At 40.6% G+C, this 144179-nt stretch overlaps 1 protein-coding gene across 1 annotated transcript; it reads left to right on the top strand.

Annotated features, from left to right (window-relative positions):
* Nucleotides 1-11563: 11563 nt before the first annotated feature.
* Nucleotides 11564-110895, top strand: LOC307261036 (seizure protein 6 homolog; the record flags this gene model as incomplete). The annotated part of the gene is made up of 16 exons (XM_080041473.1): nucleotides 11564-11648; nucleotides 61233-61964; nucleotides 62963-63084; nucleotides 80019-80211; nucleotides 89511-89696; nucleotides 90925-91093; nucleotides 91669-91835; nucleotides 92739-92933; nucleotides 96969-97107; nucleotides 105054-105250; nucleotides 106196-106390; nucleotides 107141-107332; nucleotides 107875-108069; nucleotides 108563-108598; nucleotides 108699-108807; nucleotides 110733-110895. 16 exons carry the CDS (start codon nucleotides 11564-11566, stop codon nucleotides 110893-110895), a joined length of 3075 nt encoding a protein of 1024 aa, XP_079897599.1.
* Between the last annotated feature and the right edge of the window lie 33284 nt (nucleotides 110896-144179).

The following is a 144179-nucleotide window of genomic DNA, read 5'->3' on the forward strand; positions in this document are numbered from 1 at the left end:
ATTAACTAGATATTCAATAACTACCAATTAACCCAGATTACACTTTCGCTAACATTTCTTTAAAGGTGAAGTAAGCTGTTTATTTATGTTAATATAAGTGTTAAATAGCTCTTTAGTCATACAGTGATCATTTACATAATGTGCGCGTTTCATAAAGCCGATCTCTCAGTCAGCTGCTCTGCATGTAATCGGCAAATAAACTTATTGGAGGATCCCAAAATTTATATCCAATCACAAGAGAGAATGCTAAAAACCGACACCCGTCTCACTCATGGTCTCACTGCCGGTGCACGCCAGAGCGACAGATGGGTGAATGTTTATGCGCCTACAATGGCGGAGCAGGTAAAAATCCTTCCCAATGTCTGTTTTGATGGTTTTTATCATGTTTTATCACACTTGTGGATCTGAGATGATGCTAGATAACTCGCTGCTTGAAGACCGCAGTGCATTAATGTGGTGACGTAGGGACGAGCGAGGGGACTGCTAACTGCAGTAACTGACAGGAAGTTAGCTAAAAGAACCATTCCGCCTACAGCACCTTTAATACACAACATTGTCACTCCAACGTATACATCCTCCATAAACATATTATATTACACACACGCTCATCTAGATACATATGTCCCCCATGAGCTAACATCTGATGGTTTCTCCCACCATCAGCCCATCTGAGCCACCTGTGCCCTCTATTTAGAGCGGCCTTGAGCAGGCATTCTGTGTAAGGTTGTGAGCTAAAATGGAGGTTGTATAGTAGTGCATGCACTCACCACATTAACAGAAGGGAAGGATAAGTAAATGAATGGATATGTCTTAGCTAGCAACAAATGACATGGCCTTTATGTCACACAGCACTTTCTGCAAATAACTTTTCATCATAGCAATTCAGAACGGTTGTTCAGGGCAGCATGTGTGTACTTTTCTTGACAAATTTCATTTATTTTAATTGATATTCTTTTGTAAATATACAAAATATTCCTCGGCTGTTTACAGGACAAGAGGGTTTTTTTTCCGGCACCTACAACATATTCTCATGCATACGTCATAAAACAAAAATGCCCTGCTGAATTCTAAATGGTATTTTAGTGTCACAGTTGATTTACAGTTTTACAGATGTAGAAAAGTAGGATAATGACGAAGAAAGCACAAGATGCAACACATGTCAAGGTTAAGTGCAACCATAGGCTGAATAGCTGCCACACAGAGTAGATTTTTCTTTGCATACTGAAAGGGAGTGTGGAGGAGATTGTTCCTGGATGACTGAGAGACACCGTCTCTCCTCTGGAAATGTAAGAAGTCCTATTTAAAAACAAATCTGTCCGTTTATGAGTTCAATGTGTGTAATGTGCATTAATTTATCCCTCCTATAATAACCAACGCCGACTGAAACGAGAGAATGCCACTGGGTTAAGTAGTTAGCGTTAGCGTCCGCTAGCTTAACCGTTAGCTTTATGCTAACGTTTAGATCTGTGAGTCTGTCCGTGACAGCCCCTGTGTGAAAAACAGACGGGGAAACTGTACGGTGTGTTGGAAACTGAATAGTATTTGTTTGTTGTTGACAGTGTGTAGTTATGCAAGCAGTCGTGGTACATGCAGCAGTAGGCCTATTACATCTCCAGTGTTTATGCACACAATAGACAGGAAGAATAGCATACTGTAAGTTGCCTCTGCTGCTGTTTGTTTCCTGTCCATATTTCAAAAAGCACACAGTATTACTCAGAACTCGATGCTTCTTGAGCAAGGGCTATACTGAACTTATTAGTAGCCTATCTTATTTAATAATGGAAGAAAAATATATTTTCATTAGTTTATAGCTTTGCCATAACTACAGATGTATGATGTATATTTCAGCTAGGCTACATGATATAACATTGAATGTGTCATGTTTCAGATATGAGTGACCTGACGGACCACACTATCTGTTCCATCAGAGGAGACTGTTCACTGGGTGGGACAGGTGGTCTTCTTCAGGGCCCACCAGCAACAACTGGACAGATACATACAAGTTATGGCTTTGCTTCTGTTTGATATGTACACTTTATATTTCCATTTCACTGGCTATGAATAAACTGCTTTATTTTTAAGCATGGTTTTGGTCTTTTTAAAATGTAATGATACTGTTTTATAAGAAATCTTCAGAGAGATAAAGGTTTGAATTAAAAAAACATACAAGTAGATCGGTCAGAAAACTAGTCCAACATCCTGACTATGAAAATGTGAGTTTCAAGTAATCCTTTACTACATGAAGCAAACAGTGACAGTAAGCAACACAATACATTTGTTAACAGTAAAACTTTATTATAAATGAGTGATCACAATACAAATGATACATTATCTATTAGATATTGAAAGGGTGTCAGATAATTTGCAGCTCTGACTAATTATTTCTATACTTTTTTTTTTACAAAAGACAATGCCTTTCAAGTGAATCTTGACCTGATACATTCCTTTCCTGCCTCGTTACTGTACATGTTTACATGTTACCTCAACATGGCTTCAAAACCAAAGCTTTTTCACTCCACTGGGTTGTAGATCTTTCCCCAGTTTAACCTGTAGAGACATACATAAAACGTTGAATGTTACAAGTTAGGAGGTTTTTGCATAAATACTTAGCTCATATTCTGTTATTGACTGTGACATATTTAAACTGTATTTACCTGAGGATAATGTCAGGGAAACCAGAAATCTTGATGCAATTTTCACAGTTTTCAGCTCAGACTCCTGCCTAACAAGGTTCAGTTGTAAAGCTTTTGGTTTAGAAGTGGTAAGTGTGCTGACATTTGCTGTAGAAATGAAGCTAAACATGTTTACATTGGTCTCCATGCTGCATTGGCCAAAAGTAAACAAAACTGACAGCTGGGCGTGTGCCATGCCCATGTAGGTAGGTATAGAGTAAATGAGCAGGGCGGTGCATGCACGCCCATGTAGATATGACCAGTCAGAGCAGACTAGGATTTTTGGGAAGAGGGGTAGATGTCAAAATCAACCTTTTGAGATAGAGAGCAGAAGAGGCTGGAAAAGGCGATGAAGAAATGGGTAATGGTAGAAAACTAATGTTTTTTTTAACAATAAACCATTAAAACCTTTTCTAGTAGACCTCGGAAATATACATTTAAACCCGAGTTTTTGCAAAATATGTCCCCTTTAAGTCAAGCTGTCACTTCAGTGATATGTGTGTGCATGTATGCGTGTTTGAGAGAGAGAGAGAGAGGCAGAGACAGAGAGAGAGAGCGAAGGCGCCAAAGAGTGAAAGGCAGAAGAAGAAGCACATTTTGCCTGGAAGGAACAAAATAAATCAAAGTCTGCAGCAAATTAAGTAAAATTGCCTTTTGAGCCTTTTCATTCCAAATAACTCTCGGCGAACAACACACTCTCAATTCTAATCGAATATTTTTTAAATATAAAAATCACGTCCAAATGTAATTCAATGGTGACTATATAAGAGTAGAGAAGAGAAAATAAAAAAGACGGTAAAACAATTGTCAAATTTGCCCACTTCCTCCCATTAGAGTCATTTCTATAATGGCTTTCGAAGAGAATAACATAACTTCCCTGTCATGTATGTTGGTTTTCAGCTTCTGTCTTGAGAGCTGGCTCTTTCAAGGCAGACAGCACCTTCATAGCTGTGAGTGGAAAACAGCCATTGAATTGAGGAAAGTGCAGGTGAGCGGCTGGGCAAAGATGAAAGCCCAGTCTTAAGTGGCCAGACTTGCATTTCTGTGACTCAGGGCCCTGCATGCTCTATACCAGGGATTCTGCGAACCCAGACACTAGCACAATGGACATCTGTGAGCTGTGAGCAGTTTGTGTGTGTGTGTGTGTTTTTTACTCATACAACTATTTTTGTGAGAACCAATGAGTGAGTTTTAGACCTTAAGAGTGAGGACATTTTGGCCAGCTCTCTCTTCGGGAAAGGCCTTTAAATGGCTGTTTGAGGGTTAACTGTAGGTTTTAAGGTGCAGGTTAGAATGAAGTTTAGGCTATGCTTAGTGTAAATGTTAGGGTTAGGAGATTAGTTTTGATGGTTATGGTTAGGGCAAGGGACTAGGGAATGCATTATGTCAATGAATGTCCTCACAAGTATAGCCGTACAAGTGTGTGTGTTGTGTGTGTGTGTGTTTGCGAGAGAGTATCTGTGTAAATGTGGGCGGGGGGCAGACCCGTTGTCTTGTGCAGTCACCCGCCTTCATCCGCGCTTAACTTCTCATTAGGGGCTCGTGTGACATAAGGCAACAACCTGTGACCAACTCGGCATGGTATACGGCTTTGGGGGCGGTGTGTGTGTGTGTGTGTGTGTGTGTGTGTGTGTGTGAGTGTGTGTGTGTGTGGGGCGAGGGGAGATGCAGAAGATTGTAAGGAGGTGGAGCAGTTTGTGTGACTTGTTGTCACTTGTCAGGTAGCGCGAGCCACTAGCCTTGAGATACTTGGCCGTTGTCTGCGAGTGCTTTATCATCTTGATAAATGCAGCCTTGGAGCAGTGCACTATCAGCACGCTCAGGGGCATGAGACACACTCTGACTAATGAAAAGAGAAGGTCAAGGAGAGGGAGGGGCAACACGCAGAGAGAGCTCAAGAGGAGGAGGAGGAACGGTGAACAGAGATGTGTAAAGAACGGAACAACATGTCACACACTCCATGAAAGGTTTGGCCTGTGTTTGTTTGTTTGTGTGTGTGTGTGTGTGTGTGTGTGTGTGTGTGTGTGTGTGGATGTACTTGTAGAGGCATCGTTAAGCTTTTAACCATCCGAGTGAGGTCATGTTTGCCAAGTGAGGACATTTCTCCTGATGGTCCTTCAGCAAAGGCCTGTTTTTGGTTAAGACTAGGTTTCAAGGTTCAGGTGATAAATAGGTTTAGGTTAGTGTGAGGGTTGGGATTTGGCAATTAGTTGTGTTAAGTAAGAGGCTAGGGAATGCATTATGGCAATGAGTATCCTCACAAAGATAGAAAAACAAGGGTGTGTGTGTGTGTGTGTTGAGCGTGTTTTCATGCACGGTGGTACTATGCAGGTGCAGTGTTTGTTCTGCCTCAGTGTGTGTGTGTGTGTGTGTGTGTGTGTGAGAGTTTCTCCGGTTTCTCCGTAAAGAAATGGTTGAGTGTTAGACTGTACAAACCCTTCTAGCCGACTCAATCATACTTGTGGCCAGAAAAACTCATCTTCAAATACGCCCCTGCAAAGGCAACAGAGAACACTGTTATCAGGGCAAAATTGAGTTTCTCACCGCAATAATAATTGATGTTCTTGCCTCACTCTTTCAAGACCTCCATTGTGCCCATATCTCTATCTGTGTGCCACTGTGGGCTCAGGCTCCTAATTGCATTAGACAAGTGTGGTTACATTCATGTTCTTGTTTACCGACACATCCCTCCTAACGTGAATGTTATTACAGCAGGTGTTGAGAGAATTCCGTTTCCGTAGCAGACTCCTTAATTTTGGAGTCGTCAAAGTGACGGCGCACACTGAGGCTATAAGGAATCCTTTCGGGCTCATTAACATAGTCTGCTGAATACTATTGGCAGGCAGGTGACCCACAAGACTGGGCAAGACGCTCACTCCAGCCCTTTGCCGTCAGAATAGAAAAAGCAATGATCGGGGTGGGGTTAACAGATGCTCGCTCAAATCTTTGGGGTCACTCACATCCACTCTCTATTCCCACCGTTGGGACTCCAAACTATCCGCAGTACTGCTCACACACACACACACACACACACACACACACACACACACACACACACACACACACACACACACACACACACACACACACACACACACACACACACACACACACACACACACACACACACACACACACACACACACACACACACACACACACACACACACACACACACACACACACACACACACACACACACACACACACACACACACACACACACACACACACACACACACACACACACACACACACACACACACACACACACACACACACACACACACAGCTCAAGAAGAAACACAAAAAGACTGGCAGCGAAAAAATAAATGTTTCCTCCTGCTATAGTCTGCCTCCCCACGCTCTTGTACCCAACAGTAAATCCATGAAGCACTTTTTGAAATTCATCATTCGAGGTCAAAAGTCAGGTGGAGCTTGTAATTCAACTCCCCGCCCCTCTCTCTCTCTCTCTCTCTCTGCCCCTACCCCCACCCTTTCTTTTTTCTCTCCAGCGAAGAAATGAGTGCACAGGAAGCTTTTGAAAAAAAATAAAAAACTGTCTACCGCGCACTTGACTTGCTCGGAGGGGAGGCAGCTCCTCTTTCCAATACATGGTAATGAGGAATGTGCAATTAACTGGGCTCTTCCAGGAGGAAGTGCACAACAAACAAGGGAGAGGGAGAGGAGGAGGAGGGGGGAAGGGAAGGGAAAGGGAAGACAGTACAATGCTGTTGAATCCCACTGCACTATTATTGTTTTTTTTTGCATGGACAAGTTAATACAAGAAACTTAATATTTATAAGGGGGGAAATTGGGCCATTGGTGTAGCACGGACAAGGATATAGATCGGCTGAGACGACAAGCGGAATAATAAATGAAAGATAACACGCAAATGCAATCTTCACAGCGGCGGCGGCGGCTGCTAGATTCACATCAGTAAACATGGAATTGTCTGTTATTTCCTGTAAGATTATAGATGTGTTCAACTGAGGAGGAACTGCAGAGTCATCAAAAGGGATAGCATAAATATGGGTTGCACTTATAAAGCTTTATAATGTGTGTCAGTTATGGCAAGACCCATACACTGATCACAGAAACGATTGGGTCACTCATTTGGACGTTTGTCATTACGACATGTGATAACCTGACAGCGGTGTTTATGCTACCAAAGCTAGCACAGTTATTGAGCAGACACATTCTGTTCTGTATAGTATATGTATGTATATGAAACGTTATCCAAGGGCTCTGAACATAGATAGTTGGTTGGTTGCACCCCTCATTGGGTATCATCATCCCCATCTGACAATGTTGTCTGTTCAATTTGTAAAAGCCGTGAAGAGTATTCACATACTGTATCTTGAAATGTCAGTTCCATTGGAGGCAAAAAAAAGCATAGGAGCAAAGCGAATGAGTCAATCTCGTTTTTTGGTCTTGTATTAGTCTGCCTCTCCTCATCAGGGATATGGATTATAAGCTTCAGACCCTCAGTCTGTTTCACCCCCATTCTGTCTGTTTTTTCTTGAGGTGGAGTTTTACAGATTGTGATAAACGAGTGTGTCACTAAAAGCGAGCAAAATGAACGTCGTGTCAACAACTAAATCAAGCAAACAAACGAAAATCAGTAAGAGCAAATGATTACATTGCGTACAGGATATGCATGTTTTGTTCAGAATAACATTCAACAATGTGTGAGGAAAAAAAAGAAGGGAAACAAAAGAGAGCTGCACAGCTTGCTTTCATGTATTCCATGGTTAATAGAGTTTGACAGGTTTCTCTGCATTACTCTGTGAAATGAGGCCCGGTGCTTTGTGATGAAATGAACTAGACGCAAATCTAGTGACAGCGCCTGACGTGAACTTCAAAACATTTGCTGTTGCATTGAAGTTATATCATCATCAAAAGGAAAAATTAAATCAGGTGTGTGTGTGTGTGTGTGTGTGTGTGTGTGTGAACATTTGTAAAAACAATTATTTTACTATATGAAAATATGTAATCTTTTTCTCTTGAATGTTTTTTTTTATTTGTGTAAAAAATATCAACCTAAATTCAAAAATAAACTCCTAAAAAGAAACTCTTGGAGAAAATCCATACACGGCCCTGATAATTTAGCACAAACTGTACTGATTACTGTATATATAATTTTTTTCTACACACTTGATATTACCCCTGCATTTCCAACTCCTACATCTCTCAAATGTCCCTCCGCTCTAGTAGCTGAAGCCTGTAGGCATATCCTAATGCAAGATATATAGCAGCACATAACAGTGAATGGTGAACAGAATTTGGGATGGGGAACTAATTGTGACTGTTGGCTGAAAGGGGTCATGATTTCTGCACTGTGAAAGTAATGCACGATGATTAGCCCTGCGCTGCTATGGGTTTGCGAGCCTCTGTCACTGGGATATTGTTGCTGTCTGTGACTGTAATGTGGGCTGTAATTTGTTGGTTGTAATGCTACGTGGGTGGAGACTCATTGATAGCATTTGGCACGCAGCCCTTTGCTTTGGACGGAGCACTTAGCCAAAGCCAGTCAATTTTAAATATCACAGACAGTGCTGGGAGTCAGTATAGGAGTGTGTTTGTTTGCCAAACGTGCTGTGTAATATATTTTTTCTCAGTCCATATAGCTATCCAATGAACGGTCATCATAAGTAATATTTTTACATAATCCTGCCATCTAAGATTACCCCTAATGCTTGTAAAAGCCGGCCGCCGATGTGTGCCTCATTACCTTGGTACATTGGTCATTTCATTTTCAAGGGGCTGATTTTCATTAACTGCTCCGCCCCCTCCCCCCCCCCCCCCCCCATTAACAGAATGAAAGCTCGGCTGCAACCATCTGGCTTGCCAACTAGACCTCGGGGGTGCTTTATGGCTCCAGGGGGAGGGAGTAGGTACGGGAGAGATGAAAGGGGTGTCCCGTGCTTGAAACAGACAGATACACTTAGTAAGAAACAGAGAGAGACGTCGGTGCATTGACGTCGGGGGGGTGGGAGGGAGGCAGGCAGGCAAAGTGAGGCAATGTCAAATAGAAGTTGCAAGAAAAGTCAACCTGAGACAGAACACACCACAAAAAATGATGTAATGATAACGGCTTGATATTGCTGAAAAAGACATTTCCGTTAAAGGAGGAGTCAGCGATTCTGGAGAATGCTTGTTGTCAAAATGAGTTTTTGTCAAAGTCGGTCAATCACTCTCCGCTTCCCGTCCATACTGTTTGTGTGTGCCTTCAAAGGTAATCCAGTGTCAATACACAGCCTAGGCTCTGTAAACTAGTAAGTAACCACAGGGTATGTTAACAAAGGGGGCCCACTGTAGATGGCAACATGCCTGCTCATAGAGCCTAGGCTGTGTATTAACCCTGGATTTTCTTTTTTTGCGCACACAGTGTATGGACAGGTAAGCGGATCGCAAATAGATATTCACCGATTTTGACAAAAAAGTGATTTTGACAACAAGCATCCTCCAGAATAGCTGACTCCACCTTTAATCCAAAGCTGTTGAGACTTTCGGGGCCAGAGGTGTCACTCCGGCGCATGTGGCGCGACATGTGGGACTTATGATAACACATCACACTTACAGTAGGGCTTATGGTGGGATGCTGCATGTGTTGTTCAAAACCAGGGAACAGGTGTATGATTGTACTGCCCCACTGTATAGTGTTATATTTAGAACGAGCGGTCTTGTTTTTTTCAAAAAAAGCATCTGCTCACACACTTGCTTTGGCACCTTCAATGAATGTCTGGCTCAGGCTCTCTCTCTCTCTCTCTCTCTCTCTCTCTCTCTCTCTCTCTCTCTCTCACACACAGTGTCTTTATTCCACACTCCACACTCCCGTCTCTATTCTCGTCTTCTAATTGCTTTTAGTTTGATACTGTTTTGCCCATGTCTTTCGACAACAGACTGCCTGTAAACGCATGTCACCCTGCCAAATCTCCCTTTATGTGAGTGACTCTGTGTGTGCTACGACACAACAGCATAGTAAGTGCATTTTGTGTTACCCATTACTCAATTGACTGAATACTGATACTTAGTTTTTTTACCCATATTTGTTCATGCATCACTTATGTAGATGTTACTGACTGGGTGAACAGAACTCATAGCAATTATTTCCCTGACTATATTAAGCTCTATTTGTATACAGTGTATCTGATATGACCTAGATAACTGAATAGGGTGTAATGATAAGCCTACTAGATTCTATCTTCTACATTTTATTTGTGTGTCATGAAAGGAGAGCAACATTTAACAAATGTATCTGCTGGTGAAACAAGTCTTTAATGGCCTTCTTACTGTACATATCTGCTGAAAAAAATCATGTAATACTTTATTGATCTTTATTTTCTCACTTTGCTCCACCTTTACAGGGAGGTCAGAGGTCAACTCCAAGTCACATAACAGCAGCCCTTAAGAGTGTGTAGGAGTTTGCTATTCTGCTCAGCACTTCCATTTGGTAACCTTCTAACCAACAGAGTTGAATATAGACTCCTGGCTCTTCCCCGAGGACTTGTTTTCGTTGTTCGTTACATCATTGTCACAGTTTTGGCTCCAGCTGCTATATACAATGACCAAATGTATGCTGTGTTTTTTTTGAGGAAGCCCACACTTTACTCATTAAAGTTTAAGTTCTCCGGCAATGGGCTAGTCAGAAATACATTACTGGAATATACTAGATACAGCCCTGAGACATGAAATGAAAACCTATAGAAGTAGTAGGACGAAATAAAAGTGACCGAGACTTGAGAGCATTGGGTGATTACTTCCAGCACCCAAGGAGCCTATGACTCACCTATAGGACTCTTCATGAACAGCAGGGTCTGAGCTTGGCTGGGAATGGGACAAAGAAAAAAAAATTCCACTCAAGCCACAGTCAGAATGGTGTACGCTAAATTTAGCATCAGACATTTAAAGCAATGCAATCTAATGGGGGTACGATGAATTCCTCATTTACCATTGTGCCTTAAGAAGTAGGGCTAGTCCCCTTGGCACAGGGGAGTTGCACTGTCTCTAGAATAGATTTATTACAATGATTGGTCTATTTTTACTTTACCTGTACTGATAACAATGGGTTTGAATACTCTAATATTCTTAATACTCTAATAGTCACTAAATAGAGTTTAAAAATTAGAATATCTGAATCATTTTAAATCATATCATCAAAACCCTTTTAATGCTAATTGATTTTCTTGTGTAACCATTCTTATGTTTCTATGTCTATGCTCATTTGTTCGCAGGTTTAAATAAATACAGCAGCCCATGACAGCAGCACTACTTTATGTACTACCTAAAAAAAAACGTCCCCTTTTCTGCAACATTTAACACATATATACAACAGATTACATTGCAAATAGTTGATACGTATGAAAAAAAAGATGCTTAATTAATGAGTCAATGCATATTTTAAAGATTGACTGTTTTAACTGAAAAGACGTGGAGGCAATTCAAATAGAGAGAACGGCGTAGTTCCCACCAACTACAGTGTAACTTGGAGGAGGGTTGTTCCCTCCGCTGACGCTAGGAGCTGTCCGCGGTGCTGAATCCTCGGCTGCCTGTTCTCTCTCCATGTGCCGACCAAGCTCACACAGTCAGGGATGCGCTTACTGAGCGTCCAAATAAAAAAAGCAAGGGGGACCTCGTTTCAATTGATTGTTCTCGACTCTTCTCTTTACTCTGCCAACAGTAACGGAAAGTGCAACAGCGAGGCGCGCGGGGCTTTGTTTGGGCTTTCGCAGACGTTAGAAATCTCGCTTTGAATCTCTCTCTTTAACAAAAAAAATCATATTCATTTATTTTCCCCCCCTGTAAGCTCTGGAAGTATTCTTTTATTTTTTTTCAACACAAAGACTCGTTCTGTAGCTGCGCTGCGAGCGACCTCGACTTCCGTGAACATGTGCCCGAGACAGGGCTGTCGATCCAGGACCCTCTTCGCGTTGTTGGTTCTCGCTGCCGCCGTGGCTGACATTCATGGACAAGGTAAGGGAAGGGAAGGGAACTTGGGGTATTTTGTGGTACAGTACGTATAGGCTGACTTTATGGGGGGATTGTTCCGTGTACTTCCGTCCGTTAACACTATAGACGAGGGGCAATGACACCATGGTTCCCCACTGTCAGATCTACAAGTGTGCATGTGCAGGTATGACTATGGGCACAGTGGGGGGCTCACAGAATTATTGATTTTCAAATGAACTTTACACCTTGTTGGATAGAATCGGCTCAGTCAAGGTAGAAAGGACAGAGTGGCTGGGTTTAAAAGTTGAATACAAATATCACCCCAGTAATAACTTGCACATATTAAAAACTTCTACTTTTGTTATTGTACAGAGATAATTTAAACATTAAATAAGAAGCAGATGGCTTATACAAGTAGATTGCTTACGAAGTGGCAAAGTCCAAAATTCACACAAAGTTGGGCTTATTAGAATATATTAACACTCAAATACACCATTATATATATATATATATTTTTTTTTTTTTGCTACTGGGTGAAAATGTTCAGCAGCCAGCCAGCCAGTTGCATAAAGGGCTTAACTGTGGATCACAACTTGCAGAACCTATTTAGATTGCTCCGACTGGATGTAAACAACACACACGCACACACACACACACACACACACACACACACACACACACACACACACACACACACACACACACACACACATTGTGAACTAAACCCATGGGGGTAAATTAAACAAAATAAGATATACACAAACGGAACTATATTCTGCATTTCAGTGAGCGGTTTATTTATCTGTTGAAAGCCAGAGTACACACACATTCAGGAAGTGACTTGTTTGGCCGCTGCGGTCTGTGTGACAGACGGTGCTCAGTAATAAGACTCTAATCCTCGGGAATGGCTGAAGATTATTGACCAAGCTGTTTGACGCAGTTGAGTGCCCGTGGAAGGATTCATTGCACAGTGGCCCTTGTCCCAATTATTTCATCTATTATGCGCTGTCTGCCCCTTCTCTTTACCATTCGACCTATGCTTTTCCCCGTTTTTAGATCTGTGTTTTCAACTCATCTGCAAAAGTTTTACCATCACATCCCCCCTCCTCTCCATACGTACATCTCTGCCTTCTCTGACATAGATGTAACCCACCGCGGTCTATACAGTAGTGCATAACGATGGGTTTTCCAGTATGCAGGCTATGAGCAATGACCTGTGAAAAAGGTTGACTAAATATCATGCAATGTGTATAGCCACTGTAGATATTTTCCCCCAAAAATCATAAATTAATGAATATATATTATATATATATTTACATCAGAACGTATTAATCTGTGCAGGATTCAGTGTTGAACATACTGTAAATGATTAGAACTTGCATCCTGTTGACAGTTCCTTTTAAAGAAACACATAGAGAACGTGCATCACGTCAACAAGTACCACACTTATTGTAATGCAGTCCTTAAAGGCCTACTTCACCAGTTTGAATATGAAGGTGTATTGAATTCTGAGATCCTATGCAGTATACATGTGCAAAAAAAAATTAAATCGGTTCATCCTAGCCTGAGAAAAGGCAGAAAGAGTGTTTTTTTAACCCTATATTTCTCTTTCTCGTGACATCACAGAAAGAGAAATATAGGGTTAAAAAAAAACTTACTTTGTAAATATTACTGTGATGTCTTTTACTGTGACATCACAGTAATATTTACAAAGTACGTTTTTTTTAACCCTATATTTCTCTTTCTGTGATGTCACGAGAAAGAGAAATATAGGGTTAAAAAAACTCTTTCTGCCTTTTCTCAGGCTAAGATGAACCAATTTAAAACATTTTTGCACATTTGTACTACATAGGATCTCAGAATTCAATACACCTTCATATTCAAACCGGTGAAGTAGGCCTTTAAGCGTTAGGTACAATCAATGCGCCATATAAAATAAATGCATTATTATTATTATTATTATTACACAGTTCACTGAATGCTCTTCTACATTTCCTTATGATGAAGCCTTTCATAAACGCTGTCTGTTTCACGTTGGAAATGGACACATTTGTGAGGGACACGTGATTACTAAGCAATGCAATACTTGTGAAAATGAATTCAACATTGCCCAGGCATTTTCAGTCATTACATCTCCCAGCCCATTCAAAGGCGAGAGGTGCAATTCTGGACCGGTGCCTGAAACAATATTTTATTCTATCAAACAAATCATCTTCTGATTATAGTGGAGGAGGGGTGCTGCTTCATTACAGAGTGTCTGAGCCCTCCATATGGAAACTGCAAACCCAGTTGTTTGTGGTGTAGCCTTAACGCCGTCAAAATACTTTTATTTTATTATTTATTATTATTTTTTTTCAATGTATAAATGTTTAATTTACTTGTTTCAGTAAGCACACACTCAGCAGTGGAGCACTGTACAGTTCGTGCTTAGATGTATTTGGAAGTGCTTACAGAGAATTGCCCATGCACACACCTGCACGGTGCGCTCGCTGCTCAAAACTCTAGGGACAAGGAGAAAATGCACAAGGCACTATTTTTAGAGCTAAATAAAATTTAACAGCTTCCATTAGTAAAATTCTCCGCTGTTGCTTTGCCAGCAAATGTTACCGCCACAGTCAATTCTCCAAGGTGGGCCATTTTCATTTTTAATCCTCACGGTGGTGGTGACGTTTTGCCATTGTTTGGAAGTTTTGAATGCAGAGACATGCACGCAGAGTGAATGGGATTTGATTTCTAAGAGGTCCTAATCTCTCAATTTGTGGCACAGCCTGTTGTTGTGAACTTGCTTCTGTCTGTTACCTAACAGGGAATACAATCACCGATCCATCCATTTCACTATCATTAGCGCAGGAAACATTTCGGAAAAGGCGGCATTATTTGCCCATCTGCGACTTGCGTGTCATTCTGAAAAGAAAATGTAATTTTCAGTAAAAAATGGAGCTCAATAATTGTGGTTCTAGTGAAAATGAGAAGCAACTGATTGTTCCTCAACTGCTTGTTTGATATTATTTAATATCTAAGTAGCCTTGCCTCTTACACTTTCAATTTGCACATTTAGGGTGCTTCTTTAAAAGGTGACTTGTGCTTATTATAGTGGTTGGTTATGTACAGTATATCTCTATAGTATGTTTCATGTGATTCTATGAATCAAGACTAAATGTTATTTGCTTCTAACTGTTCAAACCTTCCAGTCACATTTTAAATCTAATTGATTAAATAATGTTTACATATTACGGAAGGCATCTATTACAAAGTGTGTTCTTCTGGCCTAAGACATTTTTAACATTGCATATTTCTTTCATACAGAGTAGGGATCAAATAGACAGCAAAACAGGCCAATCACAAAAGGGAATGTAAGCATGCAGAACATATTTACCCAGTGATGAAGTTGAAACATGTAATCATAGGACTATGTGCACTGTTGTTAAAAATAATGCTGCTTTGTAAATTCATTGGCCGTCCCTTTTTAGTTTTTTCTTCTCTTGAGATCATTATTTGGGGGGTTGGACAGAAACACCCATATTTAAGGAGGATCATTGCCATTCTGAGCAGAACCTCTCAGTACTTTATATACACCTTTTAACTGTGAAAACAACAAGAAACATAAAATGGGCAGCCCTTAATAAATTTGTCACCTGCTTTTCACAAGGCACTTTCATTAAGTTTGTCCTCCAGCCTCCAGTTATGTTTATTTGGAAATGGCCTGGCCACCTGGTGACTCAGTAGTTCCGTATGGGGGGTTTGGATGGTTGTCCTTACATTTACATTTCATTTTTGGTTTTCTTTCGCATCCTTAAAGACATACAACTCGAGTGGTTTTGTGACTTTGAAATTACACATAGATAGGTACTGTATGTCTGTTTATCTGTTATATCCCCATACAAATCATATATTGAAACTGGTTTGGTCCTTTCTTTGTTAGAATGACAACTCATCCAGATTAGTGCCATGTGTATGGATAGAGTCTGTTTCGCATCATACATGGGTAAAGAAGAAAGAAATAAGTTTAAATCTTTAACATTTAAAAACAGAGCTCACTTCACAAGTTTTGTGAATTGGTGATAAATGGACACTACCCATGTTGCAACAAGTCTACAGGAATACTTCATTCTGAGTGAGTACGCTCCGGGCCTTTTTAATTATCTCAATGCATATCTCCAAGGGACAGGGTGACAGAACTTCCCATGAACATTAACTTGGATAATGCAACCTGAAGGCAACAGCTTGAACCTGTCACAAGAGCTATCAGTCTCATTTACATTCTAATATAGAACACGTTATCTAATTTTTACTCTTGTGGCTAAAGTCGGATTCTTGATTAGAAATGTTAAAAGAACATCCATTGTGTACACAGTCTCTTATCTAACTGGTCCCTACCAGGAATACATGTGTGGAAAAAAGTCAACCACTTTAAGACCTCATTGCACTGAATCAACACTTACTTTAAAATTTGATTGTATCGCCAGTTTCCAGCACATTCTTTTCCAGGCAGCTAGAAAAATGATTCCATTTTGCTAAAGTATTCAAATGAGTACGTCTCATAAAATCCTGACAGATATTTGATTGCTAATTGTGCATTCAGTCAATGTGGAGCGTTTTTTTTTTTTTTTCTGTTGGCACTGGTGCAACACTTTGACACACAACGTAATGACATTCAGCTAAGCCTATTATCTTTATGTTTACACATTACTTCTCATTGTTAACAATGATCTGGAGAGATCAAGGAGAACAAAGTGTTTTTATGTATCTGAAAGCTCATTAAATGAGTTATGATCCTCCTACTGTTGGACAGAGCTCTCCTTGACGTGCCACTGTTGCTTTTCAAGAAGGCGTGTATGTGAACCCTGCAAGTCTTTGTTGTTCAAAAACACAAATAGTATGTGCTATTAGGCGTGGGTGGACTGACACTATCTGACAAATGTTATTATTATGACATATTGCAATTATGATTGTATGAAAGAGTCATAATGACCTTAAAATAAACAGGACTAAACAAACTAAAACTACTAACATTGTTCGGAGAGGTGCATATTAAAAACCGGTAGTGATTGAGATACTGAACTCAGAGAGAGTGTGGATGTTTCTGTGGGCATGTTTTTGTACTGACACCTGTTACCACACTGGAATGAAACCACTTTAAACGTTTCAAAGAAAGCCTTTCGAATGTACTCATTCAGCTGTGTAGTAGCTTTGACGTGCTAACACAACAGGTTACGACACCAGTTTAGCTTTTCCCCAGCATTCGAGGTGTTCTTGCTCGGGATATGTTCATTATAGTTGCCAGGATCAAAGGAGTATGATTGCATATACAGTATTTAGTGGTAGATTGTCGCTGGAGAAAAATCTGAGCAACTTGTAATTCCAAGGGAGGTAACAGAAATCATTGGACACCTGTTTGTTGGATTGCCAGTGATTAACTTCATCAAGGGCTATTCAGCATCTGTGTGCTGTCATAATTAGTTTAACTTTCCCAAGGCCTGTCAATGGTAAATGAGAGTCATTATGCCTCGAATGCCCCTCTTCAAGGCTTGGCGCCTGCCTGCCTGCCTCAGCCCCTCTCTGTGCCTGTCTCGGTCTCCTTCACTGCCTCCTAGGTGGAGCTCACAGCTTGGCTGAATGCGACTCATTTTCCAACTCTTCATGTGCAAATGCGCTCGCTCTTTCCGTGAGAATGTTCTATGCATTCTAATTTGAGTCACTGCCGCCTCGTATATTTCCTTCCTCAAAAAGTGTAGAGCTTTATTTGTCCAAAGAAGAGAGTCGTTTTGCTAGGATTTTTTTTCTATGTTTTTTTTTTTTAAATTTGATCACTTGTTTTTCTTGGCATGGTTTCTCCAACAGCTGGTGTTATCCTATAGAAAATAGAACGTGTTGTTCCCTTAATTAGGGTGTACTTCATCCAAATCTGCGTGTTAATATTCATATTCAGATGTGGTGAACATAAAGTCATTGGACACATTGGTGAAAAAAGAATCCCCCATTGAGTGTTTTCTGTGTGGTAAAAATGCAGCATCAGTTTTAAAAAAAAATCCGGACAACCTGCCATGCTGTGTGAATAGTGAAACAAGCTATTTTGTTTGACATTTTGCATTTTAGTTTATCTTATTAAGGCAGACATTGAAATACGTGTAGTTGTCGTTTATTTGCCCCAGGGTAATTGAACATTTTGCTGTCCTTGCTTTTGGGAAAAACAAAAAACTAATAATTAAACTTAGTCTTTAATAATGCAGCATGAAAAACATGAATGCAATTTTTCAAATTTCCTAACATACCCTTTGGCATTCTGGTAATCTATGGATAGTACTCTTATTGTTTATGTGTATACACACACACACTACGCTTATAACATATTTGTATAAAATCACATTCAATGAGCAACAGTAAGCAATTTAGTGTGTTGAGGCTGTTTACCATTTGACAAGAGGCACGTCTACTGTGCCATTGACTTGATGTTTTAAGTGGCATTTTAGCTATCACAAAAGCAAAGAAGACACACGCTTATCCATGGTGTGGCAGTGATCACCTCTACTGTAATTTATCCAAGAGAAATAATAATAATTTACCTGGTCTACAACAAGCTAACACAGGAGTGCTACACGTTAGCTTGTTTACTTTGCATATTATGCACAGCTTTGTATCCATCACTGACAAATCGCCACTTTGACTTAACACTTTACAACAGTGGATTGGATAATAATATATTTTTGAAGTGCACCCTTTTGGGACTTTAAGTAAATCCAAGTGAAGAAAGCCTTACAGAACTATTATTACTGGGCGGGCCACTTTAGATGTTGAGAGACATTGTGGGAGCCACACGTTTTTTCCACTGCTGCAAGTCTTTTCTAATGAGCATCTTGTGCGGATTTAGCTTGATGTAGACTTAACTTGAATTCAAGTTGTGAGCCAGAACCGCTGTTGTTGTTGCTTCAGGCTTGGTAAAGTTGATGCAGCTTTGGAAATGAAGTTGGTGAGATCAACGAGGGAGGACATGACTGAAGGACGCACAACTCCCGATGCTGTCGCTGAGGGAGAATAAGCTTCACTAGACAGCCCCTAATCCCATCCTAAATTAGAAATACACTTACAACAATATACCATTATATGCTTGCCAGTTAGCTTAGCATCTAGTTTTAAGCATGACGTGATGTGATTTCTAAGAATCTCTCCAGTTCCATTTTGAGGAACCACTTGGGAATTACTTATAATAACCTAGGGGGCTATTGGTTAGTTTTATGAATATGCTTTACAAAATATCACGCACAGTATCTCAATAGAGAGAGAGAGAGAAATAAACTGTCTTCTTTTTTTTAAGATAGCATTTTCCTTCCTGGCTGCTGAATCACCTTGGCAGTTTGGATGGACCTGAAATGGGTTTAGATAATTATCTGAGAGGTTTTCTCCAACAGCCCTGTGTTTTTTCACAATCATCTCCTCAGTGATTCAAAGTAACAGGTTTTCAATGAAATTGTCATCATGCGTCTTCAGCAAATGGGAAGACATTTCCTCCGGATCGGAAGCGGGCACCTGAAACCCACTTATAGAATCCACCTCTGAAAGCAGAGGACTGGGGCAGGGCTTCCGGCTGGGAGGGCAATAGACTCAGGAAATGCACCTCACCAAATTCAAATCGGGGTGGTGGGAGGGGCGGGGGAGGGGCTGCTTACACATTACAATTTATTCCAAGAAGCCCTGTAGCAAAAACCCTAAATGAAGCCATGTCTGCCACTTTGTCAAGGCAGTGCTGGTTTACTTCTACGTGCTTTGCCTTTGGCCTTGCGCCTTATCGATTTGAAAAAAAAAGAAAGAAAAAAGAGAGTTGGCATTGGTTTGCCTTCCCCCAGGCCCGGCCTCCGTTCCGCACCTTTCTTGCTGTGGCAGTCCGTGTGCACACCTCCCTAATCAGGACTGGCGTGTTTTGGAGGCTGCAGTGGGGATGGCTCTCTGAAACGATTAGGCCCGGGGACAGCTCCAGCTCTCTTCCCCTCTTCTCCATGCCACATCCCATCTAGAAAGCATTTCATCTGTGGCAGTGGAAAAAGGCTTATGTGGGGTTGGAGAGTGCTGTGTTGAAAAGCAGCAGGTAATAGGCTGTGTAATGTGTTTGGTGGTGGGGGGGGGGGGTGTAGTTTTTTAGTATTCACAGTTAGCGCTGACCTCTGGCAGGCTGAGCCACCCCCACGGTAATTTCCTCTGAAAAGATGTAATTGAATTCATCAGGATGAGTAAACATATTATAAGTAGCAGGAGAAAGATAACAATGTTGTGGGATAGATCAAGCAAGGGGATAGTAGCTCAACCAGTAATTGAAAATGGTCAAAGACGAAACACAAGCTAATAAAAGTGTGTAGGAGGGATCGGGAAAGTCATTGCTGTTTAATGTATGGGTTGCAGCTTGTCTGCTTTTCACTCCACTGGGGCCTTTCATATCTGCTTGGATTTTTATTTCTAGAGAGATTCCAAAGCTTGGTCCTATATGACCAGCTGATCTTCACATCACTGAAAACTTCTGCCAGTGGAAAAAAATAACATCCTACTGAACTGAGTTTGAATAACTATAAGCTAAAATGACACCAAAGTTTCAAAGGCATATACATCCCACTTCTAAGTGTGTCTGTATATACTGCTGACATCTTCGGTCCAGACAACAGAGCTGAGGGCTGTGTTCATTGAAGGGAGATGTACTGAAAATCAAATGATGTCCCAGAAGACCTTGTGTATAAATTAGAGGTTTTCTAACATCGACGTCCATCTTCAAAAAATATCGAACCTTGTCAGTCCTACCAACTGGCGGGTGGTCAGGCAATTTCACTGTCAGTTATGAGGCTATAGTCCGCTCGCTGCCTGCTCTTCTCTCCCGGTGATGGAGAGCCTGCTCATTGTGGCCGTTCCCATCTGTCAAAGCAGTGAGCAGCCCTTAAAAAAATAAATAAAAATAAAATACTGGCCCCCTAAAGAATGGATTACTTAGCAGGGAACAGCTGGAGCTCCGGTAGACCATGTTATTGATTGCCGGAACTATAGCTCTCTTGTAGTGGTAAAAGCTGGTCCGTGCATTCTCTGACATTTTCTTTAAGGCACTGCGTGAAATAGATGGTGGCGTGACGTTTTAGTAGCTTCCAGTTTAATGGAGGAAACGCTGTTAACACCAAACGATACCCTTTGACTGGGCATAATGTGGACTCCTCGCTCAATATCTTTGTGTCCCTTCTCTTTTTATGTTCCATCTTGTTCATGAAGAAGGACTGACATCTGAAGTAGCTCAAAGACCATGGATAACTATTCAATTAGAAACAGATATCCCCGATTGTCAGGGGCTGAATCGTAATGACCTTGGTGTTCCCTTACTTTTCCACTATAGTGTCACCATGACTTTCACATTGTGTGGTTTTCAGTGAGATGTCTTGAGAACTTTTGGATTGATTACCATTAAAAGTGGTACAGACATCCCCATGAGGCCAAACTTAAAATGAATGACTTACAGAATCAATATCAACCTCAGATGTACTCTCCAAGCATTCTGATAATGGGAGTTTCGCTTTATTAAAAAAAGGTCTGGCAGACATATTGATGCTAATCTCTTTAACTGCTTAAGGTGTTTTTCTTATCTGTCGCTTTTGTTTAGATGTAAGGGCCACTATGATGGCCTGGAAACAGATGTCAGATGCAGTCTATATTTAGTGACCTGTGTGTGTGTGTGTGTGTGTGTGTGTGTGTGTGTGTGTGTGTGTGAGTTTTTTTTATTTTTTGCAATTATGGACCTTCTGGTTGTTAATGGATGCAAAATGCTGACGTATATTGGCCCAGATATCCAAGGTCATATTATATATTTAAATTAGATAGATTAAATAATTTAATGAATGGATAATTTCTCATGCATTGCAATTTACTGATAATCTTGAATCAGTCCAACAGACAATTTATAACCTTGGCTCCAATCTCAACCCCCTTCTTTAGTCTTGTAGTTTATTAAACTGTTTTGTCATCGCCTCTGAAAACATATAGGCAAATACAATATAATAAAATTGCTTAGTTACCTTCTCATTACAAAACCCTGAAATCATTTCCTAAGGCAGCTCGGGGTTGGAGCATGTATTCAGTCCATAAAGCCTGGCTCTGTGGCTGCTTCCAAGGATTAAATCTGAATTATAAAAGGTAAACATAGAAAATGGATTTCTGACAGCAGGGGCTGATCCTTGCCAAATAGCGGACAAGGCCGTTTATACAGTATTTGCTCGGTTCATGAAGGAAATCGCTGGAAATAGGCCAAATGAATTATATTCCTCCCACAATGCCAAACCACTGTGGTTCACTTGAGGATCCATTGTTTGAGTCATTGTTTGAGTGTCAAGATCATTTTGTGCTGGAAAATCATACATTTTGGGTAAATGTACAGTTATGCAAATGAGATCAAACCAGCAAACCCCATCCTCTTATGATTGTGATCATGATATATGATAAAGTTATTATTGCAGTAGGATTATGTGTATTTTAGCCTAATCTTACCATGGATTGTGGAATTTCTTTCACCACACATGCAGCACATCAAGAGCACTTTACCTGCTTAAAGGACAAGATGTTCTACTAGTAAGAAGAGATAATTTAAAGGCCTGTTTCTTTTTTTTAACCAATTTTATATATATATATATATTTATCCCATGTGTGGCATGCAAACAGTATTTACATCTATACATATACAACATATGCACATAAACCTCCACAATATATATCAATAGATGTCCGTACATACACGAAGAGCCATATACACAACTAACATCCTAGGACTCACCCAGTCATATGTAGAAAAATAGATAATTATAAATAAAAATAAATTCAATTAGGTCTCCACAAAAATGTCTAGAATGTAGAATTAACAGATTCAATTTATTTATTTTTGTGTGGCTAAAGGCCTATTTTCAGCCAGTTATTACAAAACCTGTAGCATCAAATCATAAACAAACCTTCCTAGTAGAAACACATGTTAATGTCAGAGCTGGAATATGGCTGTAGTCCTTGGGTTTTCAGAGTCTGTCACTGTCCTCCCCCCTACCCCAGACAATATAGTCTCGTCTGATTATTGCCATAACAGGATTACCATAGTACTGCTGTGCCTATACGTAGATGGCTCAGCTCCTCAGGGACGTAATCTTTACGTGATAGAATGCTAACCAACCTTTTGGCTGCTCTTGTGGAGCTGAGTGGTATATTTGAATAAGAGATGATGGAAGGTGTCTGTGTACCACTGGGAAATCTGCAGTTAATTTAGGGTCAAATGTTGACTGTGTAGAAGAGTTGGATGCATTCAGTATGTGAACTCGGTGAACCAGTTTTTTTAAATTGTTTATCACATTCCCCTTCATACATGATTGAGTTAAAATGATGTAAGTATATGTAGGAGGAGGGCTGGAGGGTGAAATTGCCTGGCTGGTCTGTGGAATCACAACTGTATCTTGCATCACTCGAATTTATGAACAAGTAAGTACGAAAACTTAAAATCATCTCCACACAAATGAAAAACCACATTTTTGACCCACAATTTGCTGAACACTTGATGTGACTGTGACTTTACTGTACTTCAGTAATTGCAAAAAAATTAAAAAAAGGCACAAAAGGTAACAAACAGGTAGGCAGACACATAGACAACTATAAAAAGTAATCAGTTTCCTCAAAGCGTTTCTTAAGATATCGGGTTCATAAGGCATGAGGTCACAGTGACCTTGACCTTTGACATCCAAAATCTAATCAGTTCATCCTGGAATTGGAGTGTGAATTTGTGCAATGTTTGAAGAAATTCCTTGATGCGTTCATGAGATATTGCGTTCACAAGAATGGCCCTGACAGAGGTGCACAATTACTTTACCATGCTGTGCTGCCTTGAAATGCACCTGTTTCAAAGATGACTTTCTGTCCATCACTTCACTCCAGGTCTATGCCATTACTATTGTAAATATAGTAACTATTACTGGATTAAAGAGAACTAAAGCTTCCCTAGATGTATACTTTTTAGCAGGTTGAGAAATAAGCTGGCCTCCTGTTTTTGTTTGTTTTTCTATTCGTTTTTCTTCTACTATCAACATGAGTAGCATCATGAATGCATCTTCTGCTTTCTTGGTGGAGCCTGCAGTTGGCCAGAATAAATCCCCCTAGATGTTTATCAGCAAGCAGCCTTGGGAAAAGGAGAAAACATATTGGGCATTTTGTGAGCGAGTATCCGTGCTGCTATACCAACCACTCTCGCCCGTCTTGAGATTTTCTTTCGTTTCTATTGCCGTTTTGTGCGTGAGATGCTCTGCTTCACCCATTGATTTCCATCAGGACAAAGTGAGTGGAACTGAATTTGCAACACGTGAGGACAGCTGTTGAAAGGCATGCCTTAGATTCTCCAGTATTGCTTTTATTATCTCAGCGCAGGGAATAACGCTGATGTTTTTTGGCATCAGCTGTTCCCCAAAATGTATTTTTTTCACTTTTCAACGCACTGAATTCAAAAGTAAGGCTGGGGATCATGTACACAGTGTAGCATAAAACGTTGCAGATTACATATCAGACAGACAGAAGTCGAAGACATCTTCAACGGGATCACAGCTGTGCGAGAGTATGTCCTGCCTTTTCACGGCAAGGATCGTGCACCGGCTCGAACTAAGGCAGTGGGTTATAAACAATTTGTTGAGGAAGGTGCAAAAGTGGGAGCAGCATGTTCCACAGACAGGGAGAGAAATGATAGAAAAGTAGCGGGGAATCTTCTCCCTGTCTATTTATGTTAGGGAAAATATTAGATACACTGTTTGGGCAATGCTTTTTATATCTAGAGTGCTTTAAGAAAACCATGAGAGCATACAATATTCAACAGGGCAAAAAAAAAAAAATAAATAAATAAAAAGTATAATATGCATCTGTGTTTTCTCTAGGAGATCCCGGGCAGACAGGTGTCAGTGTTATTTCATGCCCAGGTGTACACAATAAGGTGGACAGTCGGTTAATAGCCTGTCAATGTCAGTGACCGCTCCCTGCTTGAAGGTGACATGTTTGTGTTGGGCTGAACTTATTGCATGTCCCTGTCAGAGGCAGTTCCTTCCAGGCAAGTAAACAAATCTAGACAAGGTTTCAGCAAAGATGGGGGGGGGGGGGGGGGAAATCTCATCACAATAGTGCACCACTTGGCTCCAGTGCAATTACCTTCTGTAAATTAAGCTTGGTCTGTCCCCGTGTGTGTGTGTGTGTGTGTGTGTGTCTCGCTCAGCCTTCTGTGCTGGCTGTTCGCACATACACTCTTGTCAACAAAGCAGCACGGGCCCTCTATTTTGGAAGGTGCGAGGCTGTTTACCTTTGCTGCTGTGTGGATTGATGAGGTGGCGGAGGCGGAGGCATGATGTGAATAGTTGGGGAGTATTACTGTTAGGAGAGAGGTGTTTCCCCCCTCGGAGGCGGCTAACCGAGTTTGACAAAGCTGTTTCCGCTGAGAGGCTGTGGGGGTCTCTGTGTGTGTGGATGAGCATTTGAGGTATTGATGGAAAGGCAATGCACACAGAGAAGGGGAAAAGGAAGCTACTGGTGGTAACATAGTTTAAAAAGTGGGAGTCGGTGCAGACAGAGGGTGTTAAATGTTTCAGTTGCAGGGAAAAATAATTGAAGAAAATGGTCTGATTTCCAGCGGGCTTTGTCGGATTTTTGATTTAGGGTCCATGTCTGCATTTTTTTCTTATCTTTCATTTTGTCTCAGTCAGAATTGTAATTTAAGTCAAGATAATTAGGGATTTCTTTCATACATTTATATGAGAATTTCCTTTGTAAACATGTTCTGATAATACCAAATTGAATGATCTTCCACTCCGTATTAAACCCCTAAATTTCAGCCAAGAGAGAAAAGAAAACACACAAGTTCGATTAAAAACTGAAGAAGATTGCTCCATTCTTCACAGCCGAACCCTGTTTTTATACGGACACAATGATTTGTACTTCTGTCCTTGGGCCGAAATGGATTCTCTTTGAATCTCTCTTTTCTCTTGTTAGATTGTTGATCAATTCTGCTCTTGGTGTTAGGGGGATTGCGTATCTAGATGGCATATAGCCATCCCTATGGCTTTTATAGGGGACTAACCGCTATGTGATTTCCACACAGCTCCAACTGCCAAGCAAATTGGATTAAACGTCTGCTGTGATTTTGGAGTCATTTTATTCTGCAGCCTTCCCTTTCATTGTCTGTGTGCACTCTGTTTCTCAGTATATCCCTTCCTATTTGTGAAGGTCCCTTCCCCCCAATTTTGAAAATTTTTAAGCCTGACAGAGTTAACTATGGACTTTCTCTACATTTACTGCACTCAGCTATACATTAAGGCAGAGATAAGGAGGACAGTTTCAAGCCAACTGGATTTGTCACCCTATAATCCAGTAGGATTTGAGAGCTCGTGTTTAATTTCCCAGCACCATGGCAAAAAGTTCAAAGAGATTCTAAAGGTTTGCAAATGTTTTTTCCCCACTCAAAGTTATTGTTTCAATGTGAGGGTCAAAGAGTCCTTTGTATTAAGTTCATGTTTGGCAGTTTACCCTGATAGTTATTTAGTAATATAGATTGACACAAACACTTTCCCTGTCCAATTTACTATATGACAAAGCAAGAACAACTGTGTTCTTTATACACTTTTTCTTTTTTTCCAATATTTATTTTTATTTTGTAGGGGAATAACATAGGCTATAGGGCATATCAGAAACAAACGTTTGCATGAAGCTGAAGACGCAAAGCATCTAGCCCTCTATTGTATTTGACTACCATACATTATCTTAAAATGATGATAGTAATATTACTGTACACTCCCAAAAATCTAGAAAACAAAAACAAACTTACTATCTTTAGTGACATTTATTTTTTCCCTCTTATTTTCAATTTCAGAAATACACTGAGATCAAAACAACCCTTTGTCATTCTTTGTTTTGGACCTTTTTAAAAACAAAAATGATGGAGACACAAGCTGACAGAAGAAGCACAAAGATGTCCTTTTCAACCTTTTCATCGAATCATGAATGGAAGCTCAGAATAGATGGGTTTTAATAGATCCTCTGGGAAAAATGTCTTGTTGTTTCCATGGTAATGTGAGTGAGGACGGTTCGCTTGCAGAGAGTAATCCCACAAAGAAACTTTATTTGAAATAGGGTGGCAATGGTTGGAGCGGTATGGGTAAAGCCTCCAACGTCCAATTCAGACATGTCATCAAGGCTGGACCATAGAGTGGAATAATACCAATCATAACTAAAAATAAATCTGGAATGATCGTTGGCATGGATGCATGAGGGACTACAATAGAAAAAGGGTCTATGCACGAACATACAGTCACACTGACAGACAGCCCTGCCATTACTCAAATAGATCTGGAAAGGCACTTCAGTGTGTTTGCTCTTTGTGCCGGGGCCGTCGGAGGATTTGGTGAGCTTGAAGACTAACCGCCCTTTGATCTGAAAGCTGAGAATCAGGATAGATAGATAGATAGATCAAAGCCCGCGCCTTCTCCCCGAGATGCTTCTGTTGGTCCCTGGAACATTGAGCGTAGGAAGGGAAAATAAAGGAGGTGGAGAGAGGGCAAACTTTGTGTGTGTGGGTGTGTGCTCAGTGTGTGTCTGCTCAGTGTGTGTAATTAGGGCGTGTACTTCATTTCTGGTAAATGAGTAGGGTACGAGATGGATTGGCCAAGAACATCCGCATTAAAAATAAACCCTTATGTCAGGGCCAAACATTCCCCCATTGTTACACAAGCAGCACAGCCACCGTCAGACATACAGTGTGACAAGATAGGGCCTGCAACGTGATGTGTTGAAGTGCGAACGGGAAAACGTAGTGTTATCAAAAGTAAGTGGAGTTTGCAGTGTTACCTGGGTCATGTTATTGTGGAAGTTAAACAAGCTTTAGGTCGAGTCAGCGATTCTGGAGAGTGATTGTGGTCAAAATCACTTTTTGTCAAAATCAGTGAATATCTCCTCACGATCCGCTACCTGTCCGTACAGTGTGTGCACTGAAAAAATTTCTGGTGTTGATAGACAGCCTAGGCTCTGTAAACGGGTAAGTAAAAAAAAGGTATGTAAACAAAAGGGGCCAACCGTAGCTATCAAAATCCTGTTTTCAGAGCCTAGTCTGTGTATTAGCAATGAATTAGAATCGCCTACAATGTGATGGTATGTCTAGCTGTATCATATCAGCTTAACCGATAAAAATGTTGCAGTGCATTTTTGCTAAAACCTCAACTTTTTTTGGTAGGGTAAATAATAAATTGGTTGGCCCAGGATTAAGATTATATTCTATGTAAGCATTCGGACCCCTGACTGATTCTCTCTGCAGTCTTCTGTGTTCAGTTCATGATTAAGCAGGAAGCTGTCCTTCTGGCCTTTTATTCCAAACACTTCCTGCGAGAGAAGCTTCTTAAATTAATTATGTTTGCCTAATGAATAATTAAGCCAGGGGAAAGATAATTTGGTGTTAACGCAGCGAGCCAGACCATTGTGCAAGAACCGGGGTGCTCCGTGTGTGTGTGTGTGTGTGTGTGTGTGTGTGTGTGTGTGTGTGTGTGTGTGTGTGTGTGTGTGTGTGTGTGTGTGTGTGTGTGTGCCTGCCTGGCTGATTTCACATTGGAAACAATTTGCCTCCTGTTCCAATTTTTTATTTTTTTTTTATTTTCACCATGACCAAAAAAAACATCACTGTTGATTATGTCTTGACACGTGTCAATACCGCACGCCGGCTTGTTAACTGTACCGGTGGGGGGCAGGTTGCTTATATGAGGCTCCATTGTTGTGGGTTTTTGAATTGTGGAGCGCTGCCGGTATATATTGATTCACAGTTTGAATGAAAGCAGACAACGAACGCTTTTGTGTCGGCTCGTATTGTCACAGAAGTTGGAATGGAAGTTGGAAGCGAAGCCCTAATGACGGGAGACGTAAACAGACGTTAATAGCTTCTTATCTGTGGAGGTGAGAGACACGGTGGAGAGAGATTAAGCCATGAGGGAAGACCTTTAATTATACAAGTCAAGCTAATTGTTACAGAGAAATAATACATGAGAGCCCACTGGTGCAGAGTCTATCACGCAATCCTAACACTGAGGTTTTGTCAGGTTAACTATCTCTCAAGACCTAGGTTCTGTAAACCGTTACACAATGCTATTTAAATACCTTCATTGGAGAAAAGTCAAGTTCTTTCCTTTCTTAAACTGTTCCCATTATACGGTTTTAAAGCCAATGAGGGGCCTTCACATTGTCTCTCAGTTTCAAAAAGTAACCTGAAAGAGGTTACTTTTTATTATTATTTTCTGAAGGATACAGGTTAGAAGCGGGGGGAGGGGGGGGGGGGGGGTGAGGGCACTTGAATTGAAATGTGTCCGCTTGTTCTCGCTAATACACACACACCAAGCTTACATACATTGTAACCGGGCAAACACCACTGACAGTTTCAATTTTGTTGCTCCCAGTGATTTATAGGCTATAAGAGTGACTCACAGTGAGAGAGCGAGCGAGAAAGACGGACTGACACACACACACACACACACACACACACACACACACACACACACACACACACACACACACACACACACACACACACACACACACACACACACACACACACACACACACACACACACACACACCCTCTTTCTATCTCCTTGTCTCTTCCTCTCTCCCCCTCTTTTTGTCCCCCTCCCTGGTTATAAGGACTTGCCAAGAAATCATTGGCTCAACTGAGAAAGGGCAAATCCTCTTCAGCCAATTTAAATTCTCCAGAGCGCATGGCGTCGACTATTCCAAACTAATTAATAGACATGTCATGAATAAAAACACTTTGATTATGAAAAGAGGTTGCCCTGTGCCTCCTTTTAGGCTTGTCATTAGTATGAGGACACATGTGGCGAATAGCTGGAGTGTCGGCACCGGCAAGCCCCATAGACAGCCGCAGATGCCCTCTCTTGATTAAATTTCTTTCGCGCTGCCATGTTTTATTCAGGGCTGACTGCGCCGCGGACCCAATGCCAAAGTCTCTAAATTAGCCATACCTGAAGGAACAGCAGAGCCAGGGCCAGCAGGAGCAAGGCCTCTTCAAAGGGCAGGACACAAAGACATGCGACCCTGGAGCCCTCCCTCCAATACAAGTGCACTCCATCACACATTACGCACCTGCACCCCTCTGTCAAAGAAGTGACATACAGCGCACATCTTCCCCAATCGCACAGCAACACCACTATAACATGACCACACAAGCTCAGTTTTATTTATGTAGTGGCCTTGCACTGTGAGGCTGCAGCTGCAAATTGAGTGGTACTCCAAGGTTTGACATGGGGCATCAAATCTTCTTTTGATAGAATAGTAGACCAGCAAGTTCTTATTATCGAAGAGAATCTTTAAAAATTAAATGAAAATAAATGCTTTCAGAAAATGTAACTAACCATTCATATCTTGTAATTGAGTAGCAGTATTATGAATATAGCAATATATACAGCGGTTTCCTTAGAGGAGAGTTTCACATCACACATGACTATTCTACAGTCCAAGAAAAGATGACATGCACGCTGTAGCAGTTAAATTGGCTGCTTTATCGACCGCGCTGTACTAACTCAACATCTCAGTAAAAACGGACATGGTCTCCTAGCAGTTATAGATGTCTCCATGGAGCCCTATGTTACTGTGCAGAGAGGTTCTGGTATACGTCGATATGTTGGTACTCAAGCCCAGGCTGACTTGTCCCAAAGGGGGAGCTGGACCCCCTGCAGGAGCCATCTGTATCCCAGACAAGGCTATCCATCATCCTCACCACGGAGCTCAATTTAGGGCTTCTTCTGCAGACAGCTCCAGGCAGCCAGTGAACAGCTTTTACATGTACGTGTTGGTAATGAGAGCCCCTTGTAAAACTCCTGCCTTAGTTGCTCTCAGAGCCAGCGGCAGCTTTTAAGGGGCTGAAGGGAATCAATGAGTCAGTCCCTTAAAGCTCATCCCACTCCCGTCCTCAAGAGGGTGGTTCCAAATGTTGGGTATTCTCGTCCTTAAACGTCTCATTATGGAGACAGTGAGACCAAATTAAGAGAAGAAAAAGTGATAGTTTGCACAGTAACACGCAGCTGTGGCGTCTACATCAGGGATTCTCAAATAGGGGGACCAGTGGATAGGGATACATTCCACTGTTCCCTAATGCAGTAGATTCAGTATAGGTGTTGGTTATCTATTTTATCGCTATTCATTTTACCTTCTCTTTACCTTGCTGTCCTTCACAGACCTCTGTTTTATGTTGTATTGTGTGTTTGGCATGTTATATTTTGGATGTTGTTTGTGTGATTGTGGATGGGGTAAACTGCAAAGGAATAGGCTCTGTGCACAAGTCTAGAGCGAACTTCCGGTATCGCCTGGTGTGGGCATACTAGTTTCCGGTGGCTCAGTTACCACGGTAACCATAAACTAATATATGAGTATTTCATTGGAAAAGGGGGATTAAATGTAGCCTATGAGATTGTTTAAACAACAATGAAGTGCCGGTGGGTTGAATTGACACTTTTGTGAAATACTTTGCTTAGTTTAGAGTAGATATAATACCGGTTTGAGCTTCCACTGCAGTGGATACATTGGATTAAAAGGATTGAGGTTTCGGACAACACATACAAAGTAAAGGTATGCAGCCGACATTTTGAGGACCATCTAATCATCAGTACTGATAAGAGTAGACGGGTACTAGTTACAAGCTACGTCCTTTCGTTGTTTGAGTGGAATAACTATGTTGTTATCAAAGATAAGGGCCTGTGTTTGGGAGCGCAGAACACGAGCATCAAGCCCAGAACCTGGCTCGGACCCCGGCCTAGAGGATCTTGAGCACGACGTTGTATAAATACTTGAATAGTTAAAAAAAAAACTCACAACAAGCTCCGACAAACAGCTGCTATGTACACACAAGCACACTTTCATCATCACAGCCCTTCTCGAGATCAATAGAATTGTCTAATCTGATATATTCTAACATACTTATCTCACAAAATATATCTTTAATACAGGGAACCTTTTTTTCTTTCTATCAAAAAGTGATAAGGTATCCAGGAAACTGGGAAGATTCAGAGAAGTCTGCTTCAAGCTGTGTTTGTATGTTTTTTTTTTCTCCTTTGGCCTTGAGTGCAACATGGAACAACATTGGTCTTACACCATTCATGCTCTTGACTGTCCTGATCATAGTGCAACTATCCTCAATGCACCCTTAATCACATGTATGGCACTAATGGTTGTTGCCCTGGATTTCCCAGAATGTTTTCATTTTATTGTACTAGGAATGTCGACTTATAGCTCCCATCCAAATGTACATCCTTCGTGCAATAGTTGTATTTTCACCACTTGCTCGAGGTCTTGCCTGCTGCAACCACGGGAAAGTGCTTCTAATTAATTTCCTCTACCCAGACTTTGCCAGGCAACCTCTAGTAACAATCCAGTTCCTTTTACCTAAGGCTATCACTGCCTCATCGCTAGGAAACAAATACATTACCGTCAAACAAACCCAAGTTCCGGAGACAAGGAACCTCCAAAAGCCCTGTAGCATTGAGAAACTCCATGCTGGGGTTGAGCTTTTTATTATCGTCACAGTTGTATGTGATGTAGAAGCACTGATAATATGTTTATCCTAATAGCTGTCTGAACCATTTTCTTCGCTATATCCATAGTGGAAAGTCTGTATTGTATTAGGGCCTACTCTCAAATCGTCTGGATTCAAAGTCTTTCAGAAATGCATTCATCTGTCCAGAAGGTTGAGTAAGTAGTATCCATTTTGTGTCAGTTGATTCAATCTAGCCTGTAGCTGACGGCTGCATGCTGACGGTGCTCTCAGAGGCCACAGAGGGGCTTTGGTAAAGAGAAGATAGAAGTAGGATCCACTTGGCAGGGGGGAGGGGGGGAGGGCTGAAATGTCACAGCCCGATGCATCGGCCAGATGAGGCTGTGTTACACACCATCTTGGACGGCTCAAGACACCGTAGTCGCAGCTTATCATATGTAAGCTGGGAGGAAGGAGGCCAGTGGGCATGTTCCCACATTTTGTGTCACTGTATTGAGTCCACATCTCTTACATTACCAATCTCATTCTTCATGCCGGTGTGCCTGAGACCTCACACAGTTTTCTTAATAATCGCATATAGGCTGGTAGGGTGACACATCGACTAAATCCTTTATCCTACAGGTTCCCAAGTCCACATGAGCCATATACTGTGATGTTTTTCTGAGACACATACAGAAAGTGTGAGCAGTAAACAACTAGCTGCAGGCATATCCAGACTAGCCTAATACCCTAATCATTTTTTTCTATGCCCAAGATCAGTCCATCCATGTTGCACATTATTGCAACCACATGTGAGCTACCACCAAAGGGAATTTACTGTGTGCAAGATTGGGGGAATGGGTTGAGCTTGGTATACCTTCAAAAAATTGTTAACCCATCTATGTGAATAGCATTGGCTTACTTTGCAATAATTCTTCAGTTTATCTTACACGATAACACCGGGATAGTGAGGGACTGGGAAAATATTAACCTCTCTGCCTTTATTCCCTGCAAAACATGATTATACCTGTATCACTGCTGCAAGGAAAATTGGAACAGTTATCTGGAAATAAGTGCACACCACTGTATTTTTTGGAAGGCCCTTAGATTGCAAATGGTTAAATTGAGCAGCCTGGTGTGACACATAGGATGCAATGCATAACATTACTTTGTCTTCATCTGTATGTCTAATACATTTCAGTTTTGCTGCAGTTCTATCAGATTCCTATCCCACTTTGTTTAGATCCCAGGATTTGTGAGTTTATGTTTGATTCTATTCTTAGGCAGACAAGCTTCAGGAGGGCCCCTTGCTTTTTATTTTGATCAACAAAAAAATATACCCTGATTTTTCCAGTAACGATCCCCATACTTCCCATCTGCAAGAGTGGTAAGTAAACTAAACAGATGAACAGATAGACATAATAGTACAAATTACATGGATGCTTTTAATGTATATATGGAAAGCTATACATAATATCATTAATCATACCTCGATAGGTCAGCTTATGCCTACCAGATTTCCTTTGAAGAAAAGTAAATAGCTTTATCAATTCTGCAGCATATGCTTTACCAACCCATGGAATCGCTCGAGTCTCGCTGTCTTTTTTTCCTCATAGGAACTTTGCGAAAGGGAATGTCAATCCAAAGTCATCAAGCGTCCTCTTTGATGAATATGTTTTTTTCTCTCAGACTGTATCTGACAAAAATCCCTACATCAGCTGAAATAAATCATCCGGAAACAATATATTTTGCACTGAATACTTACACAACATGTTTGCCCTCACACTTAAACCTTGTGGGTGTACTGTATGTGTGTTTTTGCTCAGAGTATGGCTGAGCCTGAGAGTGTGTCTCTTGTTCATGCCGCTTGGTGTGTGTATGTGTGTGTGTGTGTGTGTGTGCTTGCGCGCGTGTGTGTGCTTTCGTGTGTGTGCGCGTGCGTGTGTGTGTGGGCACTTGAGCATGTGGCCGAAGGACTGTCACTAATAACAAGAAATTAAATCTCCGCGGATAAACATATGGAGATTGCGGGCTGTGAAATTGACTTCAGGCTGTGAAATGAAAGGCAAAACCCAGTGAGGTGATAGCGTGGGTTGTTTGTGGGTGGGGTATACATGCTGTGTGTGCTGTACACGCCTGGTATACTGCAATTCAATTAGTGCTTCCTCCATCATCTCCTTCTTCTTCACCAAGCCTGATGTGGTGTGACTTTTTGGGATCCGGGCGGCTAGACACACCGGGCTCAATCTAGGAGGAGAGATGTTTGATTTATTTCTTCATTAGGGGTCTCTCTCTGCCGTTCCCAGACCCTCTCATCAATCCCTGTTCACACTCAACAAGCACAATCAACCAACGTTCCGATTCAGGAGCCAATGTGAAATAACAGAAAAAATGTATACATGCATCCTAACCACCATTGGTAAGACCGCCCCCCCTTGCCAAAATGTTCAACCAACCCCGTAGCCTGGTGGTAAACCCATGCCAAAGTGGATTAAATATTAAATAGTTTGACGTGTATGTGTGTGTTGTAGGAAGGAGAGCAGGCTGGTGAAATGCCAGGAGGATTAAATTGGATAGTGCGGTGGTTGCAGTGGCATGCTATCCTGGAGTTTGCTGTCTCTCAATAATAGAAATGTCAGGAAGGTGGAAAGAGGATAGTGAAAGGGAAGGGGAAGGAGGGGTCTGAGGGCAATGTCCTAACTGCAAGCGTTGGTAATCACAGCTATGGTGTAGAATTCATTATTACACTCGCGTCGGCTTTAAGATGGTATTAACCGCCGCTGCTGGTAAAAGCCTCACTTCTTGTGATGCTTGAATGCCAGTTAGAGCTTTAATTCAAGTTTGTTGCGGAAAGAAAAAAACAACTTGATAATTATAGACCGTTGTAATACAATAAGTTTTTTTTTTTCAAATTCAATCAAATTCTTTCATTAAGCCCTCACAACCACACTTTCAAACACACTTCTTCTTCTTCTTACAAAATAATGATAATCCTATAGCAGCCAGTAATAAGCAATTCAGTGTGGTGAAAAACAAACATTAAAACAAACCCTTGCCTTGAGGAAGGAAGTGTTATTCATATCCATTTCAGGCTTTATTTTACCATGTTTTATCTCTCCCGGAGCAATCACTTTGTCAGCATCAGTAATGCCTATAAATCCTACTGTGGAGGAGATTAGTCTGTGAGAAGTGCTGCTGCTGCCTGCAGTAATTAAAATTCTGCTGGTTTGGCCAGGGCTCCTCCTGCCATCATCTCCTCTAAACATCGCTTGCTCGCCGCCTGTCTCTTACTAGCTCTCTTTGTCCTTTTGTCCCTCTCAATAGTTTTAATCAATTACAGTACACTTCAGGATTGATAACACTTTTTCCCTTTGCGCTGGAGTGAATGACAAGCAGGGAGAACAAAGGGCCCCCTCTTTGAGAAAAATAAAACTCTTGATTGCCAATGACAAGCATCTACTTCTGTGCCTTTTTAAATCGTACCTCAAAGTCCCTTTGTCCTGGTGCACTGTATAATCTGAAAAAAAACAAAAAAACAAAACTGAATTCACCTGAATACTGATTTTCCATTACAATTATAAAGGTGCAGTGCGTAAAGGGAATTGGTGTTTTTTTAAGAGCAGACTTTGTAGAAATGTAATATAATATTCGTTAGTATGTTTTATATTGGGCATAATTGCTTAAAAGTTGTTGTTTTTTAATTACCTTAGGCCTTAGGATGAGCCTTTTATATTTACATGTTGCACTGCCATGTTTCTACAGTAGCACAGAACGGATAAACTTAACAGCCTTATGCATTTCTATATATAGGTGTCCGCCGGAAATGCACCTGTTGGAAGTTGAAGTTTATGTCCTATATTATAAATAACTAAATACATCTTTGCCTCATCACTCGATATTGTGAATAACTTGAGGTAAGGCTGGATGATGCCATCTTTAAAAAATAAAATTGCTTTTTTTCCTTGAAGGCCACAGTAGCTTCTGTAAATCCTAGGCACTCCTTTTTTAATTAAGTCGTGTGTTGCTGCCTGCTGATGCAATCCTGTCTAGAACTGATCCTGCAAACTATGTCTGTCTGAGTCTAGGCTGTCAGCTTAATAAAAATGCATTTTATGACACTATACAACTCATAGCCAGACAATTGCACTCAATCACAAATAGAATGGCATGGCATTGTGCATCGCTATGCAGCATCAGCAGTATGCAAACTAAGTCAGGGCAAATCCTGTAGCCAAACCTGTGACTCCTTCCATTTGGACTTTACTGCAGAGGAGTAATATAGACACAGGCATGATTTATGGATGGTCTCTGTCTATCTATCATCATTATGGGGAAATTGTCTCTCCATCTGATGAGGACACTTAAATATATGTTCAACCCTAATCCTGGACATTTAACAACATATTGAAGTAAGAAATTATGATATTAAATCAAATGATGTCCTACACTTCCGAAAGTTCTTTTTTGTTTCATTCCCATTTTACACACTCATATCTCAAATGAAGATATGTCTTGTAGATGTTATCGACAATGGTCTTCCCCTAGTGTGTTATCAGAATGACAACAGTCAAAGACATAATGGCCATAAAAAAATGCTCTAAAGCAAATCCCGTTTATCTAAATCTCTAGGGAAAAGGAAAAATGCTGCCAACCTCAGTGAGGCTCAGCAGCCTGTCAGCACTTTGAAAGATCTCTGATGACAGTGATCTACCTCGTTTTCTCCGGCTGTGAAACGGACCCTATTTTCAGACGGTATATACGAAATGGTGCCATCAATCCAGTCTGGCTTATGGTTTTTTTTCCCCTTCCTCTATTTTTTCCACTTATTGTCTGAAATGTCAGCTGTTTATCTGCTTTATCGCCTTATTGAGCTACATTTTGCCCCCCTTGAGTTACGCTGATGGTGCGATTGGTTCGATGAGGTCTGTGTTCTCCTCCCCAGAGTTATGAGCAAAATTCGCCAATTTTAATCAACAAACCTTGGCCGCTCAGTCGGCACCTGATTTTGTTTATGGCTTGGCTGACCTTTTTTCTGGGCCATAAAGCTCTGTCTGTGCCAATCCCTGTGCCGTTGGTACAGGGTCATCGCTTCATCAGTTATCTCTTTGCTGTATAACAGCGCCTTGACCTAAACTCTATGTCCTCCGCCTCTAGACGGATAGAGAGGGAGATGGATGGTTTTATCTGTAAATGTTGCCATTGCGCTACACATGCTGACATAAATTCCCAGCTGATAATAGGAGCACTTTAAAGGCAAGTTGGGCCAGCCATGGCTCCTGCTGTATTCCCCCAACACGGCATGTAAAATACCAGAACTTAGGCTGCCAGGCTGCACAGTTGTATACAATCTGTAAAAGTCTTATTTTGCAGTTGTTTACGGTGAAGAGCGTTGTAGCAGCAACAACAATACATATATGTTGCAATTAAAATAAGACACATTTTAGATTATATTAAAGGCCTACTTCACCGGTTTGAATATGAATGTGTATTGAATTCTGAGATCCTATGTAGTATAAATGTGCGAAAAAAATTGAAACCGGTTCATCCTAGCCTGTGATGTCACAGTAAAATACATCACAGTAATATTTACAAAGTAAGTTTTTTTAACCCCATATTTCTCTTTCTGTGATGTCACGAGAAAGAGAAATATAGGGTTAAAAAAAAACACTCTTTCTGCCTTTTCTCAGGCTAGGATGAACCGATTTCAATTTTCTTCGCACATTTATACTACATAGGATCTCAGAATTCAATAAACCTTCATATTCAAACCGGTGAAGTAGGCCTTTAAGCAACAGAGGTAGTATGTAGTATGTAGTATGTTCCATGCATGAATAAACTACAGTGTAGTAGAGTCAGTGGCTGGTTGGCTGGCCAATCATGAAAGTGCCAGGGCAAATCTTAAATTTGTCATGCAAGTACTAGGGGAGAACGGGGTAATTTGTCACACGGGTTGGTTGTCACAATCGTTATATCTCGGAACCAGAAGGCGCTGTCTGTGAAATTTTGATATGTAAATATCCAAAATTGGGATCAGAGGTCACTTACATAGTCTTCCTTGGAGTTAGACTGCTGCATTTGAGGTGAGAGGACTGTTTGTGTTTTTCATGTCAAATTGAAAATATTTAGCTCCTCAGTATTTTTCTTCTAGGCTTTTACACAATGGGTTTATAACAAAACACTTGTTACCCATACAAAGTGTGAAGGGTAAACTATAGTTTAGATTGTGGTTAGCAAGCTAATTAGTTGTCAGATGGTTGTTGGCCTTGATGCTAGCAAGAAATTCAAGTTGGGGTTGGTCGTCAAATTTTTTGGGGGGTTGGTTGTCACATGTTATCTCAAGGCTGCAGCCAGAAAAGGAACCCAATAACGAAAGAAATTGTCAAGCTGTATCCTCACTGACACCACAGAGAAGTAAAGAATAGAGCAGGAAAAGGCAGCTAGCAAGTAAAAGAAAAAAGGGCAACAAAATCAAAACAACCCAGTGCATCCCAAACTAGACCAGCTGCCAAGGCTACAGAACGTTATGTAGGCCTATTTGTCAACTTGACAATGCAATTAAACTTTCAAATTTAGTTATACTTTATTGCCTTCTTTTTAAGATTATTCCCATTAAGATAACATTGTGACAAACAACCCCATAGTGTTTGACAACCGACCCCTTGATGGGGTTGGTTGTCACAATGTGTAAGGGTGTCTTTGATGATTAATTTCTTCTTTATTACAATACGATAGAAAAAGTGAGGGGTACACATTTCAAGCCAACACCCTAAGCTTCAATTTAATATAGGAATGACTATTGAAAGATGTTTAGGTGATAAGCAATTCTCACTAGAGTAAAAAGTGTGCCTATACTTACCCCGTCATCCCCTACTAGACCAGGGGCCTATTTCAGGTAGCTGGTTTTACATACTCTGGGTTTAACCCTGCGCTCTGAGTTGGTAAACTCAGAGCGCAGGGTTGATAAGCAACTCTGGGTTTTCGGTTTCAGAACAGTGGATCAGCGTTGGGTTTATCAACTCTGAGCGTGTTCACTCTGGGTGGAGCGTGTGCATAAAAGCCATCGTCAATGGATCGCTGATAACATGATTCACCATGGAAACAGAAGAAACAAATGATTGATCCTCCCACTTCTCCACTTCTCAAAAAATAAAAAAATAAATCTCCGCTCCTCCCACTAGAGTTAGAAATATTAACGAATGAGCTTATGGTAGCCTATGGAGAAGAATTAACGGGATATTGTCTCATAACACTGATCTAATCTCCTCGGCAATTCAGAAAAAAAACAGAGCAAACATTTTTTGTCAAGATAATCATTTCGCTTCCGTATGAGAAGCCATAGTCTATTTTAAAAAGTTACGCATATCAGCTGTAAAGTAATAAAGCTGGCGCGGCACTGCTGACAGTGCCTAAAGCCTACTGTGCAGTAAACAGAACAGACTGTCGCTTCTTTTAAATGGGGAGTGAAATACATTAACGTCAAGACACATTAGGTGACAGTTTCCATTGAGATCCATTTTCCTCAAGTGATCACAGTTTAAATTATTATATCATTTTTATATTCATATTAGGCTATTTAACGAGGCTCGTCTGTGACTTTAGGATCGCACTGTGAACTACAACGATCTCGTGCAGCCGCAGCGTTACATGAATCCACCTGACATAAATCTGTTCAGTGGCACAGACGTTAAAAAACATACAATAGGCTACAAATAGGTTTATTAATCTGAATGTAGAGCATGTCACGATGTGTAAGGTGGCCGCCTATATGAACGGACCGAGGGCTGAGAACAAGGCTACTGATCAGATAAATGATTGGTCAAACGTAAAATCATCAGGAAATGATAAAAACATCCCGATGGAGATTTCTATAGAGTGATTTTGCTTCAAACTGTACAGGGACGCGTGTGACAGTGACACTATTTCTTCAGTCGGAGCTGCAGCGTAAAGTGAAAACAAACTCGGGTAGGTCTAACCACCTATCCAGCAGGTTAGACCCACGGTGTATGTTGCCGCAGTAACTGACTCTCGGTTGCACTGAACCTGCTACCTGAAACGGAAAACCCTGAGTTTCCACCAACTCAGAGCGAACAAACTCTGGGTTGCCTCAAAACCAGCTACCTGAAACAGGCCCCAGCTCTACAGGGGCTTAACAGGTCATTGACAACAACAACAAACTAACAAGCAGAAAAATAATCTTAAATGTATAAGTGCTGAAATATCAGTACTTATTTTATGATGTAGAAACCTAATAGACTAACCAAGTAGACTTTAAGCTTATTTACACATGCTATTTGTATTTTATTTATATATATATATATATTTAACTCACGTACATAATTCCGCTTATCAATACTTCATTTAGATTCATCGACCCTCCGCCCAATTTGGCACATCTGCATGCTTATTATTAATTGCCTTCTTTTTGAAAACATCTACCTCCTTAAAAAAAGCCTCAGGGGGAAAGAGGAATGTGTCTATGTGTTTATGTTTTGGATCCTGAATATTAAAGTGAGGCTGACAAGGTCTGAAGCTCTCATGCTCTAAATCAGTCCATATCTCTGATATCATTTAAATGTATTATTTTTTCTTCCAGGAGAGGCGATGCAACTATGATGATATGTCGCATTCAGACTCAGTTAAGATCAGAATTAGCATAACCTCTGTGAACAGCCGCACACAAAGGTTTGTCGTCCTCTTAACCTTGTGTTTGGCACCGCTCGCAGCCCTGACACACTGATGTGTCGGACCGCTTTGCTTGTTCACATCCCCACGGGACAAAGCAGACAGGTAGCAGTGTGAGGGTTCTGGCAGACTTTGTAGTGATGAAAATAGATGCTGTTACAAGCACTAAAAAGGACTCTCTTTTTCTATTGGAATATTTAAGTTACTGGCTGCTGGTGGTGTTAAGTCCTCAGGCCTTTAGACTTGAAGACTGGCTTTATACTTAACTGAAAAACTGCTAGTCAAATTTGAGCACGCAATCACACTGAAATGTATTGAAAAATGTCACAACATAGAATTCAATGGTTCCTTACCTACACAACAGTAGAATAACTATGTTACTTTGGATTTTAAATGGTGGCTGCAATTATCCGTCAATTTCATATCATCCCTGCCAAACATGGGACACAGATGGAGGTGACCAAATGGTTAATCTCTTTTCACCGGAGGGCTGAGCTAATCAAACATTTAACATTGGGACAATGTGTATCACACAGTATCTCTTTCCAGTAATGCTGGCTGGAATGTCCCCCCCTCCCTCCCCATGCTGGTCGAATCTGCCAAGATTGAAGGGATTAGAGTGGGCTTGTATTTGCCATGGTGCTGTAGACCGCTTAACCTTGCACTTTACTGTGGTGACCGCTTTTCCACTCATATTAACCAGAAAATGTACACATTTGCTACATTTACTTTGGTAAGCTTTAACTGCCCCCACTACCTATCTAATGAAAAATATATGATATTTTGTTTCACATTTTGGAATCATCGATTTCGACGCCAATACATGATCATATCACAATGACACACGTCCCTGAGTTTAACATTAATTATATTTCACAGGCATATAGTACGGTCGTTAAATGCTCGAAGCTAAGGAGGGACCTTAAAAGCATAATGATCAAGTTAAAAGCAGCATGAAGAATTAAAGCATGAAGCCAATTTCAGATTAATTGTCTCACGCCCCAAAAGGATAGAACTAAGTGCTTGAGCGGTATCATTTCTAATTGAGGGGGTTTGTTCAAAAATGTAAAGTCTCCATTGTGAAAATAAAAAATGGCTGCCACCACGGATCTCAATCAGAAATTGAAAGACATGATTTGATCCTTAACATTTAAGGTCTTTCTTCATTATACTGGCTCTTGAGATGACTCCACACTCATTTACTGTAATACCTCATGTGCTTATGTGCATATGTAGTGCCAGAGATCATTGCGTAACAGTAGGCGCATTCAAATTTGCGTTTAATTTCAAACATTGGCATTTAGATTTCAATAGCATGTCCTGTATTGTTGCCCAATGGGCCGTTGTTCACTGTGATTGTGGACGGCACAATTGAGCGCCACACACACCCCCTTAGGACTCAATCCATAAGCAAGGCAGTGGATTATAGAGATACAAAATCCGATTTAAAAAAAAATATCCAGCTAAATCTGTTTATGGATTTACACATATCTGAATCCAATATGGAAAAATCATTCACCTTTTGACCTTTTTAAATCCTAATGTCAGGGGAGTGACATATGACCGGACACATGCAATCAGTGAATATACATGCGCTTAAAAAAAATCACTAAATCTGAAGTAATGATGAGTTGCAGAAAACAATCAGTGCAGTGATGATTAAATTCATTCTGTGTGTCAGGCATTTGGACATTTCTTGCAGCTCAGAATTACATACCAGTACCATGCAGCACTATTTAGCATTTCTGTTATTTTATGTATAGAATGTCCTGTTTGAAAGAAAGAACTTTCAATTTGTGTATTTGAAGAAAACTGAAAAGGGAAAAATGTTGCAACTTTACAGGTATATATACAGTAAATATAAAAAATTCATGAATGCAAATCTTTAAAAAACACGAAAATATGTCCTTAAAACGATAAACACATAAAAGGGGCTCTGCAGAAAAGTGGATGACACTGGGTTACCTACATCCGATGGCACACTTTTCCCATTTCTTCATCTCTTATTCATTCCGCCCGGCTAATCTCCCGCTGACAAGTTGTCACTCTCCCCCTATAGTCTTTTGTCCCTTTCAAAAATACATTGAATTATTCACCCCGCTACCATGCATGATACCGCGCTGACTGTCAGTCCACATCGCCTTGAAAAAGCCGATAAGAGAGAAGAAGTTTTTGGGTCATGTTTGTGAAAACCTGCCAGAGGATAGTGATCAGTGCTGATAAGTTTTTTTCATTTTTATATTATATATGTATACATATAAATGGGCGTAAAAAGTCATATCAAGATTTGTGGTTCTCGCTGCTGTCTGAACTTTTCTGTTAAACTTTCCAAGCGTGAACAGATGTGTGTAGAATAAAATAGGGTTTGATAAAATGCATTCCATATATCCCTGTCATTCATGTGTGGCCATGAGCTTTGCAGGAGGAGTTTAAAAAAAAAAAGATTTCAAAGAATTATTGCTGATGAAAACCGGAATTCGCCATGGTGACAGAGCGGTGTAGCATTAAAAGGCAAAAGAGCGGGACAAGCGATAGCAAAAAAAAAACTGGTTAAATGTAAGAACATCTCGAGCAGCAACCACCACAAACAGATAAGATTTCTTACAAAATAGCCGTTTTACAGCTGACTTACCTCTCCTGGTGAACTGATTCACCATCTCGGAAAGGAAGGGAGCGAAACAAACGGGATTGTTGTATGCTGTAGCGTATGATAGGCTTATTCAGTAGACTAACAGATGACACGGCAACAAACAATGTTTTTTTTTTTTGGGGCGAATCAGGCGCTCTTGTTAATGCAATTTGCAGCAAAAAAAACAACAACAACTGAAATCAAGGGGCTGTTCACCTACTTGTCTTGCTGCGCGGCTATGGAATAAACAAACAGCTACAGATGTGAGAATTGGCTTTGATGTATATTATGCGTAATACACTGTGCGTAAAAAAACAGGAGGGGTTAGCAACGGCGTGGGTGTTGTGACCACCTGCTGTCTTTATAAAGACCTTGAGGAGCTACCCTAGATTTCTCCGTAGGGTTTTCAAAGAGAGAAGTGCACACAAATGAGACAGCCAAGAGGCAAATGAGAAGGATTAGTCAACCCTCATTGTTAGAGCATTGAAAGTAAGTATGCGTCAACGCTCTGGCTACTAATTAACGCTCATCCTACAGTTCGCTCTATTCACTTCTCTCCAGATGGCTTCTGATCAATCAAGGTAGCTGGCATGGAAAAACAATACAGCAGATGTACTTGTGCATAGACATACAGTATATACAACCTTCAGTATGAGAATGTGATGCCTGTTTTGTAACTTTGGGTAGACTGTGTGAGAAAGGTCAAATTTAGAGCGATTGCTAAAACCTATCCCTGTATAAACCTATAAAGCCAGTGTAATGATAAGGTCTTATTCCACAGCGGGTGTACAATTACATCTGCCGCAGGTTTGATCTGTGGTGATAGAGCAGCAGCTGCTGTTTTAAGCTTCAGTTTGGAATGCATGCAGAAGAGACATTAGAAGGTGAAATACTGTAAGATGGCAACAGTATGGTGTATCTTCCGTGGGGCTCAATGAAGTAATGAACATGTCGGTTATTTACGCTCCTCATCGGGTATTTTTCAACACTCAATTGAAATGACTTACTGTAACTGATTTATTGTGTTTTTATTTAATTTCATCATTAAGATGGCATTGGCCTTTCGCGTAAGAGATTGAAATTGTGTGCCAAATTCAAGGGAAAGCAAGAAGTTTATATAGTAATCTGCTGCATGGATTTACTCTCATTCCGATAGGGACGATCTGGAGGCATTCCTAAATAATCTCCTAAAGTTTGGTATTGCCTGGTCAAAGTAGGAATAGCTTCTAATAAAAAAAAATCTCAATTGCACCTTCCCAACTTCCCAACAAAATGTCACGTGTGTTTTACAGAGCTGAAACATTATCAGCACATCCAGTGAGTTGTGATGCAACTTTTCAGCGCTGCACTGCAATGGTACATTTTCTTTTACTTTCTTTTTTTTTCTCAAAATATGAAATAAACGTCTATATTTTCCCACACCAATCTTCAAACATGACTCAACTTCCCCCAGACCTTCTGTAGGTAGCAGTTATCATTTCTCTCAACTTGTGTTAAGCTAGGTCGAACTATCTTAACACAAGATATGTCCATAGAGACACATAACTATTCTGTTAACATAATGTAATTACTGTATGCACAACATTTTCTTTTCATCAGATATTAAATCTATGTTCATGGAAATACTTAACAATTTACTGGACCCAACATAATGACGTGTTCTTTATGCTTCATGCCTGCTGTAATGCCCTGGTGTCAAAGACTTTTAACAAGAAGAAAACACATCTTCTTAATGTATTACATTTAATGCAAACTGACCAAACCTACCCTTTTTCTCACTTTAACATATACATCTCCACAAATCAAAATGCAAATGAAGGCTTGAACCCTGCTAATTGCCCCTCGCGGCTATATGTGTTTTTGATTTGTTGAGTCAGTCATTACCTATATACAGTTATGTTGCTTGCAGGGAGCTATACTTAATAGAGCTGGTTTAATGATGCAACAACTTAATGCCACCCACACACACACACACACACACACACACACACACACACACACACACACACACACACACACACACACACACACACACACACACACACATACACATAACAGTTTAGCTGCACGGTAACTGGGTGAAAGTTAAACAACTTTTCTGATGAATGCCTCAAGATTTCTGCCGGGCTGGAACAGACAAAACCATTAACAATTTATACAAGAAGTGACATGAAGAAGGATGAATGACCGGGCACTAAAATGTCCCCGTTCCAGGAACCCTAAAATCCATTCAGGCTTAAACCACTTTAATTTGCACTCCTTTATTTTATTTTATTTTTTCACTCTGTGCTCTCTTGTGCACAGATTTGCTCTCGCACCACATGTGTTTGTAGATCCTCTTAGGGTAGCCAGGCTTGAAATCCAATTTTAGGAAAAGCTATAAAGCACAGAGAAAAAAAAAATATATATATAATAAAAAGTTTACAAACTGCGATGACACTTTGCATTACACCTAAGCCAATAGGAAAACAACTTTGTAACTTTTTAGCGCAGTGATAGGGCGTTTGGGGGATAATATTGTACACACACGGACTCAGCAATTGCGTGTGTATGTGAAGTCTGTATCCAAAGAATAACAGCTGCTTTCCGAAGGAGACTCCTCCATCATCTGGGTGTTTTTCGCCATCTGCCTTTTTGCTTTGACATTATTGGTTCTACTGATGCTTTCAAATTACCTTGTGTGGCTGCACACAGCACTTCATAATAGCACACTCCTGCACCGCAAGCCTTTTTTTTTCGTGCGCAGTTGAAATAGGATCAGAGAAGGTATTTGCAGTCCCTCAATCACATACGAGTGAGTACACTTCTTTTTTTTTTAAAGCAACAACTGCAAGAGCAATTCTGGAGTGAAACCCCTCCTACTGTAAAATGGATGATTGATTTAATAGAAACGGGAATAACCAGAGCTTTACAAGTCATTTTGATCAATAAAGCTTTCATGACAGCTGCTGCTATGTGATCGCAGGGCTTGTTTTGCTTGGAATTTGTAGTCTTCTTCAAAGCTTCAAATGTGAAGCAATTTCCATTCCAATTATAGTTATGTCTTATAGCAGTTGTAGTAATTATGGACAGAAGTACATTCACAGAGTTGCTGAACTGCAGTACAGGGACAGAAGAGTCCACGGTGTCACCGCAAGCATGGGAAAAATTGGATTACAAATGGTTTAAAGACTTCTGACATTGCTTACGGAGTGTATATGACTGCGTAATTCATTTAGCGACAAAAGCATGACAAATATTTGAAGAAAAAAATTTGGCCTCCTTTTAGGGGTATTTTTTTAATATTTTTTTTGTGTCTTCCACACAGCTAACCAGAGCAATCATATCTCTTCATATTATCAATTCAACAAATTGAATGTTTTATTTTATCCTCAAGGACTTCATCTCCCTCTAACCTTTTTTTTTCCCATGCTGTGAGAACACAGCTAAGCTTCATTTGGAGAGAATTTATCAAAAGGAATCGCTCAAAACCACAAATACCACGAGTGGCTGGCTGATATATTGAATTGAAGTGTCATGGTGAAGAGCAACATCAATTTGAGCTCCAGTGTGTCACAGCAGAAGACAAGCTAATATATTGTTTTGTGGAGTGGAGGGCTGTTGGGTCCCCAGTTCAGCTGCACTTGTTGTGAATGTGAACACATCTGGGCTGCATGTGTGGCTACTGTTTCTTAAACTTGTAATCGTCATTCACACGCACGCACGCACACACACACGCACGCACGCACGCATGCACGCACGCACGCACGCACACACACACACACACACTCCAACAAATATGATACACTGTGTACTGTAGTATTTTGGTAGATTTTTCACTGTTGCACCAGTCGTGTTATGATTTCGGTTTTTATGTTTAACGTTTAAGCAAAACAGATGAGATTATATGCTTTGAATAAAGAAATGTTCACTTATTTGCTATTTTTACCACATGTCACAATGAACTTTGACACAATAGATTGGAAAAAGCCATTTACATCATACCTCTCTAGCCATTGGGGGCTAAATTAGTGGCAAGTGATAGTCAATACAACTGAAAGAGAGTCTCAAAATCTCTAATGAGCATGTTTGCGGCAGGCTTTTGGTTTGAGTTTCAGACCATTTATCAAGAGGAGGTGGAGGTGTTGGTAAAAAACAATTCAGGTAATATTAACTGATAGCTAAGCTGATTTTTTTAAGCAATGAGGCTGACATTTCACAGAACTAAACAATGAAGTTTGTAAGATCGGACATCAACAAACATACAAATACAACTGTTCAGAGGCAATACAAGTGATGCTAAATTGACCAGTCCATCCAGTAAATAATAATGAAAAACAAGCACAGAGTTAACGCATTTATTATTATGCGTACATTTTCCCTTGCAAACCCAGGTTTTACCCCATGTTTGCGAAATACACATGGAATGCACCTTTCAGTCTGGAGGAGCATGCTTCTCTTCTAGAGCGCGCTCCTCTGCTCCGAAGGCTTGTGTATCTATCAGACCTCTACAGTAAGCAGCATCATCCATCACTGTCAGTGTTAATATTGTTTCCCCCCCCCACCACCCCCACCCCGGGCCTCCCAATAGGGAGCTTGTGTTTTGGTTTACAGCATTTATGTTTTCAGACTTGTGTACTCACAGGCCCCTCACCTGGCTTTGCTCCCTGGCATTCCCCTGCCAAAACGCATAAAACTAATTTCAACGTTACATGCAGCCAGCATATTAAATGCCTCTGCTCAAATACATCTTTCTCTCTATTCTCTCTCTCTCTCTCTCTCTCTCTCTCTCTCTCTCTCTCTCTCTCTCATCGTACCGCTCCAGGACTTAGCTTATTACTGTATTGTTTGCGTTTCAAAATGCTGTTTCCTGTAACAGGATTGCTTTGAAATAATGTCCTTGTGAAATTGCCGAGATTTTGATACAGTTTGAAGGTGAAGAGTTGTGCTGTAATCGATTGCTTTTATTTGAAATGCTTGAAAAGGTTTTTACATTGTTAAAAAAAAAGATGTATAGGTTATAAACCATTGCTGCGGTCTGAATCTATTACCCAACAACAATGGTTGGTAGAAAAGGGAAAAAAGTTCATGACAGCTGTCCACTGTAAACTCCTTTAACTCTAGCTTTGATACACTGTTTGAATCAGATGCCATAAGTAGACCTCTTGTCACAGGCATCCAGCTGGTACCCATTGAAAAATAAAATGATTTGCAGCTATCAACATACGGTGCTGAACATGCCAGAATGGAAAGATCTAGTGGAAGAAATAAGCAGGAATACTCTCGCCTCTCTTCTCTGTTTAGGTGAATATCGTCACTCCACTTAGATGCAATTTTCTTGTGTGCGTCTGTCAGTGGAGGGAAGAAAACAACATTTCCCTTCCAAGAAACACTAACCCGATGGTGGGCCTTTCTATCCAGCTGCGTGGCTGTCTTTCCTTAAAAGAGATTTAACTGCCAAGTGTCAAAAAAAACACAATCATTTCATACACAATGTGTCTCTGCCCCTCTTGACGTTTGAATTATTTTCTTATTTCGCTTGCTTGCTTCAGCGGAGTGCACAGCATAGAGGCAGTTAACATTGCCTTGATTCTGACATAATTGTGACTGTCAAAATCAAAGTTGTGTGGCACCAATGCACACATTTCAAATACCACTGCACGCAATTGGATATACTGGACCGATCCGAGCAATGAAGCTATGACGTATTAAGCCCTGTTCATTTAGCAAACAGCGTGGTTAACTGGTAAATTAAACTTTTGCTGTGGTCGGTCGGCAAATCAGAACATTATTCTTTCTAGCTAATGAAAGATTTGAGTGCCGTCTTCCAAATCATTATGTGTCGAGGCCAAAGCGCTACGCACAACCCCATATCAAAAAGAATGATTTGATTGACAGCTCCGAATTTCCCTACATAGTTAATGAGCTTCAATGGATCGTTTCCAGACCAACAGGCTGAGCAAATCTAAATTTACCACCGCAGGTCTGGATTTCCAGGCTACTCATCTGCCTCCTTTGAATCCAATACTAGAAAAACATAAAGGCAAAGTTCAAGGACATGCACATGCCTATGAAGGAACTTTAAAAAGTGTAGAAAAACTGTTTGAAAATGATGACTTTTTGCAGATGATATTCTAAAACCATAGATTTGTACCATGTTTGGAGTAGCCGGAACCATTGGTGAAATATAATATTCATTCATGATGTCATGATGACCTATAACAAGCTACTATTTGCAGCATGTGGGAATAAGCAGCACATGGGCCTGAAGCAAGATGAAAAGACCAGAAAACTAAAAGAAAAAAAACACACTTTTAGCTATAGACACCAGCTGTTCAGCCCGATTTGGCAGAAAGCACTTTTCTTAATATCATCCCCAAACATTACTCGGCGGGATTTTTTTTAATGGCCTGCACTGTCCACTTACAAGCTGTCGCCCACAAAGGAGTAAACTGTTGAGTAATGAGATACAATTCAGCGTATTGTCTAATGCGAGTGTGGCTGTGGGTTTTGATAAACGAGGGAACAAGAGAGTTGAGTTGAAACAGGGGGTTTAGAGCATGTCTCTGTGTACTATCCAGCTGTGTGTGTGTGCGTGGGTGCACCGTGCAGGCAGCACAGATCACAGGAGAGGTTTTTTGTATGTCACACTATAAAGGGGTAGACAAATGGACCAGCTGGTCAGATGAGAACAACCCGGCGCAAGGTAAACTGTGCTGGATCTAAGCCCCTGGACTTTAAATAGACCCGGAGACAGTGTCTGTTTCACTTTCACTGCGAATGCCAGGAGGCTGGCTTCAAAAGGAAGGTGACTGCCTGGAGAAAGACTCCCCCACAGAGTTAGAATGAGACAAAACACATTTCTACTTCCCATGAGTGTCAGGGCGAGTGAAAGCATTTTGATGGCTTGATGGTGGATTTATTCAACACAAAAAAAATGCATTATAGATAGCACCTAGAAGTGATTATTTTTTTCAAAATTGGGCCCCTTTGTGTTCCAATACAATGAGCTTTTCTTCTTTCTCCTTACTGTTCGCTATTCTTCCATTCCGCTGCTATAAAAAGCCAAGGTAAATTGCTGGGTGCCAGGCAAGTCCATCTAACCCACACTCAACCTCATCTCTATTATGACCTCAACAAATGCTGCTATGCCATCCATTGCTCAAACCATTGACGGTACTCAGTTCCTTTCAAATAATCTTTATTAATAAGAACACAGGAGCACTCTCTGTGCTTTGAAAAAAAACACTGCCGTCCTCGATGTATCTTGATGGCACTTCAATGTCCCTTTTTCAGAAGGTCTTTGCTGTTTGAAAATGTTCTACTGAGTATTGGCTATTTTAATGACGTACATAGGCATGTCTATCCATTTATGACTATACACAGATAAGGTGGAAATTCACCAGTGTGACCCTCAAAGGATTTGGGGAGGAAATGGCAGTTGGGATAGAGATTCAAATCCAAATACCTCAACCGCTCCACTTGTTCTCTTTGGTCCCTCCCCTATGGTATCTCCCTGACACGCTGTACACCAACAAAGTTGTGTGAATGGACAGTCCCAACAGCCAATAAGAACAGAGAATCGGAGCCTCGCTCTGATTGGTCAAAGTGTCAGCTCAAGCTAACTTTGACCAATCAGAAATCATATACCCCAGCTTTAAGTAATATTTTCTTTGAGTTGATGGCACTAGTATGGGAACGGGAAATCATTTGAAGAGAGGTGGAGAGCTGGACATCAGTCAAGTTGCTTTTGATGTACTACTTGCACACACGAGGCTTATTTTTCTCTTTATTTACTGATGTGTTATTTAGTGCAGTGCTAAAAGTATACACCTACAAATGCGAGAAGGAGACTGCGAAAAGAGAGCTTTAGATAGGTATCAAATTTAACTTTCATTATTCCAAAACCCTCCACAACTACTTGACAACTGCTGCGAAGACACATTTTGCAAATCTCCCGCAATGAAGCAATCCACTACAGATTATAATGTTGTAAGTCTCGCTCCAACCACAGCTCCGTTCTTAATTGACTCCACCATGGAGTAAATGAGAAGAAAATGAAAAGATAAATTACTCTAATGGGAGGAAATGAAGTGTGAAAAGAGACTTTCCTCACAGCATTTTTTTTTCTTAGATGCAGCACATTGGTAAATTGAAATGCAGCAAGGATCCGGCTTCTACATTTAGACAGATTCCGCTTGCGATTACAGGAAATGATGTCATTTTAATACCAGGGCATTTGAACTAGACGTGCACAAATTCATTCCTTAGTTCTCTCGAAGAAAAAGGTGGAAAACAAAGATGCACAATGATGGAAAGCGACGGCGTGGGGCAATGCAAATTGATTCAGCTAAGACAAGGATAGATTATGAAAAATATTGTTGACAATTAAACTACATTCAACCCTTCACCCATAGAGTTCAGCATTTTTCTTTAAGGTTAAAGCCAACTCACCCCTCCCCCCCCCCCTGCAGCTTTAACGCTTTACAGTGGATTTCATGCCAACAGCGGGTGCCGGGGAAAGTCTGTTTTTTTTGTTATGTTCCGCTCCAGCTTAAAGGTCAGGTTTCTTATGAGCTCCCTAGCACCATTAAGACACAGTTTGTTTAAAGCCTGTCTGAAGGACAAGGCTCAATGAACCAGAACGCAGACAGGGCCCGCAATAAATGAAAGGGAAAAGTTATGGTTCCGCTCAATGAAGTCAAAGGGCAGATGGAGGATAACAGCGCATCTCATCTCAATATGCCGTCATCCGCAACACTCCGAGAACCACACGGGCAGTAAAAGGAAAAAATAAATGTGATCCACGGAAAATTGGAATGGTTTCACAGTCATGGATGCACTATTCTGGGGCTGGGGCTGGAAATAGCTGCGTGAGGGAATGGAATTGTGACCTTTTGGATTGTTTTTGTTGTCTTTCTTGAAAAGGCTTATTCTTCAAGAAAGAGCTCTCCTAATTTCATTTTCTTCATTTTCTTCCTGCTCCATTTTTTTTTCTCTTCCCCTCTCGCTTAAAAAGAAACAACCTTTTTCCATTTCCATGCACCTGTCACACCCGCAGACCGAAATAAATTACTATCAATTCATTAAGTGAACTAATGGAATCATTTATCAGTTTCAGCCCATTATTTCCTATACAGTCCTTCCTCATCACTTTATGCAAATGTGAGGAAGTCTGACCGGAGGGGCTAAACATGTTGTAGGAGACAGACGAACCAAACCGAATCCGTATTTTACAAAAGGGTTGATCTTTTTAAATATGGCACCAGGTTAAAGATCTTGCCAAAACAATAGACATAAACAGCTTAACTTTGCATAATTTTCTTGACATCACACACACACACACCTAAACCCTGTGATCTCCACCTCATGCAAGCCAAAAGCAAATACACACATGTTTTATCACCAGTAGTCAATCAGGTCATATCATTCCTAAAAGGGAATCGTACCACTCTATAAAAACAACTTAGTGCTAAAGTTATTCATTAGTACATACATATTTTACCTTATCTAATTAATGTCAAACCCTACCTGAACACATCACAATCATATCACATATCAAATATACATCAAATATACTTATTCACATGAAATCATAACTTAACCAATACAATAATTGAACATAGGATTGTTTTTTTAATTTTACTATGGCTATACAAACAATTGACAAGCATGATTAATAACTCAGCTATATGGAAAGGATGAGCTTGAGGACAAATGGTCTCATGCATTTTGTCACAGCAAACGAGTGCAGAATCGGCACTTTCTGCTCACAACACAGCCAATGTCACAACTAGGAAATGTTCACCTAAGATGCAAGGAAGAATTCATGATTGTGAACCTCCACTAAGGACCCTAAAAAGGAGTGTTGTAGAGGGATCTAAAAGCTTCAAAGCTGAGCCCGGTGGAAATCTACTTATTGATTTGCTTGTCTAGAGGCTCTCTTGTTCTAATGAGGGGAAAAAACAAAAAAAAACATGTGGATATAAGGAGATTGCTGTCAATCAGCCTCAGTCTCAAGAGTGGCTTGTCCCATCTTATTAGCCCTCCTCTCCATGCACTGGAGTGTTCACTGATGACTCCATTGATATGCAACTGAGGAGAGGGGCTTGTCTCATGCCGTCTCGAGGAGGAATCCCCTATGATTGCTGCTCACTCTGTCATCTCAGCCAGTGCAAGACAGAGATATTGTCACGAATCCACAGAATATAGGAGCAAAAGCACAAGATTGCAGCCCACTGTCAAACAATGTCACACATGACCAAGATGGCCACTCAACCCTTGTTATAATAATCGGTCTGTATATGTATAAACTAGACTGCAAACAGGCTTTTCTGCAAACCATATTTGCCTTTTCTAATGTTTTTATTATGTAGAGAAAGACTTTCAGATGAATTCAGTTCAAAGAGCAAAGAAAACAATAGCATGACCATTAAGGATAAAAATAAAAGGCTAAGCTGTGGTATGAGCCAAGATGCAGTTATAATCTGTTGCAATCAACAGCATATCATTTCCATATTATGGAATTTTGGATAAACAAAAAGCTTGAACCGGTGGCATAACATCCTGTTCATTTCCATGCTTTCTGTTGGATATTTTTGAGGAATTTACAGTAAGGCTTACAACCTTTTTAAGCATGTTTTAATGAGGTAGATTGCCTTGTTTAATCTTTAAAGCATAGGCAAATACCTGGTCAGAATAAAACCCATTAAGAGTTATGTATTAGATTAACGTCATTGCAACAATATCTTTTTTTGTTTAGTTTACTGAACCATTGGCGTTTGTTTTAAAAATTCCAAACTGTCGGGTCAGATTTTCGTGTGTTCCTTATTAGACATCTAGGGATAATGGCGGCTGCATACTTGACTTCTGTTTTACAGCAGTCTTGAACGGTTCAAACAGGGCTGGTTACATTAAACCACTGCATTTGTTTTTTAGATAATAATGGAGCCATCTGTTTCTTTAGGAACAGGTGAATGTTGTTTCCCCCTCATAAGACCTCTGATTCACTCTGAGACCCTGGCCTATCCTAATGTGCTCTACCAAATGTGCACGCGGAAGAGACATGACGCTAAGTACATTTCTCCAAAGACAATAAATAGGGTTTTATTGTTTTTCTGCCACTGCTCCGAATAAGATAACAGTAATCTCATTCTGTCACGGTAATTACCACCTCTAATTTATGAATTAGCCCTAATAAAGCAGCTTCAGTGCGGTGTGATGTAATACATTTAGATGCATAACCTATGAGTCTGTGTGTGTGAATGGTGTTAAGCTGTTGGATCTCCTGCATTCGATCCAAATACCAGAGATGCCTTGCAATCTGCCCACATCAAAACATTCTTGACCGCTACTGACAGCGCAGTACACAGCACAACTTTTACAAATGTTAACATCAATCAACCTCTTTGTGATTTGTATTCATTGCCTGTGACTTGATGCAACTTGCCAGTGTGTGTGGAGGGTTAAATACGATAGCATGACATCGATTGTGTGAACCTGACAGAGCACATCACGATCACTTTGTTCCGACAGTAGACTGGTTATCCCAGCATATTTCAGTACATATGTAACCTGATTGGAGTCTTTCAAGCACAATAAATTTAGATTGCCTTGCAGCAAGGTGTGATTTTCTTACTATGCTCAGAAACAGGTGACAACCGTGCTTGCTTTTATTTTTATACAGAGAGTCGGGGGGGGGGGGGGCTGGCAAAGGTTGACAATAATGCAGGGTTGGATAACACATCAGATTAACATCAGTCAGCATTTGCATTACATTAAAAGTTGTTGCTAAACCAATATTTGATTTAATCTTTCACAACATAAAATTAGCTGTTTTCTGAAAACCTATTTCCTCGACGATGAACAGGCTAGTGGTCTGCCTGTTTGTGTGCAAGTGAAATGTATGAGAACTGTTGGCTGTCAAACACTGAAGAGGCTGTAAGACTTTGCACCATACAGAATCAATGTACTGCAGGTCATATTTGATAGGAAGGAAAGTAAAGGAGTGAATGGGTAGCTGAGTTTATGAGCAGGCCGAGGGCTTGTACTGAAGGACACATTGTTGTTGAATGTATTGGCATCTTCAATCAGCACACTGCCTGTTAATTTACTTGGTTGCTTTGATATTGTCAGTTTTTCTCTCCATATAAACAATATCAGGTTAACTACCTGCATGGTTTGCATTGTATTACTCCCTCTTTGTTTTATTTGCTATTGTCTTAAAGCAATAGTAATGAAATAGTGTCCAATGTAAAGTTCTAGTTTCACTAGTAACTTGCAGTGTAATTGATTGACTGATTGCGTGTTTAGTATCCACCAGAGTGAGGTGCTGGGATGGGTTAACCAATGAGATTCCGCCGGAGTTTGATGCTACTCCTTATGTAGCCCCTGGCAAGAAGCTATGTATCAAACGTGCATTAACATATTGGCTGTTATTTTTCACATGCTCTGCTAATTTACATTTTGGAACCATTCAGTTTGATTGCTGTTCTCGTGACATCACAGAAAGAGAAATATAGGGTTAAAAAAAACACTCTGTCTGCCTTTTCTCAGGCTAGGATGAACCGATTTCAATTTTTTTCGCACATTTATACTACATAGGATCTCAGAATTCAATACACCTTCATATTTAAACCGGTGAAGTAGGCCTTTAATTAGTATTATGCTTTCCCCCCAAGTAGATGCATTTTTTTTACACGGAGTAAAAATTACAATTCATGGTAGTTATATTATATATTTGTATGTTTTGGTTTTCATCAGCAGCTTAGATGTCAGGCATTTAAAGGAACTTGTTGAATTAATATGTCATATATTAATACTAATTCTAAATCATTTTGTTGCAGCTATGTGACTTGTATGAATAAGAGACTGTCTAATTGGTTATTTCCTGTTTTGCACTTATTGATTTACATGACACTCACACTGAAAACATAACATTCGAAATCCAGTTTTTAGCTGTATACTCTAACACACTCAATTAAGGTTCAGAGATGAGAGCGCTGTGGTAGCGGTACTGGCTCCTCTTAATCACCACAGCGAGGTCTCCAACCTGTACACATTGATCCTGTATTGATCTGTGTATGAGAAACTCTGGCTCAACCCAGTTCTCCAATCTCACTCTCCACTTCCACTCGATATTCTGACGGAAGGGCAGCAACTGGAAGGTAAAAAAAACTAACCAGCAGCAAAGATAGAGACAGAGAGCTAGACAAAGACAAGATAGCCGGAGCATGCTTCAGTCACTAGTTAGATGATCCACTGACACTATTGCCAATGATGTATTCCCCAGCTTTACCATACAGTATGTGTATATATATATATATAACTCTATACTTAGCAGTTATGATGAGGGTGTGTATGTGTGTGGGCGTGTGTGTGTGTGGGGGGGGGGGGGGCATCCTTATATACTTTCGCCATTCATGAATCCAACCTCCCTCTACACTCTTATTCTCACTGGTTGTAAGACACGTCAAACGTGCTTAGTTTGCCTTTACTGAGCGACTTTCGCATGCTCTTGTTGTGACAGAATAAGGCTACAAGGAAATGTTTCTCCTCCATCTTAGGAACATCTAAAGCTCTTTGAATTGCCTCCGTCGCCGAGAAAAGATAAATGCGGTGTTGTCGCGTCTGCGAGTAAAATGTAAAACCATGTGTCAATTCTGTCAGCCCGGGAGAGGGCTTTGTAACAAAATTGTTTACTCTGTCTCTTGAATTGCCTGATCAATCTTTCATTAGCTGGATGGGTAGTAAAAACCGCTCTGCATCAGCAAAATGCAACAATGGCTTACAACTACTTTCAAAGTTGTCTGAGTGAAGCAGTGCTTCTCCGCCGTGGCACAGTTAATTTTCACATTTATTCAGACTCAAAACCTTAATATTATGGGAATAGAACACAACGTTTTGCAGGGCGAATGGTGAACAAGAGCAGATGTAAGCATTTATATCAGTAAGAAAGGAAAATAAACTTGCACTTGAAATCAGTGCACCCAAACCGAGTGAGTACATTGGAGAATATGCAAATTTGATAATTAAAGGTGCCCTGAGAAACTTTCAGTTTGTGTTAATTCTTGCCCCCCCTCTCTTGGACAAATACGGAAGTGTTTTCCTACGCCCGCTGTAGTTCCCGGGTGAGCATTATTTGCACTGATGGTCTTTTTTGCTGTTACATGTCATTCATGATCATCAGAGGAAAGGTTTGACTGTTTCAGAACTATTTAAAAGTTCCTCGTAGCACCTTTAAATCAGACTGTGAGAACTGATCACATGGGGATTAAACGGATGTATAAAACACAGTGATCGCAGTTCATGAGGAGTTTCACAGCGAGTGTTTTTCTGGGAATCTGAAATAAGATTTCAAGGTGCAAATTCCTTTGCGTTAGACATTCTGAATGGACACAAAACATTGCCATTAAAGATGGCCTTCATACAGACCGTTTTCAAATACATCCCTTTTGATTTCCAGCTGAGGCTCCATTCATACTCTTCAAACACTGTAGCTAATAGAAACACTTGCCACAAGGATCTCCCACTCGTTCTCTGCCTGTGTCAATAACATTATTTCATATACTGTATAAGTATGAAAAGTGTGCCGGCAGCTTCTCTCTTCTAAAATTCAAGCTAATTAAGATGTCAAGGCAGACGGCATTGTTTCATGTAGATGCTCGCACGTAGACACTTAAGAGGATTATATGCGCTTCCTTTACAGTGTTTTTGGTATTTATCTTAGCTTCTGTGTTTTATTGTTGTTTTTCAGTGGGTTTTTTTTGCATTTGCAAATTGGCTATATAGGGCTGTTGAGAAATGTTGGAAGGAGGTAAAACGGTATAGTACATAAAATGAGGGAGAGAGATTGAGGCTGCATTGATGCCAAAATGAAAGCGACAATTCACAGTCGGCTGTGTTGTTTTCATTCAGCTCACCTCTCTCTACGACGGTGAATGCCAAAGATGTTTTATTTTTATGTCCAGCAGTACCTATAATAAATACACGGTATTTCTACCGCTATCTTACCAACGTGGATATAAATCCAGACAACACACACACACACACACACACACACACACACACACACACACACACACACACACACACACACACACACACACACACACACACACACAAACTCTACAGCAACCAGCAAGTCAACACTAGAATTTCAATACCTAAGAACTCTTAGAAAGGTTCATGAAGGAGGCAAAACGCTTTGTTATCATGGGAGTAAGATAGGTCCATTTTTGCTAATGTTTACATGGTCTGGAGGATTTCACAGTGGTGGGAACCAACCATCCATTCATCACATTTCCCAAAACAACAGATTGTGAGGAAAATGTAGCAGATAATGGGGTAGAAATGGCACTTTTGGATCCACAGTGCAATCATTTGCCTGCAGAAAACAATTACGCTGCATGAACTGATTGGCTAGTCAGTCCAGCTTTAGCGATTAGATTAGCATAGATATGTTTTTTTTTCTTCTTTATTTGTGTGTGTGTGTGTGTGCAGGCGGGGGGGTGGGGGGGGGGGGGGGGCTTCTGTTACTGTAAATTTGGTTTGTCACTTTCCTGTCTGTTGGAGCTCAGTCAGTCTTTTAAATGGATTAGCTGTGTGTGTCATAGTCGCTGCAGAATACATCTATTCTTTTGGCGTGCACGCTGTAAAATTCCAGTCAAAAGCTCCAAGCTTAAACTTGTGATTGCAGGTCCTTACGTATGCCTTGCATGGGAATTTCTTGTCTAACTGTTTTTATTATGTTAGGGACACTATTCTTCTTGTTTTTATATGGTTATGTTGTGTTGAGTTATTATATCAGTGCCTTTTAATCTTTTCAACCTGAATGTCACAAGTGTTTTGCAGTTTACGCCCACAGGTTCATCTATTCATTTTAATTTCACTTTTGTGGTTTACTGACTATTCACTGGTTAAGTGCTTTTGCCTTGAAACTTTAAAGTTAAAAAATGCCTGCACTGAGTGTGTGTGTGCGTGTGCGTGTGTGTGTGTGTCTAGGTGTGTGTGTGTGTGCGCAAGTTTTATAGAAATGGAGAAAATGGAATTGAATACGAATCCTAGACTACAGGAGAATGCATTAGAAAAATATGTGTTTTTTAAACCCTGTTATACCACAGATAACTAGACTATACCCTCTCAGCGTTCCTCCACTCTTAAGTTGTCAAGGCCTGCGGGCTGTGATGGTGGAATTAGTCTTTTGATAATAAATTGGCTTTCTGCAAGCTGCTACTCAACACTGCCTGTATTAATCGCCCACAGCAACCTTAAAAGAGTGTCCTTTTTGTCAAGTGTTGAAAGAAAATAACTGATGTTACCATGCACAAAAAAAACGTGTTCTTACATTACATAGGCTATACTAAATCAGACATACTGTACATTACTTGAATTGACCAACATATGTCAAGCCATTAGATGGTTTTGCTATTCATAATTTTATGATGGATGGTAAACAGGATTATACTTAAAGAGGCAACGAGTAACTTTTAAATATCTTTTAAACAGCCTCATGTTTCCTCTCATAATCATAAATTACCTTTAACAGCAAACGAGACCATCAGTGCAAAGAAAGACGTTTTTATATAGTTTTTATTACTGCATTTGATCTGGTCGTACACCCAGTCCGATTTTCGGTTCACGCGTGCATGCTCTATGGTCACATATCCGTATTGGTCACAGATTTCAGTGTGGCGCAGTTACGCGATTTGAGAAGCCTATCCCTCCAGGTGAGGGAAGGGGAGCGGGAGCCTTGTTTGAGACAGTTGTTTGTCGTCATAATGACTGATAACGGGGCTGAACCATAAAAGAAAAAAAAGAAAATGCAATGAAGAAAAGCGAAAAGGGAGAGTGATAGTCGGGCGGGAGGGCGTTGCCAAGCAACGTATACACAATTTCACGCAGCGAACGTAGACTGCAGTGTTTACTCCTAAATGAATGAGCGGTAGCCTACTAAAACAAAGTTTACTTTGCCTCACCAGCATCATCAGATGACCATTATTCATCTGAAATAGTCATTATTTACAACATAAACACATTACCTCATCGTGATCCATTCTAACTAACTGCCATCTCTCGTTCATTCGCTTTGTGTGGGGACACGGACTCGTTCAGCTCCGTGAGAGGTGACAATGCATCAACTCATTGCAATCAGGTGTGTTTAGCACTTACTGGCATTAGTTGATGCTGTGTCACCCATAGACTCACGGAGCCGAAAAGAGTCCGGTGCCCTCACACTTTGCTTTCAACACACGGACACGCACCATATTGCTTCCTGATTATTTGAATCTGAACGCCCTGCACGAGCTAGAAAACAGCTTCACGACAGCTGGCGTCGTAATAATACTACCGCTTTTGTTCAAAGGTGTCGCCAACGTGCCGACTTACTCGTAGTGGCTTTAACTATATTATCGGCCCCTTCCCCCAATGCCATGTACATTCACATGCATGCACACATGCATAATGAACTGATTTAAATAGCAACAAAAATAACTAGTATACACAAGGAAAGCCTGTCAGCTCATTAGGCATCATTTTAGTAGATAATTGGCTGGCAGACTTGACGATTCTATCATGAAACTGTCAAAAAGACATACTGCTCTTCTGTACTGCATGTAGACAGACTGTACTTATATAGCGCTTTTCTAGTCGTACCTTGACCACTCAATTCGCTTTACACTGCTGTTGCATTTACCCATTCACACACATTCATGAACTGATGAGTTTTTTTTCTTTTTCATTCTTACTATACCATAACATTGTCCTCATGTTTTTTTTCTTCTCTAAGGTCCAAAGGAAAGCAATGGCATCAGTAAGAGGACACTGGACCGAGACAGCAGGGACTCACCAACGCTGGAGACAGAGAGTGAGGTCCACGTCTACACCACTGTCTCACCGGTGAACATCCCCAACCACAGGCCTGTCCTCAAGGGCTTGCTGCTTCACGAGCACCTGCTCACAAGGGACTTCCAGGGGGACCAGCACTTTTTTAACAGCAGGGATGGCTCTGTGGCTGGATATTCAACCTTGCCAGGCTTTGATGATGCTGGGGACCCTGTCACTCAACTGGTCCCCCATGAGGATGCCCCCGCTTTCTCAGACATTGCCTCTACTGCCTCCACTGTGGCGGCTACCTCCCCACTGACTACATTCACTCCCACAACCCCCAGGCCGCCCATGTCTCTCCCTCAGATGAAGACCTCCAGGGAGAATAGCAAGGACGCAGACAAGGTAGAGCCAACCACAGGCTCCCTCACCACGCAGGTGACACTGAACAATAGAGGTCCGGTCAGTGAAAACTTGACCTTGTTAAGAAGTCGGCCTCAAAGTTGGAGCCCCTTGCCTGCGGAGGCCACCCCTGTAGCCTCCTCAGTGAGAATGGACAAAGGGGAAGCAAGGGAAACGGCACTGAAAAACAAACCCAGCCCCGATCGTCCTGTGCCCGGCCTACGTTCTCGAGAAGAAGGCGCCACCACGACGTCCACAGTTATTACAACCATCACCACCATGCAGCCATCAGGTAGGCGGTTGTTCATGCATTCTCAACTTTCTGCTAGAGGTAACACGGAATAGTCGACTATTCGTCAATTCAGTCGAAGAAGCGCGATTTGACTGCCAATCTCGCAGATGAATAGTCACACAATGTGGTTATGAAACAAAGGTCATTCCATTCTGGCTTTATGGGGGTGTGCTGAATGTCTGATTTTACATCGCCTATTGTGGTATAAATATCAGCGTATGTTAGCCCACTGTTATTACAAATGTGAAAATAACTCATGAGCTTTTAATCAATCTTGTTAGTGTGAGTGAAGAAATCATCATAGTAAGTCCCAATTAAATGTGTTCTTATTCCAATTTAAGAAGGCATACTGTAAATGGGTGTTTCAGCCCCTTCATGTGGTGTGGAAAAATGGAAGCCGATGTTGTAAATGAGAACATGGATCAATAACCAGAAAAACAAAAACATGATTTGACTATAGGTCGACTATAGGCAAGACATGACCAATCAGATTCCACTTTGATCATTCTTCAGGGACACCCCCACCATCTACTAAAATGAGCAGAACATTCGACTTCAACACAACTTTGTGAAATAATTAGCAGCGGCATCCAAATTACTTTTACCTTGTTGGGAAGTTTAAAATTGAGAGAACCTTTCCCCTTGGATTTAGCACATTCATCCCAAAGGACAGAGAAAATGTATAGCATCGGGTTATCAACATCACTGCTGTTCATTTTGCATGCTGCACACACCACCACTGTTCATCTCTCAGGCCAGGGATAACAGAGTTGCTCATGTGTCAAAAACAATCAGATTTTCCCCTGATGTGTCCTGGCCGTCCTTCCCACCGGCCACAGAGAGGGCTGAAGGGCCCAGATGAGCAGTGTGTGTCGGGGAGGAAATCTGCAGATATGGTTAGGGGGGGTTACGGGGCCACGGAGACACAGGTGGGCTGTCAGAGGGATCACTGGGCCGGGAAAAAAGGGAATCACTTGTCTTTTTACTGTCTCCCACAGAGCCATGCAGTCTGAATTTCACTGACCCTGAGGGGAACATTGAAATCCTGCAGCAACCGGACTCCGGAGTGGAGTGTAACTACCTGGTTACTGTCTACCTGGGATATGGCATTGAGGTTCAGGTAAGTGCTATAGACTCACTTTGATGTCGTCCAATATAATACCAATGTTTGAAATACAATTAGCAACTTCTTTAAAACTACAAGATGAAACTTTTGTCAAACTTCCAAAGCACAAAATGGTAAAGTGAAAGCTACTGTGCGTAACTTTTTCATATATATATATATATATATATATATATATATATATATATATATATATATATATATATATTAATGTTGGTTACACTCAACCCATTGCCAAATGAGCTGACAAGAAGTTGATTAAGCCTATCAGCTGCACAAACCTCTCTTTGTATTTCTTAGTATGGCAGATCAAATGTCAAGTGGTCTGCAATAACATTTGTATTGGGTAAAACTAAAATCAGCTGAAAGACACTTTAAAGCTCAGAAGACCTGACAGGAACTACACAGTCAAGTGACAATTATCTGTAGGTTTGTCACTATTCACATGCAAATAGTCATTGGATCCATCATTAATCTAAAAGTCTTGACCCTGGCCGTGTTATGAAACACCTCTAAAAGGAAAATGTTGTAAAAAAAAAACCATAACAACTTCTAAAGAACACTGGCATATTTCCGTTTAGCCTTTGCTTTTATAGTCTTTGCTGCTCTTGTGTGGGTAGATGGGGACAGACAGGCAGCAAATTACCTGGGTGAGTGGGTGGTTGGGGGCACGAGTGACAGGGTCGGTCTCAGGTTGAATGTTTGCTTGGTATGTCTTTTCACAAAAGGTTACAAAAAATTAACTGTCAATGCATATACACTGTATACTGTGTGTGTGTGTGTGTGCGTGTGTGTGTGTGTGTGTGTGTGTTGTGTGTATATATGTATGAGTGAGTGTGTGTGTGTGTGTGTGTGTGAGATCCCTGGCATTTGCAATTCCTCAAATGCCTCATTTACCACTGGAGACTTTAAATTGTTTGAGCTTTGTTTTGCTGCCTCTGGAGGGCTAAGATAAGTCTTGACAGATGATATGTTAGAGAATGTTTTTTTCTCTGGGTACCTAAGGTACATCTTGAGCCACTTCTAAGCACCTGCGCGCTCACCTGCACATGTGCGTGCACTAACATACACACATACTGTACGTTTCAGCACATTTGATGTACACAGGGGCGTTGCACCAAATTCTGGGCCCCTATACAGGAAGTCCTGATGGGCCCTCTGAGAGGCGGTCTCTATGTTTGTCTATAGTCCAAAACGTATGAGTGACTGGTCCCTCTCTGAGCCAGATAACAACACAATGTTTCTATTGATGAATGACCAAATCATTACGCGTACTTGAACACAACCCCTGGTCTAATGACTCTTAATAAACATGCACACACACAGTGTTTCTCACAGGAATTTGGGAGACTGTGTCGTGGACCCTGGACCTTCTAGGGGGGTCCGGGGGAATGCTCCCCCGGAAGATTTTTTTTTAAATGTTTAAGTAAAATTCATCAATCTGGTGCACTTTGAGAAGAAAACTAAGGCTAAATCAACTGTTCCTATGTAAGCTATTTAGTACTATTTTCTGGAATAATTTATAGACACAGAATGACCAAAAAGCAGAAAGAAGAAATGTACATGTTTAAAAAATCCAGTGAGCTTTGGGAATTTTCCCTTCGTTTGTATTTATTAATGGCCCAATATAGGCCCCTGATCTTCGTAGCCCCGAACAATGTTATTTAAAAAATAGCAAAAATGTACTGACGAATGAAAGGCCCCTGATATATATTTTTTTTTCCTAAATAAAATTTTTCGGGGCCTAAATTGAGCCAGTAAAAAAAATTAAATAAAAAAAATACGTTTTTATATTTTTTGGGTGCAGCCCCCCTCTGCCTTGGGCCCCCCAAGCCTGTTCGCAGTCCTACGGCCCTGAACGGAACTGACCATCGTCAGATGCTCATAATTACCGAGTAGAAGTTGAATGCGTCATAATACAATACAATGCAGCCTCTGAATGGGCGCATAGGCTACTGGAGCACTGTCAGACAGTAATATGTGTAAAACACATAGTCACTGTAGTAGTAACGTTCAGTTATTATAACTACAGTAGGAACCGTTGCTCTACAATGAACTGGCGACTTTTTTTATTTTTTTCTTAAATGAACTGGCGACTTGATCAGAGTGTAGCGCGGCCAGATGACAGCTAACGTAGGCTCCAGCCTGCGCCCCGTCAGAGGTAATGTTATGAATAAACAAGTAGTAGGGTAGGCCTAATTGTTTCAGCCTCCCTCTGTAGTTTTACTCTCACCATTCTTAGAAAAACTGTTTTTGATGTCCTGGGCCCCTGCTCTGCTGCTCATAGCCTACTCTGGTCTCCTTCTCATCTCTTTTCTGGTGTGCGAGCTTGTGCTTTTTTGGGGGCATCCTCGCCTGCTGGAGTTCACTTCGCTCGCGCTCACTTAATTCCAATGAGGAAGAACGAACCGCGGGGTGGACCAAACCATTTTTTAAGAAGGGGCCAAGGGGGTTATTGAAATGATTACAATTAGAATATTGTATGACTTGTGGCTTTGTTCTAATTCGGACTCATTCGTATGATTATATATTAGTTCACTGTATAGGCCTACACAATAATTTTGTCATAGATTCTACTGGGGGCTGTGTGGGCCCTAGCTGGCTGTGGGCCCTTATAATCGTCATAACCTTTACCCCCTTAACGACGGCGCTGGATGTACAAGCTTTAAGCTTCCACTGCATCCCTAGTGCATTTGTGGCAGAACATTCTTTGGAGACTCTAAAAAACTGCAAGGCTATATAAGGAAAACATGGACATTTCATCCTCACACATCCACCAGCAGCGCCGTCGTTAAGGGGGTAAAGGTTATGACGATTATAAGGGCCCACAGCCAGCTAGGGCCCACACAGCCCCCAGTAGAATCTATGACAAAATTATTGTGTAGGCCTATACAGTGAACTAATATATAATCATACGAATGAGTCCGAATTAGAACAAAGCCACAAGTCATACAATATTCTAATTGTAATCATTTCAATAACCCCCTTGGCCCCTTCTTAAAAAATGGTTTGGTCCACCCCGCGGTTCGTTCTTCCTCATTGGAATTAAGTGAGCGCGAGCGAAGTGAACTCCAGCAGGCGAGGATGCCCCCAAAAAAGCACAAGCTCGCACACCAGAAAAGAGATGAGAAGGAGACCAGAGTAGGCTATGAGCAGCAGAGCAGGGGCCCAGGACATCAAAAACAGTTTTTCTAAGAATGGTGAGAGTAAAACTACAGAGGGAGGCTGAAACAATTAGGCCTACCCTACTACTTGTTTATTCATAACATTACCTCTGACGGGGCGCAGGCTGGAGCCTACGTTAGCTGTCATCTGGCCGCGCTACACTCTGATCAAGTCGCCAGTTCATTTAAGAAAAAAATAAAAAAAGTCGCCAGTTCATTGTAGAGCAACGGTTCCTACTGTAGTTATAATAACTGAACGTTACTACTACAGTGACTATGTGTTTTACACATATTACTGTCTGACAGTGCTCCAGTAGCCTATGCGCCCATTCAGAGGCTGCATTGTATTGTATTATGACGCATTCAACTTCTACTCGGTAATTATGAGCATCTGACGATGGTCAGTTCCGTTCAGGGCCGTAGGACTGCGAACAGGCTTGGGGGGCCCAAGGCAGAGGGGGGCTGCACCCAAAAAATATAAAAACGTATTTTTTTTATTTAATTTTTTTTACTGGCTCAATTTAGGCCCCGAAAAATTTTATTTAGGAAAAAAAAATATATATCAGGGGCCTTTCATTCGTCAGTACATTTTTGCTATTTTTTAAATAACATTGTTCGGGGCTACGAAGATCAGGGGCCTATATTGGGCCATTAATAAATACAAACGAAGGGAAAATTCCCAAAGCTCACTGGATTTTTTAAACATGTACATTTCTTCTTTCTGCTTTTTGGTCATTCTGTGTCTATAAATTATTCCAGAAAATAGTACTAAATAGCTTACATAGGAACAGTTGATTTAGCCTTAGTTTTCTTCTCAAAGTGCACCAGATTGATGAATTTTACTTAAACATTTAAAAAAAAATCTTCCGGGGGAGCATTCCCCCGGACCCCCCTAGAAGGTCCAGGGTCCACGACACAGTCTCCCAAATTCCTGTGAGAAACACTGTGTGTGTGCATGTTTATTAAGAGTCATTAGACCAGGGGTTGTGTTCAAGTACGCGTAATGATTTGGTCATTCATCAATAGAAACATTGTGTTGTTATCTGGCTCAGAGAGGGACCAGTCACTCATACGTTTTGGACTATAGACAAACATAGAGACCGCCTCTCAGAGGGCCCATCAGGACTTCCTGTATAGGGGCCCAGAATTTGGTGCAACGCCCCTGTCCACCAGTCTGGATAAAGAAACAGTAAGGAAGCCATGAGTCTCAGCACCATCATGTGAATAGATGGGGCCATTGTCTCCCTCCTTTATGCAGCTAAATTGATTGTGATTTGATGGTAAACTGTACAGAAAGCTGCATTGACATGTATGAAGAGAATGTAGAGCCGTGTTTTCTGTTCTTGGCAAAGGCATAAACTGACTGAGGAAGGAAAAGATAGACGTTGAATTCAAGTGTGTGTCATACCTTCGCATGCAGCCTCTCTGCCTGTAGGCTCTCAAGGTCCACAGGTTTGAAAGGAATGGGGGTGCAGAAAAATGTTATGCAATCAATTATTTTCACAACACACTATTAATGTTTTTACACATGGATGTTTTTTTTGTAGTTTTCAACGATTAAAAACCTCCCCATCCCTTTGTAGTTTAATTTCAGAATGTTTCTAACATGATTTAAAGAATGACCAACAGGGGACCTGAAAAACCACTTTTGGCCTGGTGGTCCCCTGTTGGTGAATGTGTTACACATCAAAGTCCACTGTTAGATAGGTACTTAAGTATAGCGCCCACAGACACAAACACACACACGTTTTATATTTAGAAATACACAAAAACACCAATAAGTGAAGTCTGAAACTTGCTGCATTTATACCACCTTAATGAGATTTATAGGTTACAATGGCCAATGAGCTGCTGCACGTCCCTTTGCGCCGAGCATTTTGTCTACTATCCACACATCCAGTCTGTTGTATTTTGGTCAGTCAACTTCTATAATCTGTTTTTGGCTTGTTGCCTCAGTTCACAGTACAGAAAACAGAGCACATGGACAGAGAATAAGAGTGAAATGCAACCCTGGAGGTCCCAAGCAGGATTTAGACACATTTAAAATCAAAATGCTGATATGTACGTATGTGTCATTGTCTGCACTAACAGTATAGTACTCCATTCCAGGGACTTCACATGTTACTTGAGAATGCTTGTAATGAACTGAATAGACTAACAACAGATTGCTTTACAGAGTAGCATGCCAAATACTTAAATTGAACAACTGCATTACTTAATCCTTTCATTGAGAGATTTGTACGTTGTGTTATATTTTACGTATGCAGTTTTGATGACACTCAACCCTTCAAATGATAGTATCCAATAAGCAAATAGATCAAATGAGCGACTTCATCGATTAGTTGGGCTTTTCTGATGAGCTTATTTGTCATCTTCACACATCGATCTCTGGATGGATCACAGACCTTTCCCCTGCCATTTCTCAGCTTGGGTTTTGGACAATCCATAATGTTGATTTGTGGCTTCGGATTTTTTTCCCTGGCATTTGTGTGTAAAAAAGCATGCGCACACATGCGCACACACGCGCACACACGCGCACACACACACACACACACACACACACACACACACACACACACACACACACACACACACACACACACACACACACACACACACATAAATATTCACTTTGACAAGCTGTGTTTTTGATACCATGTACTGTGCCAAACATTAACATGGGAAAAATGGTTACGCTCCACACTTCAGAGCAGGGGAGCCGTATAGTGGGGCGACATTATGATTGAAGTGCATGTTCTTGTTTTGGCAGCCGTCCCTCCGTTATGAGAGTCATCAAATATGGCGGACAGAGCAGCAGTTTGCAAGGGCAAAGGCAGGGAAAAAACTCTGATGGACTGATGTGGCAGCTGTATAATAAATATGTATGTCAATGTAAGCGTATACCTATGATTCGGTCGGTGATATAATGTAGGCAGAGTGTGTGTCATTTCCCAGCACTCTGAGACACCTCTGATTTTCCACCAGCATTCAGAAGTATCACAGGGATGGGTGGGGAATAAATAAGCCAGATCAGACCTTTTTTTCTGTGCTTAGTCAATAGTCCTTTCAGCTAGTCTGGCAGCTTGCAGAAGGAGGATGAAATATGTATCGGGAGAATTTATTGCCCTCTGCCACAGCTAACGGCACATAATGCACTGGCCTCTCTGGCGATTCTGGCCGCATTACAATTTATTTGTAGAATAATTGCACAAATATTGGAAGGGTGATTTACCACCAACCTTCAGCATGGTGAGAAAATAGTGTTATAAAGACTGAAAGTACATTTTTAAAGGGTGATGCACTTTTGTGTACGCTGCAAAAAAGTATGTTATAGTTCCATATATAAATTACCTTCAGGCTGTTTGTATAGGTAAGTTGGAAAGCATACTATCAGTGATAAGTTAAGACTTAAAATATATATTTTAGAATATTGCATTTATATTAATATAAGCAGGGATTAATACAGCGAGAATATGTTACTTTGATATGGCTGGAGTTTATTTTTCTAAGTTTCTATTGAAGTCAAGCCACGTTTCCTGTCCTTGAACACGTACTGTTTTGAATGTAAAATATAAAGAAATCAATCTTTCCATCCACTTCAGTTGGTCTGGGTGTGATGAATCAATATTAATAATGACTTATTCAGTTTTATACATCGGTTTTTTTTTTCATGAACTTGTCAAAACAGCTGTGTCACTCAGTTTGGGATCATCCTAGAGATACTTTCCTCGGAATTTGCATTGATGGGATTTGGATGTGATTCTGTCAAGTCAGCCCCTTGTCTCCCCTGTTTATATATGCGCATGGGGAAATTATTTTTCATCTATTTTGAACCAGTGAATTGGTGATATGTGATATAACTTCTGCCCTGCTCCTCTTCTTGACAGTAACTTTTGGCCAATACGGTTTTATTACAGAGGACAGATGGAGGTTTTCCAGAAGTGGGGATGTGGAATTAAAGTGCTTAAAAATCTTTTTTGGAACATTTTTTTATTTGATGAAATAAATCCAGTAGGTTCGCTACATAGCTATCAGTTCTTTCAAGGCCATCTGGTCCCACTCTGATTTTTTTTCTCCATCTTTACCTGCCTTGGTCTCAAGAAGTTACATGTATCTGAGGTTTTGCACAGGTTGGTTTTCCATGCTCTGTTCAGGGGTGGCCACATCTCTGCACTCTGAACAAAAACGAGTGTATTGTGTGGTTGAGGACTAAGAGTGGTTGATACATTTCAGGGGGTTAGGAGCCCCTGGTGTGGCCCAATCTCTCCCACTGCCACAAAGGGCTGATTGGAGGAGGAGTTTTCCATTTTACTGACAGGTTTTCAAGCAGCGTTATTGAAGGAGATGGTGAGGCAGGATTTTCAGGTCAATACTGTATCTCTCGTCTCTGTTCCCATCTCCATCTCCATCCCCTCTCTCCCAAATCTTTCACTTTCTTTTTTCTTACTTTGTATTCCCACCCTGCCTGCATTTATCCATTTTTCCATTTGTCTTGCTCATCTTAAGCTCAAATCTCAATAAATTTTATTTCTTGCGGCTAACCTTGGGGCTAAATGAACAGAACACGAGAGTGTGAATCACCACAACCCTTGATCGACTTGCTACATGATTGCCATTTATCATTACAATACTTTTATTTTAATATTTTGATGCTGGATAAAGTAGGACAGTCAAATGATAAAGCGGGAATGTCAATAAGAAGAAACTAGCAAAGATGGTCGATAACAATATTTGAATTATAGTTGTTCACAATTATAAGCAAGCCATTTAAAATGAAAAAAATTGTCCACCCAGTGAAAGAGAACACAACACTTTTATCTTCTATTGTCTGTCACGTTAATCAACACTTTTGAATATCAAACAGAAAGACCTCAAGTCTCAGTGGGGACACTTGCAGCTTCCAAGTGTCATCCTCAGATGAGTGAATATTATTCCAGGCAATACAAACACAAAGCCGAATCAAATTTAAGAACCAAACATTTAATGAGCTTGAAGGTTTTGTGCGCTAACTAGCTAGAGAGAGGATAAAGCACTGTGGAGGTGGATGCTCAGTGACATGCCCCTTTTAAAGGATCAAGATGGTGCAGAGCATGCCAAATGTTTTTTAGCTAACCCCTTGACTTGAGGGCTATCGATTGGTATTTGATGCTGCCTCGGCGGCCGCGCTCCTCTGACTCCAATCAGCACTCATGTTAATAAGCAGCACCAATACTTGACACACAGCCTCCTCTCAGTGCTGGGTGAATGGCTGTATTGATCCTTGCACTCTCATTTCAAATTCCAGTATTTCTTACAAAAAAAAGAAGAAGAAGCAAATTGCACATGGTCGTTGACCCTGGGCCAAGTACGGCTGATGAGGGAGAGAATTTAATTTGCTTTGTTGGTGTTCAGGAACCGCTAGTGCTCTCATCAGACAAAAGAAAAAGTATAATGAAATTCCCGTCAAAAGCGAGTCTTGACAGTTCCCTCTATTAAAATACAATGATGCCCTTAATCCGTCCTCCTCACCTCTGAAATATACTATAAGTGCCGTTTTAACAAGGCAATGCCATGTTTCCGCCATGTTTCTGAGGTCTCCGGTCCCCCGTAAGCACAATTTACACAAGCCGAAGCAGGTGTGTGTCGCAAGAGAAAGTGAAGCAGCAGTAATGGAGGCCAAGACTGGCTTGCTGCCTTTTAATCAGCTTGAGATGAGGCAGACGGAAGCCTTCATCATATTGTGCCTTGGGGGGGGGGGGGGGGGGGGGGTGGGTGGGGGGAGGGGGCAGGCAAAGCAGGGTATAAAGCAGGGCCAGTTTGATCTAGATGAGCTTTTTAGGGTGTCAGGGGCTGTGCCGAGATGAGTTTTCATGGGAGCCCTGCACCATCCCGAGAGGAGAATGCTTTCAGGTGACACTAATTGCTCCTCCACCGGGCTATATGGCTGTCATAAAGGGAGAAGACTCTGTCAGGCTACAAGGCTATGTTCTCTCCAACTCTTTCAGTGTCACCATGATGAGGATGGGAAGGGTAAGGACGGCGTTAGAGAAAAAATAGCAAGAGTAATCAGCGATGCATGAATTTAAATTTATGCAAAGAACGCACACTGCAGCAAATAAACGGAGGGAGTCAAGGCCCCCCAGAGGCGCCTGGGAAAATGACGCTGATTTATCAGAAAAAGCAAGAATCTGCATCTCATAAACGCGTGTTAGAAACTCTTAAAGCCTGACAGCCTGCTTTATGGAAAGCTTTTGGAAGGTAGAAAAAAAAAACATTCCTGAAGATGGTCACCATGTGCTGGAGACATTGGGTGATGTCAGGGGCATAAGATTTGGCTGTCTATAGTGTGACATGAGTGACAATGACCACGTTTAGTCTTGCATTTAGCCACTGGCTCCGGCACATTCTCATTAACATTCAACCATTGCTGAATGAATGGTAAGGCTCCATTGTTTTAGAAAAGGAAATGGCCTTGGCTGATTTATATAGAGGTGAATGTTTAATTAAGATAACGTTTTTTCATATAATGAGCACTGGAAGAACCATTTCTTTGTATGAATTCATCAGGACATACACAAAAAAAGCAAGTGGATGTGGTGTGCCGAGATTGTGGAAATGAGCCTGAGATACCCAGGGCAGTGAGGTAGGTACACTATACCAGTGTGCTGCACTGCACAAGGCAGTGGGTTTTTATCATAGTAATGATGACACTGCAGCTGGTGAGTCCAATGGCGGTTGATTTATTGCCCCCAGCAGCAGGGTCATTTAATTTCCACATATAGTGGGATCATTTTGATCACATACTGCTCATTTCTGCATCGGCAAATGGCTCCTGCGAGTCGGTGTAAATGTTCATTGCAAAGCACCACCAGATGTTTTCAACAGTAAATTATCAGCGAGAGCCAGCCCTCTGCGGACAGTTAACTCATAGGGTGTGCTTGCGGATACATTCATAAATGAGTGTATAAAGATTGCATGCCAAGTGTAAAAAGTCAAAATTTAGTTTGACAGTTTATTTCAAAGCATGGGGATAAATATTTCATCTTGCCCAAATTGCATTTGTATTAGTGTTTTTTTAGCACACATCAACTCCCTTAATGCATGATATGGATTATTTTGTTTATCTCATGTACATCTCTTACACTAACTTTCTTTAGTCTGATCAGTTTTCTGTCAGATATTTAATATATTGTTGATCCCTTTTTGCGTGAGTTTCCTTGTTGTGTGTGTGTATGTGTGTGTGTGTGTGTGTGTGTGTGTGTGTGAGAGTGTTTTGCTTTTTCTCTCTGGACTTTACTTGAACTCAAGGAGATCTAAATATATATATGCATTTGATTGGGACAGGGTTAGACGTTGAACACCATTGTCCCTGTTTTAATTTTGTTTTTGCTGTCTAAAATGAATTATTACTTGGGGAAAAAAAGGAATTTATATAAAATAAGTATAATAACAAAAGATGAGCTTTCTATTTGGGTTGAGATGAGACAGATCTTGACCCTCTGCTCAAAGTGGAGAACACTGAAGAACACTTGAAGCTCCATGTTCCGCTAAGGTCACGGTAAACAAAGCAAGTACAAAGTATTCAGTATACTTCAAATATTGCTCTCCTTTGAAACCTCCCTCTTAAAGATTTCCCTCTGTATTCTTCTGAGTGTACTTCTATAGGCCAGCTGATTGTTCATTATAGTAGTGTGATTGAAAAGGCTGGCTAAAGGAGAGAGATAACCCTCTCCTCTACTCCTCTCACTTTGAATGGGCTCAGGAAATACTTTATTGGAAAAGTTGCGGGGGAAAAATAAACTTGAAGCACCTATCCAGAGGACATTTTACATTCCTTGATTTGTTTAGAGCTTTCCTTTCATGCGCTGAATTTGAAAACCAAAAACGATATGGAAAAAAAAAACATTATTTTCTTATCTCAATTCTCAAATTGGAACAACACAATGTTTAGATGGCATCCTGTGATAATGTTGTTGTTGGTGGTGCAGAAGAGAGCTCGGTCAGCCAAATCCCCAGTCCCACAAATGTGCCTACCCAGGCAGAGATTCCAGCTTGGAGTTACAATAAGCCTGCTCCCATTACAGTCCGGTTGAACGTGTGTGTGTGTGTGTGTGTGTGTCTCTCTCTGACAGTGAGGAAGAAGTCCCTCTGGGCATTTGGCTGCAGCACTGGTGAAGATAAGGTAGACTGATGTCCCCTGACATGGCCAATGATTCATAATTGAGGCAGGACAGCTGTTGCTGGCTGCACTGGCAGGTCCCAGGGTGGATGACAGATGATAGGGGCCCGGTGGGGGCCAAACTATCCATCAGTCTAAATGTTCACACTGCACTATCTGCTTACCTGTCCTTCATCAGCCTCCATGGTCAATGTAAAGCATGTGGCCACAGACCCACACCCTGTCTGACCTCACTCAACATCTTGATGAAGTTATATCAGAATGCGCAACGCACATTAGATGGACACAATACCATTAACACCTACATGCTGAGATAAAAAAGAACTTAAATTAAAGTTTTTGTCTATTATCTTCCATCAGATGAGCATCATTATGAATAGTGCTACACTAATCAAATTATAATCACCCAGAGACAATTGTCAAAAATATTTGCATCCCCAGCAAGAATAGTGCACCAAATGTTGCAGTTAAAAGATTAGGAAAACTGTCCAATCTCAATTTAGAACATATATCATAAAACACTATACTGTATCTCTTGTATTCTTGCAGGCCTGCCCAGACAAATGACTGGGCCCCTGAAAAGGTCCAGTCATTGGGCCCCCTTTACTCATACTGAACTTGTATCAATGTGCATGATGCGCTTATTCCTACATAAACACATACCTGTACACAGGGCCGGTTCTAGCCAGTTAGATTAGGGTGGGCTAATAGAAACAGTGGGCAGAGATACCGACAATGCGAGCGCGCGCAAAGCGCGCAAGCAGAATTGTTTTGCCCTTGTAAGATCTCTGCACCTGCTTTTTGGCACATTTACTGTAACATTTACTGCTTTTAGACACACTAATGCTGTAGGGGGGGTTTACCATCATAGCACTGCTACCAGAAGCTTTCCTTATCAGTATAACAACAATCCGCCACCTTCGTTTAAAGGCTAAATATGTAATTTTCTAATTTTCTTAGAAAATAATAGATAGAATATACAGAATAATTTGCAGAACACCCTCACAAAGACACCTCAAAACTTGATGAAATATCACAGTATCTCTGAATTGAAAATCCGCTTCTGCTAGCAGAAATACTGATATTAAGGAATTTTCCAGGGGTCTTAAGCCCTTGAAAGTTCCCTTTTTTCCCTTTCCTTTCTGGTACCCTGATTTATGTCCAGATCCTGGCATCACTGAGCTTGCTAGGTTAGCTTGCTCATCATCAATACATAGCTAACGCTTGTTTTGTTGACCTGTTGCATGCAACAGTTTTGAAGGGGAAAAAACGACCCATGATATTTTTAGTTTTTCAATATAAAATGTGATATATTTTACCCAAGTAACAATGAATACAATGTTTTATTTTATTATAGAAAGTTCTCTTGCGAATATAGCGTTCATAATAAAGGTTGGCTAAATTAGGTAATCTTTTGGGCCCCCCCTGGTGGCTGGGCCCTAGAAAGCTTTCCCACTTTCTACCCCTTATGGGCGGCCCTGTATTCTTGTGAGGCACTTTGAGAATGTATTTTCTGTGTAAAGTGCTATACTGAATGTGATGGAAGTTCTGTTAAGGTTGGAGGTCAACTCAGGTGGAAGAATATTTCAGGAGACTTGGATGAATTATGAAGCAATATTTTATTACAGACTTGGCCAAGGAGAACCGGACTGCAACTCTCGTGACTTGCACTTCAATTCTCCCAAACTCATGCTTAGAGCTGTGTCTTAAACTCGCGCTATCTCTATCATTTCCCCGATTCGGGCACCAAGCGTACCAATGTTTTGGTTCAGAGCTGAACACAGTGAACCATAACATTCTGGAGTCTAAAGCCCAGTTCAGACCAAAGATTTGCCTTGCAACTGCTTGCAACTGCAACTCCTTGCGACGAGACCGCAGAAACATTCTAAAACTGGACCTTGCGATTTGACATGTTGAATCTTCTGCGACGCCTTGCAACGGCTTGCAACGCGCTGCAACGAGCAGTTCACACTGCTGCGATTTATCCCCCGCGACGTTCTAAAACCGTCTCGTCGCAAGCAGTTGCAAGGCGAATCTTTGGTCTGAACTGGGCTTAAGGAGATGAGACTGTATCTATACAACTGCCCTAAGTGTCTCCTAACAGGCTCCAAGGCTGACCTAGAGTCTGAGAAACAGACACACAAGATAGGCATATATCGCCTATTAATCTTTCCCATTAATATTACAACTAAAGACCCAAAATTCCCTCATACTGAATACATGCATTATTTGCAGTATTTGTCTTAAAGTACAGTTATCTCCAAGGAAAACAGAAGTGCAGAAATACAAATGAAAAACAAGTAAATATTAAGAGGAAAACGAATAGTTAAAAAACAAAATAAAAGCGCAAATAGGTTCAAATCAATAATTAATGAGATTCAAACACAACCACAAGAAACACATTAAACATTTACAGTCTCTCACAAAATAATGTCCCAAGAAGTGATTAAGTTAAAGACTTAGCCTGTCTGAGTGTTCAGATGTCTTGGTGCCAGTTATTCCAGCAGCAATGTTCTGGACCCTTTGGAGTCTGTGTAACAAGCTCTGATATCTTCATAATGTGTATCACAGTAGTCCAGGGAGAAAAATAAATAAATACAAATGAACAACTGAATGTCATAAGGAGATAGTTTGACAAAAATAACAGCAGCAGTCTGCCTTGTGCTTTATCTACAATAAAAGGGCTTGGATAAATTGCTGCTCCAACTGCTGTTATTTCAGTGTTATGGTCATCACATTGTTATCCCAATTCAATTTTTTTTTAATTTGGGTATTTCCACCATATGATATCATCAAGACAGTGAAAAATATGGATAACACACAAATCATGAAACTGCATATTTCAGAAATAGCAACGGAAAAGGACATCATGGCTTCATTGACACCATGTAATACTGATGAAACAAATACGAGCTTTTCAAGATAAGTACTTTCCTAGAAAATACTTGATAGAAAAAACTGTTGAAACTTTATGTTGGAACTAAAGAATCCGGAGCATATGTGGGCAAATGTGTTTTGAAAAAAATAATTTCAAGGTTAGACTTGCAGTGTTTTTATGCATTGATCTAAATCTAGAGTAAAGGCTTTGGCTTAAATGTCCCATTTAAATGTGGCAATCACTATAACCCCAAGTGAAATTGCTGTTCCACGCTGTCTAGATTTCAGTCTTTTTCTTTCAATATATGAGTGTGGATTATAAATTTAAGGGAAATGACTGTGCGGCACTCCATATTAACTCAGAGACAAAATAAGAGGCAGAAGTGGTGGGGGAAAAAATAGGACTGTGCCTCAGGCTTTGTCATTGCCATTGTCCTTGAGAAACAGAGAAAAGGGGATTCTAAAATCATGTGACATCCTTTTATTACTCACTGTGATGCTGTGGACAGGGAGCACGGTTGTTGAATTAATACATGCAGAGGTGATTTTGCAAAACACACACACACACACGCAAACACACTTGCTTGTTGGTTGTCAATGACCTTATTGTATAATTTGAGATAAACAAAAACATACTCACTTACTTGTTCCCTATCATACCACATTATAGCCCGAACAGCCATGCCACCTTTGCACGCATGCACGCACACACACACACACTCGCACACACACACGCATACACACCAACACACACAGGAAACATGAATATATTTTCTGATTTTTTTTGTTTATACTGTTTGCGCCCTGTATTTTTCAGTTTGTCTGAGAAGCTCAAGAGTGGTGTTTTTAGCCCAATTCTGGCAGTGATAACAATCAAATCAATCAAAATGGCTGACCTCGTGGATTGTTTCAGGGGGGAAGAAGTCACCTCTAAAGCTCAGTCTCAGAGTGTCCATTAGCCCTCTCTCTGCGCCCCTCGTCAGCTCCCCTTTCCACTGAGTGACATGTTAGCCGGCCTGACCAAATTCATTTTGCTGCCATCATCCTTGCCCACTGTCTCAGCTTTTCCAGGCTGTTGCACTAACACTCACCGCACACATATTACCTCAGGGACATCGGCCCTATTGGAGTACATTCTCCCTTTTTTTTTTCTTTTTTTTTACGCCTCATGGCATACCTGAGACCCCCAGCCTTCTACCCAATGACAGCATTATCTTTCAGAACATGTTATGAATTTCACGGTGGGCTTGAAACAGATGTGGTTGAATAAGCTTTCGATGGTGGTGGTGGACTTATCTTTCGAGACAGGAAGGAGCCTGGTCCATTTTGGATCCGGTCGCAAGTTAGTTTCAGAATAAATCCCGTTCAATTAACTCTGAGCAATGGTGCAGTGGTATATTTAGATTTTTATCTCCTCTCACCTCTCTCTCTCTCTTTCATAAGCACACACAAATGCACACAATGTTACTGTACGTTATTAATTTATGATTGAATAACATTACGTCCCTTCTGGCTAATCTTGCATTTCAGTTAATTGAATGTAATGTATTGAGTTTTCATTATCATGAGCATGTTATTGCAAATTACTGATGGCCTTCTTTTATTTTGGCAAACTGAGCGTAATGAAAAAAAGTATGATCCAAAAATAAGCATAATACAATGTCATTCCAACCCCAACAGTATTTAAGAATCCCATGCAAGTGAATGTTTGAAGCTATCTTTATATTGTTATCATACAGAAGAGTAATCATAACCTGCTGTTGGATTAGCATACCTCTTTTATAGTTCTGTGGGGACCCAATCAGATGTTTCCTCCAAAATGTGTCAGTGCTCCTCCATTATCCAGACAGTTTAATTGTATGCAATCCCCCCGAGAGCTCCCTCACCAGATTTAGCTGCAGATGCTGTTTCTAAACCTGTTGAAGACATAAACCACTGCTGTCAGAGTGGCTTACAGGCATAAGGAGAACATGGAAAGTCAATCTTGTAACAAACTATGAGTGGAATGACCCAGACAGATTTCTACTATAAAAACAGGTGTAGCCCGCACCCTGGGAGCAGGTTCACGAAGAAATTACCAAACTAAACATATATCTCTGTGCAACTGTGTTGGAAGACAACAGCGCAAAGTAACACAGCAGGTGACCCATTTTTCACAGCAGCAGCAGCATTGGACTGTAAACTTGGTTATAAATGGGAACACAAGAGTGTTGGTGCTGAATTTAAGACCCCATCTGGTGTGAACTGAGACCTAATAAGTCAACGGTTTGTCACCAGGTTTGGGTTCAGTGTGATTTATTACATTTTTAATGTTCAGTGTTGGAGTAAATAGCCCGTTGGTCTTTCCAAAGAGAAGACAGGTGATTGTTCTTAAAAGTGCTCAAAATACAATACACTGACTTTTAAAGTGCGTAACTTGTGTCGCCCCTAGGAATTCTGAGTTACTCGCCAGTGTCGGCTGACACCAGTTTGTAAATGCTGCCATACTGAGAAATACAGAGTTTTGTGGAGCTGATAGGCTAAATCAACTTTGTGTCACCTCGTTTGGCAAGGGCTTGAAGATAACCTAGATTAATTTTTACGGAAAAAGTTACGCTCTACAGCTTTAACTTTCATAATTTTTTTTGTGCAAATTGTTTCTTCATCAAGGCTAAGTCGATCAGTGAACCGTTTGCCAGCATGGTAAAAGGCCTATGTGTGTAATAATCATGATGCATGATCTTTGTCTTTAGGTGCTCAATGTGAGTGTGTTGGAGGGGGAGCAGGTGACAGTGGAGGATACGGGTGGACGAGAACCATTCATCCTCGCCAATGAGTCTGTGTTGATGAGGGGCCTGGTGCTGCGCAGCTGGAGCAACCAGATCTCCATACGATTCCGCAGTGACCAACGCAACAACTTTGGCTTTGTCCTGCTGCATTACCAAGGTATGGTGCTAATAGTTCCAAGCTAGCTCTAGTATGCTGCCACTCTAGGTCAGCTTAGCCCTGCTCACAATGGAACAAAAAACTAACGAACCAGCCTTGCCATGCTGACACCTCTTCTCAGTCACTGTATTTGTTCACACTCAGCACTTGCTGAATTTAGTGGAGCAAGCAGCTTAAAGAAGAAATGGTTGCGTCATTGAGGTTTTAAGAACAGCTTTATTTTTAAGAAATGCAAGGGGTTTCTTTTGCTTTGCTTCTTATCATGTCGAAACTTGCCGCAACATAGGGAGGGGAAAACTGTCACTGCAGAAATATACTCTTTTGCTTACTCAACATCAGAAAAGTAGTAACAAGGTTTCTTGTTAAAGGGTATAATGCTCTGTCCCAACAGAGTGACTGCTGAGCATGCTGTATTTTACAAAAACATTAAAAACATGATGTTTTCAGGCCTTTTCCATGGTTGTTAGTCGAAATAAGAGCTGCAACGATTAATCGACAAATCGATTATTTATCGATTATTAAAATAATCGCCAACTATTTTGATAATAGATTAATCGTTTCGAGTAATTTTTTAATAAAAAAATTCCAAATTCTCTGATTTCAGCTTCTCAAATGTGAATATTTTCTGGTTTCTTTAATCCTCTTATGACAGTAAACTGAAATATCTGTGTGTTTTGGACACAAAAATACATTTGAGGACGTCAACATGGGCTTTGGAAAATGTATCAACATTTTTCACCATTTTCTGACATTTTACGGGCCAAAACACTGATCAATTAATAATCGATTAATCGAGAAAATAATCGACAGATTAATCGATTATCAAAATAATCGTTAGTTGCAGCCCTAGTCGAAATGTCCACGGAATACAGCCAGCCATTGAAATGAATACATTGAAAGGTTTTTGTGAGTGCTGAATACCACGGGCCTTCACAAAGACCTGTTAAGGTGAACTGGTAATTGCGGTCTAATGGTAACTACATGACTATTGTGAGCGCGACAGCTGCAAAAATATGTCAGCGCGGCGGCGATAGTTACTGTGTGTTGTCGGTTAAATATGATGGCCCCATAAATTCCTCCCTCTTTCTCTCTTTCTCGCTTGTTTTATGGGTGACATTGATCCCCCATGTTTGCAACAATGTCTGTTTATCCTAGCAATCACACAAAGTGGCCCGCCAATTACATGCCCCATCGATTTGACTTGATGGTGGAAGCCGGGCCGGACAAAACATTCATTCCACCACATTACTGGAGTGCTTTCATCAGCTGGAAAATAAAAGGCGCGCCGTCAGAAAAACAGAGCGGGCGCTGACGTGAAGTAAATCAGCTAGCCCCTCCACTGTATGTGTATGTCAGTGTGTGTGGTCAGGCTGAATTGATGACTGTGACCGGTCAGTTCAAATCACGCAGGCTGATGCATACACAGGGACAGATGGTGGTGACACAATAGATGAAATAGATTACGCTGTCAGAAGGTGTACTTTTCTCCTTCACTTCATCTCCCCTCTTTGCATTTCAGTCAATATTATTCTGCATGGTTTTGCTTGAAAGGTTTTTCAGGTTTATAGATGTACTGTATATCTTTATGAACATCCTGCTATATTTTTTTGACTTCATTCAAAAGGAACCAATTCATCAATTCATCCCATTTCACGTTCACTGTTCGAGAAACCCAACGGTCCCACCACTGTACTATTCACCTAATGCTGAAGGGATGTCTGCAGCCTCGATATCATTATTAAAACTGCTGACAGCTGCTTTTTTTTGTTTCCCTTCAGGCGTTTGCTGACACAGCATACTAAATAACTTAAATAACCAGGTGGTTACTTAGGTTGCTTGACCATTTCTTGGTGACAGCGCGGACCCAAAGTTGAGCAAAGCTGGAAAAATAGGGCCATCAAACTCCAATATTATTAAATGTTTTGGCTATGGAAATCTTTTAACAGGTGCCAATTAATGTCTTGCTTAGGGCAGAACAATGGCCGAAATGGGTCAGAGTTTCTCAGTTATTTAATTCTAAATAATTTTTATTCAATTTTTTTTTTGTAGAAGAGTGCTTGATCTTAATCAACTATGGTCATTTTACTGGTTGCTGCTGTTATCTTGGCTGCTACTGCAGATATTGCACTTTATGTTATAAGTTCTTATGAGCCTGTAACACCCTTTTATATAGTGCTTTCACAGACAACGTTTTGCATATAAAAAAACCCTGCAGTGGGTGGGGTGTGTAAACAACTCACTTGGTTGAGATGATGTTGATGGCACAAATGCACACAGCAAATTTCTAGAAGACACTAGACATGTTGGAGAAAGCGAAGATATTTCAATTTGTGTTCCTCTCCTTGGTAAGCAGAGGATCACCTTGTCCTTTATAATGGGCTGTGAAAAATGGGATTGGATAAGCGTGGAGAAGGAGACAGGGAGTGTGGAGAGATGGATCTCGGCTCAGGGTAATTAATATCTGCTACGGTGCTGGCTCTGCTTGCGATGGCAGACTGATGGATGCCTCTATAACATTAGCAGCCAGCCTGACACATGGAACATGATTATAGGTGGGTTTCAATGTGCATATGAGTGGGAAGTTAGAGTTTGGGACGGGAGAGGGACATTTCCCTTGTACATTCTTATCTTTATTTGTCATTCCAAACACACAAATGCACACATGCACACACACACACACACACACACACACACACACACACACACACACACACACACACACACACACACACACACACACACACACACACACACACACACACACACACACACACACACACACACACACACACAAACACACACTCAGGTTGTCAAATCAACAATTATGTCCAGGAACAGCAACTGCAGCAGCAATATATGCAAAGAAATGTGTGCATGCAGTTATGTAAAAATGAACAGATATAAAACACAAAGTGATGCATTCTTTATTTATGTAAACAACCCTACATGCATACAATCAGTATTCTGTGCTAGTGAATAACACATCTATCAAGGGTACCTGAGGATAATTTATCCTAAAGCGACCACATGATCAAACTAAATGCGGAAAAAAAGGGAAATTAAATCTATACCGAGCATAATGACGGGCTGATTACAGCAATGTCAGGCAAAGACGTTCTTCGGCGAAAAGAACAATACTACCAGTTCTAGATGTATTTTATTCTGTCTTTTCAAATCTTATTTATTTTAAAAAGGAAAATCATTTGTCTGCATGAGCTAATGATTAAGTGGGGCCCTGCACATGCAAATGTGGAAAAAGCCAATGTCCATTTTTACTCCCATTTATAAAGTTTCCTAATTTGAAATGGAACTTTTTCAAATGTAGGGGAGAACGGGGGAATGTGAGCCATCGGGTAATGTGAGACACCCCCTGTATCTAGGCAATGGAACACGTTTTTTGGTCATGTGAGATATATGTTTTCAAGCCCCTCTCATTTCCCCTTGGCCATGAAAGAGAGGACCTCATGATGATGTTGTAAGCATGTTTTCTTCACAAAAATTTATTTTTTGCATGTAAAAGTAAGTTTTCTTGCTGTCAACTTAATCGATTGTTGTGCCAAAGCAAATTGATTCAGGTAGAAAAACTTCTATCATACATGTTGATGAACTACCAACATATGAAACCATGTGATGATATCTGAAGATTAGCCTGACTTTCTGAGAGAGGTAGTTTTTTCTCAAATTGTGGCAGTGGGGTAAAGATAGACAAATGCTGTGGGGTAAAGTGAGACAGTGTCTGTGCCCTCTTTTAATGAATCAATTATATTTGAGGTAGCAAGGAGACTAGTTTGAATAAGACAAAAGACAATGTGGGCTGGAGGTGGGAGTTGATGGTTGAAGGGGTGTCAGCAAGGGCATGGTTTGGCACATACTGTATATATGTGGGGGACATAAGAGTGACCTTTAATACCAATAGACTCTAAGTAATATGTCTTTATTCAATGAATGATCCATATAAAACAAACGCAGAAAAATATTAATCAAAGACTCAAAAGATGGAAAATGACAGCTGTGTCTAGTCCTGTGTTCTGAGTCCCAGGCTGTTCTAGCTGGTTCTGATTGTTCTTTGCTCTGACCCCCAGACACTATAGCTGGCTCTAAGGGGTCCTGTGTTCTGACCCCCAGACTGTGTTTTAATCTAACTCGTTATATCTGTCATTTGAATGTTAATTATTGAATATGAATTATATGGTGTATTTGATCAGAGTTACTTTCAAGTGTTAAGAAAATGTTTTTCTTGATTGACCAAACCCCATGATTCTGTTACTCGTCCGACATTAGTTTTGGAATATTTTGTTTTCAAGCTAGCTGTCAGGATTGTAACTGTTACAACATTTGTTGTTATGGTAGTTTCAGAGTGGGAAAAGTAAGTGGATCAGTTTACCCCCTTGATTTCTCTGGTCTGTCTCAGTTTACCCCACAGCTGGGGTAAACTGAGACACAAGACAACTTTTTTTAAAAGAATCCTATTTTTGTCATGAAAAAAATCTGCTAATGCTAATGCCCTTTTCTAGGAAACATCCTGAATTAATGGAAAATGTGTAAATTTGACAGATAAATCATGTTAGCTCCCGTAGAGGGAAGCAAATGTAAAAAGTGTCTCACATTACCCCATTCTCCCCTATGATGAAATTCAGCCATAACCGTTTTTTTATATCAATTTGATGAAATGATCAACATCATATCTGACCTCTTAACATGTTTAGTGGAGCTTGAATTATCATCTCAGGATTTTGTCAAGTACATAGAGCTTAATCAATGGCTATATGCCAATGGCTGTGCTGTTTTTACAGGAGTTATTGATTGGCTCTGACTAATAAGCTGGTTTGACAAGTGAGGTCGCCAGAGGACCTCTACAGCGCTGGCAGTGATCCACCATTTGCCACAACTTCATCGTGCATTGACGAGATGCCGCCTCCGGTCCAATGTTATTTCTCTTTAATGGCCTTTATTGAGTAAATGACCATTAAAATCGAGTTTTTAATCCAAGCACATAAATTCCAATAGGCCATATCGCGGCAAAAACTATGGTCTGGCTTTGTACAACTGAATCACTTTTCCCAGCGACAACTCTATTGATCTTTCTGTAAAAAAAAGGAAATGCTTTGGTGCACAGCCAGGACACACACAATGCTCTTATAGACAGTGACAGTCACTCTCCCATGAGGTGCATGCTAACTACAGGACTGCTGTCATCTCAATCAGGCAAAACAACAACTGACCCCAGTTGACTAGTCATCAGCAGAGTGTTGGAAACTGCTATTTACTCTCCTAATGTTAATGTGACATTTGGTGCAGAATATTCTCCAAATGAACAGTTTGTTAAATACAACACTTACAAATCGGCACTACAACTTCATTATTGTGTGCCCTGTTTTCAGTCTATTTCATTATCTCGTGCCCTCGCCGTTTTTTAAAGTTTGATCCCATTCCAGCTCTCTACAAGAAAAGGATTCAGGCAACACTTGAAATACGACAGTGAAACAGTTTATTAGGCCCCCAATCGGAATGCATTTTATTTGTCCAAATTCAGTGGATAACGTAGCATTAATGGCCATCGGCTCTATTGTGCCCCAGTTAATATGTGTTCGTTATTGGTTGAAGGTTAGCGTTCTCTGGCAAATGAAATATAAGTGACAAAGAGAAAGCAGCGATATAAAAAGAAAGACTTCATTTTGTTGCAGTTGCACGGATAAGAGAGGAAGAAAAAGGGAGGAAGGACGAGATGTGTTCCTCTTGAACTCTTGTATAAAAGTACTGTGAAATGATAAAAATAGAGAAAAAAGAATACATTTAGCCTACTGTCAGATGCCTAGTTATCTATTGTCTATGAAAAAAGCTATGTATACAAACTTTTAACTATGCCTTTTAAATCAAAGGCTTTAATCTATTTTTCCTCACATATCCTTTTGATGACACCTATTTTTAAACAATGCTAAACAGAGTACTTATTCATGCCTACTCTACGTAATATTTGTGAGATAGTGCAGCATTTATCTCAGTAATGTGTCCTTGTTTTGATCAGTGCTGCCCTCCTTCATCCACTGTGCAATTTTGAAAGACGTATGGGAACACAGAGAGGTGATGCATCATTTACACTAGAGCAGCCCTATGATCTATTTGACGGTAAATTGTGTTTGACCATACATATTACCGGCATTATTGACATCATGGATCATAGGAAGTATTAAAATGGTTTTACACTAAGCAAAATCCTAACATACAAATTCACTGATTGTACATCGCAATTTCCCATCTGTTTGGTACTTTTAATTAATTTTTTTAAACTTATTCCAACTGTAAAAGCTGGAATTTGATTTGAAATGCTGCTCCACACCAGTGTACTGAAGGTTTACCTGAGTTTTATCAGTGCGACTTTACCCTCTCGCTTACAAGCAAAATAACAACCAAAGACACGAGCTCAACATCTGTTCCCTGTGACCCAACAGTAGCATCAGCTAATCTTATTGGCCGTCTGCTCCGCGGATCCATTATTTGTAATGGCAAAACAATCAGATTTTATGACCCAGCACCACATCTACTGGAATGGAGGCAGCACGGCAATTTAATACTTCAGGAATTGGCCCCAACAATTTGTGCCTCCGGCTCCCCCGCTGCATGCTCAATAGGGATGTAAATGCTGCTATGATAATGGCAATAACTAGGTTCATTGGAGCTAGTGATAAACGATGAATTGAATGGATGACCCCCAGGGGCAGTGTGCTTCATCCCCGTGGCCCCGCTGATTTACTGCAAAAAAGAAAAAGGTCTGTTTCATTATGGTGAAAACTAGCGGCTTGTGTAAAACGAAAAACCCTTAGAAGTCAGATGCAGATTAAAAGATTGTAGATTGGGGGGCAGTTTCACAAGCCTTTATGGGCCATTACGCATTTTAGGGGCTGTTTTCCCTGGAGTTGGAGTGCAAAGATTGATAGAAAAACATATTTTTTTCAAATATCCAATTTAGCTTCAAGGTAATGCTGGAAAACATCACTGCAATGTCGTTTCAAATCGACAAATGACTGACCGGAATGAAAGCGCTTCATATCCAAACTGTTGTGGGGTGTCTTATCTTTTTTTTGTGTGTGTGATGTTGCTTTGCATCAGTGCATGTAAAGACCTCAGAGACCCCAAATGAGTCAAATACAAATTAATTCAATCTATCTATCAAGTGCATACATGTGGCTGATGCTACAGCCCTTGATTTATGATGTAAAGAGGTCTTAAGTGGTTAACTCGTATGTCATTGTCAATATATTTATGCAGTTTGTGTACTTCCATCAGAAGAAAGGTACCACCTAAGCACATTTTTATGAACAGACCCACACACTACATAAACCATGCGCCTATGCTGCTGGCAAGAGCTTGAGATTTTAATTCTTTGAACACCAAATAACCGTAATCTTATTAACATAAGGAGATTAAGGTGTTTACACACGGCCCCCTCTGCCCGATATTATCATAATTGCTTTTAAGTCTGCGCATACAATTTCAATGCAGACAGGTCTTCTTCCAATGTGACCTTTTCCCTCTTGTTTTTTTCTCATTCCGTCAGCTCTTATTGAGGCTTCACACACACAAACACACACACACACAAACACACACACACACACACACACACACACACACACACACACACACACACACACTCCATTAGGCCAGAACATGATGTGCAACTTGCAAGTTTGAGTCGAGTTGCAGCTTCTTAAAAGGTTTCTGTGTATACTCTGCCGCTGCATACATACTTTAGTCAACGCTGTCATTGTACCACAAGCAATAGAGGGGCCAATTATGTTGCCTGGGTGTTGTTGTTTGCACATTTCCAGAAGTTTAAAAAAGTTGTTTTAGTCTGATCATTAAAGCGCCCACACTACTAATGAGGTAGAACAGTGTGGTTATTAGACGGGAAGAGAAGGTTGTTTAATGGCTTCCATTACAGACTTGGTTAGCTCACTCCATTATCCATGCGATCTCCATCCCATTCCTTTTAAAAAACAGCGAAGGGACAATGCAAAAGCAAGTGCGCGGACATTGATCTTGCCGTGCCGTTTGTTTTTTTGAAAACCAACTACATAGGCAATTCGTCTTCCAGCTATCACATTACAGGCCCACTATGAATCTCAGCTGATCAGGCAACATCTACCATTTGCCATTAGTATCCGCAGTGTGGCTCTTAGACACCGCACCACACAGTGATGTTAATTACTGTAGCGCTGCAAACATGTCTCCGTACATTTGCATACTGCATGTGAACTGGTAAACTGCAATTAATTAAGAGCTGGAGTGCTTTTGAAGGTTGGTTGTACAGTAAAGCACCTCTCAGTGTGTGTGTGTGTGTGTGTGTGTGTGTGTGTGTGTGTGTGTGTGTGTGTGTGTGTGTGTGTGTGTGTGTGTGTGTGTGTTTGTGCGTGTGTGCGTGTGTGTGTGTGTGTGTGTGTGTGTGTGTGTGTGTGTGAAAGAGAGAGTGATAAATAGAGAAACGGGTAGGCAGAGACGGAGAGTTGAAACATTGTATCAGATCAATTTGCACACAAGAAAAAAAATTCAATATACAGTATCTAAATCTTTGTTTGCTCAGTGCTGGGGTTGGAGACGAGACAATATGGTCAACAATGCGACAAAACAGCAGGGGTTATACACATTGCAGGACACGGAGGATTATGTTGTGGAGCCAGTTAACATTGTTAGCTGTTTGTTTTGGCAAGAATCGGACTTTTGCTCAGAATGAAACACCGTGTCCTGGGAAATGATGTGTCTGAAAACTCAGACACGTTGTCATGTTGACATTGAAAATCCCGCAGGCGATGGACGCTGAAAAAATATTTGCAATTTTGATAAATACAAAGTTAGACAATAAGTTGCTTGATAACTTGTTGCTGATATATGTAGTTATTTGACCTTTCATTACAGAACTCCTGATAATTAGCAAACCAATGAACTGTGTTTTGATGTAATAATGTGTCCAAACTATATCGCCACTCTGTGACATCTTGGGGATAACAGGTTAGACATTTGACAGACCAAATAACGATCATGTGATACATTTAAATGAGATTACATTAGCAAAACCAAAATATGACATCTCTGCTCAAAATTGAGTTGCTGATTATCTATTCAAATAATAAATTTCAGTTCTATTTAAAAAAAACACATTTCAGGCCATGTTTTAGGTCACTTACACTGTAATGAATTAAGCTGTCTCAATTGCTCTCTCTCTCTCTCTCTCTCTTTCTCTCTCTCTCTCTCTCTCTCTCTCTTTTTTCCATGTTTGACCATCCATTTTTTTCTCCCCTCTCCAGCCTTTGTGCTGAGCTGTGCCTTCCCCAAAGAGCCTGCCGGAGGAGAGGCCTCTGTGACCCACCTCCATGCCGGGGGAGAAGCCTTCTTCAGCTGTTTCACCGGCTACAAGCTGCAGGGCCCCAAGATGCTCACCTGTCGCAATGCAACCACACCTTACTGGAGCGGGAAGGAACCCCGATGTGTGGGTAAGAGTAAGACACACTGACCATATATGTTAGTTCAATAACAATAATATCTCTATTCAGGTTAATTGGGATGCATGTTGGCTTTTATTTATTTTCATCACATTTACCAGTTTACACTCCTCAGGCGACTTCGAAAGCAAACTCATAATTCTTAAAGATATAGTGCGTAACTTATGTCACCTCTTTGAGGAATTCCAAGTAATTACAATAACACCCTCGCATCTACATGTGGCACACACATGGACTTTATTCCTTATGCTGTTTTCTTTAGCAGTGGAATCAACAACTTAAACATTTTGTGGCCGCATCTTGAGCTCCTGTACCAGTGTCGGGGGGGGGGGGGACACCAGTTTGTAAACGTTGCCATACTGAGAAATACAGAGAGTTTTGATAGGCTTAATTGACATTTTGTGTCAACTCATTTGGCAATGACTTGAATGTAACCGACATTCATTTATATGAAAAAGTTACGCACTGTAGTTTTAAATGCCTTTCCAAGAAACGTTTTAAATAATTATCGTTCAATATTATTTGGCATCAGACTGAAGCATTTTTCTTTCTTTACAATTGCAATGCTGTGCAGAATAACTACTTTCAACAGCTTAAAAGTTGGTCGGTATGTTGAGAGCCCCATTTCCCTTCAGCTTTTCCTGGAGAAAACAGGTGATTTTGATTAACGAAGGCCTTTCACCGGGCTGTCTCCTGCCGAGTTGATTGGTTTCACTCTGAGGCCAAATGAGTGTGTTTGCGTGTGATTAGCAGCGCCAGGGAGCTATTGTTTTCAGAGGCGCTGAGGTGCAAGACAAGGCCATTGGACCTGGCTGCCTTAATTAGAACCGGGCCTCAATGCATGACTATATCCTTCTGCTTGCTGGTAGTAAAAGCTCATCTGCCAGTTCCAGACCTTTTTTTTCCTTTCTATATCTGCCTTCAGCTGCTCTGAACTGATAGTGTTACTTGCTGCTGTTTTGCTGTTCTCTTTTACAAGTCCATCACCCACAGTCACACACACACACACACACACACTCTCTCTTTAGACCTAGGCCATCCAACCCTGTGCAGTCCAGCCACACTCCACTGGATATTGATGCAATCTATGCTCACACAGGGACTATTCTCCCCCAAATCCCCTATACCATAGTTTGTTTCATTACTTTTCTCACCTAGTCCTAACCCTTCCCTCCCTTCTTTTCCTTTTTCCCCCCACTTTCTTTCTTCTCTTGTACAGCATCCTGTGGGGGAATGATAAAAAACGCCACCTACGGTCGCATCGTCTCTCCCGGTTTCCCCGGCAACTACAGCAACAATCTGACGTGCCACTGGGTCCTGGAGGCCCCCGAGGGCCACAGGCTTCACATTCACTTTGAGAAGGTGGCTCTGGCAGAGGACGATGACAGGTGGGGTATAATGTGCACACACTGCTCAAATCTAAACGCACCTTAAGAGTGAGCAAATCTGTGCGTTTGTGTCTGCAGCTAATTGATGGCGATGAGCTTTCAACTCATTTTCTGAGATCTCAGCATGCCCGTGGATAGACCATTAAAACCCCTCTAAGGCTATGGGCTTATAAATAAACCAAAATCTTCAGGGAGCCCACGGATGAAATTTGAAAGGACCCTTTTTATCATTATAATCCTTTAACAGTGTTCCATCAAGCGAAGGAATTGAAGGGACTACAGAGGGTAGTGAGAGGTAGGAAACGGCAATTGCATTACAGTGTTTTTTTTTTCTCTCTCCCTGTAACCACTGATCCACATGGCTATTGTCACACATGGCCATTCACCTCATTACCAAGTGGTGGGGAATCTTATCGCTAAAGTTATTACAGGCAAGACTGGAACGGTGAGCAGTCCCTCAGATAACTAGTAGGAACTTCAGTTTTTTTATGCCTCTCTTGCTGTTCAAGGCTCTCGTACATATTTTTTTTTGAATGCGTCTCTCTCTCTCTCTCTCTCTGTGGGTTTCTTTTTAGGCTGCTGATTAAGAATGGCAACAACATAGACTCTCCGCCTGTGTACGACTCCTATGAGGTGGAATATTTGCCCAATGAAGGAGTCCTCAGCACCGGGCGTTACCTGTTTGTGGAGTTCACCACGGATGGGACGTTGACCTCCACCGGCGCAGCCATCAGATACGAAGGCAAGTCGATCACGCAGTTTGCAGAGTTCGCTTATAGCACACTGTCCGTTGTCACTTATGGTTGAAGACCATAGATAGTAAATAATATGGATGTAGCATCCGGGCTGACCTCAGTTATTCACACGGCATCCAATAATCCTGGTTTGTGCGCGTCGCCATCTTGTGAGATTTTTACTCCGCCTCAATCCTCTTGCCGAAAAGGGAAAACGACGTCACGTCGGGGGAAGGGAGATAGCTGACGTATACCACCGAGGCAAAGTGAGGGACAACGGGCGGAGAGCTGTCACTCAAGAGATCGCGCCAATACATTTTAACCTCCAAAAGAATAAAAACTAGCGTGGGCCAAAAAAATTCACCCCCCTCAGTGTTGTCATGGAGATATGACCTAAACATACAGACTAAAATGGTTTTGTGGCCCAGGCTGTAAATAGGTTTAATAAGACTTTGAAAACGGCCTATCTAACAAGTGAGTCAAAGAAAAACTGCTCGTCTTGGCGCCACCCCCAGTGGCACTTTCTGGTTACTACAGTTGTAGGTCACTTCCTTATTGGATGCCGGTAAAAATCGCTGAGGTTGGGGCTTGTTGAAGACATGTGTTTTTCTACTTCTTCGTCTTCTTCGTTTAATGGCGGGCTACAAGCTAACGATCAGGTGTATGGCGCCACCTACTGTATCGGAGTATGTAACAACATGACTAAGGAATTCACATCTAATAGACAAAAGGAAAACAATTAAGAAAAACTAAAACAAACAACAACTACCATGTCATGTTCTGTTTAATAATCTTGATTTCTACATCATACTTTCTACACCTAATTTACACTTTTCATACAGTGTCTCTTCATCCACACACACTTTTCTGATTCTGCCTTCTTCCATGACGTGTGCTCCTCTCATCCACAGCTTTCGCCAAAGGCATGTGCTACGAGCCCTTTGTGAAGTACGGCAACTTCAGCAGCAGTGACTCCACCTACGCTGTCGGCTCGGTGTCCGAGTTCTCGTGCAACCCTGGCTACACGCTGGAACAAGGCTCCGTGGTGATTGAGTGTGTGGACGCACAAAACCCGCAGTGGAACGAGACGGAGCCGGCCTGTAGGGGTGAGTCAACAGATTTCATCCGCTCGAATAATTGCATGACATTAAAGTTTAAAAAATATATATATAGGGGAGAACAGGGTAATCTGAGCCACTTTTTACATTTGCTCCCCTCTAAGCGAGCTAAAATGATTTATCACTCAAATTGACACATTTCCCATTAATTCAGGATGTTTCCTAGAAATGGGCATTAGCAGAATTTTTTCAAAACAAAGGGCAGTGAAAATATGATTGTTTTAAAAAAAGTTGTCATGTGGCTCACTTTACCCCAGCTGTGGGGTAAACTGATCCACTTACTTTTTCCACTCTGAAACTATCATAACAACACATATTGTAACAGTAAGAATCCTGAAAGCTAGCCACACATTCCAGAACTAATGTCGGACTAGTAAAAGAATGATGGGGTTTGGTCAATTAAGCAAAGCAAATTTTCCAAACAATTGAAAGTAACTCTGAACAAAATCAAATACAACATATTATAATTCAAAAGGTTTTAATAAGATTCAAATGAAAGATAGAACCAGTTAGATTAGAACACAGTCTGGGGGTCAGAACACAGGACCCTTAGAGCCAGCTAGTGTCTGGGGGCCAAAGCATAGGAAAATCAGAACCAGCGAGAACAGCCTGGGACTCAGAACACAGGAGAAGACCCAAGTGGATTATAACATCAGCCTGTCATACTCTACAACTAGGCCTACTCTACATTCCAGCCTTGAAGGTTACAGGGACAGATGAGAAGGTGCTCTTTCCTTGTGGTTGCCCCAGGTCGTCTTCCTGGTGTATTTCCTTGGCATGATGGCTTTTCTACAATGTGTATGACATTAAAATAAAGGATAGGGGAGAACGGGGGAATCTGAGGCATCGGGTAATGTGAGCCACCCCCTGTATCTAGGCAACGGAAAACATTTGTGGTCATGTGAGATATATGTTTTCAAGCCCCTCTCATTTCCCCATGGCCCTGAAAGAGAGGACCTCATGGTGCTGTGGTAAGCAAGCATGTTTTTTTTCACCAAAATAAGTTTAGTCTTAAACATATTTTAATGTAATATTACTAGGGCTGTCAAACGATTAACATTTTTTATCAGATTAATCACAGGATTCTGTGGATTAATCACAGGATTCTGTGGATTAATCACGATTAATCACAATTAATTTTACCATTCGAAATATGCCCGAAAAATTTGATTTTTCTCTGTATATTGTTGTATGAACGAAAAGATAAAGGACAGAAGGTGGATATGTACATTTAAAATTAGAATTTTTATTAATTGAAAATCCAAATGATGGTTTTAATACTGAACATAAATTTAAATCAAACTAAAATATATACCTACCACACCATAATTCAATTGGTCTGTCTCTTTACTATGTCTTTGGGCAAATACTGTATAGGCTATGTAATGGCATTTATTTGGTGAATCTATAGGTTGTGCATTCTTGAATACAACTTGATTACAGTCCGCGGTGTGTGTGTGTACGTGTACGCGCACGCGCGAACACGTCCTAGGGGACTGTTCATTTGTGCCAGGAAGCCAACGTTATGTTGATGTCTACTCACACACACCTCTGAAAACTGCAGACGTTTGTGTCCTCGCGGGCTCTGAACAGAGCAGACAATGTTTCTCCTCCTGTTGCTCCCGACATCAACTGTCACCCGCAGCAGTTGATTTTATATACTATCTATGCCTCCGACACAGACGTGACCGTTAGCAGTTTAAAACACGGCATGGGCTGTTCTCGCTGGTTCTGATTTTCCTATGCTTTGACCCCCAGACACTAGCTGGCTCTAAGGGTCCTGTGTTCTGACCCCCAGACTGTGTTCTAATCTAACTGGTTCTATCTTTCATTTGAATCTTATTAAAACCTTTTGAATTATAATATGTTGTATTTGATTTTGTTCAGAGTTACTTTCAAGTGTTTAGAAAATTTGCTTTGCTTAATTGACCAAACCCCATCATTCTTTTACTAGTCCGACATTAGTTCTGGAATGTGTGGATAGCTTTCAGGATTCTTACTGTTAAAATATGTGTTGTTATGGTAGTTTCAGAGTGGAAAAAGTAAGTGGATCAGTTTACCCCACAGCTGGGGTAAAGTGAGCCACATGACAACTTTTTTTAAAACAATCATATTTTCACTGCCCATTGTCTTGAAAAAAATCTGCTAATGCCCATTTCTAGGAAACATCCTGAATTAATGGGAAATGTGTCAATTTGAGTGATAAATCATTTTAGCTCGCTTAGAGGTGAGCAAATGTAAAAAGTGGCTCACTTTACCCCGTTCTCCCCTATGTCATGTAATATTACATTCAAATATGTTTAAGACTAAACTTAACTTGTGCCTCATGGTGGGGGAAAGTGAGACAGTGGCTCACTTTCCCCCACAGCATTTGGCTCACTTTCCCCCACCACCACAATTTGAGAAAAAACTACCTCTCTTAGCATTTCAGGCTAATCTTCAGTTATCAGCATCACATGGTTTCATTTGTTGGTAGTTCATCAACACGTATGATATAAGTTTTTCTACGTGAATACATTTGCTTTGGCACAACAGTTGATTAAGTTGACAGCAAGAAAATTAACTTTTACATGCAAAATACCTATTTTGGTGAAAAAAACATGCTTACCACAGCACCATGAGGTCCTCTTTTTCAGGGCCATGGGGAAATGAGAGGGGCTTGAAAACATATATCTCACATGACCACAAATGTTTTCCGTTGCCTAGATACAGGGGGTGGCTCACATTACCCGATGCCTCAGATTCCCCCGTTCTCCCCTATATATATACGTATATATATGTGCTCCGACTGCAGCAAAACTCGGAGGCTAGATTTGACCTAAGGAACCCAAAGGCTCTCATTGTCTGCCTGATTTCCTCCTCATTTCAAATACCAGAGGCCACTGGCAGTTAACTACATCTTCCTAAGATTATTTTCCCTCTGATCCATAAAACATTTCCTCTTAAAAATGGTAACAATGATTTACTTTGACATGTGCGCCTTGCAGGGCAGGTTTTAAGAAGTGCTCAAGATTAAAAGGCATACAATAGTTGGCCCTAAGATGATGAACACTGCCACACTGCACAGACTTTGCACCATACTTAAAAGCTACCCCTGAGCCCTATACCCTTCTCTCACTCTCTCTCTCTCTCTTTCTATCACACACACTCTTCCCCACAGACACACACACACACACACACACACACACAAACACACACACACACACACACAGAGGCAAAAAACGGCATGCTGACCTCACTCCCGGCCTCTGTTGCCCGCATGGTCAATCTGGCCCCATAGTGAAATTGAAAAGCTTTCTACTAAAGCTAGATATGAGGAAATTTAATTTCTGCTCCTGTGGGTCATGGTCACCAAGCAGTTCAGTGGTAGTGTGCAGTTTTACAGAGTTCATGTCAAGGAGCCTGCACACTATATTTGAACTGTATTTTATGAAGCATAAAAGACCACGGTTGCATTCTTTGTAACATATTTTTTTGATTTTCTTACAGCCTTTAATGCAGATTACAAATTGCATGATTTGATAATTAAGTTGGAATTCAGGAGATCAATTCTGGAGAATGCTTGTTGTCAAAATCACTTTTCGTCCAACTTGGTGAATATCTCCTCACGATCCGCTACCTGGCTGTACTGTGTGTGAGCGCTGAAAAAAAAATCAAGTGTTAATACACAGCCTAAGCTCTGTAAACGGGCATGTGGCTAGCTACGGTGGGCCTTTTTTCGTTAACAAACCCTTTCTTTACATACCAGTTTAAGTATCCTATGGCTGTTTATTTACACCACTCTTTTCTTGTCAGCGCACACACAATACGGACAGGTAGCGGACCGTGGGAGGGTTATTTACTGATTTTGATCAAAAGTGATTTTGACAAAAAGTGATTTTGACAACAAGCGTTCTCCCGAAACGCTGACTCCACTTTTCAATTTGCATGGTACACTGTTAGTTGTATGAATTTGAAATCTGTTCCAACGCATATACAGTATCTGTGTCTCGATTTTAAACCTGAGGTGTTTGTGTGTTGCAGCTGTGTGCAGCGGGGAGATGACAGACTCTGCCGGTGTGGTGCTGTCTCCTAATTGGCCCGAGGCCTATGACAAGGGGCAGGACTGCATCTGGGGAATCCATGTGGAAGAGGACAAGAGGATCATGCTCGACATCCAAGTGTAAGAGAGAGAGGGCACTCAGGTGTGAGACTAGAAATCACACTGGCCAATCAGAGAGGAGGTCAGATTGACCCCGACACATACACACACACACACACACACACACACACACACACACACACACACACACACACACACAAACTGAGACAGACACAGACAAAGACACACACACACACACACACACACACTTGGCATTGTTTTCTCACCCTTTCTCTCTCACTCACACTGCGCCTTGCACACGGGGAAGTGTTTCTGTGGACTGGTCACAGACACTAATTTGATTCTAATTTGTTCTTCTTTTTCTCATTGGCTACATTAAGAATTCTGCGTAGCTTCCAGCTTCACTCTCTGACCAGATTAGCCAGTAAGCCTCCCTGCTCCCTCTCCCCCGGTGTGTGTCTCAGAGTTGGCTTTGAAATGAATATGCTCTGGCAGTGAACTACTTTGAGCCACTTATCCAGCCTTCCCAACTGTAATAACACACAAGCACACAGATAGAGCAGAGAGAGGCACACTCACAGATACAGGGAGACCACGTTTCGCCATTCAACCATCACTCTTTACTCTTTACACACACACACACACACGCACGCACGCACACACACACACACACACACACACACACACACACACACACACACACACACACACACACACACACACACACACACACCCACCCTGCTTTCTCAATTCTCAATTCAATTTGAATGTGTGCTTTGGAATGTACATCTTTGATGGATCTTACTATATGGATTCATCTCTTTGCCTTGTTTGAGTGATTCACACACCATATCTCCATGAGCATGCATCCTGTAGAAAGCCAAAAAAATAATTCTAAGTGATTTTCGTTTTTTGCCTTAAGCGCTTACACACAAGAGGGCACAGAGAGCCTCAAATTAAACCAGCGGGAATATAGCCTTGAGGTTGGTGAAAAAAGAAGAAAATCACTGACAAATCTCACACAGAGGCTATTGTTAGCTATTGGTCACAGTGGTCATTTATGCATTCAGGCATTTGCACCCTTTGATTTTTTTTATGCTTGTTTCTGCATATTCACACTTCCCTAAGTCTTGCCGTAAGAAAGAATGCATATTTGATGATTGTAGTTTTGATGAAATTACAAAGTGTAATGATGACATGAGGTCTTCTTGCTGTGCAGGAAGATGGAAATCTGCAGAAGTAAACCACCTAGTAAAAGGAATAATAAGTCATGAATTATATTATTTTAATTTTCCTTTTTGCATTTACTGAGATTCAAATACATCTGCATAAATATTTTTTCATTAATGCAAAATCAAATATTTAATACATGTATATATTTTTGAGGACAAGAGCATTGTGTGAAATACTCCATTAAACATTTTTCAAAATATGAATAAATATATAATTAGAAAATTAGCTAATGTGCTTGTAACAAAATGCTATAATATGCTGTGCAATCTTTGTAGAACTAGATTAGGCGCTCTTCTGTGTGGTATTTTACAAACCATTGCTGACTTGTAAAAAAAAAAAACACACAACTTAACAGAAAATTGCCTGTTCAATCAATGTGTACAAAATGTAGGCAGATGATGCACTACCTTGGTGATCAAAATGTGTGACTGTTGCCAGCAGATTCAGAGAGCTTTCAATTGCATGACAATATTCTCTCATTGTTAGATGTTGCTGAAAAGTCTTAACAAAAGTTACTGATTAAAATAGCTCCAGGAATTCCCTCAAAAGCTGTGGCATAGAATCAAAAGAAAGGTTTGGTGAAAGTGTGGACGGTTTATACGGGCTCAGTTTTGCATGCTGTGTTGCCAGTTCACAATACACATAATGCCCCAAAGCTTTTATCTCTCAGGCTTATCCAGCAACCGAGATAGATATGAGCCATCTCTCAAACACACGACCCACAGAACAATAGGGAATAATGGCATCAGAGGATACACACTAATACACTGTCTGAATACAAAACGGAGGCTTGTGTGTGACCCTGTACTTTATTTGGAGGAGATTAAGACCCGCTGATTAATGTTTGATGTTGAAAGTCAAGAGATCAGAGGGGATTTTTTTTCCTCCACCTCTCGGAAGTAAACAAGTTTGATTTGAGGTAAACTGATTTGCATTCGGCAATTGCTTTTTTTATTAAATTGCACCGGCCTTTAAATTTGTTTTAATCCGAGCCACATGAGGCCCCCCCTTTCGCTCGCTGTAAATTAACGGTGCTGTGGCTATAGCTCTAGTTTATCTCAAGGTTGCTCATGCGTGGCCTTCGTTCGTGGCAGTAAGAGTAAAAAAACCCTCCGCTTGTCTGATCCTCCCCTCAGACCCTATACTATTATCCTCCTGTCTGGTCCGCTCATTTGGAGAATAGCATTCCTTAAAGCCTTCTGTCAACACAGTCATTTGTGCGTGCACGTGTTAGGCATGTTTGAGTGACAAAAAGACTCTTGTGCCCGTCGACTCATTATAAGGTCGGGCACACAAGTATACCACATTAATGAGAATGTTTTCTTGTATTATCATTCATCACTGTGTGCCTGTTGCTGGCAATTACAGAGGAGCAGTGTGCATAATGAGGGACTGATTAATTAATTTAGGCCAAACAGGAGGGCTGGCTCTTTGCTAATTAGCATGGAGCATGGGGGCTAGAGTAAAAAGAGCCAGGGACAAGAGGTTACAGCTGATATCCCCCCACCTGTGGAACACAACAAGGTAAGATGCGTTCACGTGGGGGATGTTAGCAATTTGGTATTCGACACGGACTCGTTTTACAGTGGTAATAATGTGTGTGTCAGTTTACTGGGCACAGACCTTACAGACCTTTACCTTACACAGGGGGGCACACTGCTGGGTTTATAGAGTCCTCTTGTGGAGACTTTGAGCATTACATGCAAACCACAAAGCCAACTTGTGATGTTGTTATATGTACTGTAGGTGTCTTGAAAAAAAAAAGAGAACATATTGAGCAGAACAATTCAAAATGTCAAATGTGTCTATGAGAAGATGCAGAAGGTTGCCCTCTTGAAAGCTCGACACCGAAAGCAATTTACATCCTGCTAAAGTTATTGGAGATGTCTGTGCCGGCTTTCTTAAACTTGACAAGTCAGTAAAGAAACGCCTTGAGGGCTTGTACAAAAACACAGCCGTCATCCCCTCATCTGCTGAATTGAGCCGGCGCCATTGTTGTGCGGAGAGGGGTGTTCAGAAAATCTCTGAAAAAGTCCCTTTCACACAAACAGACTGGAACTTCAATCAATCAAAAAAGACCACGATTAGTGTTGCCTTGTTTCTAGATTTTGTGCATTTGTATCATTTTTTATGAGCATCAACCATGTCACCACTTTTAATCACTTTAGGTATTAGTAACAAGAGAATATGAGCTAAGAAATTACATTTTTAAATTTAGTAGTATTTTTTTTTTAATATCTGTCCGGCTGGCAATTGTACGCTCCTTTTCATAGCAGCATACAGTACTATATACAGTAGTGTTACTGTCACCAATGTTGAATTTCAATTTCTGTAGTTGAATAATACAAAAAGTATCACAAATATTAAAACTGCGGTGTGATCATCAATGTTACTCTAGAAATGGAGGAAAGATTAACAAAGGATCACGTAGTTGTTTCTTTATAAGATTAGTTATCAGTTTGCAATGCAAGAGTGATTCCTTTCTTTCCGGTGGGGAAGTAATAAAGGTGTCAGGTGGGATGACATTAAGGTTGGAGCGATAGCCAGGTTGCAAAAGGCATTGTAAAACCTGTAGTGACTCACCGCAGAATGCTGTGTAGGTCTGCTGCGTTTGGTATTCTTCTGTGCTGTCACCGGGATTTGGAAAAATACGTCAAGCAGACAGTGAAGTGAATGGATGGGGTCAGTTGGAAAATTGAAAAACCAAAGGTTGAGTGCGGCAATCTTGATGAGTTAGAGCGTCAGGGGAGACTATTTAGGAACCAAGACCGTATGAAAGGTTACAAGTGTGTGTGTGTGTGTGTGTGTATTCAATTTGCTAATGCGGTCGACTATAAATCTGGGGGATATGGCTGCGGTGTTGGCCTTTTATCTTGTCCGACGTCAGCCTCAAATCCTTGATGGTGTTGATATCAGTGGTGAATTCACTACTGCAGATGTTAGTTTTTGCCAAGAAGTAGATCTATCTTCGGATTTTAAGGTGGATATCAGTTGATGGCACACACACAATCGTTAGCATATGATACGTAGAGAGACCCAGTAGAGCACACCCCCAGATTTGACTATCAAGAGCAAAAACATGTTTGAAGATCAGCAGCAAAGCTATTGAGTTCTATCGCCATACCACATTAATGAAACAAGAAAAAGAATACAGGTTGTGACATTGATATACGATTCACCAATGTGGAGGGTGGAGTCAAGGATTCTGGAGAATGCTTGTTGTCTAAATCACTTTTTTGTCTAAATCAGTTAATATCTCCTCCTGTATAGAAAAAAGATCCAGTGTTAATTCACAGCCTGGGCTCTGTAAACTGATATATAAACAAGGGGTATGTAAACAAAGCGAGCCCATCGTAGCTAGCAATATGCCTGTTAACAGGGCCTAGGCTGTGTATTAATGCTGGACTTCTTTCAGCGCACACACACACGGACAGGAGGAGATATTCACTGATTTTGACAAAACGTGATCTTGTCAACAAGCATTCTCCAGAATCGCTGCCTCCACCATTTAATGCAGAACAATGATATCAACATCTAAACCCATCTGGAGAATGTCTTTACCTGTACAGTATTTACAGGTAAAGACGGAAGGTGTTGTATGTTTGTGTATAGCTCAACGAAACTCAGAGACAAGAGGTAATAATCACACAGTTGCCATGATTGCCGACTTGACAGTTCCACATCCCTCCCTCTGAGGTTAGTCTGAATCTAGAAGGGAGACCTTTGGGGAGGAGATAAGGTGAACTACAGTGCAATGATAAGGTGGTATAGCCTTGTTGACATTAGCAGCGAGTGGAGGTTACAGCTTGAACAGAAGTGAAGTGTGAGATGCTAGAGATGTGAGAAAAAAAAAAGATGCAGACAATTTGGGTTGCGGTGGACTTCACTGATGGACGCCCCCCCCCCCCCCCCCCCCCATTTCATTGTGACAACTACTGTGACACTGCTACTCCTACTGCGAAAGAAAAAAATCCCCATTGTTTGTCATTCCATGCAGTCACTAATGTGTGCGCAGGGTGCTTATTATCCACGCAGTACGGTTATCATAAGATGGTACAAACATACATATGACAGAATGTAGGTGACTTATGGGTTTACATTTTAGTATTATGTCGTGTTTATATGGAATAATTTTATTCAGTTTGGGGGAAATTGGAATATAAGTGTCCATGTTTAAACAGAGCTATTGTTCCATTCTTTTTTTCATATCAGGCTTTATTCAATGTCATTTTAAGCGGCACCATTTCCTTGTCTGCATGAAGCGTTCTCATAGTGTGTTTGGAAATGGAAAAAAACTAGCATTGTCATTCCCCTGCCGCTTCCTCTCCACAGCCGGCGAGGTTTAGAAAAACATGGAGGTGTGAATTGTCCCTGTGTAGCTGTCCAACTAACCAGAGGGGGTGCCTTGTCACTCAAAAACCTCATTTCACTGTCACTCACACAGCTGGCTTCTAGCATTTTGGGTCCATCCGCAAGAAATAGTTTTGTCCAACAAATCTCTGAACCAGCACAAGCAGACAATGGAACGAATGAAGTCATTCTTGTCATGTTCTTTTTGTCTAAAGCTTCTTTTTTTTTTGCCTTTGGGGGATTTCTCCAAGCCTCAATTAATGAACCTTGTGGGTCTAATTATGTCAGTTATTGGCTAATGTGAATAGTCAACAAATAAGGCAGGATTTGCTCCCCAGCCTGAGTCGGGTAAAGCTGAATTGGATGCATTTCATTGATCGTAACTGCAGCGTGTCTCTTCTCAGGAGAGATGGGCAAATTCTATGGGGGAGAGGTTGTGAATAAAAGATCAGGGAGACGTAAACAGACGTGGGTCATTTGCTTCTTTCCATCATCATAAGAGTCCGTGTCAATTGCAAATAAAGGGGCCATCACAGACTGTTTTTGTACCAAGAAAGCTGTATACACACAAGTTGTTTTGTCTGTGCATATTCAAATCTCATGGTCAGTGGTCTAGCCTAATGGGCTGTCTCTGTGAATGCCAGAAAAAAAAGGAAAGGGAAAGAGCGACAATCACAACACCAACGCAAGCTTTAATCTCAGTGCCTTAATGATTCAGCACAAATAGCCCTTTATGCATGCACCCAAATATTTTATTTAATCTAAGATCCAATTTTTTTACTGCATTTTTGTATTCTCCTGCATACTTAATGCTGGATTTAAATGTACAAACTGCATGCATCTTTTGGACTTTTCTACTTTATGACGTTGTATTCTAAGTGTGTTGGTTCATAGCAAAAAGGACACATTAAGGTTTAAAGGAATCTTTGACATAGTTTGACTTTCAAGTCTGTTTCTTTGTTCAGGTTGATTACCCTGTGCTAAGATTTTGAGTCACATTGATTAAATACAAATATTGCACCACCTGCGTCATTTATTAGTAGCATGCCGCTCTTGCTTTTTTTTACTGGAACCTAGCTTGGAGGAGTATATTTTCATGCAATTATTGCATCTGTGAATAGCGCATTGTCTCATAAGCCTCATTTACCTAGGCTATCTGGTAAATGTGTGCACTGGTTATACAATTTTACCTAAACAAATGAAAAACACAGAAAAAATTCCAGATGATTTGAGAACAAGGTGTGATCTCAACATTCTTGTTCTGCTGAAAAAAAGTGGTGGGCATATGAACTTCAATCACAACTTGAAAAAGCTGGGAGATTTATTATCTGGGAAAACACTTGAATGTGTGATAATACACAGTACATGGTGGGTATAGCATAGGTAACAGACTTGTGGCAGCATGGCATCGCACTTTTATTACAGTTTGTGGAATGTGAACACTGAACAATCATTCAGAGAGTGTGCAGTGCACCTTGTGCTTCAGGCACACACTGAACAACTAGTTTCTCCTGCTTATTATATCAGCAGGGAACTACAAATTCTCTGGTGTGTGTGTGTATGTGTGTGTGTGTGTCTGTGTGTGAATAAATGTCAGGCTTTACTGATGCTCTATAAATGGGGCAGGGGATATATAATTATCCAGATGGAAAAGGTTAATGCATTCGTACAGTAAGTTAATCACAGAAAGCAAGAGATTCTGTCAAACTGTGTCCTGGGCGGCCCCATATTGAGTTTTATGAGCACCGTGGTGTACCTGGCAACATTAAGATGTTTGGATTATTTATGTGTTTCTACAGTGTAATCCCAATTGCTGTGTATTGCAGCTTTTTTTTTTCTTGCACAGGTGTAGTGACCTGAAGGATAATATTATATCACGCTCATATATCTGCAGATATAAATGTAGTACATATTCATGAGAGCGATGTGTGTGTGTGTGTGTGTGTGGGGGGGGGGGGGCAGAGAGACACACATCATGCATTATTTAGTGTTTACTTCACATCAGATCCATCCAATATAAACAGAGTGAATATTTCCCAAGCACTGCTGACATTGCCTTATGCCATCGGCTTTTGCTTTCATCAACCGACAGAGGGTACCCAGTCATTTAACTGTTCGGGCTCTGAGCGAAACGTACATCAAACAGACGGCACAACCACACACATGACTTTCTTAAAGGGGGAGTCAGCAATTCTTGAGAATGCTTGTTGTCAAATTCACTTTTTGTAAAGAAAATTGTGAATATCTCATCACGATCGACTAACTCTCTAAAAAAAGGTGTTAATACACAGCCTAGGATCTGTAAATGGGCATGTTGATTCTCCAGAATCGCTGACTCCACCTTTAACCGTATAGTGTTATTTATAAAGAAAGCCTTCATTCACAGCATCAGGAATGTAACCGTTTTCTTGTGTCTCTTTTAGTCTCCATGTTGGCAAGAATGACCTGCTGACCTTCTACGATGGTGACGACCTGACCGCCAACATCCTGGGCCAATACAGTGGCACACGGCCACACTTCAAGCTCTACACCTCCATGGCTGATGTCACCATTCAATTCCAGTCGGATCCCGCCACCAACATCTACGGCTACAACAATGGTTTTGTGGTCCACTTCTTTGGTAAGCCTGTTCATCACTAGAACCCAGCTGGTTATAAATTATAGAAGGTAAAAAAAAAAGTCTATTTTACTCCTCTGCCTCTTTTCCCTTGCCTCTGTCTCGTCTTCCGGCTCATCCCAGGTGCACAGGATTAGATAGCAACAAGCGCGGAAACACAATAATAGGGTGCACTTGAAAATCAGCTGGTTTTTGCCCGATGCTTTGTGTTCTTCTTGGCCATGTATTGTACAGGCACAGATTGACTGCTGCCACACCACATGCTGTGTCCCTCCAAGCAAACATTACAAGCCTGTATTTACATTTCCCCCCTTCCCAAACTGCTGCTGTTTAGCGCACACGAAAACAGACCATTCTGCAGTGGTATTCATTAAGTGCAGATGTCTGATGCATATTCAGGAAACTCGCCGTGTGGCACTATACATAATCTTGGTCCCGTAACAAATTGAAATGTAGCATTATTACAGTATTTTCTGTGCCATCGTATGTCCTCATTGTTCAAGAGATTCACTGCCATATGCACAACAGGTACAGCAGCAGTCGTTGGCAATTAAATTCTTGAGTCCCCTGGCTCCCTTCAACAAAGCAATGTAAAAAAAGAAAATGGTTAAGAGAAACACACAAGTGAAGAGAGCAACCTGAGACCTACATAAACACAAACGTAGTGCAAGGACACAGTGAGATAAGGTGCTCCATATACAAAGTAGAAATGCAATATAAAATAAAATGTAGAGAAAATAGAATACTGTGCAGGGAATAGAATAAGTACAGCATATACAAGTTATGAGTGGTAAATATGACAAATATGTATGTGCAGCATGAACGTTTGTGTCTTGTTGTGTCAACATATAGGTTACCAATCATTCTTAATGTGCCTTGCCCATTCATTTTCTTCTTCTCTGCCCTATACCAACACACATGCAACACCAACTGCTCCAACTACAACAGAGGTGCCGAGGAACGACACCTGCTCCGAGCTGCCAGAGATCACCAACGGCTGGAAGAGCACATCCCACCCTGACCTCATCCACGGCACAGTCATCACCTACCAGTGCTACCCCGGGTTTGAACTGACAGGCTCCGAGATCCTCATGTGCCAGTGGGACCTATCCTGGAGCGGGGATGTGCCCAGATGTGAGGAAGGTGAGAGCAAGCACACGGAAAAACCCAAGAATAGATATACAGAGGTCATAGTTTAGAGGGGGAGCTCATTTGTATGCATTCTCAAGAACATACAAACTGTAGTGTTTGTGAAAGTGTGAATACCGTTTTTGTTTAAGCCGTCCATCTTTTTTTTTTGCAAAGATTTGTTTTTATTAACAGATGTTCAAATTACAGCACAATTGCAGTTGAAGCAATGTGTCATGATCCATTCATGCTTTTGAAAAATATTATTTACTGAAGTAAAAGTACAGAAAAACCTTTCAGAAATGAGTTATATCTCAATATAGACAAAGAAAACAGGTTAATACTCAACCTAATGAAAATTTGGATGTACTCATTAATGTGTATACATTCATGAATTGATCGGAAATGTGCACCAAAATACTAGCCCACCTCTTTTTTACCCACCTTATACTACAAACTGGTGTTTTTCCTATGACAACTATGAAGTAGGACTCCACCAATTTTACACATGTGTTAAGTTGCATGAAGGTTTGTTTGCCCTTCATCTGATCATATACATAAAGTGATGTAACTTAAGTCTCGGGTTAAATCACAGGACTACAACTCTGTGTGTGTGCTCGTCATGTCAGCTTGAGATCATGATGGCTCTTTGAAATACCTATTAGGAATTTACTTTGTTAAATAAAGCAGTTTGTATGACTCTACCACCACCAATGTCAATGATAGCCCTCAATCCTCACCATTTGTGTTTTTGTGATGCACCAGTTATGACATGTCAGGACCCTGGGAACGTGGAGCACAGTCACAGGGTGCTAACAGGCAGTCGCTTCATCGTTGGATCGACTGTGCAGTTTGTCTGTGATAAAGGCTACGTCCTGTCTGGCAACAGCCTCCTCACCTGCTACAACCGAGGGTCAGCCACACCCAAGTGGAACGAGAGGCTGCCCAAGTGTGTCCGTAAGTCACAAATACACATATGAGTGGACACACACACACACACACACACACACACACACACACACACACACACACACACACACACACACACACACACACACACACACACATGATGTCACACTGGTAATGACAAAATAACTCACAAAGCATGGTTGCGTTCCTAAATTTAATTTCCATTTCTGTAAACCGACTTCACATATTACCTTTTGACAAAACGTCTGTGATATTTCAAAAATGATTGTGTCCTAATTTAATACTTTATTGATAAAGGGTCCTTTAAGGAGTCAATTCTATCTCTTGATTGATTTTTTTATGCCAAATCATGCCCTTGTACATGGAACATAAAATCCTTTACAAAGTTACAGTAATATAACCCTCAGCACCCCATGAAGTACAAAACGATAAAGTCTATCTTGCTAATCAATATACATGTATGTGTTTATATGGGTGTCAGTGCTTCTGCTGTTGAAAAAATGAAAGAAGCAAAATCATATAGGCCTATATATATGCAGTATATATAAAATAATTCCCCTGCCTCTCAGCTGAAAAGTACGAGCCGTGCAGGAACCCTGGGGCTGCCTCCACCAGCATGCAGAGCTCTGAGAAGGCTTTCTACCAGGCAGGAGAGATGCTGACCTTCTCCTGCCACTCAGGCTATGAGCTGCTGGGCCACGCCACCATCTACTGCATGCCCGGACACCCCTCACAATGGAACAGCACTCCCCCGGCCTGCAGAGGTAAACCAGGCCCACACACTGTAAAGCAAGCTTATCATATTATGTGTGTGTGTGTGTATTATTTTTGAATGCAAAGTACTAATGGTTATGCTTAAAGGTGGAGTCAGCAATTTTAGAGAATGCTTGTTAACAAAAATCACTCTTTCTCGAAGTCAGTGAATATCTCCTCACAACCAGTTCGTACTGTGTGTGCTCCGGAAAAAAATTGCTATGTTGGGTCCCATTTGTTAATATACCCTTTGTTTACATGTTTACAGAGCTTGGGCTATGTATTAACACCAGATAAGACAGGTAGAGGAGATGTTGACTGAATTGGATGTTTTTTTTTCCAATTCAGTGAATATCTCCTCATGACCCACAAAGAAAATTGGAAAAAAAAGTGTATGAGTGCAAGCGTTCTCCAAAATGGCTGACTCTGCATTAAAGTGAAATATTTTGTTACACAATTCTGGTCCGAATACTGACTAAACTGAAACTCTGTCTTTTTTTGCAGCCTCCACCCAATATGTGAACGAACGCAGGCTAGACGGTGGGTCATTGAAACATTACAGGGACAGAATATTGATATTTCTCTTTGGTGCATAATTCACAGAAATAATACCTGTTGTTGTCTTTTTTTCCCCTTCTAGTTGTCAATATGGATTACAGCATGGAGGGGACCAATATTGCCCTTGCAGTTTTAATTCCAGCTGCAATGATCTTGGTGGTTGTCCTCGCGATTTATGTCTACGTTGCAAAGTAAGTTATAACTTAAAGTTGTACTGCGTAACTATGTTACAGCAATTTTGTGGTCTCTTTATTGACTGCTCTGACATCTCTAAATAATAAGCCAAATAGTTATCCAAAGCATGTTTGTGATTTTATGTTTGTCACTTTAAATACAGTATCTCACAAAAGTGAGTACACCCCTAACATTTCTTCAAATATTTCATTATATCTTTCCATGCGACAACACTGAATAAATGACACTTTGATACAATGTCAAGTAGTCAGTGTACAGCTTGTATAACAGTGTAAATTTACTGTCCCCTCAAAATAACTCGACACACAGCCATTAATGTCTAAACTGTTGGCAACAAAAGTGAGTACACCCCTAAGAAAAAATGTCCAAATTGGGCCCAAAGTGTCAATATTTTGTTTTGCCATCATTATTTTCTATCACTGCCTTAACCCTCTTGGGCATGTAGTTCACTAGAGCTTCACAGGTTGCAACTGGAACCCTCTTCTACCCATTCATGACGACATCAAGGAGCTGGTGGATATTAGAGTCCTTGCGCTCCTCCATCTCCCGTTTGAGGATGCCCCAAAGATGCTCAATAGGGTTTAAGACTGGAGACATGCTTGGCCAGTCCATAACCTTTACCCTCAGCTTCTTTAGCAAGCCAGTGGTCGTTCGGAGGTGTGTTTGGGGTCGTTATCATGTTGCAGTACTGCCCTGCGGCCCAGTTTATGAAGGGAGGGGATCATGCTCTGCTTCAGTATGTCACAGTACATGTTAGAATTCAATGAACTGTAGATCCCCAGTGCTGGCAGCACTCATGCAGCCCCAGACCATGACACTCCAAACACCATGCTTGACTCTAGGCAAGACACACTTGTCTTTGTACTCCTCACCTGGTTGCCGCTCCACACTCTTAACACCATCTGAACCAAATAAATGTATTTTGGTCTCATCAGACCACAGGACATGGTTGCAGTAATCCATGTCTGTTAAGTAAGTAAGCCGTAGTCTGTTTGTCTTCAGCAAAACTTTTTGTGGGGTTTCTTGTGCATCATCTTTAGAATAGGCTTCCTTCTGGGATGACAGCCATGCAGACCAGTATGATGCAGAGTGCGGCGTATGATCTGAGCACTGACAGGTTGACCCCCCACCCCTTCAAGCCCTTCAGCAATGCTGGCAGCACTCATACGTCTATTTTCCAAAGCCAACCTCTGTGTACGACGCTGACCACGTGCACTCAACCTTCGTAAACTGGGCCGCAGGGTGGTATTGCAACATGATAACGACCCCAAACACACCTCCAAGATGACCAGTGGCTTGCTAAAAAAGCTGAGGGTAAAGGTTATGGCCTGGCCAAGCATGTCTCCAGACCTAAACCCTATTGAGCATCTTTGGGGCATCCTCAAACAGAAGGTGGAGGAGCGCAAGGTCTTTAATATCCACCAGCTCTGTGATGCTGTCATAAATGGGTGGAAGAGGGTTCCAGTTGCAACCTGTGAAGCTCTAGTGAACTACATGCCCAAGAGGGTTAAGGCAGTGCTGGAAAATAATGGTGGCCACACAAAATATTTACACTTTGGGCCCGATTTGTAAATTTTTTCTAAGGGGTGTACTCACTTTTGTTGCCAGCAGTTTAGACATTAATGGCTGTGTGTCGAGTTATTTTGAGGGGACAGTAAATTTACACTGTTATACAAGCTGTACACTGACTACTTTACATTGTATCAAAGTGTCATTTCTTCAGTGTTGTCCCATGGAAAGATATAATGAAAAATGTGAAGAAATGTAAGGGGTGTACTCACTTTTGTGAGATACTGTACATTTCTTTTTTAGAATGGAAAATTGTACATTATGCACGTACTTAAGCTGTATTTGTTTAATTTGGAATCAAATTAACTTTCCACTTTCAACTTTTCCCTGCTTTTTCACCCTTTTTACTCAGACTCCAAGGGAAGACGATCAGAATGCCAACGTCCGCGCCACCGTACGACAACATGACAGAAGAGTCCGCATTCGAAAACCCCATATATGAGAGCGCCGGCGTAAGTACAGACGAGATGAACATGCAGGATGTGGATTCACACAACACCAGTGTGCTGTCCTGATCCGTCTCCCTGTCTGTGCTGTTCATCCTGAGGCGTCATTCCATCTTTCACCAGCAGACGGCACCCTCCTCCTCTACCTCCACTTCCATCTGTCATCTCCATAGCTGTCACCTGTAAGAGCTAGTGGTCTTTAGCATGCTCACAAAAACATCACTAAAGGACACTTTTCGCCCCAACTCATTCTGTGGTCAGAAGGCATTTTGCATCCTCCATATCCATATTTCAGAAAACTTCATCAACGACGAGAGAGAGTGACATATTAGACTTGCATTGCATCATTCCCAGTTGTGGTTTGTCATCTCTTACCTATTGTCATCCAAATGTATCACATTGTATGTTGTAATCGCAGCAGTTGTGTGAATGCAATTTTGCAAGTGTAAAAACACCTGTTATAATGTTTTTTTCCCCCTTTAGAATTAACGGTATAATTCATTCATAGTATGGACACATAGCACAAGTGTGATCACAGGCTCAATCACAGTTAATGTGCTATCAAAAAGCTGTTTAGTTATTTTACCATGGCTTTCATTGTACCTCTAGGTAACTGTAGTTTCCCACTGACTTATTAATCACAATGCTATATATATCCAAGGGGGAAACTAGCACATAGCCATATTGGATAATGTGGATATAATTCATCTCTGGTTCATTTTTCCTTGCTGGTCTCATTTGTGACTGGAGCATCCTCTGCTTTTTTTTCCCATGATCCTCCAGCAATGGCATTCCCATTCTAGATACTAAACCGTACCAGTCTGTCCACCTTGGCTGTACTGCCAAACAACTACTGAGGTGAGATCCCCTTCTGAGGCCGATATCATATCTCACTCACCGCCACCTCATACCATTTTTAACCTGCACCTTTCCAAACCTGACGCATATTTGAATGTGGCTTTAATTGGTGCTTTATATGCATAGTTCTCTCAAAATGCCCCAATAATTCTGTCCTTTCTTCAACTTATGGTTGATGTCTGAACCATAGACCCTATGGTGTAATCTAAAGCCATATATTTAGAATATATACAAAACAACATAGTGTTGAGTTGTGTGTGTATATTCATGATAAATTTGGCCTCTTTTCTTTGGAGGTGTTCAATAATCCTTACATGAATAAAAAACACCTTATAACGTACATTATGTTTCCAGTCCCAACAGCTTTAGGCCACTTTTTCAAACTTTCATTCACTTGAAAGCCCCCTCCCCCTCCCTGTCCCCCTATCTGTCATGTTAACATTTCATGATAGTTGATGATGTTCTGGTGTCATGTTACAATAAATGATTGTGTGTGTGCGATTGTAACATCTGCATCATATATTGTCATTGGTGTCTTTTGAAGCATATAGTTGAAGCACTTTATTTTGTTACTTGCAAGTTGCTTAAGAACAGTTTGGTGAGATGAACTGAAGTTGCCAACAGATAAATAGATGTAGAACAGATGAGGAATAACTGGGATAAAGCAAAACCCCCTATATGATCAGTTTACTTTATTTGTATCCATAAGGTTTACACAATACTCTTAGACACATGTAAAACTGTTGCTGGAAAAACTGGAGTCTTTTGTTCAACAGTAGTCATTAATGTTGCGTTTAATCAAATTATATACACTTTTGATAAAATATGCAAACGGAAATTAGTTGTCCATCCTAAGTAACATTTATCTTTTCTCATGATGTCATTATTTCTCTTTCTGACATTGAAATGAATGTTCTCTCATTTCAGGTGTATTATAATATTCAAGAAAAATACTGATCAATTCTTTCTTTTATCATAAATCCTCATGTCAGCTCTATAGAGAAGATATATGTTACCATTCATTCTCACGGGTCATTATCCATCACGTATGTCAAATGGAAAAGGATAGAACTGAATAAAGAAAACATAATTGTTTTACTATTTTGGAGTTCAATGAATGTTCATTTGTGCATCACCGATTACACTGTATCCACCATCATTACGATTCCCTTTGTAACCGATGTATTTGTCTGGTCTTTACAGGGCAAATGAAAAAGATTGAGACGTGTCCCATTTAGGAGACCTTAAAGCAGGGGATTTGCTCAAGCTTTTTTTGCCTTTTGGAAGCCTCTCTGCACTGCTCATCTTTTCCTCCAGCCTCTTTTGTTCCTGCAAAAAAAGAAGAAAAAAAAAAGATTTCTCACCATTTTCCCCCTCTGTGTGGATTACTGTAAATATGTCTTTCTTTCCTCAGTCGAAACAAACCTGTGGATCACCATGGTGATATTTTTATAAAGTAAAATTGCTGATGGCCGTCGGTGATTGTATGTTTTGGAGTACTTTTTTCGATGCCCCGAGCCAGTAGCAATTAGAGGTTGGCAGGAAATTGTGCTTTGATTGTTGAGATCTGTTGGATACAAATTCCCCCGTCATCATTGTCGCCTAACGCTCTCTGGAGACTTGCCATCATTATTTTTTCTTTTCTTTGTGTGTGTGTGTGTGTACGGGTCTGCTATTTGTAAATAAACTGCCTGTCCAATACGAGTGCCTCACGACTGACTATAACCTGAGAAAATCATGTGTAAATTTAGTTTTTTTTGCAAAAGTGGGTGTTTTGGTTTAACTATTATTCATTTTATTTTATTTTAAGGGCCTGGCATTCTTACCACTCCACACTGTGTTCAATTGTTTCCATCCATACAGTATACAGTCTATTTTAAACATGCAAAAGCAAATGATGCCAGATATTTTCCTACCAAGCTGATATGTGGTTCCATAGCCTTTCTCTACAGCCTCAGACCCATTTTATCATACGGGAACCAATACATAACTTTGTTCATCTGCCTCAAAGGATATATTAGAAATGTGTTCATTTGTGTATATGTTCTATATATGGTTGCTCCTCTCAGCATTAGTACACTATGAGATCAAACCCAGCCAAACCCAGTAATTACATACAGTTACCAAATTATTTAAACTAACCCACTGATGCAGGCTGTTGAGTCGAACATAACATTGATTCCTGCTTTGAAAATAAGTGAACAGTGTGCTTAAGCAAATCCTTATTTAACAGACGGGTTCTCACATGTTGTATTGATGCATTTGCTCATTTTAAATTTGTAGATAGACCTCCCATCTTCCATGCTTATCCTTTATACTCCAACACATCTTTCTTTCAGCGTCACAGCTGGTCCAACCACATACAGGAAATCATATCACCTTCAAGTATCTATTAGTCCTCTGATGAATAATAAAATGAATTGTTGTTTAACGTAGTGTCATTGACTCATTAATGATGTTGTTTATGGTTCATAACGTACAGCAAACCAATTAAAGCAACCCTTACTGGCTTCAGACAGTAAGATATAAATGAAAATAGTGTTTTTTTATTCCATGACTTACTAATTATCAGACCTACTATTCACATCAGGTTAAAATATAGTCGATTTGTGCAATTGGAAGGGGATTTTGACAGTATGAAGAAGTCACAGGATAAATGGGTCCACTGAATGATTCCATTTAGCTGCTTTGGGGTAGGACTGGAAAAACCTGAATTGAACCATTGTCAACATTGTGAGTAACACCTGTGTTTTTACATGATGTCTGCTGTTAAACATAACAAAACAAAGATCCCATGTTCAGCAGGGTTAGATTTTGAATACTTCATGAATCAATTTGACTCGCTCAAGCAGCAGCATAAACACATTAAGAATATCTGCCATACGTTGCGGACCAAATTGTCATACATTTTTGCACCACTAGATGGCAGCATGATAAAAGGTAGGACATGAGAACTGCACATGAGGTAAAGTTCATAGCCTCAAACCTTGTTATTCTCGTAATGAAATTCGTATTCAACTTATATTTTTGCATTATATTGTAGATAAAAAAATAAAACATTGAAAGTTGAATCAATTAAATTATTAATTGATTTATTAATTTAAAAAAATTAAGAATTCAAGTTTCAGGTAAATAAGAAGCAAATTAATCAACACAAACGTTTATTTATTTCCGGGGGGTTTTGTCAAGCATTTTATAAGCACACATTCTATCTTATATAGGTTTTTACATAGTGGGTTACAGTAAGGCACATTATATTGACTCCGTTAACCTGGCCTAAATCTGACCTGTCCTTTTTTTTTTTTTTTTTTACCAGACTCTTTATTTTGTGCCTGTGTATATGGTGGGACTGATTTGTCTCAGTCACCCTTGGTTTTTCGGCTGAGTTTTCAGTCTGATGCAGGCTGCCGTGCTATGCGCAGTTTGTGGCCATTAGCATGTAAATGTCCTGCACAGTCAATCTACAAGGTGGCAATCTAGGTCAATGAAAAAGACCACTGATGAGCTACCTGAGGATCTCTTTTAACTCAATCTCTTTGTTAACGATAACCTCATTGAGTGACTCATTGTCTGCCATCATAAAGAATCCCAAATATAAAAATATATTTAAAACGCAGTTGGGCCTATTTGTGTGTTTTTGTTTGAGCCAAACAAACAGCCAAATCCAAATACATGTTTCTCATCAGTGACCATCCTCTTTCTGTTGCTAGGATAACCAATTATAATGTTATAAAAGTGGCGTCAACGTTTTTGGATTAGTATTTAGTTGGCATCACCTTATCAATAAAGGACCAGGAACTAGAGTGGAATATTACACTTCTGTTTGCAAAAGTAAACAGATGACACATGTATAAAATAACTTGTACTGTGTTGTTATACCATAGACTTACATTCTGCAAATCCCAAATGCAGCCAAGTCGAGTCTATGTTTTTGCTGTGTAAGTTGCGGCAGTAGCCAACACACAGAGTGGAAAAAATGGTACTTGATGGGCTAGCTACGGACAAATAAAAAATATAGGTGGGTGGGTAAGGGAACATACCGTATACCTATTCATATCTGTCTATCAATCACCAGAAAGTGTGTCTTGTGTGGGCTCCATTGTTATTGTAGAGGGGTTAGTTTTACTTTGTAGCCAACAGGTGGCAGTCTGGTACCAACTCAGTTTTCTAAGGGGTTTCAGTCAGTGCATCATGAAGACACTCTTTAACACCCAGCATGCACTAGTGTTGGGCTCGGATGGTCCACAATTAAACTAAAATGCCCTACTCACAATCCAACGGAGACCAGGAGGACATGGCAATTAACCCACTAATACAGCAGACCATTAGACCTCCCTCCATGTGTCGGCAGCTGCAGGGCATACAGTGGGCTTTGGGATATATACGTATTATGAGGGATAGTTTAATGTAATGACCCATTCAAAGAGTTCTCAGGAAACAGTATGCAGTCAGGAACATTTAGCAGCATCGTATGCCCAGTAAAACACGTGGGTGGACATATTTATAAGAAGGGAAAACAGTTTTAATATTAGCAGTGGCTATTCAAATGAATACAATCAACCATTAAATGCTTTTTATTTGCAGGTTGACCCAGGCCTAAAGATGCATCGGTATACAACCATTGTCTAATGACTGTCTCACCATACAGTATAACAGATTAGTCGAAGTGGCTTTCTTTTTTATTATTTTTTGTATTCTTGTCTATCTGAATTACATTTCATTAATCAGGGCTTTGATGGTACACCCTGAGGCTGCCATAATTTTTTATTTTTTTTGTGTGACAGACAGCTATCTCTCCCCAAAGCGTGGTTCAATTAATCCGATTAATATGCCATTAAGACATTACAGCATGGAAAAAAATGCAGTATCAATCCATAAATAAGTATTGGAACATGTTACATGTTAAAGCTGCCTCTCCTTTAAGGTAGCACCAGTTGCAGGAGAAATGATGGTTGGTACCGGGGGCCGGCTGTTACTCCACTCAGGTTCTGACTTTTCAAGCTTAACCTTTGACCTACAGTGTGAAGGGCCAACACAGGTCTTTTTTTTGTATGCTTGTCTGTGCACCATAATCATTTGAAGAAATAAAGTACATGCATGTAAGTTCAATGACTATTGTCTTGTTTTTACACCTACACACCTTGTGTGGCTTTTTAATGGCAGTTTTCATTTAGCTTTTATTCACTTATTAATAGATATCTGTTATTGATACAGTCATAAATATAGACTGATTTTGGAGGTGCATGATCACCAATGTTGTATGACTGAGAAGTAATGTGGAGGTAGAGAAATACAAAATGACATAATTTGAATAATAATTTAGCAAATATTTTCTGCAACTTAGCACTTAATGTAAATTTAACACTGTCCAATAATGAAAGACAAGACTAAAAGTAATTCCTTTTCCCCGTCATTCAATATGCAAAAATACATGTCCTCTTCTTCTTAATGTCTTTATTGCTATAGTTTTCATGGGAGAAAGATTCTCCAGTGTTTCTACTATATAGCCCTGCTGTGTTCGTAACAGTCCCCCGGGGAGAAATGGTGAAATGATGAGACAGGCAGCCATGTCATATCGCCCAGACAGGGCTCACACAGTCTTTGTTATTACAAAGTGCAGCCTCAGGAAGCCATTTTGCACAAAACAAAGGGTAAGCCCTCTGCACGCCTCTGGTGTTGCTTGATGTGGCAAGATGCCAAACCTCCCTCTCCAGCATATGTAGGGGGTCAGGGCTCCCCTAATGCCCTCAGATCACTGAGACTCGTGTAAACAAAGCACTGCTTGGATTAGCTTCCATCCCCAACCTCTGGACCCCCTACCGGCACAGCTGAACTCAGACAGAGATCGACATATATATACATTTTCATCTTGTATTTATTTTAAAGGCACATCAAATTACTTTCTTTCTTGTTCGAAAATGTCTCTTCCTAGACAAGGACCCATTAGACATTCTGAAAGTAAAGCTATAGTGCGTAACATTTACATATTAATGAATGTCGGTTACATTCAAGCCTTTGCCAAATCAGTTGACACAAAGTTGATTAAACCTATCAGCTCCACAAAACTCTCTCTGTATTTCCATGGCAGTATGGCAGCGTTTACAAACTGGTGTCGGCATGTCGCACCCCAACACTGGCGCAGTAGGTCAGAAAAATCCCAAGAAATGTTTCAGTTGTTGATTCTAATGCTAAGAGAAAACCTGGACGTACAGCAGAAGGAATAAAATCCATGAATGATCACAGAAGGCTTACCTCATGTAGATGCGCCAACAGTGTTGTTGTAATTACTCCAAATTACTCATGGGGGCGACAGAAGTTACACACTCCACCTTGGATTATTTTAGGGAATATCGTCATTTATATGATAGGATGGGTGTATGAAATTGTAGGGGAGAACGGGGTAAGTGGGCACACTTTTTACTCTAGTGAGAATTGCTCATCACCTCACAACTAACCCCATCAAGGGGTCGGTTGTCACACACTATGGGGTTGTTTGTCACAACGTTATCTTAATGGGAATAATCTTAAAAAGAAGGCAATAAAGCAGTACTAAATTTTAAAGTTTAATTGCATTGTCAAGTTGACAAATAAGCCTACATAACTTACTATAGCCTTGGCAGCTTGTCTAGTTTGGGATGCACTGGGTTGTTTTGATTTTGTTGCCCTTTTTTCTTTTGCATGCTAGCTGCCTTTTCCTGCTCTATTCTTTCCTTCTCTGGGTTGTCAGTGAGGATACAGCTTGACTATTTCTTGCGTTTTTTGGGTTCCTTTTCTGGCTGCAGCCTTTGGGTAAAAACAGGTGATAACCAACCCCCCCAAAAATGTGACGACCAACCCCAACTTGAATTTCTTGCTAGCATCAAGGCCAACAACCATCTGACAACTATTTAGCTTGCTATCCACAATCTAAACTATAGTTTACCCTTCACACTTTTTATCGGTAACAAGTGTTTTTGTTATAAACCCATTGTGTAAAAGCCTAGAAGAAAAATACAGAGGAGCTAAATATTTTCAATTTGACATGAAAAATACAAACAGTCCTCTAACCTCAAATTCAGCAGTCTAACTCCAAGGAAGACTATGTAGGTGACCTCTGATCCCAATTCTGGATATTTACATATCAAAATTTCACAGACAGCGCCTTCTGGTTCCGAGATATAACGATTGTGACAACCAACCCGTGTGACATATAACCCCGTTCTCCCCTATAATACGTTTTAATATTTCTTATCAGGAGACTAGAAGATAATCACTGTGTTAAACAATCATTGTTTGCATTTTGTGTGTACTTTGATTTTTTCAGCCTTCCTTGCAAAATGCCATTCACTGCCACTTATGGGGAACTGATGTTGAAGATCCCTCTCTTTGAGGCTAGAGTGTTTCTCCACAGGTTATTGAGCATGTGAAATATCTACGCAAGCCCTTTGCGTTTACATTGATATCACATATTTTCAATTTCAGAGTAGATTTGGCTTGACACGGTTCCCATCATGGTTCATCTATTATACCTCTTTATGGCCAGTCAGACGCAGCTAAAGACATTCTGACCAGTGGAATGTAGCGGGAAAAGGGAATACACTCCTTGCACTCGCACGTGTAGAGTGAAGGTGATTTGTTTACTGGCAAAGACATATGCCGCTTGATGATTAGAGCTATAGAGTGTAACCTTTTCAATATACATATGTATTAATCGCCAAATGAGTTTACACAAAGTTGAAGCCTATCAACTCTGCAAAACTCTCTCTGTATTTGTCAGTATGGCAGCATTTACAAACTGGTTTCGCCCCCTGACACCGGCACAGGAGCTCAGAGAAATGTTTCAGTTGTTGATTTAACTGCTAAGAAAAAACCTGGGCATACAGCAGAAGGTGTAAAAATCCATGCCCGATCACCGAACGCTTACCTCATGTAGATACGCTGACATTGTAATTACTCAGAATTCCTCAAGGGGGAAACAGAAGTTACGCACTATAGCTTTAAAGGTTAAATTATGTAACAATAGCCTTTAGGTGTTGAGGGTGAATGGGTGTAAAGGTATATGAGAAAAATGATTGTGAGGACGAATAAAGCAAGGGGGTGGTTGGACAGGGTTGGCCATGCAGAACCCCAGAAAGAGAAAATGATTCAATGTATAGAATACGTCTCTCAGGCATCAGCCTTTACGTAACCCCAGATGGCATACATGAAGCATGGAGGAGAGATGGTTGAGGTATGCACACAATTGAGTGTAGGAGGGAATGGATGGATGGATGGATGGATGGATGGATGGATGGATGGATGGATGGATGGATGGATGGATGGATGGATGGATGGATGGAGGGCCAGGTTAAGGGATGAGTGCTGATGATGGAGGGGGGAAGGGAGGTGGATTGAGAAGCTGCGACAAACATACATAGAATAAAGTTAACCAGGTTGTAATGAAGTGGCTTGACAGGGCCGGCTTTAGCCCAGGATGTAGAGCAGGTTATCCTCTGTAATTAGAGGTGGTTCAATCAGCGTCTCCTGCTGTTCACGTGTGTTGGAGGGTGCTTGGGCAAGACAGATGTTTAGGCCACCACTTTGCATGGCAGTCTGCTGCAATTGGGGTGCATGAGTGTGCTTGTTGATATATAAAAAAAAGACAAAATGTGATTGCTTCTGAACACGTTTCAACTTACAGTAATTTATCAATTTGCAAATGGGTTCAGCTTCAGATAGTTTTGCAATGGTTTTGGTTAAAACATTATATATAAGGGTGACTGAAGTAACTATGCATCAAAGGTATACATGGTAGGCCTACATGTTTCATTCAACCAAAAAATAAAAAATAAAAAATCTGAGACACTTTTTACATCTGCTCCCCTCTAAGGAGCTAAAATGATTTATCACTCAAATTTACACATTTCCCATTAATTCAGGATGTTTCCTAGAAATGGGCATTAGCAGAATTTTTTCAAGACAAAGGGCAGTGAAAATATGATTGTTTTAAAAAAAGTTGTCATGTGGCTCACTTTACCCGAGCTGTGGGGTAAACTTTTTCCACTCTGAAACTACCATAACAACACATATTGTAACTAAGAATCCTGAAAGCTAGCCACACATTCCAGAACTAATGTCGGACTAGTAAAATAATTATGGGGTTTGGTCAATTAAGCAAAGCAAATTTTCTTGAAAGAAACTCTGAACAAAATCAAATACAACATATTATAATTCAAAAGGTTTTAATAAGATTCAAATGAAAGATAGAACCAGTTAGATTAGAACACAGTCTGGGGGTCAGAACACAGGACCCTTAGAGCCAGCTAGTGTCTGGGGGTCAAAGCATGGGAAAATCAGAACCAGCGAGAACAGCCTGGGACTCAGAACACAGGAGAAGACCCAACTGGATTATAACATCAGCCTGTCATACTCTACAACTAGGCCTACTCTACATTCCAGCCCTGAAGGTTACAGGGAAAGATGAGAAGGTGCTCTTTCCGTGTGGTTGTCCCAGGTCGTCTTCCTGGTGTATTTCCTTGGCATGATGGCTTTTCTACAATGTGTATGACATTAAAATAAAACATATGTTATGTAATATTACATTAAAATATGTTTAAGACTAAACTTAACTTGTGCCTCATGGTGGGGGAAAGTGAGACAGTGGCTCACTTTCCCCCACCACCACACTTTGAGAAAAAACTACCTCTCTTAGCATTTCAGGCTAATCTTCAGTTATCAGCATCACATGGTTTCATATGTTGGTAGTTCATCAACACGTATGATAGAAGTTTTTCTACGTGACTACATTTGCTTTGGCACACCAGTTGATTAACTTGACAGCAAGAAAATTTACTTTTACATGCAAAATACCTATTTTGGTGAAATAAACATGCTTACCACAGCACCATGAGGTACTCTCTTTCAGGGAAAGGGGGAAATGAGAGGGTCTTGAAAACATATATCTCACATGACCACAAATGTTTTCCGTTGCCTAGATACAGGGGGTGGCTCACATTACCCGATGCCTCAGATTCCCCCGTTCTCCCCTATAAGGTATTTTAATAATGCAGACATGCAAATAAAAGCATGACATTTGCTCTGCCACAGACAGCGCAATACATATGTTCAGAAGGCTGGAAAAACCTACATAATCACCTTTAGACATGCCTTTTGTTATTTAGGGTGTATTTTAGGTGTAAACGCCCTAATTTGCCAGAAACAAAGGCGCCATGATGCCATTCTTATACTATGTGTTGCTGCTCACGCAAGTCTGTTTTGTGTGTGAAAACAGCCTGCTATGTACTCTGTATGCAGTATGTGTGTGTGTGCGCCTGTGTGTCTGTCTGTGTGTGTTTGTGTGTGTGTGTGTGTGTGCGTGTGTGTGTGTGTGTGTGTGTGTGTGTGCGTGTGTGTGTGTGTGTCTGTGCATGCGTGTGTGTACCTGTGTGTGTGGATGTGTGTGTGTGTACCTGTGTGTGTGTGTGTTTTCGTGTGTGCCTGTCTGTGTGTGTGTGTGTGTGTGTGTGTGTGTGTGTGTGTGCATGTGTGTGTATGTCTGTGTCTGTGTATCTGTATGTGTGTGTGTGTGCGTGTGTGTGTGTGTGTGTGTGTGTGTGTGTGTATGTGCGTGTGTGTGTGTGTGTATGTATGTATGTGTGTGTGTGCATATGCGCCTGCGTGTGTCTGTGTGTGCGCCTGTGTGCGTGCATGTATGTGCGCCTGTGTGTGTCCATGTGTGTGTATGGCAGAGAGATCACGCTGGTGTATTATCTGCGCCGGAGCAAGATAGGAGATGTTTTCCTTCCAGGATGCTGGGCAGGTTTGAGATTGAAGGGTCTGAACAGAGGAAGGGACAAAAAAAAAAAAAAAAAGCGAAGGCAGCCAGAGGGGCGGGAGGCAGAGTGGATGAGCTGCTGAGATGATAATGCACCATGACACCTCTGAAATGAATCCCCGGGTTACCATGGCGAGGGGAGCGGGGAGATGGGACGGTCTCTCAGGAGCCTTGGAATAAAGCCGGCTGTAAATGATGTTTGATTAGTATTTAGATCATGTTCACTGCTCGGGCGGAGATATATATATTTTTTTACAGCTGTTTTGTGCACCGGTATATTCCTTTTTTGTTGCTGCTATTGTTCAGTGTACTACAGCAGCAGTCTACATGACATTTACAACTCTAATCTTTACGCTGTGTTAACTCCTTAATTATCCTCACTGTTCTATAAAAAGATTAATTATTTTTTGCGTCATCCTAAAACTGTAGTTGGATAAATGATGCCTTCGTTTTTTAGCAGAATAAGTCAAAATGCAACCAGGATCACTAAAAACTTTAGATGGGTTATGAAATATGAGTATCAAAGTATGAAATAATTTTCCTTCTATTTATTTGAAAGGTTATAGCTAATTTCCCTAATTTAAACACAGTATGCCGTCGCATTGGGATATCATAGCTTATCCATGCCATGTGTACATTTGCAGAAGACAATCCTGTTTGCCAGACGCTTTAGAGCAGGGAGGTATCTGTGTACTGCATAGCAAATATGAAGTGGGGTGGGCAGGCGGCAAGGGCTGACTTTATTTATACCCATGCACCTCAGTCTTATAATTTAGTATCAACACGGGATGTTCTATATGTAAATGTGTCATTGTGAAAAGTAAAAACCTAGTTATTATCTATATAAGGAAATTAGACTATTTGAATATTAGAAAGGGTGTTACCACAAACTACCAAGGTCAAAATAAAGCATACGGCTGGTATTTGAAAATAGGCTCATGGCTAGAGAAAACTAATGTAAAGTAAAAGTTCATGTTGTTCCTACACTCTAAAAACAGTTACTTTGAGAAAAAAATTTAAAAAATTGAGGCAACATTGTCCATACATTTATTAGTAGTTTAGTGAACTTATGCAGATTTTGAGTTTGTTAAATTTGTGTGTTTTTCCCTATACTTGAAAAAAAAATACAGGCTACAAGAAACTTTAACAAAATATGAGTTTGGATAACTCAATATACAAAATAAAATATTACTTTGATATTGAGGCACCATTTGTATTGCTTAACGGGTGGAGGTACCAACTGCAGATTAAAGCTTTGACTCCTACTGTATGAGTAACTGTTTAAACTGAAGAATACCTTTCATCATGTTTTGAATACTAAAATGTGCTGTTTGTGATCTAGGCCTTGTTTCCATATACAGTTAAAGGCTATATGCTTTCGCTGCCTTTGCATTTTGCTTTTTTCCTTGTCAGCCGGCCAGGGCCCTCCGATGGACTGCTTACCTAGCCGGAACTAATCACATCTGACTGCGTTCTGTCACTGTCAATTACACAGTAGGCGCCTCTTGCCCTCCTGCAACCGAGCACTGAAAATGATCCTACTATGCAGTACATCCACAACTACAGACACCTGCTGAATGTGTGCCAGCCAGGGTAGTCATTTTTATAAGTGCTATCAGACACTCATCCTTTTATATATGCATTGACTTTCCCTATACTCAGAGCCGGCCCGAGGCATAAGCGAACTTAGCGGCCGCTTAGGGCCCCCGACTGCCTGGGGGGCCCCCTCCAAAAAACCCCCCCCCCTTTTTTTTTTTTTTTTTTAGTTTGTGTGTTTGATATTAACATCATATTATGCAAATGTGAGTTATCATACAAAAAAAAGGAATACAATGTTTTGGTCTAGATAATTAATAGCCTACAAATGTAATCAGTTCATCTGGGAGGAAATCTGAAATTATCTGATCATGTCACGTTCACATCCATGCACAGTGTGTATTGAGTTTATTTAAAAACAATTGGAAATGGGGCTGCCCTCAGTTGCCCATGCACTGTGTATAGTATATAGCCTATTTCAGCCTTCTCTGTGGAAAAAAAGATACAGTAGCTGGACAACAGAGTTATTCTGCTTAGTTCCTCACACTGCATTTAAATGCATTCACTATATTACAGAGAAATATGTCCCGTAAAAGAAAAAGAGCTCCAAGCCCAACCCAGAGGACCCTCCATAATATTTTATTTTATATTAATATTTGTATGGAAAATCCATGTGTCCTTCTTCAATAGCTTCTAAGTCATCTGTCTCCAAATTATTTGTTCACAAAAAATATCTCAGATTTTCCTCTCAAAGTGCACCAGATTCATGCATTTCACTTTAAAAAGGTTAAAAAAATCTCCCGGGGGGGCATACCCCCGGACCCCTCTAGGAGGGTCTGAATCTCGGCTGTCTAATATTTTCGCACAGCCGCACAGTGGAGGCACTAGTGGAAAACACTGGGTGTGTAAATGATATTTAACAAAGATCTATAGTTTCAGCTGCGCTAACATTGGAGAGGGGCCCCCTAATCATATTTCGCTTAGGGCCCCCTGAAGGCTTGGGCCGGCTCTGCCTATACTTATTCCCATTGAGTTGCATTGAGGGTCAGGAGCTGGAGGGGTGAGGAGGTGGACACTGGGCGGTCAATCACAGGGCTAACACAGATAGACAATCACTCACTCACACTTAACAGTCCTACAGTTATCAGCCTACCTGGTAGCCATAGCATTTCATTACATAATATGTAAATAGCATACATAAAAGACATGGTTTCACTACTGTTTAAGTGTGTTACATAATAAATGATAGTGTGCTGAGTTTACGTAAATGATAGTGTGCAAAGTGTAATGCTGATTCTCATTGATGACCAATCCAGTGTACTCCTGTCATGAATGGAGCTGTCGTTTGGATCAGATTTTATTGATGCGCAACTCGATACTAATTAAGCCAAAAATAAATCAATAACAACTGCCAGAAATGTCAAGCCTGCTGATTCAAAATGTTTCTCTCTACTCACTCATGTCAATTGCTAAATGTATTTACATTGCCCCCTGATAATCAACTTACTAATTATACTATGGCGTGGTGTAGAACTACTGTTGAATTTAAAATATCCTTGGTTATTTTTGTTTTATTTACAGTTGTTCTCAGTCGCTTTGGTGCTTTTCTCACATCACTATTAACATTTGCACAGCAGTTTCTCAAAACAATTAGTGCACACTGCAAAACCTAGTGGATAATCTGCAAAAGTACGTCACTTGCTCAAAATGGATGGTCTATTCCTCAAAAGCAAGTATTCATGTCAATGAAACTGTCATCAAAATAAGAAGTCTTGACACCATCGTTTATGAACAAGATAGTCAAATGCCTTTGTCATGTTTTCATTATGACAGTTTATTCTCTCAGTGTTTTCCAATGAAAAAAAAAGGTCAGAACTCGGTGACACTACCTGAAAATGCTCAAGACAGCACTATACACTACTTGTACAGCCATTTGAAAACTACAGTAAAGTTACACATTGCTGTAGTTAGGGGAGTAAGTGAGTACAAGACACTGAATACGTATGTTTCACATTTTTACTGTATGCTCTTTGCAATTCTACAGCATTGTGCAAAAGAAAAATACACTTCAGTCACTTATTTAGAACAAACATAAAAAAAACGTTTGGTAGAGATGTGCACAAATGTGAACAATATAACAGGACATATTGTAACTGAACATATATAGGTAAATCATTCTGGCACATCCAGACGTTCCTGTCTGTCTGGCCACATATTTTCATCTACATCACAACGGATATTATCCCTTGCAATGCAGCGAGGAAAGTGTCTATGATAAAGAAAAGGTATAAAATTTGCTTGACAGAATTTGATAACTAGTTCAACAATTTTGTATGTAATGACTCAAGCAATGACATTAAGACTATTAGTTTTATTGGGAACGACTATTCAGCATCCATAAGTATAGTTTATTTTGACAGACATGACATAAGCAAATGACAATGTTATAAAACAGCAGAGAATTGTATGAAAGCAACTGATACATGTCCAAAAGCATTTGCAATTTGTTCAGAGGAAGGAGAAATTGCTACTATGATGTGCTCAAATGACTAAATGTTGCGGAGGTTGAACTAATAGTTATGAGAATTTTCATTCTGATCTGAGAAAAGCACCAAAGCAACTGAGAAAAACTCTATATGATGCAATATAAATGCATTCTTTCCACTACAGGCCAGACATGCAGTACAAGTGTTTATAGGCTATGTGAATACATTGAAATATTATGTAATTTGATAGATAGATAGATAGATAGATAGATAGATAGATAGATAGATAGATAGATAGATAGATAGATAGATAGATAGATAGATAGATAGATAGATAGATAGATAGATAGATAGATAGATAGATAGATAGATAGATAGATAGATAGATAGATAGATAGATAGATAGATAGATAGATAGATAGATAGATAGATAGATACACTCAACAAAAATATAAACGCAACACTTTTGTTTTTGCTCCCATTTTTCATGAGATGGACTTAAAGATCTAAAATTCATTCCAGATACACAATTGTACCATTTCTCTCAAACATTGTTCACAAATCTGTCTAAATGTGTGATAGTGAGCACTTCTGCTTTGCTGAGATAATCCATCCCACCTCACAGGTGTGCCACATCAAGATGCTGATCTGACATCATGATTAGTGCACAGGTGTGCCTTAGACTGTCCACAATAAAAGGCCACTCTGAAATGTGCAGTTTTTTGCTTTATTGGGGGTCTGGGGACTCAGAACCAGTCAGTATCTGGTGTGACCACCATTTGCCTCATGCAGTGCAACACATCTTCTTCGCATAGAGTTTATCAGATTGTCAATTGTGGCCTGTGGAATGTTGGTCCACTCCTCTTCAATGGCTGTGCGAAGTTGCTGGAGACGGCTATGGTGGGGAAATGAACATTCAATGCACGAGCAACAGATCTGGTTGACATTCCTGCTGTCAGCATGCCAATTGCACGCTCCCTCAATGCTTGTGGCATATGTGGCATTTTGCTGTGAGACAAAACTGCACATTTCAGGGTGGCCTTTTATTGTGGACAGTCTAAGGTACACCTGTGCACTAATCATGATGTCAGATCAGCATCTTGATGTGGCACACCTGTGAGGTGGGATGGATTATCTCAGCAAAGCAGAAGTGCTCACTATCACACATTTAGACAGATGTGTGAACAATGTTTGAGAGAAATGGTACAATTGTGTATCTGGAATGAATTTTAGATATTTAAGTCCATCTCATGAAAAATGGGAGCAAAAACAAAAGTGTTGCGTTTATATTTTTGTTGTGTAGATAGATAGATAGATAGATAGATAGATACGTTATTGATCTGAAGGAAATTCTGAAAAAAACTTTTTCTCAACATGGTGGAACAATGGTGGAGCCTCTGCTCCTCAATTATCTCTTCTTATTCTTTTTTTTAAATCTCCATCTGTAGTATTTTTGATCTTCCTCTGTCCACCATCTTGGGCCATTTCTCTTCCTCATCCCTCCTCTTCCTCTTGCTCACTGTCTGGCCCCGGTTGCAGGTATGGCGAGGGAGGGCGGGGGGGGGGGGGTCTGACAGAGACGGATTGCTCAGCCGCAGCTTAAAGGTGAATGCCTCGCTCCCCGGTTCCCCCCAAAGCGTTGCATCATTGGAATCCATCATGAGCCAGTAGTAGCACTGTTGTCCATATAGACAGCTCGCACGGAGTAGACAACAGCGGATTGGCAGGACAACAGAGAAAGAGAAAAAGAGGGGACTATATCTGAAAAAAAAGACATGGATCATCCAACATGGCTGGCTGGATGAGGGAGTGATGGTGCGAATGAAGAGGAGCTACCACAGTGAAAGGATGGAGAGAAGTGGTGGAGAGCTTCACTACTGGTCACAGAGGAGTGCACCAAGGGAGGGGGGGGGGGCTGCATGGCCCTTTGAATGGGGGGCATTTATCATTATTGGCTCGTATACCTCCATCCCTTGCTCAGCCTGACAACCCTCCTACCGTTGACATAAATCATGATTTTTTTTCATAATAGATCCCCCCCTTCCGCCATAGACGGGAAGAATGTGCTGCTCCTATCGATTTCAATCTCTCCCTCGCTCCTCCTTCACACATTCGGGCCTCAGTACAGTGATGCTTAATCATTATCAAACATTACCCATTAGGAATTCCAGGCCAGGTATGAAGTTTTTTTTTACAGTAATTTGGATGCATTGATATAGGGTACGAAGAGGAGTAAACAACAGTGAGTTTGCGGAGCATGCACACTGACACTTCCCTGTTTGTTTCTTTCAGAGTGAGAGACCCCTTATCAGAAGAAAAACAATGAAGGAAGAAGTAATTATCTTAAAGCAAGCACCAGAAAAAAACAAAATAAATGTTTATGAGTCGAAATCAGTGAATATATCTCCTCACGATCCGCAACTTGTATTGTGTAGGTTGAAAAAAATCCAATGTTAATACACATCCTAGGCTCTGTAAACTGACATGTTGCTAGCTAATGGTGGGCCCCTTTGTTTCCATACCAGTTTACAAAGCCTAGGCTGTGTATTAACAGCGCACACAGTTCGGAAAGGTAGTGGGTTGTGACGATATATTAACTGATCGCTGAATCCACAAGGTGCAAGCACCCATAACCCAGCACTAGAATAAAGTGGTTGTGTGTTAGAAGCCAAAATAAGAGATTTATGTTTTTTTTTGCACGATAACACATCTTGAATTTGGAGCAAACCATCTCATAAACCTCAAAGATGATAAGCAGCCGAGCAGCTGACCGTACAGCAGGCAACGAGGAACACATATGAACAAAGAGGACGGATCACTTTAACTCAGAGAGAGGCTGGGCAGGTATTTAAACTTTAATGACTCCATTGTTGATTTGAAGTTCAAGTTCATTTGTCAAGTGCTTTAAATGGAAGGCATTAGCATACAGTGCAAACCGCTGTGCACCAAATTCTGTGGCCAATTTGTAGCAAGGATCATCTCAAAGTCACAAAGAAAAAATGTGTAGGATAGATGATAAATGATGTTATTAGGGAGAGTTACTGTTTCAGATATATACTGTATTTATATATATTTCTTCTTAAAGCTGTAATTGTCAACTAAGACCTTTGTTTTTTCAAAAGCAGAGGTGGAATGCACCTACACACTACAAATAAGGATTAAAAATCCCTGCCCGCATCATTAGAAGTCATACATATTTAATGTGAGATCTTTTTATAATTAAACATTAAACTTTAATATGTTCTTTAATATGTTAACCAGGAGGCACTACGGGACCATACTTTACAAGCGTCTTGATTAATCACTTAACTGGCAAATGCATTTTCAAATTAAACTATAATTAGTCATTTTATGTTTCGGTTGAGGCTGAAGATAAACGACGGAAAGGCTGAAGGAAAATGTCCATTGAAAAACTGTCCTCCTTCATTGAATAAAACAAAAAAACGTTTCATTAAAAACACATAAATATCTCAGAGATCTACAGTTACGTGTCAGATAAAGTGTTGATATTTTGTTGGGCCATTTTTAAAACTTAAGTACGAGTAAATTCTTTTGTCTCAGGAACAGTTATTATCTGTCACATCTGCCCTACTGCTGGATACTACGTCATGCTTCAAAGTATTCCACTAGTCATCATGTTAATAGAACATTCATAAGGGCCTGAAGAAGGGGCCTAACAGTGGCCTGATTTGTGAACACTAAATCATCCCGTACGCCGCCTTTTCACACACTGTACATGCAATTCCAAAGTCATTTGTAAAACAGTAATTACATTAAACATTAAAACCAAAAGTCCAGCAGCGTCCATTTGGAAAGACGTGTCTGAACTGTTTACTGTGTGTATTGATTATATTTTGCCTTGCCGCTATGGTCTCTAATTTTTTACAATAACATTGTATTTATGTTTGATGCAATAATTATGTAAATGTTGTATTAATATTCCTATTTAGATATAATTAAATGCATTTTTTAATAAATGTAATTGAACTACTCATTGCTTTCTAGTCTGCATCAGAATTAAAGGATTTGCAAGATTGCTAGTTGATTGTTGATGGTTCACACTGGATATAACTAGTTGAATCAGTAATGATAGATTGAATTGAGGTGCTGAACCATAACTTGCTGGTAGAAAGGGACTGTAGAGATGTGGAGGCCCTAAAAGATGGACCAGATCAAATTCCTGACAACCCAAGTTAATGATGCCCGGGCTTAACTACATGGGATTAAGTACTGTATGAGGCCCCTGCAGATAGAGCCTAAATAAATGATTGGAGGGTTAATTGCACTGTTCTCTGCCTTTGATAATGGACTGCATTTGCCTAATGATAAAGCATGAGCATCTCCCAAGATCCTTCACTCAAAGTGCTTTTTCGGCCTTTGCTTTTTCTTTTTACAACTCACTTCTCCACACTCCTCAAGCTATCACAGCTCTCTCCAAGGTAACCTAATTAGGAGAAGAGGGGTCTCTCTTGCTCATTAAGTAATAGTTATTAGATATCTTGCAATGAATAATGTCATAGCGGGAGAGTGAATCTTCTAGGCAACTAAAACACTGGTGCAGGACTATATCGGTTTTGCAGGGAGTACATCACGGTGACTGCAGTGGCACTGATGTGGCAGGGGAAGGATTGACTAGCACAATGCATTTTCTAAAACAAGCACACAATCCAATTTCTAAAGCCTGGGGATATTTGCTTCTCCAGTAATGGCCGCTTATCCTCTAACGACCGGCCGTCAGACAGAGCGCAGTAGGACATATGAACTTGCCATTATATTAATCAGTGAAGAAGGGTTAAGGGGTTAGGGTTAACATGTATTTATTGTTTTACAAATCAAGGTAATCAAGGAAATTCTGAATACTGGTTAAACACCCAGACATAATTTCTACAAGTAAAACAACCCTGTAAAATATTTTCTCATTATGAAAGCTTTTAGAAACTCTGGCAACAGCTCCTTTGTTCTAATGTCGGTACACAGTATATACACATACACTATTTAACACATTGTGAGAGAAAATGTTGGGTGTTGAAATCAGGCTGAGCTAATATTAAAGCACTAAACCCATTTGTCAATGCAAGCTGCCACACTCTCTCGCTAAGCTGCCCAACTGGCCATTGCTGCTTAAGTGCTTGAGCACGGAATTTTCTCAGCTGCCCATTGTCTCATATTTGAATGATAATGAATGGAAGTCAATGGGATAATAAGAAGGAGTAGTGAGAATGGGGCATAGAGAAAGGAAATCATTGCTTTCATCTCACTGCCTTTCATCTCAATGCATCAGGTGGATAGATATAGTTACGTATTTTGAAAATACTTATTGGTTAACAAAGGGTGAGGGTATACAGTATACTCTGATTACCATTTTAAGGGAAGTTTTGCAGTATGTGTAATATAGGAATCAAGAAATTCTGGTGTGTCCAGCATCAAAGGACAAAAGTATAGTATGCATATGTCCATTGGTTATGATCTTTTTTTTAGTTTGATTTTAATATCGTTATAATACTGTCAGGATTTTTAGAAATGTTTTGTGTGGAGAATGCACACTCAGTATAGAGACATTACAAACCTGGCATGTGCACTAGTGGTCCATGTCGGAAGACTTCGGAAGCGAACAAGACAGTGGTCAAGGCTGAGATGAATGATGTGGGTACTTAAAGCTGCAAGCAGAGACTCGGATCCTAAAGCCAAGCAGACATCCTGTACAAGGATTCAGTGTTTTAAAGGCAACTTTGCACAAAATACAACACATTTTATATGTCAGGGGTGTTGTCACATACAATAAAAAACTATTATATACAGTACCATCATTACAAATATAGACGAGTGTTTCCCACACATAGGCTCTACTTGGGTGGCCCGATTGAGACCCATATTCCATTATTTAAAAAAAATAATAATACAAATTTAAATCAAATGTATAGTAGTCAGTGATACTGCTATTGTGGTGCAGCCATGTGTGTGGCCTATGCTACATGTGTTTTTGTTGTTAGTTGGTGTTAAAGTGCCTCATGCATCCAGTTTTGGATTAAAAAATATACAATAATAGACATATTGTTTTATGTAGCAAAAGTTCATATTTGCTTATAGTCATAATGCAATTCCCCCAGTGAAAGCAGAGGGAGCAACATTTTGAAAAACGTTCCTCAATATTTGCATGTGCATTCATTTTGTTCTATGATTAAGAGGAGTGGTTTCCGAGGCAGACTTAAGTGGATCATTATCACTTGAGTGAACATCAACAGAGTAATGAATAGCGGTGCATCTGAAAGTCCGGCTAGAGTTCATAACCTCAGCGAGCCATACACTCCACTCTCATTAAGGGCTGTAGTGTGAAGAGGAAAGTTAATAAGCCAGAGGGTCACATGACATGACACACTTTACCACTTTGCCGGTGTAATTGTATATAATATCTAAGAGGAGTGGAGAGGAAAATGGAGGACTCTCTAAATAAAAGAGCTCTTACTGTTCATTTGGAAAAAGTTCAACAGCACGGGATTCACCCCATGATTATGTCTGGTACATGTGTATGCACTGAACATTTCCACTACTGCATGTTAAATATGAGGCTACAGCAGCTTGCAGCCGGCTAGCTTAGCGCAAAGACTGAAAACAGCTTAATCAGTATAAGTAAGGCTAACTAATTACCATGTTGTATCTTATTTTCACAATCCCAACAAAAAGCGCTAAAATAATTTTTAAGATAGGAGACTCAATGCATTAAAGACTTTGCTAAGATGTCTGATTTTTCAATTATTCAATTATTATTTGTTCAAATTAAAATATCCAGTCCTTTTTTAATCACATGTCCACTTAATGGCGAACATTGTGTGCCGTGCGTAACAGCTAGGAAATGTGTAACCTAACAGGACCAAACATATGACTCTTGATTGTTTGGAAATAACAAGAGGATTTATAATACTGTAGAACAAGCTTAAACACAAATAATGTGTCTGATATGGTTAGGAAGATAAGTGGACCATGTAAGTGCTGAAACTGTCAAAGTACTCAAATGGCGCAGAAGAATGGGAGATGGTGAGTTGTCTTTTAAATGGGCGGGTTATTATGGCAGATTGTGGTGGCTAAAGCATGTTGCCTCTCCACCTGCTCTCTGTGCAGCTTTACAGTTAGCAGAGAGCCTCCTCACCTCTAATGGCAGTTTACACAACGTTTACCCACAAGTGTCATAATTTGCTCTAACAACTACAATTATGCCATTTTTTTCTGCAAACAGTATATGAAATAGGAACAACAACTTCTCTTATTATAACTTGTATTAGTTGTTGCTAGGAAGGATGTGACTGAATTGTCGCTGCAGGCAAGCGTTACATTTCTCCCTTAAAGCAGCATAATGTGTCTCCAATTGTGTGAGTGTGTAAACCAAAAGTAGGGCGAGTGTTTGACTGCTGACAAAAGCAGCAGGTGAACAAAACAGGAAAATGGATTGTTGCTATAGACTGTTGTCAACGAAAAGGGAATGTCATTTTTAAAGTGACATAAGGGTTTAAGTGTCGGTCGCTAGATTGAAAAGGGTCAGAGTTTATTATTACTGTAATGTATTTCTACTTGAGGAAATACTCTTAAAAACTGCTGTTTTGTTTCAATGGAAAATTATTAATATTTTTGTACATTCTCTTTATTAATCCCTTAAATTCTGCCCATGTTAAACAATTTGTCACCTTTGGCCGAAAGGTACACTGATACACAACCTATGCCCTGCGAAACCACGCACTTTACTTCTTCTTATTTGGGCCTTTCCATCCATTCCAATTCATTAAAAAACAATGATGTGAATTCATTTGTCTGCCCTTGTGTGGCCCATATAGCGCTCCAATCAGCCCTTTCTCTTATTCACAGGATGGCAGCTCTCTGTGCCTCTAATAATGGATAAACAAACAAGCGTGACGAGTCCCGACGTGTAGCAGTTCATAATTTAATTACATTTTGATGGCGGGCTCTGCAGGCGTAAGAAAAACAAAGAGGCTGCGTTGATGTCAATGTCATGCACTGTTTGTTATATTAGGATGGTACACATAGATAGTGAGTTGGATTCGATTCCATAAATAATCTAGTGTTGATTGTCATTGCAATATTACCCATAGGAACTTAAAGAAAATAGGAAAGTAGACCTTCTGAGCATGACAACAACAATAGGCAGCGGCAACCAACTGAATTGCTTTGTGTATGCAGCTCCGTTTGCATTAGTGTTGAGGTTGACCTTTGAGCTGTGACTATATAGGACTCCCACACGCTGTCTTGTGCACTGGTGTGAATGGACAATGCTGAGATGCTCTGGCAGGCATGTTTTCTGATAAACAGTGATCTCCCAAAGGCACTTAAAGCAGCCACGGCTTCATTTACATGATAGTATTGCCACGGTGTCTTCTGTGAGCAGGCTGGGGTCAGACCAGCGCGATGTGGCATTAGATGGAAGCACGTTGGTGTTTGGGAGAGCGGAGGTGAGGGGGTGAGGGAAAAGGTGCACACACCCCCAGAGGAATACAAATGGCATATAACGTATTGCATGTTACCCTACTGCCTTATCTGAGAGAGAGAGAACACACGATAGTCTTGGGACAATGCTGTATCACATTGACACACAGTGAGATTAAATCTACAAAAGGTTTCTTTACGACTATAAACCAAATATGAATATATTTTCGTGTAAATTCCACGGCACACTCTTAAATAGTATGTTTATGTTATATTGACAAAAAATGTATAGACCCTTTGCAAATAAATGTTCATATAAGTATGACCAAATATCAGTCCATGTATTTTTCCATACAGTGATGAGACAGTATGTTCAGCACCATAGACAGCGCTGCGTCCAACTTTTCAGCACCAGGAAAACGGAGGGGTGTATGTGTATATTTAACTCCCATCTTGTGCTTACTTATAGATATTCCATTCATTTTAAAGGCTCAGAAAACATATTTTTCATGACAACTGTATTGTCTTTAGCTTATAGGTTCCATATTATTCTTTTTTATGCAAACATATATTTTGAACCATTGTGTCGTTTCCTTGACAGTTTGCCTTCTTGGGGAAACATCTATTCTTTCTTTCACACACTTCTCTACACCAGCACATCATCAAGCAGTCTGTCAAAGGTTTTTCCCACTGTCTAGGTATGTTTTTTTTCCAGATAAGTTAGATAAATGTCAACAAACAGAAGAAAAAAAATGATGAGAGTGAGACAATTTGCATTTATCAGAAGTAAGTCCTGTATGCGGAACAGACATCTGTTTAATTTGCTTTTCAATTTTGCAAATGACCTGCTTAAAAACTATTAAAAACTAAATAAACAGGAGCTGATTCCCTACATCCACAAACAGTCAGGGCCTCCTGATCTGTTTACACTGGGCCTTAAAATCTATGGTTTGAAAGCTTTTGATGAATAACTGTTTTGTTGAGGCCAATTCTGTTGATGTTTCAGCAGCACTCGCTGTTATTCCTTAATAGGGCCTTCATGTAATTTGCAGGTTTGTGTGTGTGAACACATAACTCATGTGCGCATGCTGGGAGCCAGTGCCTGTGTTCGGCACTTCATACTTAACGCCATAGAGGAGAACCAGAGCTTAGGCAGACTGGGTAACACCCATAAAGAGCAGGGGGCCTTTGTCCACTTCCCTGATCCCTCACTCTCTTCCCATTTGCTGTCCCCTCCCCCTGCCATGACAGCGTGATTAACCATCAGACACACAATGGGGGCACATGTCCCCTTAGCCACGAACCAGCTCCCTTAGACCTGTACATCCTAATAAGGATTAGGCAAGAAGTTAACAATGAATGAAGAAGTCCTTTAGGAGCCCTCTAATTCTATTCTGCGCTGTGTCACTTTTCATCCTAGGCCATTCACAACGCCGTGTTGGAACATAAGGAATAATCCTCTTAAATATCAAAGGTGGACAAATCATATTAATTTAGACATCGCTTCCCGAGGCCCGGGGGCACATTATGCACTCGACATGGAGCCCCCAACCCTCGCCATCTGCTCTCATTTCCCTCACCTGCCTCTGACTTACGACCCAATGCAACGCAACTACTTTTGACTTACTATACCTATGTATGTTTCTTTCTTTATATTTAATGTTTTCACTTACTCTCATGGAACACTTTGTTTGTTTTATATTTATTTGGTTGTTAAAAGTTAGAAAAAAAGACAAAACTGAAAAAAGATTACGTGTTTTGAACTGAATTCATTTGGTCTACTTTGACTTCGATGATCTTCTCAGATTACAGATACAACAAATACCGTATAAACACTTATTGTTAGTAAAATCACTCTTCAATAGTTCAAAAATGAAAAGAGAACTCCATCGATTTGGCATTGCACTCCTGTTGTTAGAGTCACGACTGGCAGTAAAAGAAAAAACAAAACAAAAAGACTGAAAAATTGATGGCCAAATATCTTACTTATCACAACCTGGCTGCTATTTCCCACAGTGAACGTCCACTTCAAACTTTGGTGTATTCAGGTATGTTATGTAAGCAGAGGCTGATGTTGCCTGGTGCCAAAAGCCTTAAAGGGACACTGTGCAACATGACATCATCAAGAAAGTTCTAGAATGCAACGCTCCCTGGGTAACCCCACCCCTTTTGAATAATAACAGAAGCTACAGTGGCCTTCAAGGACAAGAACAATTCTAAATTCTAAACAATGCACCTGATGACATTCCAAAAACATGGATGCCTCCATAAAACCTGCCTGCTCAATGTACAAAATGTAATATTAATATTTGTAATTCTTCGCTCAGGAGGATAATTCAGATAATTGGCAGAGGTGATTTTACACCAATGAGGACATATTTATGAATGAGGATATTGATTTGAGCTAATAAATTACTTAAAATGTTACACAGTGTCCCTTTAAGCAGAGATGAGGAGCTGGATAAATATGTCTGGTGCTCAGGTTGTTGTTTTAATTAAAATTTTCAAACTTGTTGTTTTTATCCCTAACTGGCGCTGACTTAAGTGACATCACTTGAGGCAATTTATCAGACTTTGCACAGCTCCCAAAATAAAGGTTTGTTTATGTTGCATGTACATTTGGCCCAAAGGTTGAAAAGTTTAGTAATTTTTTATTGTTTTGATACAATGAACCTAACATTTTTAGTTCTGTCTCACTGAGCAGGTAGCTACATCTTTAGTATTTCCTGTTCCCTTAACTCTGTGAATTTCATCTCTTTATTATTATTTTTTGGATTATAACTGAATAAAGGTTAGGAAGGGTATAAAGGTCAGATACAAATTAACTTTTTTAACAATGTTAGTACGGTGCTTAAAATAAAAGGGCTTTTCCAAACACACAGTAAAGGAAAATAGAAAGATGCCAAGAATTTGGTCCAAGATCAGAGGACTATCACTTAGAAAGAAAAAACAAAACATCTGCATTGTTGTCCTGGTATCGTTGTCCGTCCACTTTTGCAACCAAACTTCAATTCCACTTGAATTGTATCAACCTTCTGTTGACCTCTCAATGAGATAGCAACACGCACTCTGACACAAATTAGCAACAGATTGGCTGATAGCGCTTCACCCATGGGGATTCATTCTTCAAAGGAGCCCCTGGTTTTTCCACACTCTGCGTTTCTTTCGCGCCGACGCTCCAATGGTTGGATCTTGTTCTCCCCCCCCCCCCCCCCCAGCTTTGTCCTTGTCACTCACCTGTCTGGGAGACATGAGGCTCCTGCATTGTGTGACTGACGGGTGCTAGCAATGTCTGATGGAGTCATTTTTGCTACAAATGTGCAAAACATGACTCATCATAGAAGTGTCATTCAGGGGTGATGGAGAATGGTGCAGCGCTGATGAGGGAGGTCCATTTCAATTCATCACAAGTTCTGACAGCTGGTCCCAGTTCACATTTCCATCTTTCCATACGAAGTCCCTCAGTTATGCTCTATTCTTTTACAGGTGGATGTATAAAAACTATTTAGAAGTGTTGGACCAAATATATAATGAACAATGAAAGAGGTGGCAATATATCTTTTTTTCTTTTGTTGTAAGTAGAAGGTGCATACGCCCTTTTCACTGCACTTAACATTGATATATATGAAAACGCTTGTTAGATTATACTTCTAGTGCAAAATAATTGTGTACATGCTGAGTGTCATTGTGACAGTGAGTGGGTATTGAATATGTATGTATGTCTTGGATACTGACCAAATAATATGCACAGTAATAGAAGGTGAAGGCCATGCGGTCCAGGCTGAGCAGGTTGCGTCTCGTGTGTATACTCATTGGTGTAAAAGGTTGGTCTGCTGTTTAGACCGAAACATTGTCTTTAAGAGTACATGGAAGATATTGTCAGCCCTTCACCTGGCCACAGAGCAGGCCCGATGCACAAGCAAACTAAGAGGTTGCTTAGGGCCCCCGACCGCCAGGCCCCCCCCCAAAAAAAATAAAAAATAAAAATAATACTATATATTCTTTTGAGTTTGTGTGTTTGATATCAACATCATATTATGCAAATGTGAGTTATCATACAAAAAGGGAATACAATATAGGCTATTGGTCTAGATCAGGGGTGTCCAAACTTTTTTCACTGAGGGCCACATACAGAAAAATCTAAGAAGGGCCGGGCCACTTTGCAAAAATAACACATTTATCAAGACATGTAGCTGCTCTGATGTTTAGTTTCATAGTGTCTTCGTAAATTGTAATGATAGTTAAAAGCCTAATAATTGAATCAGTTCATTGGACATTGGAGGCAATAGCGGAAAACACTGGGTGTGTGAATGACATTTAACAATAGTCAATGACTAGCGCTAACATTGGAGAGGGCCCCCTAATCAAATTGTGCTTAGGGTCCCATGAAGGCTTGGGCCGGCCCTGCCTGGCCACAATTGAGGAGATAAACAGAAATCTCAAATGACTTTTCAACTGTAGGGCATAATATACATGAGTTGTATCTAATTTGGCTGGCAGAGGAGACAGAAGCCTGATGCAAAGCCCCATGTTAAAAGATACATTGCCTATAAATGTATTCTCCGTAGCCTGAGAAATTTGACTGTGGCCAATATCAATAGAATCACACCAATTGTACTACTGGATGCATAAAACAAAGATGAAATCTACATGAATAATATGACCAATCTATGCAAAGACAAGCTTTTCGATTATTTGATGAAACACTTCTGTGGATCATACCATGCCAATCATGGATTATTTGGAGGCTCAGAGGGAAAGAAATTGAGTGATGTCTGGTAACCGTGTAGGGTTGCAGACAGAGAGACAGAGGTGTATCAAAACACAGGAGGAACACAACAGACGCAGGGGAATAAAGGCAGTCTAATCCTCCGAGTCAGAAATAGAATTAAGGAATTATTTGAGGGGATTAATAGAGATTAAAATGGAAATCTTGGATCACTCAAACAACTCCACCTACAGGTGCATTTGTTTTTGTTTTTCTGTGATCACGAAATCTGTTGTTTATTTGAATATGAATAATTATTTTTTCTTCATCTAAGATCAGTCCGCCCTGACTGCTTCAGTCTGAATGTTGTTTTTATCAATGTTTCTTTTAACTTATTTATTTATTTATTTATCAAATTCAGTTTCCTTTTCATATCATGCACTCTTGATATTAACTCTGGTGTGCTTTTAGTGGGACAAGACCGTAGGGTTACATACATTATAAAATGACCTATTGTACAATTTTCCAGTACCCCTCAGACTGCCTAGATACAGCAAGTTAAGCAGCCATTGAAGGGGGGAGAGGGGGGATTTGCTTCCTCTCTGTGTGTTGGTGTCAGGGAGTCCATGCAGGCTCTTGGTGACACAAAGGATGAAAAAAATCAATACACAACACAACACACAGCATCCAACACAAACACTTCAACCATAGGCCATCTCCCCAAGTCCGTGGTGACCCTGAAATGACCATATTCCGTTTATTGTTCCCTCATCTCCATCGAGAGGACAGGGCCCACACACAACTGATTGAGTCTACACAAACCTGGAGATAGCCATTGATTTTCTATCTCTTCTTTTCAAAAAACTGGAACGCTTTGTGTAACTGACAGATACATCTTGCTTCTCTACCAACGTAAGGATACCCACATGCCTTCATGGTAAGCACAATCTGCTTCTTCACCTATACCTCATGCTTGTGCAGTTACAGAGAAAGGCATAGTCCCAAGTAATACTGCTCATGGGGGGAAATACTGCAGAGTGGACCAACCTGTGCTATCAGCCCTGCAATATATCAGACACTGGTTCCTCTTAGGGGTTTTGATTCTGACAACTCCTGATGGGCAACTACACAGTGTCATGGCTTCTTTTATCTCTCACTATCTCCAGAGAGAGGAGCCAATAGGTGAGCTGCTGCAGCAACACCACTGGGAAGAGCTGATCGCAGGTCCACTGATATTATCTGGGGTCAGATTGTGAACAATCAGTGATTCTCTCCCCTTCTACTGGTCTATCTCTCTCTCCCTCTCTCTCTCTTTCTCTCTCTCTCTCTCTCCTCTCTCTGTTTTTAATTCTCACTCGCCCCTCGAGGGAACCGGGAGGTGGCAACTGATCAATGGTGTGCAAATAGCTTTATTGACACGACAGATGAAACATCTGCATGGACGAGTCTGTTTACCAGTTGGCATGGCAATGGAGCAGTTGTGGTATAATGTCAAATAAAGTCAGATAAAACATATGTATATTGTTTGTAAATAAATGCTATGACATCATGGATTTATTCTATTGTTGCTTGCCAAATAAAATGTATTGTATGTATTCCTTTACAGGTTGAAAACATTCTCAACCCATACAAAGTAAACACACTTAAAAACATATAAAAATATTGTTTTATTAGCTCATTAAAAATGTTATTATTTCACATGATTTTCACATGACAGCAAAGCTATTAACTTTTTTGTCACATGTCATTTGTCATTTTGGGAAATATCCAGACAAGCTCAATTCTTGTTGGTGATGGTTGTGCAAAATGTATACATTGTTTTAGCCAAGTAACTGTAATCTATATTGTGTCAAGTATTGGCATCACAATCTGTGGGGTGGGTGAGTGAGGGAGTGAGCCAGGGAGACTGTAGTAGGCTGGAATAAGGGGCAGTGATGGGGCTATGTTTGAGTGTTTTGTTGTGAGCATATGTCTAGTCAAGAGCCATGGAGTCTTCGGCTTGGCTGATACTCAGAGCTTTGATAAGTGCCTAGTCTCACTTCTCTGACTCTGACTACTGCCCTGTTTACCCTGGCACTCCGACAGCACAAAGGATGACCAAATGCCATGTTAATAATGTATTGTGATGCATAGCAGTTCAGACTCCCTGCTGCTGATCTTATAAAGAAAAACTTCTAGGGAAATGCTAGAGACAAAAACAAGTGCGTAGTGCAGTATATGAAGGTACGCTATCTCTTAAGAATGACAGAGAATTTAGTTTGGAACTTCTATTTTACAATTCCCTACCCCTCCTCTACAGTGTGACCAATTAACTAATTTGAGGAAAAGACTATTTTGTGGCCATAATGTTGCATAAAGCCCTAGGGTGTGCTGGAAGAAAACAGATTAGCACATTAGCATTGAAGGGGGGCTGAATAAAGACTTCTGGCTCTGCCTCAGGCCCGGCTGGCTGTTCAAGCCACTGCTGCTTACACTCGGCACACAATTTTCCATTTTCTCTTTTGTCTGTATTAGAAATGTTTAAAGATTAAACTCTACTGCTATGGGTTTATTCCATGGCAATTATGGAACTATATATGTAATGCACAAGATTTGGATGCATTACATGTTTTGGTTTTCTTATTTGCAGAAAGCATTGGATATGCAAGTGTGGGGTAGCCAACCAACTATACCTCACCTGACCAATGTCTAATAAAGCCCTTTCATACCGCTGTCTCATCCCAGAGTTGTAAGACTTTAAAGAACACTCTGTTAGTTGTCCTCCTCTCTGCCCTATGGGCCTTTATGCGGCCACAAATTATAACACACACACACACACACAGACACACATACACAGACACACACACACACACACACACACACACACACACAGACAAATACACTATAAGTCTTTAAAGTACCCCCCCCCCTCTCTCTCTCTCTCTCTCTCTCTCTCTCTCTCTCTCTCTCCCTCTCTCCCTCCCTCCCTCTCTCCAGGGATATTGACCCTGCCAGTTCAGTTCTGCTCGGCTGCGCTCTGCAGAGATGTTGGGAGACTGTCAGAGGAAATATACGGTCCCTGTCTGGAACCCAGGTGCGCCGAGGAAAAGTGTTAAATTTGGTCATTACTCTTGTAATAGTGCTTTTATGTTTGGTTCGCAAAGGGTCATGTGTGAAACCGCCACAGCAGGTCTCTAGCTGGAAGGTCTGTGCAGACACAGACGTAGGCATCAGTTGTCACGAGCATCACATTAAAGCAGCTTCCTGTGTCCGTGAAGAATAGCCAACACCAGGGCAGACATTATCAGACCCTATTGAGTAGTAAAAACTGTGTATAAGACAGCAATGAACCCTGGGTGTGAAAATATGGTGATTAGATACACACAGAGAGCTCTTTTGAGGCATATCGGGGCAAATCATCTGCACATGCTTGTTGTCTGTGTGTGTTTTTTTGCCCGCAATGCAAGCAGCAACATATGCAGGCATGTGTTGATCTGTATGTGACTGCCGACTGGGCTGGAGGCAGGGCCAGGAGGGTGGGGAGGAGATGGTAATGCTAACGGCTTTTTGATGTAGATAAATGGCTTACAGATGGCTCACTCAATATATTCAAATGAGGTATAAAATATAGGGGAGGGGGGATATCGATACAAGGATTGGTTCCAGTTGTAGAATCACGTGACTAGAATGCATTGATCAGTCCACCAACATTTTGAATGACACATTTTTTTCAGTACTTAATTCAATTTCTATGAGTGATCTAATACATGTATTTAGCTTAGTGGTGATATTTTGTCAGATTTGGGATTATTCCGAATGGCTTTGATAAAATAAGTGCAATAACACTGACTTTCCGCATTTACATCTATCTGAGCCTATTATTATGAAAGAATGCAGAGTCTGTTATCTTACATAAAGGTCACCTTCTTAGAAACTTAGAATAAAGTTATAAACCTTATAAAGCAGTTCTTCTAAAAATTCTTGATAAAAAAATAAAAAGATGCATAGAGTCATTTCAATTTGTTAACGTGCACTGCTAACGAAGTCGCTCATTTGTGCTGTAATTGCAGTTACACTGGAAGAGATCAATACAAAAACATGGGTGTACAAATGGATGTAAAACCCTCAAATGAAAAAAAAAATACACAATACAAGGATATCAACCATTGAAAACAGCCTCCGGTGGTGGCATTACAAACTCTCTAAGATTCAGCAGTGTGGACCGTTTATGTGTGAGGAGATAATCCCCTTCATTCAGCCATCTCTCAGTCTGCAGACAATTGTCCTGGAGGTACATGGGAGCTGCCAACACATTCCATACTATCATGTTTTCGACCAATATAAATTGTATTTACCCCACGTTTCACCTTTAACATTGGGCTGGGAAAAGGAGCCCAAAATGCGATTATGCACGTGAAGAAATTAATCAGGAGATGAGCACAGGGTAATGTATGGTAATTATCCAACAGCATATTCTTACATAGCGATTAGCATATCTGGGAGGCCAGACAGGGATGGGAGGGCAGTCTGAGAGGAAGGAAAGGACACAGCTGCTGATAAGGAG

The sequence above is a fragment of the Ammodytes marinus genome, assembly GCF_949987685.1.
Source record: "Ammodytes marinus genome assembly, chromosome: 14".
Lineage (NCBI taxonomy): Eukaryota > Metazoa > Chordata > Actinopteri > Uranoscopiformes > Ammodytidae > Ammodytes > Ammodytes marinus.